The 144,179-nt window shown below is 40.1% G+C and overlaps 3 protein-coding genes across 3 annotated transcripts; all 3 read right to left on the minus strand.

Annotated features, from left to right (window-relative positions):
- Nucleotides 1-1,009: 1,009 nt before the first annotated feature.
- On the minus strand, nucleotides 1,010-59,864 carry LOC121400814 (ecto-ADP-ribosyltransferase 3-like). The gene is made up of 6 exons (XM_041584770.1): nucleotides 59,738-59,864; nucleotides 50,431-50,590; nucleotides 14,653-15,392; nucleotides 8,150-8,182; nucleotides 4,213-4,419; nucleotides 1,010-1,197 (listed from the first exon to the last, which is right to left on the minus strand). Exons 1-6 carry the CDS (start codon nucleotides 59,862-59,864, stop codon nucleotides 1,010-1,012), a joined length of 1,455 nt encoding a protein of 484 aa, XP_041440704.1.
- Nucleotides 59,865-61,234: 1,370 nt separating this feature from the next.
- Nucleotides 61,235-74,423, minus strand: LOC121400732 (vomeronasal type-2 receptor 26-like). The gene is made up of 4 exons (XM_041584678.1): nucleotides 73,593-74,423; nucleotides 70,984-71,217; nucleotides 70,336-70,459; nucleotides 61,235-62,139 (listed from the first exon to the last, which is right to left on the minus strand). Exons 1-4 carry the CDS (start codon nucleotides 74,418-74,420, stop codon nucleotides 61,235-61,237), a joined length of 2,091 nt encoding a protein of 696 aa, XP_041440612.1. The 5' UTR covers nucleotides 74,421-74,423.
- Nucleotides 74,424-105,976: 31,553 nt separating this feature from the next.
- On the minus strand, nucleotides 105,977-125,559 carry LOC108709060 (vomeronasal type-2 receptor 26). The gene is made up of 6 exons (XM_041584771.1): nucleotides 125,427-125,559; nucleotides 123,958-124,463; nucleotides 113,950-114,774; nucleotides 111,334-111,567; nucleotides 110,837-110,960; nucleotides 105,977-107,211 (listed from the first exon to the last, which is right to left on the minus strand). Exons 1-6 carry the CDS (start codon nucleotides 125,557-125,559, stop codon nucleotides 106,307-106,309), a joined length of 2,727 nt encoding a protein of 908 aa, XP_041440705.1. The 3' UTR covers nucleotides 105,977-106,306.
- Nucleotides 125,560-144,179: the final 18,620 nt, after the last annotated feature.

Below are 144,179 nucleotides of genomic sequence, written 5' to 3' on the forward strand. Positions count from 1 at the left end.
TGACTTCTAATATCCTTATCATTTACAGTAGGGGGTACATTATCCCTTATAATACATGAGTGATACTCAGAGTTCCCTGTATAACTCAGCCTGCAGCCTTGTGCCTTTATATGGTCACAGAACAACCCCTCAGTGACTTCTAATATCCTTATCATTTACAGTAGGGGGTACATTATCCCTTATAATACATGAGTGATACTCAGAGTTCCCTGTATAACTCAGCCTGCAGCCTTGTGCCTTTATATGGTCACAGAACAACCCCTCAGTGACTTCTAATATCCTTATCATTTACAGTAGGGGGTACATTATCCCTTATAATACATGAGTGATACTCAGAGTTCCCTGTATAACTCAGCCTGCAGCCTTGTGCCTTTATATGGTCACAGAACAACCCCTCAGTGACTTCTAATATCCTTATCATTTACAGTAGGGGGTACATTATCCCTTATAATACATGAGTGATACTCAGAGTTCCCTGTATAACTCAGCCTGCAACCCTGTGCCTTTATATGGTCACAGAACAGCCCCTCAGTGACTTCTAATATCCTTAACATTTACAGTAGGGGGTACATTATCCCTTATAATACATGAGTGATACTCAGAGTTCCCTGTATAACTCAGCCTGCAGCCTTGTGCCTTTATATGGTCACAGAACAACCCCTCAGTGACTTCTAATATCCTTATCATTTACAGTAGGGGGTACATTATCCCTTATAATACACGAGTGATACTCAGAGTTCCCTGTATAACTCAGCCTGCAGCCTTGTGTCTTTATATGGTCACAGAACAACCCCTCAGTGACTTCTAATATCCTTATCAGTTACAGTAGGGGGTACATTATCCCTTATAATACATGAGTGATACTCAGAGTTCCCTGTATAACTCAGCCTGCAGCCTTGTGCCTTTATATGGTCACAGAACAACCCCTCAGTGACTTCTAATATCCTTATCATTTACAGTAGGGGGTACATATATATATATATATATATATATATATAAAGTACAGTTATTAGGGAACCTCAATTACATCCACAAAAATTGCAGTTTTCTTACCTTTTAATGTCTTTAGATCTGCTTCAAGCTGATTGAGTTTTTCTTCGATGGTCAGATCATTTAGGAAATCTTGAAGTTTTTCTTCTTGTACCAAAACCATATCCTTTATGCGTTCCATTTTGAAATACAGTGATTCATAAAACTCTTTTAATTGGAGAAGAAAGAAATGAATTGCTTTGGTTTCTGGTTTTACTGAGTTTTTTCTTTATGAATCTCTTATGTCAGTAGAGCTAGCACTCTAATGAGAGTGGCCATTTCCAAATCCAAAGTGCACAGTATATATTACACATATTGATACAGTAAATATAGAGAATTGAAAGAAATGAATATTAATGAACTGAATTGTCAGAACATGGCTGAACTTGTTACCAATGACGATTACATGAAATTATAATCAAATTATATATTTAGTTCCCACTGTTTTAGTTTAAATGAGGACATTTATATATTTTTTTAATAGACAGGCCCCAAAATAAAGGCCAAAGTGAAATTCTGCTTGAGGTGGTTGAGGATGGAGGACATGGGGTGTCTGACCCCCCTACTTATAATGACTCTAAAGATTGACTTTATTTAAGGAGATCTCAAACAAGTTTCCTTTTTATGCATTTAAATATAATAATGTTAGAATGTACAGTGAAAATGACGGGCTTTGTTAGAATCAATAGTCTTGTTTATATAACAAAGCTTAGCTGTGCAGAATACAATGGGTTTAATTCTTACACATGGAGATAAACAAGACTCAAATGCTATTCGTGGCTCTGTTTAACAAGTGAAATGCAAATAAATATTATTTATCAGCAGGCTCCTCATTGGTCAATTCCCCATACAACTCCAATAGGACGATATTGTGCTGCAGATAAGGAGGCCTCATACTCAGTTAGGGTCGTACATAGAGGTGCCACTTTTTGTGACATGAAGGGGCAGATGATACAGATGGGGTGGGGCAGTGATGTCATGGGGTTGCTTGATGACATTAAAGGAGAATTCAACCCTAAATTTAAAATACCCTACCCCCCATCCCCACCACCATCAAGACCCCCCTCCCTCCTCCCCCAGCCTAAGTGTTACCCCGGACAAATGTCACTAACGTTTTACTTACCCCTTGGTGCAGATTCTGTCCAGCAGAGTTCACGGGCGCCATATTGATCTGCTTTGGTAATCTTCAGAATGAGAATTTTTTGACGCAAAACAGAAAATTGCTCTACCTGTGAATGCGCCGGAACTCACGAAAATTGCAGAAACGCCGCTCTCATTCCAAAGATTACTAAAGTGCCTGAAGATGGTGCCCATGAACTCCGATGCCTGAATCTGCACAGATGGGTAAGAAAACCGTTAGGGACATTTTCCCGGGGTAACACTTAGGCTGGGGGAGGAGGGAGGGGGGTCTTGGTGGGGATAGGAGGTTGGGTCGTTTTAAATTTAGGGTTGAATTCTCCTTTAAGGGGTGGGTCTTTGATGCAAGGGGTCAGGGCTAAGACATAACAGATGGGGATTGCAAGTTTCTTTTTGAAACCCACACAGTTTGACTGGGTCAGTAGAAATAGGACATTTCAAACAGTTGCTTGTGAGTAGATATAATTTAGTAAACGGATTTCATATTTGTGGTTGTTACAAATTCTCATCACTAGATGTGGGACAGGGAATTCCCATTACAGAAGGTTCTGGAGAAGGCACCCCTCACCTCAAGAGGTAAAATTATGGTGCCAAGGACCTGTGTTACATTTCCCAGGTAAGAGTCCATTTACCCAGCTTCCGTTAGATAGACCCGTTAGTATTGGGGCAGCTTCTGTTGCTGACAGATAGAGGTAGGGCAGTTAGTTGAGCAGTTGAGCCTCCACCAAGGAGAAAAGAAAGTGCTAGTGCTCCAGGCAGTAAATGCCAGTCAGAGTCAAAGAGGCACCGTCAATTAGGTCCTTGTAATTTGCTGATGGAAGGACCCTTTTATTTGTGCCCAGTCCTGGGCTGGACACCCACTGAGTCAAGAGGGACCCTGAGAGATCAGAGGGGTCATTTAAAGAATGCAGTGAGCAAAGTACCAAAAAGGGTCAACATTTTCAGTCTGGTGTGAGGAGTGCGGCATCCCTGGTGCTTGTTAGATGAGCACTAAGAGGCCTGTACTTGTACTCTCTACTGCTCAAGAGCTTGTGTCTCGGAGAACTGTAACTAACCCTACGGGGTCTGAAGAGACTGAGCTATAACAAGGTATCATCTAATGTGAATCCCTGAACTGTCAACTGTGTAACTGACACTGACATCAATCAAATGGGATGTGGGAAGTGTCTCCTTCCAATTGTGAGCTAAAGGGTTAATGCAGCCAAACTGCAGGAAAAGCCCATATTCCCCATCACTGCTCTCCCCAAAACACTGGGATTGTTATTTAATGATTGTTCTTCAATGTACAATTCAAGGTCTTCATGTTTTTTTAGTCTGACTTTATTAATTAAAGGTTACGTTTTAACCGTTAGATACTTTGTACATGTCTCACACTGAACTAGTTTGCTTTGAAGTGTGTGGTTTGAAACTGATAGTCACAAGTATCCATTTCACTTCAACATCTTTGTGTCTTTGGTTATATATACCGAAATCTCAAATTGGAGCAGGCACTCAAGGGCAAAAACTTCCACCAGGCAGTGGAAGTTTTTGCCCTTGAGTGCCTGCTCCAATTTGAGATTTCGGTTTGTCCGCCCCTTGTGCTGAGGGCGCAGGGCAGTGCACCTGGGCCACTTCATTGACGTGGTGAGTAACTACTATCAAGAGACCCTACTATATAGAAGCTTTCTTTGGTTATATTTATACAAACTTGCAGTGTGTTGACATGTCATACTTAAGATGTATTTCCCCTTAAGCTACGGGTTTGGGGCGCAGACGACAATCGGTGAGTGCTTCTGATCCTTATAAATTGTACTTGATTGAGCGACGGGTTCGGGGTAGAGACACCCAAACCGCAGTGCCGGCCTGGTGAGCATTTGAGCAAGAGCGTTTAAATATAGCTGCAACTATAACAATATGCTTCAGTAACCAAAGCCGCTAATGAACCAGTTGAATAAGCCTGTAGCACCTGAAGATTGTTAATTGGAGTGATAATTAAGATAACAGCTCAAACCCTAAGTATAGATCTTCATATTCAGCAGTTTGAATAGAGGCCTTTGTTCTGGTTACCTGACATTTGTTCATCTAATTGTATAATCTTGTTTTTGTCTTGATACTCTTCCCATTGCAGTGATCTGATGTTATATTGATTGATGTCCCACTTTTCATGGTTTCTGCTCATTAGATCTTCCAAAGTGTTGATCCGCTCTTCTGTTTCATGAGTCCACTTTGTCCCATGTTGTGTCTCTTCTATATTGTTCCACATTCCACTGATTCCTGATGTACAGAAACAATATTTATCATTTCCACTATATCCTACAAACTGACTTAAGGTGGCCATACACGGGCCAATTAAAGCTGCCCCGATGGGCTTCCCCGATTGAGATCTGGCCGAAAGAAGGCCAGATCTCGATCTGATTGGACGAAATATCCCGTCAGATCACGGCCACATCTATTCGTTGATGCGGCCCCGCGATTCACCGCCCATTACTATTCATTAGGATACGATCGTTGGGCCCTAGGGCCCACGATTGGATCAGCCCGATATTGCCCACCTCAAGGTGGGCATATCAGGGAGAGATCTGCTCATTTGGTGACATCGTCAAACGAGCAGATCTCTCCATGTATGGCCAGATTTACTTTGTACTAGCAGCAATCATCTGCAAAACAGCACACTCCATACAAATTAACATTTTAAGGGGGCACAGTCTGAAGGCCAGTAAGGGGGAGATTTGGGGTGACTGCTTATTTGTGCCCTGGGTACCCCTGGAACTATAGCAGGGTGACACCCCAATGTTTCTATATATCTGTAACCTTGTTATGAGCTAAGGGGGCTCAGTCTGAAGGTCAGTTAGGGGGAGATTTGGGGTGAGTGCTTATTTGTACCCTGGGTACCCCTGAAACTATAGCAGGGTGACACCCCAATGTTTCTATTTATCTGTAACCTTGTTATGAGCTAAGGGGGCCCAGTCTGAAGGTCAGTTAGGGGGAGATTTGGGGTGAGTGCTTATTTGTACCCTGGGTACCCCTGAAACTATAGCAGGGTGACACCCCAATGTTTCTATATATCTGTAACCTTGTTATGAGCTAAGGAGGCCCAGTCTGAAGGTCAGTTAGGGGGAGATTGGGGGGGGATTATTTGTACCCTGGATACCCCTGGAACTATAGTAGGGTGACACCCCAATGTTTCTATATATCTGTAACCTTGTTATGAGCTAAGGGGGCCCAGTCTGAAGGTCAGTTAGGGGGAGATTTGGGGTGAGTGTTTATTTGTACCCTGGGTACCCCTGGAACTATAGCAGGGTGACTGTTACCCCAATGTTTCTATATATCTGTAACCTTGTTATGAGCTAAGGGGCCCAGTCTGAAGGTCAGTTAGGGGGAGATTTGGGGTGAGTGTTTATTTGTACCCTGGGTACCCCTGGAACTATAGCAGGAGGACTGTATATATCTGTATATACTTGTTATGAGCTAAGGGGCCAGTTAGGAGGAGATTTGGGGTGAGTGCTTATTTGTACCCTGGGTACCCCTGGAACTATAGCAGGGTGACACCCAATGTTTCTATAACCTTGTTATGAGCTAAGGGGTCCCAGTCTGAAGGCCAGTTAGGGGGAGATTTGGGGTGAGTGATTATTTGTGCCCTGGGTACCCCTGGAACTATAGCAGGGTGACTGTTACCCCAATGTTATACTGTATCCTATTTCTAAAAGAAGCCCTGATTGAAAATAGAAATAAAACTGTAAATATAAATCATGGGTCTTTGATTAAAACTTTGTACCTGTAATCATTTATATGAATGGGCTGCATATCTAAGATTATCTGGTGGTATAAAAAGTAACAGATTTTTACAGACAGGGTTTAATTTCTATTGTGTACTCATGGGCTTCTGTATCAGACTTCCTGTTTTTAGCTTAAACCTCCAGGGCTAGGGCTTGAGCATGCTCAGTTTGCTCCTCTCTCCCTCCCTGCTGTAATCTGAGCCCAGAGTGAGCAGGCAGAGACTCAGGCAGGAAGTTATATCACACCAAGCTAATATGGCAGCTGCTATCCTAAACAAACAGAGAGAGTGTCTAGACCTGTTACTCAGGTATAGTAAAGCATTCTGCAGAATAAATATAGTGTTATAACTTGCACTTTTGTGGCTAATCTATTGGCAATAAACTGCCTTGGTAGCTTTCCTTCTCCTTTAAGTGCTGCAGAATATGTTATTGCTTTATAAATGCTTGTTAATAATAATAATAATAATAATAATAATAATAATGTTTCTAATTGCTTTTATTCTGAATTAATTATAACTACCTTTACCAATAAAGTGCATAACAAGAAGGTGCTAAGTTTTCTTCTACTTCATGTGGTGAGAATAAATTATCTCATGTGGTTGATGCTGAATATCAATTAATTACCAATTAATTACCGATAAAGTGCTAATGCTTGTATAATAAATTATAGGTAATTTATTTACCAATAAATTACTTAAATAAATTTCACTTAGGCAATTAAATATCTTAAAAAGAGTGCTAGTGCATAATTAATTCATTCATTTATGAATTCATTAATAAAAAATTTATTTGAGTGCTAGTGTAAATAGGTAGTTAATTCTAAAGCCACAATTAATAGTAACAAGATTTCATAAAAAGTGACCAGCAAATCATGAAATAAAGATTGAAAAGGAAAAATGGAACTTCGACCGCAGAATACCCAAATTCGATGAAAAAAGTTCCAATTCGATATTCGAATTCGAAGTATTTCGATTCGATGGTTGAATTTCTAAGTATTTTTTACTTCCAAATTCGACCCTTGATAAATCTGCCCCATGTGTCTAGTAATGATTCAGGATTAATATTCATTGTTTCATTCTAATTGAGTAGATCTTGTAGGTCCTGTAAGGCCTGGATTTCTGTGGGTGTGAATGGATTGTTTATTTGGTCTTTGTGTTGACCAAAATGTTTCTTAAGTAGTAACTTCCTGGTAAATAGATTTAAAGGAGAAGGAAACCCCCTGGACGCAAAAACCCTCCCCTGTGTTGCTTCCCCTCTCTCCTCCCCCCTGGCCTACCTGTCCCGCTGGGCAAATGCCCCTAACTTGTTACTTACCCTTCTGCGCAGGTCCAGTCTACGGAGTTCACCGACGCCATCTTCTTCCACGCCATCTTCTTCCTGCTTTGACCGGCGTTTTGGCGCATGCGCAGTAGGAGCATTTCGCCGGTACGGATCTACTGCGCATGCGCCAAAAGTCACAAAGTTTTCTGATTTCGTGACTTTTGGCGCATGCGCAGTAGATCGGTACCGGCGAAATGCTCCTACTGCGCATGCGCCGGTCAAGCTGGAAGAAGATCGCATGGAAGAAGATGGCGTCAGTGAACTCCGTAGACTGGACCTGCGCAGAAGGGTAAGTAACAAGTTAGGGGCATTTGCCCAGCGGGACAGGTAGGCCAGGGGGGAGGAGGGAGGGGAAGCAACACATGGGAGGGGGGAGGGTTTTTGCGCCCAGGGGGTTTCCTTCTCCTTTAAGTCTTTGAAGGTTTGAAATATGCCTCAATGAAAAGTGGGAGAGAAGGAGAGTCCCTTGTTGAGTATGTCAATATGGGTGGGAGTGAGGGTCTGAGTTGATAAATTAATTATTTTTAATACTTGTTCTTTTTCTGATAACTCCGTGTGGATGCAGAGTCCATTTTCCTCTTGTCCATCAAGTTGAAATTCCCTTTCCCTTGATCTAGTTCTCTCCTCTTGCAGCTTTCCATTTAGAGTAGAAGTAGGAGACCACTTAGCACTGAGCACCTTCTTGTTATGCACTTTAATGGCAAAGGTCGTTCTAATTCATTCAGAATAAAAGCATTTTCAGACTGTGTGGGGATACGTCTTTTTCTTTGTTTAATCAATTGGTACTAGTAATTCACAGTTTGATTTTAATTGTTTATTGCAAGGACAATTTTTGGTAATGTTTCTAATTGGATTAAATCTTTTCTTACAGATGCACATTGGGCAGCAGAGAGTAATGGGAGTATTACCTGTCTGGCAAATAGCAAGATTCTGTTTTTCCCCTGAAAATAAAAATCAGAATTATTTAAATTCAACAGCTGAATGTCACAAATATAAACACAATTTCCTCTGATTTGGAATTAATGGTTTTATCCTCAGTAACAGCCAGACACACACTTCTCATCAGTACAATGTATCACATATTAACATCGTTTGTCTAAATGAAACCAATAAAGGGTAAACAAAATCCGTAGCCCAGGAGGGCCCAGACTTTACTAATGTGAGATCTACTACGAGTGATGTCCCATTATCATCTACATCAATAAAAAACATTGTTAGCATTCTGTTCCATAGAAAATATTACTTACCGTATATACTCGAGTATAAGCCGAGTTTTTCAGCCCCAAAATATGCTGAAAAACTCTACCTCGGCTTATACTTGGGTCAAGCGCAAAAACGGTCGCCGGCGTCTAAGAATAGTCGCCGGCGTCTAAGAATAGTCGCCGGCGTCCCAGAATAGTCGCCGGCATCCCAGAATAGTCTCCAAGAATATTCGCCAGCATCCAAAAACGAGACGCCGGCACCTCCAATGGGAGCAGAAACCCTCAATTTTTTGATTGAAACTTACCAGAAGCTGCTGCATTTCTCACCTTAGGCTTATACTCGAGTCAATAAGCTTTCCCAGTTTTTGGAGGTAAAATTAGGTACCTCGGCTTATACTCGGGACGGCTTATACTCGAGTATATACGGTAACTATTGATTTATGGGAAAATGTATATTGTTATATTTAACTTACATCTATTTCTTATGTGACTGTAACATAATAAATATCAGAATGAAACAGGAGGGTGATATAGACAAGCTGTTTGTTGACAGTGTATTGAGATCTACTGATCACCAGCTAAAGTTCTACTGGTAGATCCCAATTTATCTTTTCGGCGCCGCCTTCTGTAGCCTCTTCAGTTTCATTTATAGAGGAAAAAAAACTTCCTCTAAAAATTCCAAAAATCAATTGCAGCAGTCCCTGGATCAGCTGTATGTTCAAAGCTAATATCAGTAACACTGTCCAACCCCTTCTTGTACCTAATGTATCTGCCACTAATTTATTTCTCTACAGAGAGACTCCCACAACTTCCCAGCTCTCTCTGTAACACCCCTTCCCTCTGTAACATGGGACGTCTTTCCTCTAATCTCATTGGCTCCCTACTGTCTGCTGAGAGAAGCTACTGGTGAATAAAGTATCAGACAGTTAATTGTTAGTCCCCTTATATATTTATATATAGTGATCATATCCCCCTTATATATTTATATATAGTGATCATATCCCCTTATATATTTATATATAGTGATCATATCCCCTTATATATTTATATATAGTGATCATATCCCCCTTATATATTTATATATAGTGATCATATCCCCCTTATATATTTATATATAGTGATCATATCCCCTTATATATTTATATATAGTGATCATATCCCCTTATATATTTATATATAGTGATCATATCCCCTTATATATTTATATATAGTGATCATATCCCCCTTATATATTTATATATAGTGATTATATCCCCTTATATATTTATATATAGTGATCATTTCCCCTTATATATTTATATATAGTGATCATATCCCCTTATATATTTATATATAGTGATCATACCCCCCTTATATATTTATATATAGTGATCATATCCCCCTTATATATTTATATATAGTGATCATATCCCCTTATATATTTATATATAGTGATCATATCCCTCTTATATATTTATATATAGTGATTATATCCCCCTTATATATTTATATATAGTGATCATTCCTCCCCTTATATATTTATATATAGTGATCATATCCCTCTTATATATTTATATATAGTGATTATATCCCCCTTAACAGTCTCTTCTCCAGTGTAACCAATCCCAACTTGTCTTTCCCCATAACTGATCCCTTTCATTCCCTTTATCAGCTTAGTCGCTCTTCTCTGTACTTTCTCTATTTCATATAAACAAGCTGCTGTGTAGCCATGGGGGCAGCCATTCAAGCACAGGATACACAGTAGATAACAGATCAGTACTACTATAGTTTATATAAACAAGCTGCTGTGTAGCCATGGGGGCAGCCATTCAAGCACAGGATACACAGTAGATAACAGATCAGTACTACTATAGTTTATATAAACAAGCTGCTGTGTAGCCATGGGGGCAGCCATTCAAGCACAGGATACACAGTAGATAACAGATAAGTACTACTATAGTTTATATAAACAAGCTGCTGTGTAGCCATGGGGCAGCCATTCAAGCACAGGATACACAGTAGATAACAGATCAGTACTACTATAGTTTATATAAACAAGCTGCTGTGTAGCCATGGGGGCAGCCATTCAAGCACAGGATACACAGTAGATAACAGATCAGTACTACTATAGTTTATATAAACATGCTGCTACAAACTAGGGTCTTTGTAGATAACACGTTGTCTAATTCTGGGCAGTGTCATTCTGTGGCTACTAAAGCAAATAAAGTTCTTGTATAAAAAAGGGCATTAACTCAAGGGATGAAAACATAATTGTGTCTCTTTATAGGTCCCTGGTGAGGCCTCATCTGGAGTATGGGGGCAGTTTTGGACTCCAGTCCTTAAGAGGGATATAAATGAGCTGGAGAGAGTGCAGAGACTAAGTGCAACTAAACTGGTTAGAGGGAGGGAAGAGTTAAATTATGAGGGGAGACTGACAAGGTTGGGGTTGTTTTCTCTGGGGGAAAAAAGGCGCTTGTGAGGGGACATGATTAGACTTTACAAGTACATTAGAGGACATTATAGACAAATAGCAGGGGACCTTTTTACCCATAAAGAGAATCACGTACCAGAGGCCTCCCCTTCAGACTAGAGGAAAAGAAGTTTCATTTAAAGGAACAGAGTAGGGGGTTCATCACAGTGAGGACAGTGAGGTTGGGGAATGCACTGCCGGTTGATGATTCAGTTAATGACTATAAGAGGGACTTGGATGATTTCTTGGACAGACATAATACAAAGGCTATTGTGATACTAAACTCTATAGTTAGTATAGATATGGGGATATATCATTTATGTGATAGTAGGGAGGGGGGGAGGAGATTTGGCTGGGGGTTAAGGATAGGGAGGAGCACATGTCATATGTACAATATGGGACCAGTATTAAATGTATGTTTCTAAATGCAACAAGTCAGACTGGTAAAATGGGAGAACTGGAGCTGCTGGAGGGAAAATATGATGTGATTGGCTGAAACATGTCTGAATGAGTCACATGACTGGGCAGTTAATATCAGTGGCTATACTTTGTTTCCCAGGGACAGAGGCAATAGAAAAGGAGGAGGGGTATGTCTGTATGTTAGGCAGGATTTAAATCTAATATAAAGTAATGATAATGGGGTAATTAGCCAGATATTGACTGGAGCAACAGTACTGCCAGATCAGTTAATGGGAACAAGTTTATAAACTGTTACATGACAATTTTATGGCACAGGTTGTTGAGGAGCCAACCAGAAAAAATGCTATTGTGGATCTAGTGATCTCTAATGAGCCAGAACTTATAGCAAATGTGCAAGTCATTGAACCCCTGGGTAATAGTGACCATAATGTTATATCATTTAATGTCTGGTGCAAAAAACTAATATACACTGGGGCAACAAAAACCAGGAATTTCAGAAAAGCTAATTTTAGAAGGCTGCCCTACAGAATATTAACTGGGGCATTAAGTTTTCTGCTAAAAACACGGTTTTCTGCTAAAAACACAGAACAGAAACAGCTGTCATTTAAAATGATATCAAATCATTACTCAGTGTATTCCCTTTAGGAGTAAATGTAGAGACTCTGGATCTTCTTGCACCTCTCCTCCCACATTGACAACAAGCCTCTAATCCCAGACCCTGGTTAAACCCCACCACCCACCTACTTTACTTTATCATCTGAATGAGAATGAAAAAAATCACTTTCAAACTTTCTTTACTACAGATTTCTCCTCTCTGGGTTCAACACTGCTCTCTTTGAGGCTAAACATGTCTACATCTCACAACTCTCTAATGCTCTGTTCACTTCAAACCCCAGTCTATAGCACAATCACTTGTTCTCTCACCACAATAATTCGACCCGATATGCTAAAGCAGGGATCCCCAAACTTTTGAACCCATGAGCAACATTCAGAAGAAAAAGGAGTTGGGGAGCAACACAACCATGAAACATGTTCTTGAGGTGCCAAATAAGTGCCGTGATTGGCCATCTGGTAGCCCCTATGTGGATTGTCAACCTACATTGCTGCTCTGTTTGACAGTGCAATTGGTTTTATAAAAACCAAAATTTGCCTCCAAGTCTGGAATTCAAAAATAATCAGCTGCTTTGAGGCCACTGGGAGCAACATCCAAGGGATTGGGGAGCAACATCCAAGGGATTGGGGAGCAATATGTTACTCATGAGCTACTGGTTGGGGACCACTGTGCTAAAGCATCACCCCCATCTCCTCATATGCCTTTCTGCCCATCAATCAAAAACATTATAGAGCATCCTTTGCCTCCTTCACTGAAGGTGAAGCTGCCCTCCTCCTCCCCAGCCAGCACTTACTGACTTGATCCCATTCCATCACACATTTTTAACTCATCTCTTTCAACTGGCCCATCCACCTTCAAATGTGCTCTTGGCAGACCTATACTCAAGAATCCTTCTTCTGATTTGACTTCCCCCGATAACTGCAGGCCAATCCTGCCTTCCCCCTCCAAGCTCCTTGAACAGATCTACAAATGCTTCGTATCAGCAGTTCTGCTCTATAATGGTTGCCATCCTATCTCTCTATGAGCATCTTCAGTGTAATAGTTTCTGACAAGACCTCTGTTGATCTTAGTGTTCGGGTGCCCCAAGGGTCTGTCCTAGGGCCTCTTGAGTTCTCTCAATACAGTCTTTCTTTTTGTGACCTCGTCAGATCCTTGGCTTATCCTATCACCTTTATGTAGATAACACACAGTTCCTGATCTCAAGCCTGCTATTCAGACACAGATCACCCAATGCCTTACTGCCATAGCATCTTTGATTACTGATCACCACCTTAAACTTAACATGTCCAAGACTGAATTGCTTATATTCCCATATAAACCTGACCCCCTTAACCTTACCATACACAACAACACTCTTCATCCAGTCTCCTAATACAGGTGTCTGGGTGTCACCTTAGACCCTTCTCTCACTTTCTCAGGCCACATTGCATACCTCTCCAGAACATGTCACTTCTTTCTATGAAGCATTGCCAAATAACACCCATTCCTCTACCCCTCTACTACCAAAACTCTGGTCCAGACCCTCATACTCTCCCTGATACTGTAACATATTACTGGTCTCCCTGAATCACATCTCCACCCACTGCGTTCAGTCCTCACTGCTGCTGCCCCATCACGTCACCCACATTTAAATCTCCCCCCACCACCTCACTACTAAAATCTGCCAATGCACTTATACCTTGAAAGCCTTGAAAAAGCAATTTTGCGAAACGCGCGTTGGCTTGCTATTTCTCAACGGTTTATACCATTTTAGAGAAAACCTTGGGGGGTTCTCTTAAAAAAACTTTTTATAGTGATCTGGGCGCTTCTTTTAGGAGATTCGTTATCTGCATTCTTGTTCTACTGTTTTGACTATAAGTGCTCTGGAATTTGTGTTTTTTAGAAAAGATAGCTTCTCAATCTAGTTAATAATAGAATTTAGACCATTGACTTCTCTTTCTTTGTGGGGTCCAGCTAAAACAACCAGCTAGAAAATACGGGACTTCTCCACCCATCTACTAATTTCCTTTTTTTACCTTTTCTTGGAATAAGAGATATTAACAATTGCACTTTAATTGATTTATAAGTGAATTGATCACAATCTGGTGGCACTTTATCACCTTTATTGGTGTTTTAAATGACTTTTACTAATTCAGCAATCAACTAATGTTAAATGAATTGTTCATGAGTTAGAAATTGTAAAGCATACACAATATTTACCGTAAAAGGAAAAATTAATTGTGTCTTATTTGTACTCTATTTAATGCTATTTAATTGAGGTTAAGCACTAGCACTTTGTGGGATGAATTATTAAGGGGGGAGCCAATAGATATAGAATCACGAGATTAATTGGTTCAACTGAAATCAAATTACATAGTGATAATATAACTTTTTGTGTGTTTTTTCTGATCAAAAAGACGGGGATACTTTCTTTCTTTTCTCCTATACAAATTTAAATACTGACAGAAGTCAGATCCCCTCCTTTTAGTCATTTTTATATATCTGAAGATAGATCATTCCTTTTTATTGAGATGCACTTATACCCCCATCTCCTTTTTGTTTCTGTTTGTTTCCTTTCCCTAATAGATTGTAAGCTCTTTGGGACAGAGACCTCATCAATAGTGTGTACTGCAACACCTCTGCTCTTAAGCATAGACGGATCTATTGTTACTGTATAACTTAATATAACTGTACACATGTTTGTCTCCTGCAGCATTTGTGGTGCTAAATAAATACAGACATACTCACCCCCACGATAGGCGCAGTTGAAATAGCTGCACTGCTGGCCGGTACTTTTCAGAATATAAATTGACTCGATCTTTGCCACATATTTAAACTTTTCAGCCAACGGAATTAAAATTTCATTTTCAGAAGGGTAAAAAGAAAAGTCTTTGATTTCTGCCCCAAAACAGGTTTCTATGAAAAAGAAGGAGTTTTCCCCAAATCGTTTAGCTTCTTGCTGATCCATAGACGTAGAAGTGAATCTTCCAAACGGGAAAAGTGGTGATAATGTATAAATGGCTGAACTTCCTCTATAGGTCACAAGTTTCTTGGTACAGTCGGGTTTGAGGAGCTGCAGTGCCCTCGTTAGGTAAAAGTGAAGGGCCTTGAAATGAAATTCCTTCATATAATGATCCCTAGAGATCCCAGCCCTGCTCAGGTTATTGTTGAGCTGGAGATAAATGGGGTTTCCTTGAGGAAAATTATAAGTAAACACAAGCAGAGCGATTCCATACTCATCCCGGAACCCATCAGGAAGCTCTAGTGTCGGCTCAATCGTGTTCCATATTCCTGTTGCATCTTCCCAAGCGGCACCAAATTCAGCATTTACTTTCTCTTCCTCCAGTACTTTGGGCATTTGTTTCTCCAGCTCTTCTGCGCAGCCGATGTACTGATCATCAAAAGAGTCCGAATGGTAATTCAGTTTGTGTTCTTCACATCTCACCTGTGGAATAACAGTTACAGTATATGGAATTAATAAGATAAAACTTCCTCAATGCTTTCTTCTCTCTATTCCATCTAATGTAGCCTAACTCAATTCTTCCATCTACAACAATAACTCACACTCTTCTTCCCACTCCCTTTCTCTCCTTTTAAAATCAAATATTTGTCATGTATCATTGTAGGGCAAACAGTTCCAGTATTTTGCACGTTTCCCCTTAAAACATACCTGGTTTAGACGCAAATACCCAAAGACATGTGAGAGATGTCGGTGGGTTTTCATCTTGGAATCTGAGCTGCAGACTCTAAGGGGTGAACTTGCAGCACTGAGAGCATCGGCAAACGAGGGGGAGGAAAGGAGGCTCGCAGAGCAACCACTGGCAGGGGCTAGTGGAGTGGGGGGAGGAGAAGGGGCAGTGGAGGCTAATGAGGGAGGAAGGTTTGTGACAGTCAAGAGGGGAAGTAGGGGACAGAAGAGTAGGGGGGCTGGTCCACAGTTTGTCCAAAACAGCAAATTCGCCGTTTTGGCTGAAGATGCTGGGGAGGAAAACTCCGAACTGGCGTGTATGGAGCAGGCTGACTCTCGGAGCACCCCGGGAGGCAGTGGCTCTAATACGGGTGGTGGGGGGAGTGCAAGGAAGGAAAGGCAGGTTCTAGTTATAGGGGATTCAATTATTAGAAAGGTGGATAGGGTAATCTGTCGCAAGGCCCCTACATGCCGAACAGTCTGCTGCTTGCCTGGTGCTAGGGTTCGGCATGTGGTGGAACGAGTTGACAGATTATTGGGAGGGGCTGGGGAAGACCCAGCGGTCTTGGTACACATAGGTACCAATGACAAAGTTAGAGGAGGTGGTGAAGTCCTCAAAAATGATTTTAAAAAACTAGGTTCAAAGCTGAGGGCGAGGACTTCCAAGGTAATTTTCTCAGAGATATTACCTGAGCCACGAGCAATGCTAAGGAGACAGCGGGAGCGTAGGGAGATTAATGCGTGGCTAAAAGATTGGTGTAGGGAGGAGGGTTTTGGGTTTTTGGAGAACTGGGCTGATTTTTCAGTCGGCTACAGGCTCTTTGCTAGGGATGGGCTGCACCTCAATGATGATGGGGCAGCTGTTTTGGGAGAGAAGATGGCTAGAGGGTTGGAGGAGATTTTAAACTAGGTGTGGGGGGGGAGGGTTCAGTAAAAGATTCAGTGGTAGACAGGTTAGATGAGATAGTGGGCAAAGAAAGGGAAAATGGGGGAGGAGATTTGGCTAGGGATACTGTTAAGGATAGGGAGGACCACATGTCATATGTTCAATATGGTGCCAGTATTAAATGTATGTTTACAAATGCAAGAAGTCTGACTGGTAAAATGGGAGAGCTGGAGCTGCTGGTGATGGAAGGAAAATATGATGTGATTGGTGTGGCCGAAACATGGCTGAATGAGTCACATGACTGGGCAGTAAATATCAGTGGCTATACTTTGTTTCGGAGGGACAGAGACAATAGAAAAGGAGGAGGGGTATGTCTGTATGTTAGGCAGGATTTAAAAGCTCATATAAAGGAGGAGGTTATGTTAGAAAATGAGGGGCCAGAAGTCGTATGGGTGGAGTTCTTCACCAATTGTAAAGAATCCAGCAAATTAATTGTAGGGGTCACTATAGACCCCCTAATGTAAGTGAGGAGGAAGAGACAAAGCTCCTGATGCAAATAGAAAAGGCTGCTAGTTTGGGTAAAGTAATGATAATGGGGGATTTTAATTACCCAGATATTGACTGGAGCAACGGTACTGCCAGATCAGTTAATGGGAACAAGTTTATAAACTTATTGCACGACAATTTTTTAGCACAGGTTGTTGAGGAGCCTACCAGAAAAAATGCTATTCTTGATTTAGTGATCTCAAATGACCCAGAACTTATAGCAAATGTGCAAGTCATTGAACCCCTGGGGTAATAGTGACCATAATGTTATATCTTTTAATGTCTGGTGCAAAAAACAAAAATATACTGGGGCAACAAAAACCATGAATTTTGCCAAAGCTAATTTTAGTGCCTTGAGGGCTGCCCTACAGAGTATTGATTGGGGCATTAGGTTTTCAGCTAAAAACACAGAACAGAAATGGTTGTCCTTTAAAATGATATTAAATCATTACTGTTCTCAATTTATTCCCTTAAGGACTAAACGTAGAAGCTCTAAGAATCATCCTGTGTGGCTTAATACAGAGGTAAAGATGTTAATGGGAAAGAAGAGAAAGGCATTTAAAAACTACAAATCTGTAGGGACAGAAGCTGCATTTAATGTATATAAACACTGTAATAAATGTTGTAAATCAGCAATCCGGAAGGCTAAGAAAAGAAATGAAGAGTTAATTGCGGTGGAGGTGAAAACTAACCCTAAAAAGTTTTTTAAATATATTAATAGTAAAAAGATGCAGGTTGAGAGTGTTGCTCCATTAAATAATGGTACCAGTATGGTTGTAACAGATACAGATAAGGCAAATGTGTTAAATCAGTTCTTTTCTTCAGTGTATACAATAGAGGAGTCTGGGTTCACAGGCTCACTTAATAACTGCACGAATGGTTCAGCTCAATCTAGTCAGTGGCTGACTCAGGATATGATTCAAAAAGTTTTAATACAAATTAATGTAAACAAGGCTCCAGGGCCTGATGGCATACACCCCCGGGTTCTAAGAGAGCTTAGTTCAGTTTTAGACCAGCCCTTATTTCTGATTTTCTCAGATTCACTGTCATCTGGTATGGTGCCTATGGATTGGAGAAAAGCTGATGTTATTCCAATATTTAAAAAGGGATTACGATCTCAGCCTGGCAATTATAGGCCAGTAAGCTTGACATCTGTGGTGGGCAAATTATTTGAAGGCTTGTTAAGGGATCACATACAAAATTTTGTCCTATTGAATGGCATTATGAGCAGCAATCAGCATGGCTTTATGAAGGATAGGTCATGTCAGACGAATTTGATTGCATTTTATGATGTGGTAAGTAAGATTCTGGATAGTGGGGGGGCAGTAGATGTGATCTATTTGGATTTTGCCAAAGCGTTTGATACTGTGCCCCACAAACGACTGCTTTCTAAACTAAGGTCTGTTGGGCTTAATGAAGTTGTTTGCACATGGATAGGAAACTGGCATTTTGGAGTCAGGAAGGAATTTTTCCTCCCCTAAGTCATTAATGAACAAGTTAAATAAAAGTGGACCCAATACTGAGCCCTGGGGGACCCCACTAAGAACCTTACTCCAAGTAGAGAATGTCCCATTAACAACATTTTTCCCCCTCTAAGGCAAATTGGAGAGGCTTCAGATGGGTTTTTTTGCCTTCCTCTGGATCAACTGGCAGATAGGTAGTTAATAAACAAAAAAAAAAAAAAAAAAAAGGTTGAACTCGATGGACATGTGTCTTTTTTCAACCTTACTTACTATGTTACTATGTTACATAGTACTGTATTGACCATTATTGTTAGTGGAGTACCGCAGGGGTCTGTCCTTAGCCCTTTGCTTTTTAAATTTTTCATTAATTGTAACTGTTGGCACCTTAAATCTAGAACCAATCCCAAGCACCCTGGTCACAGCTCATACTTCCGCCTGTAGCAGCCGCCTTTAGCCTCAGCAGGAGCCCTCAGCTACTCAGATGCCACCAGGTCTTAAAACGAGAGGTGCAAGGCGAGGGGTTCTAGACAAGCAGAGGGGCACAACTGTAAGGCAAGAGTCTTTGGGCTGAAGGTCACAGTACAAGGCGTGAGACAAAATCGTAATCAGATCAGGCCGGGTCGGGGCAGGCAGAGAACAAACGTAGTCAGGCAGGCAAGGGTCAAACCAGGAAGTCAATCAGAGGGATAAGGCAGAATCGGCGTCGGATATCAGGCAAGGGGTCAGGAAACAGAAAGTAGAATCGTCAAGAACAGGCAGGGGTCACAACAGGTAGTCAATAACAGGTTTCAGAATCAAAATAGCAACAGTGAAGCACCAGGAACAAATCCTATCACGGGCACTGACAAATACAATCTGCTACTTTAAATATATTTGCATTTCGCGCCAATGCTCGCCAGCGTCATCATGCCAGCGTGAGTGCGCCTACAAACCCGGAAGATGCGCGCCGCGCGCGCCCTAGGAAACCTGCACTGAGGAGGATTGCTGCTGCGGCGGGCGTCCCAGCCGAGGAGCCAGCGAGCGTCCCCGTTGACCCCCTTGAACCACTGGACCACCAGGGAGGTGAGACCTCACATTAATGACCTAGAGGTGGGCATTGATTAATGACTGGGTGGTGGGCATTGTTTCTATTTTTGCTGATGATACTGTACCCAATACAGAACCCTACTCAAAGCAGAGAATGTACGACTGACACCCCACTCTGTACTCGATCATGTAGCCAGTGTCCTATCCAAATCAAATAACTTGCTCAGCACAGATGTCAGACTTACTGGTCTTACTGGTGCATCAGCTTTCCATCAACCCATAGGTACCATACCTCCAACTTTGCTTAACCAAACCATTTATGTACAATATTCATTATCAGCCACTAACAGCTTATTTGAGCTGAGCCATGTTTACAAAGTCATTCCTGTAGCTGTGATGTATACATAGAGGAATAATAATTCATTTAGTACATTGATTTTTCCAATCCCCTGTAAGCAAAATAACTCATTCACCCCTCATCTTTTTACAAATGAAAAAAACTTTTTGGGACTAGTAAACACAATCAAGAGTAATCATAACCCAACTGAATAGCTGGGAAAATAAAAACCTAAAACCAGAGGATGCTGGGAAGTCCCAGAATGAAGAGTGAAGCTTGTTGTACCTGAGGAACTATGTGTAGAACCAGAGCCCAGAGGCCACACCATTGCAGCAGAGACCCCATTGCAATCTCTGTAACTGAAAAATAAAGGATATCATTGTAGAAATAATATAAGTAGACACTAGGCACTATTACAGTGGAACACACAATTATATTTGGCACCTAATACCTTCCTAATATGGAGACAACTTGATGGGCTTGTTTACTAATTGCACTGCTTGGTACTAAGCTGAAAACAATGGGCACAAACTGCACCTGCCCAGAAGAATGTGAGTTCGAGATGAATACTGCCCTGCTTCATTCAGCAGAGCTCTAGGTGTCCCCCTAACCCAGGGATCCCCAACCTTTTGAACCCGTGAGCAACATTCAGAAGTAAAAGGAGGTGGGGAGCAACACTAGCATGAGAAATGTTCTTGGGGTGCCAAATAAGGACTGTGATTGGCTCTTTGGTAGCCTATGAGGACTGACAGCCTATAGGAGACTCTGGTTGGCAGTACAACTTGTTTTTATACAACTAAAACTTGTCTCCAAGCCTGGAATTTAAAAAATAAGCACCTGCTTTGAGGCCACTGGGAGCAACATCCAAGGGGTTGGAGAGTAACATGTTGCTCACGAGCTACTGGTTGGGGATCACTGCCCTAACCCAACCCCTAGGGGGCAGATTTATCAAGGATCAAATTGAAAAATGTAATTTTGTATTTCAAATTGCGAGTTTATTTTAGTGTAATTCCACTACGGAATAGTCCAAATTCGAAATTTGAATTTTGAAATTGATCATCATCATCATCATTCACCATCTAAAACCATCTAAAGCCAAAATGATGTTTTAGCCTATGGGGGACATCAATTTGGAGTAGTTTGGTGAACTTTTGAAAATAACAGTTTTTTGTGAAAAAACTCGAATTTGAATTCTATTCGAGTTTGCAGGTCGATCCTATTCACCTGAATGTAAAAAATTCAAATTTTTAAATACATTTCTATTGGTTGTTTTTTTTTGAATTTCGAGTTCATGGGAGTTTATGGGATTTTTTAGAAACTCCCATAAACTTGAAATTCGACCCTTAATAAATCTGCTCCTTAAATTTTAATGCCATTCAGATGTTTGGCACGGAACATGGTGCATTTAAATCAGCTGCCTAGGGCCTGGCAGCACTTTGAACCTTTGTGGATTTTTAAGACAAATAATCTTTGAATGTCACCATTTAGAGTATACTTAAAGTGATACTGACGCTAAAAAAACTACTTTTTAAATTATGAATGTGTCAGTAAAAGTTTCTAATTTTAAAAGACTCCTGTTGCACAAATATGGCCGCCCCCTCATACAATAACATGGGGCATCAGACAGGTAATGTAAGAACATTGTGCAAATACTTTATGGGAAAGTTACAACTTTCTTTTCAAAGACAGTGAAAAAATAATTCAAATGAAAAAGTAAAACAATTCTGATGATATAACATAACTCATAACTATGACTTTTAATCTCATAATTCTGATTTAAAAAAGCGAAATTATGACTTTTAATCACATAATTAAGACTTTAAAAAGTCAAAATTATGACTTTTAACACAATGAGTTTAAGGGAATTTTCGAATTGTTTTATGGTAAAAAATTCTCAATGTGAATAATCTATACTCGATTTTAATTTTGATATTTATTAAACCTTACCCCTTTAAAAATTTGAATTAGACTATTCGCCACCTAAAACCTGCTGAGCCAACAGGAGATATCCAGTGACCAATTTGAAGATGTTACTAGTCTTCCTTACATTCAAGTTTTGTTGAATAAGAATCTAATTTTATTTATTTTTTTATTTTTATTGATAAACTTATTATTATGACTTTTAGAGGTAAATTTGTCAAGAAAATTTCGAATTCATGTGATTTTTTTTAACTCACATGGATTTGATTTTACTCGAAATTCGATTGGGGGTAATTTTTTAAAAAAAAATCGAATATGCAATACTCGGACGAATTTTACCAACCCAAAAACTTGAATTGAATTTGAATCGAATTCGACTAAACTTGATTCAAGTTTTTTCTTGAAGGCTACAAACATCTCCAAATTGGTCACAGGACCTCTCCCACTGACTTATACAGTAATTTGCAGGGTTCTAGGTGGCCAATATTTGAATTCAAATTCTTAAAGGGCCAGGATATGATCTTAGAAATCTAATTTGAATTTTTTAAAAAACTGAAACTATCCAGTTCAGATAATTCCCTAGTCGAGTTTTGACCAAAAAAAAATTTAAAATCCGAATTCGACACTTAACAAATTTGCGCGTAAAAGTCATAGGGGCTCATTTATCAACACTGGGCTAATTTGCCCATGGGCGGTTACCTATGGTAACCAATCAGTGATTTGCTTTTTAAATCCAGCTGCAAGTAGAACAATGAATGCAGCTATTTGATTGGTTGCCATGGGTTACTGCCCATAGACAAATTTGCCCAGTGTTGATAAATGAGATTAAAAGTCATAATTTTGATTTTCACATTTGATCTAATACTTATATTTTTAATCTTATAATTATGACTTTAAAAAGTCAAAATTATGACTTTTAACATGAGTTTTAGGGGCCCATTTACTTAGCTTGAGTGAAGGAATAGAAGAAAAAATACTTCAAATTTCAAATGGTCGAATATGGCTACTTCAACCATCGAATAGGCTACTTCGACCTTCGACTACGACTTCGAATTGAACGATTCAAACTAAAAATCGTTCGACTATTCGAACATTCGATAGTTGAAGTACTGTCTCTTTATAAAATACTTCGACCCCCTACTTCGGCAAATAAAACCTACCAAGGCCAATGTTAGCCTATGGGGAAATCCTTCAAATCGTTTGATTTGAAGGATTTAATTGAACGATTTTTGCTTCGATCGCAGGATATTAGAAGTCTACATTCAGCAGTCGAATATCGAGGGTTAATTAACCCTCGATATTCGACCCTATGTAAATTTGCCCCTAATAGTCATAATGGCAAGATTAAAAGTCATAATTTCGATTTTTTAAAGTCATAGTTATGAGATTAAAAGTCATAAATCATCAGAATTGGTTTTTTTTTGATGGTCCCAGTGCGACTTTTAAACTCATAATTATGACTTTGGCTTTTAATCTCATAATTATATCTCTTAATTTTATAATTATGACTTTAAAAATTCAAAATTATGACTTTTAACATTAGGGGGCAGATTTATCAAGGGTCGAATTTCTAGGTGATGGGAGTTTTTTTAAACTCCCATCAACTCGAAATTCAAAGAAAAAAGGCCAATTAAAATGTATTAAAAAAATCAAAGTTTTTAAATCTTGGTGAATAGGCTGTATTCCGATTCGAATGTTTAGCGAATTCGATCGAATTTGAATCAAAGTATTTGCCCCAAAAAACTTCCACCAAATGACGCCAAATAGGTTTTAGGAGGTTCCTCATAGGCTAAAACAGCAATTTGGCAGGTTTTAGAGGGCGAATGGTCGAAGTCGAAGTTTTAAAGAGACAGTACATGATAAATTCAATATAGAATTGGAATAGAATTTTGGAATTTAGGAATATTCCATAGTTGAAGTACACTAAAGTAGCTCGAAAATTGAATTTTTAAATTACATTTTTCAATTTGACACTGGATAAATCTGCCCCTATGAGTTAAAAAAGTCATAATTCTGAGATTAAACGTCATACTTATGAGTTTTTAATGTCATCAGAATTTATTTTTTTTGCTGGGCCCAGTGCTCTTCGGTAGTTATAATATGGCTAATAAATAAGGGTAATGACATGTTAGCAGTACAGAACAGAGACAACTGGTTGAGATACTCACCTTTGTGCCTGGGAATGTTTAGGATGAGCAGTTACTGGCAGGGACATTTATACTGTACCTGAACTCTCTCTCGCTGAGATCACAGGGAGGGATTTGTTTTCCATTGGTTTCGTTTTCATTTCCAGTAAATTAAATCATTTGTTGGATTTAAATAATAGGAAACAAACAAACTTGTTATAACTGCAACTAAGAATTTAGATGACTCTGTTGGTAGATTTGGAAAATCCCAGATGAAGGCAACAGCATATTTGAGACATTCACAGGGAAAGGCATTTGCTGCATAAAGCCCACAGGCTGGAAATGTGCTGTACACACCAAAAATAAACCAGTATGAGGGTATAGCTTATTGTGTGCCCAGAGCATTCCTTCTCTGTATATTTGTATTTATACATATGGGAGGAGGAGGTGCCATATTGATTCCCTTAGACAGTACAGTATGAGGGTAAAGCTTATTGTGTGCCCAGAGCATTCCTTCTCTGTATATTTGTATTTATACATATGGGAGGAGGAGGTGCCATATTGATTCCCTTAGACAGTACAGTATGAGGGTAAAGCTTATTGTGTGCCCAGAACATTCCTTCTCTGTATATTTATATTTATACATATGGGAGGAGGAGGTGCCATATTGATTCCCTTAGACAGTACAGTATGAGGGTAAAGCTTATTGTGTGCCCAGAGCATTCCTTCTCTGTATATTTGTATTTATACATATGGGAGGAGGAGGTGCCATATTGATTCCCTTAGACAGTACAGTATGAGGGTAAAGCTTATTGTGTGCCCAGAACATTCCTTCTCTGTATATTTATATTTATACATATGGGAGGAGGAGGTGCCATATTGATTCCCTTAGACAGTACAGTATGAGGGTAAAGCTTATTGTGTGCCCAGAACATTCCTTCTCTGTATATTTATATTTATACATATGGGAGGAGGAGGTGCCATATTGATTCCCTTAGACAGTACAGTATGAGGGTAAAGCTTATTGTGTGCCCAGAGCATTCCTTCTCTGTATATTTGTATTTATACATATGGGAGGAGGAGGTGCCATATTGATTCCCTTAGACAGTACAGTATGAGGGTATAGTTTATTGTGTGCCCAGAACATTCCTTCTCTGTATATTTGTATTTATACATATGGGAGGAGGAGGTGCCATATTGATTCCCTTAGACAGTACAGTATGAGGGTATAGCTTATTGGGTGCCCAGAACATTCCTTCTCTGTATATTTGTATTTATACATATGGGAGGAGGTGTCATATTGATTCCCTTAGACAGTACAGTATGAGGGTATAGCTTATTGTGTGCCCAGAACATTCCTTCTCTGTATATTTGTATTTATACATATGGGAGGAGGTGTCATATTGATTCCCTTAGACAGTACAGTATGAGGGTATAGCTTATTGTGTGCCCAGAACATTCCTTCTCTGTATATTTGTATTTATACATATGGGAGGAGGTGCCATATTGATTCCCTTAGACAGTACAGTATGAGGGTATAGCTTATTGTGTGCCCAGAACATTCCTTCTCTGTATATTTGTATTTATACATATGGGAGGAGGTGTCATATTGATTCCCTTAGACAGTACAGTATGAGGGTATAGCTTATTGTGTGCCCAGAACATTCCTTCTCTGTATATTTGTATTTATACATATGGGAGGAGGAGGTGCCATATTGATTCCCTTAGACAGTACAGTATGAGGGTATAGCTTATTGTGTGCCCAGAACATTCCTTCTCTGTATATTTGTATTTATACATATGGGAGGAGGGAGGTGCCATATTGATTCCCTTAGACAGTACAGTATGAGGGTATAGCTTATTGTGTGCCCAGAACATTCCTTCTCTGTATATTTGTATTTATACATATGGGAGGAGGTGCCATATTGATTCCCTTAGACAGTACAGTATGAGGGTATAGCTTATTGTGTGCCCAGAACATTCCTTCTCTGTATATTTGTATTTATACATATGGGAGGAGGAGGTGCCATATTGATTCCCTTAGACAGTACAGTATGAGGGTATAGCTTATTGTGTGCCCAGAACATTCCTTCTCTGTATATTTGTATTTATACATATGGGAGGAGGTGTCATATTGATTCCCTTAGACAGTACAGTATGAGGGTACAGCTTATTGTGTGCCCAGAACATTCCTTCTCTGTATATTTGTATTTATACATATGGGAGGAGGAGGTGCCATATTGATTCCCTTAGACAGTACAGTATGAGGGTATAGCTTATTGTGTGCCCAGAACATTCCTTCTCTGTATATTTGTATTTATACATATGGGAGGAGGTGTCATATTGATTCCCTTAGACAGTACAGTATGAGGGTATAGCTTATTGTGTGCCCAGAACATTCCTTCTCTGTATATTTGTATTTATACATATGGGAGGAGGAGGTGCCATATTGATTCCCTTAGACAGTACAGTATGAGGGTATAGCTTATTGTGTGCCCAGAACATTCCTTCTCTGTATATTTGTATTTATACATATGGGAGGAGGGAGGTGCCATATTGATTCCCTTAGACAGTACAGTATGAGGGTATAGCTTATTGTGTGCCCAGAACATTCCTTCTCTGTATATTTGTATTTATACATATGGGAGGAGGTGCCATATTGATTCCCTTAGACAGTACAGTATGAGGGTATAGCTTATTGTGTGCCCAGAACATTCCTTCTCTGTATATTTGTATTTATACATATGGGAGGAGGAGGTGCCATATTGATTCCCTTAGACAGTACAGTATGAGGGTATAGCTTATTGTGTGCCCAGAACATTCCTTCTCTGTATATTTGTATTTATACATATGGGAGGAGGTGCCATATTGATTCCCTTAGACAGTACAGTATGAGGGTATAGCTTATTGTGTGCCCAGAACATTCCTTCTCTGTATATTTGTATTTATACATATGGGAGGAGGTGTCATATTGATTCCCTTAGACAGTACAGTATGAGGGTATAGCTTATTGTGTGCCCAGAACATTCCTTCTCTGTATATTTGTATTTATACATATGGGAGGAGGTGCCATATTGATTCCCTTAGACAGTACAGTATGAGGGTATAGCTTATTGTGTGCCCAGAACATTCCTTCTCTGTATATTTGTATTTATACATTAAAGGGCACCTATCACAGCCAAAATCAAACACATATTAACAATCTGACCAGTACAAGCTAAACACGTTTAATCAAACTACATATATAGTTTTTTGAAAAAACTGCAGGTTTTAAAAAAATCCCTTACTTTGTCAAATGGGTTCTTTCACTGAGGGAGGCCATATTGAGACTCTAACAGAGACTCTAATATGCAAATTTCAGGAGCATGCTCAGATTGTAACACTGCTTTGAGTATTCTACCCAGAATGCCTTGTTTTAGTAAACTCCTCCACTAGAAGTATCCACTAGAAGTGCTGCCACCTGCTAACTTCCAGCAGGTGGCAGCACTACTGTACAGCAGCTAACACACAGGTTTGGCTGATTTGAAAATAGCTTAGAAGGATTGACAAGCAAACAAGGAATTTGAACTGAGCATGTGCGAGATTTCAGAGCTACAGTTGGCTGGGAAGATATAGGTAGGAGGAGCCAGTGAAATCCAAGATGGCTGCCTCAGCTAGAACTGCAGGGGAGATAGGGGAGATCTTGCAGAAGGAATAGTGAGCTGATCATTTACATTATACAAACAATTCTAACTGTTTTAAAAATCGGCTTTCTTGAACTTTCACATAGTGTATTTACTTAGTAAATGATTTTGGGCATGATTGGTGCCCTTTAAGGAGAGATAGATAGAGATTGATAGAGATAGATAGATAGATAGATAGATAATAGAGAGAGATAAATAGATAGATAAATAGATAGATAGATAGATAGATGATAGATAGATAGATAGATAGATAGATAGATAGATAGATAGATAGATAGATAGATAGAGACATAGATAGATAGATAATAGATAGATAGATAGATAGATGATAGATAGATAGATAGATAGATAGATAGATAGATAGATAATAGACAGATAGATAGATAGATAGATAGATAAATAGATAGATAAATAGATAGATAAATAATAGAAAGAAAGATAGATAGATAGATAGATAGATAGATAGATAGATGGATTATTGATAGTTAAATAATAGAGAGATAGATAGATAGATAATAGAGAGAGATAAATAGATAGATAAATAGATAGATAATAGATAGATAGATAGATAGATAGATAGTTGATAGTTACTTCGCCAGGCGTAGTTTCGCCAGCGGTTCGCAAATTCACTAAAATCCGAAGTTGCGCACAGGGGTAGCGTAAGGTTGCGGAGTTGCGCTAGCGTTGTTTCATTATATAAAGCGAAGTTGCGCTAGCGTTGATTTGCTATATAAAGCGAAGTTGCGCTAGCGAAGGCTAATTTGCATACGGCGCGAAATTCAAATTTCAATGGAGAACCACGTATCAGCACTACAAATGCCTAGAAAACCTTGAAATCTGCAAATAAAAATTTTATTTTGCCCTACACATGTGCCCACTGTCTAGGTAAGTTGCCATGAGTCAGGAAATGTAGGGGGGAAGGAGGGGAGCCCCAGAAATTTTTCGATCTTTTTCAGCCTATCACCCATAATGTAGAAAACACGCCAGCATTTTTGAAACAATCCCTATCTACTCTATTGCGCTTCGCCAGGTCTGAGGCCTGGCGAAGGAAGTCTAGCGTAAAAGGTAGCGTTCAGTACACTGCGCAAGTTAGTGAATTTGCGTAGTTTTGTCGCTAGCGAAGATTCACCTGGCGTAAGGTTGCGAAGTAACACTAGCGAAACTATGCCAGCGTTCGTTAGTGAATTTGCGCAGTAGCGAAAATGCCAAACGCTAGCGAATTAAAGCTAGCGTTCGGCGCTTCGCGCCTTAGTGAATTTGCCCCCTAGAGAGATAGAGAAAGAGAGAGAGAGATAGAGAGATAAATAGATAAATAATAGATAGATGACAGATAGATAGACATAGATTGATGATAGATTGGAGAGATTGGAGGAATCCATTACCTTTTCATGATTTCGTTTTTCAAGACCAGAACTAGTACTTCTTCCTTTAGCATTTTAATAAACGAAAGTGAAGTCATTTTGCCCAGAGGGAACATAAGACAAACAACACTGGAATGTGAGAACAGAAAGAGAAGCTGCACCTACATCAATGTTTTGATCAAATAATTCCTATATTGATTGTGCTTGTGTAGGGGTAAGCAAAGGAGAAACATAGGGGCAAATTTACTAAAGGGCGAAAATTCGACAGCGTGACGTAATTTCAGAACTGTGCCAATTTACTAACGGGCGCTGGCGTAAATCCGCTAGCGAAGGAGATCTCTAGCGCTACTTCGCACTCTAACGGCAGGTGAATTTTTGCTCTGGCGAATGGATGTAACTACGCAAATTAAGCAAAATACGGATTTTACTGAACGTTACCTCTTGCTCCAGACTTGCCTTCGCCATCTCAGACCAGGCCAAGTGTAATAGAGTAGATAGGAGTTCCTCAAAAAAAAGTTGAAAAAAAACGCTGGCGACTTTTACTTTTAACAGGGCGATAGGCTGAAAAAGATTGTAAATTATTTTTGGGGTTCCCTCCTTCCCCCCTACATTTTCTAACATATGGCACATAAACTATACTGTGGACTCATGTGTAGGGCAATATAACAACTTCATTTTATTAAGGTTCCCTGGACTTGTGTAATGTAATGTATTTGCTGCAACATATGCGTCCATTCAACTTTAACTTCTATGCTAATTAGGCATCGCTAGCGTAACTCAAAACTGCTTATCGTATTATCGCTAGCGCAACTTTGCAAGCGTTCGGAACCCTGGACGCAACTTTGGATTTTCGTGAACTAGCGTTCTCCTGGCGAAGTGTTGCGATGTCAGCGAAGCCGTCGCTGGCACAATTTCGGAGGTAAGTAAATTTGCCCCTTTATATGAAGTTGCCTCTTGTTTGCTCCAGAATAAGGAAGACAGTCCCTGGACGAGCCTTGTACTTGGGTTTAGTATTAGTTTACTCATACTCAGTATCTGATGTATCTCTTCTTCTGCTGAGGTTACTTCCAGCAACCCCCCTCCAACGTGTGAAGTCCAAAAGCCTAAGGACCCCTGTCTTTCATTGAACATTCAGAGCATAACTCACCTGCATATAGAATTCACCCAATTCCAGTACCTCACTAGCCCAGTCCCTATATGGGAACTGCCTAAATAATAGAAGGACTAAATTCTACCTTCTGGCGAGAGAAGGACAAGAAAGAGAAAGAAGAAAACAAAGAGCAACATGATTTCCATGTACAACTTGTTAAAAGTGAATTTACGGGGCAGTTATTCAGCAGCTTCTGGTTTGTGGTGCCTGTGAGTCATTTCTGCCCGACCCAAGATCCCGAGAAGGAAATCACATCACAAGTTAATATTTATGATTCCCTTTGATAGCTGGGAAATACCAGATATTTCCACTCAACAATAGATATCAACACTTTTTTTCCTTATTATGGGTGTGTATGTGAAATTCATGACCTTTCGTCTGGCACAGATTCATTTTGGGTAAAGATATAAGGTGCAGTCACTGAACTACATTCCTTTTGCCCAGTTAGCAGCTTCAGCTGAAATAAAAAGACACATCCAGGTCAGATCACTCTAGTTGATATACAACTGTGGGGCTGAACTACAAGTAGTAGTGTTTGTAGTTTGTTCAGTTTAAGACCTTCTGTTTTCTGGTCAGGCCCCTCCACTTTATGTATAAAGAAGATGTAGATGCCTAATTCTATATTATATCAGTCATTCAGCCATGGCTCCAAGATTATCTGGATTAGCATATAAATGTTCACCCCCAAATCTCATCCTACTTCACCCAAAGTGACAGAAAAGGACTTGACGTTTGATGGTCATATAACTTTATTTTGGTACACTCTCTTAAATAGCAATTAACCATTTGCGATCTACGGCCCTGAGTTCTCTTTGCCTATGAAGGATACTGGGAACTGGGATTTACAGGACAGTGGCTCCACCTAGTGGCCACCGAGGAGCACACCTCAGGGGAATTCCACTAGGAAAATAAAACACAGTTTGCAGTAAAACCAAGAGAAACTTTATAGAAAGAATAAAGGAAACAATAGGTTAAACTGTACAATATAATAACTACTACACTGGGGAAACATGGTTCTGTCTAGTAACTAGCACAGTCCCTCCCCACTCTGGATGGACAACACATAGTTAAATTGGGTTGAAAAAAGACAACATCCATCAAGTTCAACCCCTCCAAATGAAAACCCAGCCCCATACACACACCCCTCCCTACTGTCACATAAATGATATATCCCCATATCTATACTAACTATAGAGTTTAGTATCACAATAGCCTTTGTATTATGTCTGTCCAAGAAATCATCCAAGTCCCTCTTATAGTCATTAACTGAATCATCACCCGGCAGTGCATTCCCCAACCTCACTGTCCTCACTGTGATGAACCCCCTACTCTGTTCCTTTAAATGAAACTTCTTTTCCTCTAGTCTGAAGGGGAGGCCTCTGGTACGTGATTCTCTTTATGGGTAAAAAGGTCCCCTGCTATTTGTCTATAATGTCCTCTAATGTACTTGTAAAGTCTAATCATGTCCCCCCACAAGCGCCTTTTTTCCAGAGAAAACAACCCCAACCTTGTCAGTCTCCCCTCATAATTTAACTCTTCCCTCCCTCTAACCAGTTTAGTTGCACTTAGTCTCTGCACTCTCTCCAGCTCATTTATATCCCTCTTAAAGGGGAAGGAAACCTCGTCGGCGCTAACCCCCCTCCCCCCCTCCCGTGTATTGCCCCCCCTCCCTCCTCCCCCCTGGCCTACCCCTCCCGCTGGGCAAATGCCCCTAACTTGTTACTTACCCTTCTGCGCAGGTCCAGTCCAGGGAGTTCACAGGCGACATCTTCTTCCACGCGATCTTCTTCCTGCTTTGACCGGCGCATGCGCAGTAGGATCGGTTCGCCGGTACGATCTACTGCGCATGCGCGTGACTTTTGGCGCATGCGCAGTAGATCCGTACCGGCGAAATGCTCCTACTGCGCATGCGCCAAAACGCCGGTCAAAGGAGGAAGAAGATAGCGTGGAAGAAGATGTCGTCTGTGAACTCCCTGGACTGGACCTGCGCAGAAGGGTAAGTAACAAGTTAGGGGCATTTGCCCAGCGGGAGGGGTAGGCCAGGGGGGAGGAGGGAGGGGGGGCAATACACGGGAGGGGGGAGGGGGGTTAGCGCCGACGAGGTTTCCTTCCCCTTTAAGGACTGGAGTCCAAAACTGCCCCCATACTCCAGATGAGGCCTCACCAGGGACCTATAAAGCGACACAATTATGTTTCATCCCTTGAGTTAATGCCCTTTTTTATACAAGAACTTTATTTGCTTTAGTAGCCACAGAATGACACTGCCCAGAATTAGACAACTTGTTATCTACAAAGACCCCAAGATCCTTCTCATTTAAGGAAACTCCCAACACACTGCCATTTAGTGTATAACTTGCATTTATATTATTTTTGCCAAAGTGCATAACCTGCATTTATCAACATTGAACCTCATTTTCCAGTTTGCTGCCCAGTTTCCCAACTTAGACAAATCACTTTGCAAAGTGGCAGCATCCTGCATGGAACCTATAGTTCTGCACAATTTAGTCTCATCTGCACAAATAGAAACAGTACTTTCAATGGCCACCTCCAGGTCATTAATAAACAAGTTGAAAAGCAAGGGACCTAGTACAGAGCCCTGCGGTTTTCCACTAACAACACTGGTCCAATTAGAAAATGTTCCATTTACCACCACTCTTTGTAGTCTATCTTTTAGCCAGTTCTCTATCCAGGTACAAATACTATGTTCCAGGCCAACATTCCTTAATTTAACCAGTAACCTTTTGTGTGGCACTGTATCAAATGCTTTAGCAAAGTCTAAGTAAATCACATCCACTGCCATCCCAGAATCAAGGTCCCTACTTCCCTTCTCATAAAAAGAAATTAAGTTAGTCTGGCAAGATCTATTACACATAAAACCATGCTGGCACAAACTCATAGTATTGTGATTTGCTATGAAGTCCAGTATCTTATCCTTTATTAACCCTTCGAAAAGCTTTCCTACCACTGGCCTATAGTTTTGAGGCTGAGAACGGGATCCTTTTTTGAATAGAGGCACCACATTAGCAATTCACCAGTCTCTCAGCACTATACCAGATCTCAACAAATCCTGAAAAATTAAGTAAAGAGGGTTGGCAATCACAGAGCTAAGCTCGCTAAGTACCCTGGGATGAATACCATCTGGCCCTGGACCTTTGTTAATCTTAACATGTTCTAGTCTCTTTAGAATTTCCTCATGTGTGAACCATGCATCATTAGTTGTATTACTAGAATTGGGACGATTAAGAAGGAAACCTTCATTAACTGGTTCCTCATTTGTGTAGACAGATGAAAAAATATGAGTTCAGAATCTGCGCTTTTATTTTGTTTTCATCAACCAGCTGTCCCCCCCCTCTGATAGTAAGGGTCCCACCCCTTCCTGCTTCATTTTTTTTACTATTAACATATTTAAAAAATAATTTTAGATTTTTTTACTGCTTGCTGCAATATCCTTTTCTATAGCAATTTTAGCTTGCCTTATAGCTTCTTTGCATGATTTATTGGCCTCCTTGTACCTTATAAATGTTTCGGCTGTCCCAGCTAACTTGAAAGCCTTAAAAGCACGTCTTTTCTTACCCACCTCAACACCAACGCTTCTATTGAACCAAAAAGGTTTTGCTTTGCAACGACGTTCCTTGCTTACAAGTGAAATATACTGACAAGTAGATTTATTAAGCAGCATTTTAAAGACTTCCCATTTTTGTTCTGTGTTTAACCCTGTGAAAAGCATTTCCCACTTAATATGTTGCAGAGATGCCCTTATACTGTCAAAGTTTGCACGTCTGAAATTTAGTGTTTTAGTTCATCCCTTATAGAATTGCTTCTGCAACAGAATCTCAAAGGAGACCATGTTATGATCACTATTCCCTAAATGCCCCTCACCCACACAAATGCTAGAGATGAGTTCAGTATTATTAGTTATTACAGGTACAAAAGAGAGTTATTCCTAGTAGGTTCTTGAATGAGCTGGAATAAAAAGTTGTCATTCAGCATATTTACAAGCCTACTAGCTTTTTCTGGTTTTCTGTCTTAGCAACCCAATCTTAGCGGACCCAGCTGTGAAGCCGCTTGTATCTGCAAGAGTAGCTGGGCTTCATACTCGACCCTTATACGAGGTGGTTTATAACATACACCAATGATGATTCTTTTTTGCCCAGTCAAAACCTCTACCCAGAGGGATTCTACACCCTCACCAGTGCCAGCTATTGTTATTTCTTTAGCGCATGGCTTTAATTCAGGCTTTACATACAAACACACTCCTCCATCCGCTATTTAATCCCTCTCTCCCTCCTAAAAATGGTGTAACCATTTAAATTCACAATCCAGTCACATGTTTCATCCCACCAGGTCTCAGTGATACCAATTATATCATAATGTTTAGAGCAAGTAATTCTAGGTCTCCCATTTTACCTGACAAACTCCGTGCATTTGCAGCATACAGCGGAGGTTACTACTTTTACTTTTGAAATTTGCATTAAAATTATATGTTTAGTTAGCATTATTCTGTTTTCCTTGTAACAGAGGGACCTCCTTAGCTGGTAAACTGTATGCCCCCTCACTCCTCCCCCATGACCCCTTACTAATCCCACTGCCCGTCTACCCTAGCTTCCCCATAATTCTTTATCTCACCCCCCCTTGCCTAGTTTAAACACTCCTCCAACCTCTTAGCCATTTTTTTCCCTAGCACAGTGGACCCCCTTCCATTGAGGTTTAAACTGTCACGACTGTATAGGTTGTACCCCAAGGAAAAATCAGCCCAGTGCTCTAGGATCCCAAACCCTTCCTTCCTACACCAAGACTTGAGCCACGCATTTAGCTCCCTAAGCTCCCGCTGTCTTCCTAAACTTGCACGTGGCACTGGCAAAATTTCACAAAAGATGACATTGGAAGACCTTTCCTTGATCTTAGAGCCTAGATCCCTGAAATCACTCTTTAAGGTCTTCCATCTACCATTTACACAGTTCAGTTCACATGAAATGTCCCTTTTCCCCAGTGCTCTTTATTCCTCATGTAACGCTACCTGCCCCAATATATCGCTCCTTTAAGATATATGCTGTAGCTCCCACATGGCAGGCTCACAAGAAACACCTGTCCTCACACAGGGGACACACAACTGGTGCAACTAGAATGCAGGGCAACCTTTCCTTTTAGGCTAAAACTCAGATCTGTCCAGCTGAGCACAAACCATAATTTCGCTTAGTACTGCAGCTCTGTCACATTACATGCTGCACTCTCCCTGCTGTCTCTCTCAGCCTCCCTCTGGCTCTTGCTGCTGCAGCAGGGGCTCCTTTATCAGCTCTGTCTGTAACCCTGTACATTTGGCTCCAAAGTCAGACACTCCCTTGGCTTCTTCTCCTCTCCCAGAGATGCACTTGGGCTTCCAGCCAATTGAATTGTTCTGCAGCCTGTAACCAGGCTGGATGATGTCACAGATGTAAAAACAAGGGAAGTATTTGTCTTACCCCTACAAATACGTTTCTCGGTTATAATTATATTAATTCAGTGGTTGTATTTTCAAAATGTGAGTGTGAGAGAGTTTCTCAATGGAGGCATAACCTGAGTGCATGGCTACAGGGGGACATTCTTATAATTAATAAAGACATTACATTGCATTTAAGAAAGTCTGACTGATCATTTGGGAATAGGAGGCATCATTAGGCTACGCAAGTTTTATATCCAGGCCTTATCTATAGTCAAACCTTGTAGGAAATTTATCAAATTCCATCCCAAATGTTATAATGCTCCATTCTTCATACATTTTGATGTGTCTTTAGTAACTAGATTTCAGTTTTTTAACATGTTCTAAAACTTTGGCTAGTGAACGTTGTTGCCCCTTTCACAATATGGGTTTTGGGACATTCATTTATTTTCTGATCCAAAAAGCTGGCTCTTAGCAGTTCATTAACTATCTGGATGGGAATGAGGGGACAACATTGGGAAGACGTAATCTTATTAATCCTGGTGATGAAACATAATTGGGAATTCCTAACATCATTATTATTACTTTTGCAGGAAACAGTTTGGGATCAAAGAGAACAATTCACTTGATGCTTTTCCTTCGATCAAAAAAAGCTTAGAAAGCTTAAGGGGACCTTCCCCATAGGCTAACATTGGTGCTCGGTAGGTTTTAGGTGGCGAAGTAGGTGTTCGAAGTTTTTTTAAAGAGACAGTACTTCGACTATCGAATGGTCGAATAGTCGAACGATTTTTAGTTCGAATCATTCGATTCGAAGTCCTAGTCGAAGGTCGGAGTAGCCAATTCGATGGTCGAAGTAGCCAAAAAAATACTTCGAAATTCGAAGTATTTTTCATTCTAATCCTTCACTCAAGATAAGTAAATGTGCCCCTTGATGTTATTAACCAAGGGAGACCTTTATTTAGCAGCTTCTCACAGGGGCAGACTCTCTTGTCCTCACACACACACAGAGCTTGTGTCCCCTGAAGATTCCAGGACCTATGTCATGTGGAAATGCACTGGTAGAGTGTCATTAGCCATTGAAGGGAGCCTCCACCCAATAAACTGTCCCCCCACCTCTTTTTGGTGTCCAGCAAACAGTGGTCCAAGATTCAACCGAGCTGTATCACAACAGCTCCACTAGGCTGCCACTTACCTAGTCCCTACTTTGATAAATACGTCTTTCAAAATCCCATAGAAATTAATGGAGAGTGGTGGGATTTCACTCTAGGGGACTGTGGCGATCTCAATTTTTACTTTTTGATAAATATACCCCTATGACTAGGTTGTACAATTAATGTATGAATTGATCATTGTTATATTTAGCAGTGTATTAAACCCATGAATCCCCCTGCTCAATCTTATATATCCCCAATAATCTACATGCACCAGTCATTTAAATGTCTGCATATTATTTTTCCTGCTGAGTAATATTTTTTTACAACTTGCTTGCTACCACTACTACTACTACTTACTACTACTAATAATAATAATGCTAATAATAAAGAAAATAAGGGCAAGGTTAGCAACAAATCACTGCAAGGGTTTTCCAGTTATGTAGCTCCGAGTGTTCAGCTCAGGGTGGAATTTTCACAATTTGGTGAGTGGCAATTCAGACATGGAATTTCAGAGCTAAAAAACAGCAACAGAAAGTAAGAAAACAGCAGAAGAAGTGGGTGATGTGACAAGGCAGTGGATTTGACGGGAATAGTTAGTCAGCCAGGAATGTATGGAGGTACAGCTAAGGTGCAGAGACATGAAGGGAAAGTCATTTGGAGTTGTTTGTTGCTTGTTCTTTCTCTTAGATGAGAGGTGGAAGAGTCTAAAATATTTGTATCATCAGATCAGAATACAGATTTCATCTCCCAAAGACTATAGGGAGAATAACATCAGACCAAGTACACATTAACTGGAACTGTTGATGAGGTTTTGTTAGCATAAGACACAAAGACAGATTGCTTAGAGGATGAAACTGAAGATCCAGGATAAAACTAGATTATGGAAACCAAAAGAATGTAGATTCCCATTACATCACAGGTTGATGCCATGTTTGGTTAACTCATGGAGAAGGGCAGAAGATATGGGAAGAGGATCTAAAGGTGATTTGAATTGGATCCCCTTCCATGTACTGGAAGTAACTGGAAGAGCAAAGTGATCCATTAAGTTGTCTGTGAAGATTCTCATTTATCCAGGGTATGATATTGTCTTGCTACAAGCTTCCCTTGGCAGACTTATCACACACAAAATGTCTTACCGAGCTTCCTTCGGCAGACTTATCACATACAGGGATAGAAATGAAACTCACACAAACATTGATCAAGATTAGATAAGAATAATATATTGTAAGAAAATTAATACATCACCGATTGAATACAACGCAACGTCTAGCCGAGCTTCCCTTATCAGACTTCTGAGAGGAACATCAGCTGGGGGACCCCGGGCCAAATACAGAGAACTCTCAAAGCCAGATCAATCGGACAAGGTTCTACACAACACGTCTGCTTGTAGATGAAGTCCCGAAGCCCCCTCCGCTGAGTTCTCTTTTTATACTAGTGTAACAATAAAATAATCAATCATAAAAGAATTTGGTCATTATCCTAATTGTGGACATATACCAAAATAATGGCCATATGCCCAGATCTGTGACCATGAGAATGAAAACAATAGTTGTATGTCTAAAATTATAACCACGTGAATGAGATATATGCTTCCCCCTTGAGAAACATGTTTATATGTTTGAGTTACATCAATTCCTACTGTTCCCTTTTCCAACGAATGTTAATATATCTATATTAATTACCTCAACTCCGGTTGTTCCCTGGTCTCCAACTAATATCAGTACATCCATTTTGTAACTAAGGAGCCATATTGAATGCACTTGATCACACTCACATTCATACATGGTCTGCCATGACCCATTTGTATCACAGATATAGACATCGCTAAATGTCCAGTTGCCTTTGAATTAATTCTACTAGATACTGTCATGCATGAAGTTGTACTTAGAGATGAAATATGGAAAAGGCAGCAGACATAAAGACAAACATTGAGTTATTGGGATTGTTTCTTGTTTTGAAACAGGAAACTTTAATTGCCAAGTTGGTATTGTTGAAGTGGGAGCAGAGTATCTGCCAAGCTGGAAAGCAGATCCCTGAACCTTCTCAACCATCTCTCCTGGGTCTCATCCCATTTCTCCTAGATCTCCAAATTCTGTCCCAGATGAACATCTAAATATATAATGGTAAAGCTGCACACAAGACTCTGTAATAATTTCATGTGGTTTTTTTTTTGTAACTTAAAATTGTATTCAGCATAGCAGTGTTATCTTACAGACAGTTATTAAAGCCATACATTAATGCAATGCTCAAGTTACATGTATATAAAGAAAACAATTGCATTATAGTTACAATGTCATCTTAAAGAATTGACATTCCAGCAGGAACAAGAAGTAAAGGTATAGTGGAGAGGAACCAGATCTCAGGACTACTGTATATGGGGAAAAAAAGAGAAAAACCCTAAATCAATCTGCAGAAGCTAATATTTCCCATGGCGCCCATGTCTCTAAATAGAGAGAAATTTTATTGTGAATTTTGGCAATGCTATATTCGAACTTCTAATTGGCTTCTACCCGCCGCCTGATCTCAACCAAAGTGGGTATAGTGTTAGATTTCCAATGAGACGCTATCGATATTCTGGTAACCGTAAGGATCTGGTTTATCAAAGCTTGGGTGGTTTTACTCACTCTAGGAAATGGTCTGCCCATCAGAAAGGTGCGCATATCCAAAGGAACAGGGGCCTGTAATATCCTGCTCAATAAATCAGCAATTTCAGACCATAATGGGGTAATAGCAGGGCAGGACCAAAATATATCTGGAAGGGTCCCAGTTTCCCCACAATTTCTCCAGCACAATGGGGAATGGTCGTTAAACAGTGTATGAAGTCTGGCTGGGGTATGGTACCAGAACATTAATATTTTGTAGATATGCTCCTTTTGCCTAGAGCATTGTGACATCTTTCTTGCATTCTCCCATATCGCCACCCAGTCCTGGTCCCTTAAGGGCTGAGTGAACTGAGTATCCCATTTTAACATATATTTTAGTCTAGGGGGGATCTGCCTGAGGCTCATAGAGCAATTGGCATATTTTAGATATCAACCCCTTGTGTGGGAGACCACGTTTAGCCAACATTTCAAAGCAGGTTGGTGGATTTACTTAAACCTTATCACTATATGGTTTGACAAAATGTCTTAACTGAAAATACTCGAAGCGCTTTAGGGCCAGATCCTCAAAAGGCAAGATCTCTTTTGTTAGAGGATGAAGCAGGTCACCTATCCTTTGAATATCTGTAGCCTTCCATTTATTAATAAAGGAAGGGTGAACTCCTGGCTGAAATTCTGGATTGTTCAAAAACAAGGTGTTGAGTGATCTAAGAGATATAAGCCTATGCTTCCGACTGATAGCATACCATATAGAAAGAGTATGTCTCGTTGAAGATAGGAGTGTAGCCTCTCCAGCTAATCTATGTGTGGGCGACCAAATTAGGTAGTTCAAATTAGGGATGTAGCGAACTGTTCGCCCGCGAACTAGTTCGCGCGAACTTCGACCGTTCGCGTCCGCCGGATGTTCGCGAACGCTTGGGAACGTTCGCATTTTGAGTTCGCGTTCGATTCGAATACAAATCGTTCGACCATTCGACCATTCGAATTCCTTCGACCGCTAAAAATCGAACGATTTCCATTCGTTCGAACGATTGTAAGCATTCGATCGAATGAAAAGCATTCGATCAAATGAAAAGCATTCGATCGAATGCTTCGATCGTTCGATTCGAATGAAAATCCTTCGATCGTTCGATTCGAATGAAAATCCTTCGATCGAATGATTAAAATCCTTCGATCGTTCGAATCGAACGATTTTAGCGGGTGTTCGAAGTTCGCGAACTGTCCGCGAACGTTCGCATTTTTTGCTGGTGTTCACGAACGGCGTTCGCGAACACCAAATCGGCAGTTCGCTACATCCCTAGTTCAAATGGGATGAGTTGGCCATGTAGTTCTCAATTAGACCCCACTTAGTGTTAGGCTGCCAATGTGACCAAGCCAAGATTTGTCTAATATGAGCCGCTTCATAGTACCTCCGGAAGATAGGGATTCCCAGACCTTCTAGTCTACAAGGTCTTGTTAAAACTACCGCTGCTATGCTGTGTCTCCGATTTCCCCATATGAAATTATGACATAGAGATTGAAGATCTTTAAGTATCCTGAGAGGAACTGTAATCGGGAGTGTTTAAAACAGGTACAAAAGTTTTGGAAATATCGACATTCTGACTGCCGAAATCCTCCCATACCATGACAGAGAAAACTTGGCCCATTTCTGCAGAAGTAGCTTAATTTGTTGAATCATAGGGGCAAAGTTGTGTCTAAAGAGGTCTGAGTAGGTTGGAGTAATTTGTACACCCAAGTATAAAATTGAGATAGTTTTCCAACTATAATGGTGCACTTCTTGAAGATATAACAGTAACTGGTGAGGAATATGTATAGGGAGTGCCTCAGTCTTACCCACATTGATTTTATAATCCGAAATCTTACTATATATGTTTAAAACCTTGTGTAGGTTCAGGAGAGAAAGGGGTTTGGTCAGGGTGAGCAGGACGTCACCTGCAAAAAGGACTATCTTGAATGTTGAATCTTGAATGGATACCCCTGACATATCCTGGGTGTTTCGAATGACAGAAGCTAACGGTTCAATGCTTATTGCATATAAAAGAGGGGACAGAGGGCAACCTTGTCTGGTCCCATTTGTTATACATATAGTTTTGGATGCTTGACCAGGTAATTTTAATTGAGTTGACGCGGAACTATATAAACATTTTATAGCATCTAAGAAGGGGCCTGAGAAATTAAGATGGGACAATAAGGAGAATAAGTAGGGCCAAATGCCTTTTCTGCATCCAGACTTAAAAGAATGATTCATTTGCTACTTCAATCAAATCAATGGTGCATCTTGTATTGTCCCCAGCCTGGTGACCCTGAATGAACCCAACTTGGTCTCCATTGATCAGTTCGGGAAGAATGGGGGCCAATCTATTTGCTAAAAATTTTTAAAGCAATTTAAGGCCCTAATTAAGAAGGGCTATAGGCCTGTAGCTTGAACAATTAGTAAGATCTTTACCTTCTTTAGCGATAAGAGTAAGTTATATAAGTGAATCAAAAAAGGAAAAGTATGTCCCGTAAATTGCACCTTCCCACTGACTCTATCTGAGAGTCCCAACAATAAGAATAAAACTTAACTTTTACCTCTAGTAATAAAAATAAATAGACCGAAAATACATATTAAAAGAAAGATTAGGAAAGAAAAGCTGTTATGACTCTGGGTCGTCAGTTTATAAACGGTAAAATTCTATGCTGGATTGATTATCACAGTTCATATAATCACTGTTGAACCAATTAATGGTACGGTCAGGTAGGGTCAAACGGCGTGTTTATTAATGATTATAGCACCGCTTTTGTGGTCTCTCATTGTGTTAGAAAACCCATTTGCCATCAAAAAAATTAAAAAAGTAATTGTAAAAGATAGTTTATATAGCATTTAAATCTGTCCTTCTCCTGTCTCTCTGATCAGATTTCTGAAGGATGGGAGTGGCCTGTTTTACACCTGCACTTCCTATATGATTACATCATCACTCTCAGGCTTTGCCCTTACTTGCTTCTTATTGGACATTGATACTGCCCTCCCCTTGTAATTCATTGGTTGCTTGTGCACTTGTAAGCAGTCACATAAATTCAAAGGCCATTGGTCAATTTCTCCCTTGCATTGGCTGCTATTTTATGTGCATTACTTGAGAGTCTCACATAGGTAAAAAGACCAGCATATCCCAAATCTAACACATTTTTACTATGCAAATAATCATTTACATTAATGGACATGTAAATTCTATAAATCCTTACCATGTCATTAAATTGGGCACATATTCCCCACACAAAATGCATCATTGTCCCTATATTGGATCAGGTAGTATCTGTATCCCCTCCGTTAGCCGCACTGTAGTGTTTTCCTGAATGCAACATCTGCTTCAGCTACATCATCATTTATATTTGTATTTCCAGCCACACCTGATGACCTTGCTCATAAATTTTGTTTTGTAATGTAACATTATTAAGTATGTGTAATCTACTCACTCCTACATGTATAATCCCACTCACTCATATGCATAATCCCACTCATACATGTAATCCCACTCACTCATACATTTAATCCTATTTACACATATGCATAATCCCACTCACTCACTCATATGCATAATCCCACTCATACATGTAATACCATTCACTCATATGCATAATCCCACTCATACATGTAATCCCACTCACTCATACATGTAATCCCATTTACACATATGCATAATCCCACTCACTCACTCACTCACTCACTCATATGCATAATCCCACTCATACATGTAATACCATTCACTCATATGCATAATCCCACTCATACATGTAATCCCACTCACTCATACATGTAATCCCATTTACACATATGCATAATCCCACTCACTCACTCACTCATATGCATAATCCCACTCATACATGTAATACCACTCACTCATATGCATAATCCCACTCATACATGTAATCCCACTCACTCATACATGTAATCCCATTTACACATATGCATAATCCCACTCACTCACTCACTCACTCATATGCATAATCCCACTCATACATGTAATCCCACTCACTCATATGCATAATGCCACTCACTCATACATGTAATTCCACTCACTCATATGCATAATACCACTCATACATGTAATCCCACTCACTCATATGCATAATGCCACTCACTCATACATGTAATCCCACTCACTCATACATGTTATCCCATTTACGCATATGCATAATCCCACTCACTCACTCACTCATATGCATAATCCCACTCATACATGTAATACCACTCACTCATATGCATAATCCCACTCATACATGTAATCCCACTCACTCATACATGTAATCCCATTTACACATATGCATAATCCCACTCACTCACTCACTCACTCACTCACTCATATGCATAATCCCACTCATACATGTAATCCCACTCACTCATATGCATAATGCCACTCACTCATACATGTAATTCCACTCACTCATATGCATAATACCACTCATACATGTAATCCCACTCACTCATATGCATAATGCCACTCACTCATACATGTAATCCCACTCACTCATACATGTTATCCCATTTACGCATATGCATAATCCCACTCATGCATATGCATAATCCCACTCATACATTTAATCCCACTCATACATATGCATAATCCCACTCATACATGTAATCCCACTCACTCATACATGTAATCCCACTCATACATATGCATAATACCACTCATAAATGTAATCCCACTCACTCATACATGTAATCCTATTTACGCATATGCATAATCCCACTCATACATGTATTCCTACTCACTCATACATGTATTCCCACTCACTCATACATGTATTCCCATAATCCCACTCACTCATATGCATAATCCCACTCATACATGTAATCCCACTCACACATATGCATAATCCCACTCATACATATGCATAATCTTACTCATACATGTAATCCCATTCATACATTTAATCCCACTCACTCATACATGCTTGTAACTCTATGCAGAGGCAGTAGAAGCCACCAATGCAAAGAGAAGTGCAAATCTGATCAATATGTTCATAATACATAGGCAGATAGAGCCTTTGTCTGCCAGAATATACAGTGTGTTGCTTGGCAAACAAAGTGTTAAAGTACAGGGCTCCACTGAGAATTGCAAAAGCAGGTAGTACGGTATTCTTTGGGTAAAGCAGGTCTTTGCACTTTGCTTTGGTGTGCATAGATTTGCTGACATTTTTAGTGCAGAGAAGGATGGAAATGTAAAAGACAGAAGTGATGTACCATGTTTTCTGCACGCACAGTACATAATACTCCTGCAATGTATCTACTGTAAATGCACCAGACTAGAACAGGGGAGGAAGAATAAGAATGGTGGTGTAGTATCTCTCATTACACAGTAACCTTGGGCTATAGGTGTACAAGGCCAGTATATGTAATAGATGAAGTACATGAGGGCACATTTTATCCTGTCAGAGGGGAATCAAAACAGCAAGTGGATCAGATACATGTGGAGGTGCTTATTGGGGTTTTTCAGTCTGATTTACTTACAAGACACTTTTCTCCTTGCCCGCAGACTATAGATAGCAGGTTGGAGGTTATAGTAGAATAACTTGCTGATCTTTAGATAATTAAATCATTGAGATGTACAAGCAAATGACCCTGCTTACATTTGACCATATACCACAATCTCTGGAAGGTAATTTGATATATTTGGGGTGATTTAAAATACACTCCCCAAAACCGTCCCTTAGGGCTCTTACTTATGGGCATTTTATGCAATTTGCAACTGCAAAAATGCATTTTGGGCATTTATATGCATTTTTAAAAGCAACTACCGTATATACTCGAGTATAAGCCGAGTTTTTCAGCATCCAAAATGTGCTGAAAAAGTCTACCTTGGCTTATACTCGAGGCAGCCGGCAGTAGCTGAGATTGCAGTCACTTTTAATCATTCCTATACCAACAGTTCACTTGGGGAGAGACTACAATATCCCACAGCGCCCTCTGTTGGTTATATGAAAGAATAACAGTGACTGCAATATCACACAGCGCCCTCTGTTGGTTATATGAAAGAATAACAGTGACTGCAATATCACACAGCGTCCTCTGTTGGTTATATGAAAGAATAACAGTGACTGCAATATCACACAGCACCCTCTGTTGGTTATATGAAAGAATAACAGTGACTGCAATATCACACAGCACCCTCTGTTGGTTATATGAAAGAATAACAGTGACTGCAATATCACACAGTGCCCTCTGTTGGTTATATGAAAGAATAACAGTGCGCCCTCTGTTGGTTATATGAAAGAATAACAGTGACTGCAATATCACACAGCACCCTCTGTTGGTTATATGAAAGAATAACAGTGCGCCCTCTGTTGGTTATATGAAAGAATAACAGTGACTGCAATATCACACAGCGCCCTCTGTTGGTTATATGAAAGAATAACAGTGACTGCAATATCACACAGCACCCTCTGTTGGTTATATGAAAGAATAACAGTGACTGCAATATCACACAGCGCCCTCTGTTGGTTATATGAAAGAATAACAGTGCGCCCTCTGTTGGTTATATGAAAGAATAACAGTGACTGCAATATCACACAGCACCCTCTGTTGGTTATATGAAAGAATAACAGTGACTGCAATATCACACAATGCCCTCTGTTGGTTATATGAAAGAATAACAGTGACTGCAATATCACACAGCGCCCTCTGTTGGTTATATGAAAGAATAACAGTGACTGCAATATCACACAGCGCCCTCTGTTGGTTATATGAAAGAATAACAGTGCGCTCTCTGTTGGTTATATGAAAGAATAACAGTGACTGCAATATCACACAGCGCCCTCTGTTGGTTATATGAAAGAATAACAGTGACTGCAATATCACACAATGCCCTCTGTTGGTTATATGAAAGAATAACAGTGACTGCAATATCACACAGCGCCCTCTGTTGGTTATATGAAAGAATAACAGTGACTGCAATATCACACAGCGCCCTCTGTTGGTTATACAAAAGATTAACAGTGATGGCAATATCACACAGCGCCCTCTGCATATGGTAGTGGGACAGTGGGACAATGCACACAGTAATCCGTTTGGCAATTCTCTGTCACCATCAACTTTGCAAAGAAGTCCGGTTGATCGCTGGGGGGGTCGCTTTGGCAGAATGTGCGCTGCTGGGAGACAGGGCTGTAGTTGTGTCTAGGCTTATACTCGAGTCAATACGTTTTCCCAGTTTTCGTAGGTAAAATTAGGTACCTCGGCTTATACTCGGGTCGGCTTATACTCGAGTATATACGGTAATGGCTCTTCCTCAAGCGCATTAAACCTGCGCTCCAGTGCATTCAGCCAGTGCAGCACAGATAGAAACACACACAACTCTTGTACTTGGCCCCCAGTACTGACACAGGCCCATGTAAGCGCCAAACACAGAATGTTGCATTGCACCTGCATTCAGAGCTTACATGCGTCTGTGTCAGTATGGGAAAGAAAATGCAGCATGTGGCATCTTAATTAAACACTCAAACCTGCACATCAAATGCAGAAAATAATCCCCCTGTGTATGAGCCCGAGGAGTGAATGTTCTCTAATTAGACAATCTGATAAGTCATACTTTTGGTTTGCTATATATTATTAGGGATGCACCGAATCCAGGATGCGGTTCGGGATTCGGCAAGGATTCGGATTCGGCCAAATCGAATCCTTTTTGTCACAAAACAAGGAAGTAAAAAATGGTTTCCCCTTCAGACCCTAATTTGCATATGCAAATTAGGATTCAGATTCAGTTCGGCATTTGGCTGAATCTTTCACAAAGGATTGGGCAGTGCGGCTGAATCCGAAATAGTGCATTTGGTGCTTCCCTATATATTATAGTCTGGTCCAAACACACAGAGATTTGTTGCCTGTGGTAAATCTATCCGGCCAAAAATGCTTCCACTTGCCTAAAATACATTATGCAGCAATCCAAATGAATCCCAGTAACTTTGCCTTCTTTTCCTCATATTAAACTGGATCACCGCTATGATGTTTTGGCAAGGAGAAAGCATTTTCATAAGATTTCTTGCCCATAGTAAACATGAACTACAGGTATGGGATGCATAATTCAGAAACCCATTATCCAGAAAGATCTGAATCACAGAAAGACTGTCTCTCACAGACTCCATTCTATCCAAATTTTTAAAACTGATTTCCTTTTTCTCTGCAGTAATAAAACAGTAGAAACAAATGTCCATGTGTGCCAGTACTCTGGGAATTCTGCTTTTGGCTGATATGTAATATGTAATAATACCTGACTTTTCAAAACCATAAAAATTCCCTGTAGCTGGCGTTGTGTGTCATTTGTATATAAATGAGATTAAATAGCAATTTGATTAAAAGGAAAAAAAAATATCACAGGCTATGGGGACTGATTTCTTATAGAAAACGGGTCAGTTTAAGTACTTGCAGCATTGTGTGTATATAAGTGGGATTGTCTGGTACAAGCAAAGGTCAATCATTGATGCACACGGGGCATTATCGCTCTATTAAATCTGACACGCTAAATTCACTACAGGTACGGGACCTGTTATCCAGAATGCTCGGGACCTGGGGTTTTCCAGATAATGGATCTTTCTGTGATTTGGATCTTCATACCTTAAATCTACTGGAAAATCATAATAACATGAAATAAAGCCAATAGGCTGGTTTTTGCCTCCAATAAGGATTAATTATATCTTAGTTGGGATCAAGTACAAGTGACTGTTTTATTATTACAGGTATGGGACCTATTATCCAGAATGCTTGGGACCTGGGGTTTTCCAGATAAGGGATCTTTCTGCAATTTGGATCTTCATACCTTAAGTCTACTAGAAATTAATTTAAACATTAAATAAAGCCAATAGGCTGGTTTTGCCTCCAATAAGGATTAATTATATCTTAGTTGGGATCAAGTACAAGTTACTGTTTTATTATTACACAGAAAAAGGAAATCATTTTGAAAAATCTGGATTATTTGGATAAAATGAAGTCTATGGGAGACAGCCTTTCTGTAATTTGGAGCTTTCTGGATATCGTGTTCCCGGATAAGGGATCCTATACCTGTATTGTCCAATGGGCAGTTCTTCTGCTTTTGCCTTTTAATATAATTACTTTCTATCCTCATATTTGTACAAGTCTCAGAAATCCCTTACTGTATGTGAAAAATACCACTGCAAAGTCCTTTCCAATTCTCTAATCAAACAAATATATCTATATTCCTTCACTGACACAGGTACACAGGAGTTGAAGGTTAATAATAAATCCCAGGGCTGTCGGGTGTAATGATTATAGAGTAATTAATAAAAGAAATCCTCTCACTTCAGCAAATACTGCTAAAATGTAATGTATGTAACACAGGCAGAGTTGTGTGTTGGAAAGTTAAAGTGCAGAGTCATTGGGGCAAATTCACTAAGACGCCAGGCGCAACTTCGCCGCACTTCGCCAGGCGTAGTTTTGCCAGCGCTCCGCAAATTCACTAAAATCCGAAGTTGCGCGTAGAGGTAGCGTAAGGTTGCGAAGTTGCGCTAGCGTTGATTCGCTATATAAAGCGAAGTTACGCTAGCGAAGGCTAATTTGCATACGGCGCCAAATTCAAATTTCAATGGAGGAATACGTATCTCCACTACAAATGCCTAGAAAACCTTCAAATCATCAAATAAAAATTTTATTTTGCCCTACACATGTTCCCACTGTCTAGGTAAGTTGCCATGAGTTATGAAATGTAGGGGGGAAGGAGGGGAGCCCCAAAAAAATTTCGATCTTTTTCAGCCTATCACCCATAATGTAGAAAACACGCCAGCGTTTTTTGGGACTTAGAAAAAATTTTGACTTTTTTTGAAGCAATCCCTATCTACTCTATTGCGCTTCGCCTGGTCTGAGGTGGCGAAGGAAGTCTAGCGTAAAAGGTAGCGTTCAGTACACTGCGCAAGTTAGTGAATTTGCGTAGTTATGTCGCTAGCGAAAATTCGCCAGGCGTAAGGGTGCGAAGTAACACTAGCGAAACTACGCCAGCGTTTGTTAATGAATTTGCACAGTAACGAAAATGCCAAACGCTAGCGAATTAACGCTAGCGTTCGACGCTTAGTGAATTTGCCCCAGTGAGTGTAGAATACAGACACAATAAGAACACTCTGCTCAGGGGATGTGCTTGTATTGCTCATTTATTTGTACAGTTTAAGTATCATGTGAAAGACACACTCCATAACCAATATGAACTCACCCTCTCAACACTTATTCCCCTGTACAAAATGGAGTCTGTCCACTTACAACTGACCCCCCAAACAGTGAGAAATGTCAGCTGAGCCCTGTCTGATAGTGACTGATCTCTCCCTCCTCATGAGACTATTCACCAGCCCTCCCCAAGTACAAACATGACATTTTCTCCTCACAAACCCCCATTATAACAGTCACCCCCCCCCCACACACACACAGTTCTCCCTCCTCACATGTCCCCACAAGTGACAGACCTTCCACCCAGCAAGTCCCACCAGAAGACTCCTCCTCTCCTCACACACTGGCCCAGCCCCTCCCTACAGAGCCGCGTGTATGCAAATCAACCACACTGACTAGGGATCAGAAGCAGACTGACAGGAGAATCAGCCAATCAGAGCTAAGCTTCAGAAGCTGCTGCATGTGTGCACTTCCTGCTTCTGCCAGGAGTTTTTATGATGTAAAATAAGGAAGTACAACCTTCACTGTAGCATTTTTGGGGTCGGTGACCCTCCAACAGGCGGCCCATGATGAAAGGACCTCATCTGCAAAGGGATCCATCTGAGGTGAATATCTCATCAACTGCACATTTTTTAATGGCAAAGCTTGTTATTTTTACCTGAACTGTTACATTTTTGAATGTTATATAAAGGTGAACAACCCCTTTAACCAAAGCACATATACCTGGAAAGAACTGTGAATATCCCTTTACCAGGAGCTCAGCTCTGTAACATACAGGTGCCACCTTTATGTCTGGCTGAGACCGGGCGGGTCCATGACGTCAGTGGGCGTGTCTGTGACATCAGTGGGCAGACCTGTGACATCAGTGGGTGGGCTATGACGCAGCGATCAGCGATTGGCCGGTCACCGTGTCAATCAAGGGAATCCCGCTCGGTTTTCCTTGATTGGAAAACCAGGCAGGAAGTATAGACCCGGGCAGCCCCTCAAAATACCGGGCTGTCTGGGTCAAAACTGGACAGGTGGCAACCCTACAGGTGCCACAAGATCACGCTGTCATTGACAGGGGTGAAAGTGTTGTAGTACCCCACTGTAATCTCATGAAGTTGGCTGCCTTCCTCAGCAGGGAGATGCACCAAGTTTGTGAGATCATATTGTCCTGGAGTTTCTCCTTCCTCATTGGTGTAAATCTCTTCTTGGGATGAAGATAATGGAAAATGAACGTGTGATTCAGCCAAAGGGAAACCACCTCATTACATTATTTTCTTTATTTACTTATTAGTGAATGATTTACAAGCAACTTAAATAGAGAGACAGGCTGCCAGACCTTCTCTGGGCATTTTATTTTTAATTTTTATTTCTCCTTTTATTTTGGTGATTTCGGTTATAGACCAGTGCTAAAGCTTTGGTTAAATCAATGAGGTTAAGGTCCTTTATTGTGGTTTCCAGGTTCTTACCTTTAACTCTTCACCCTAAAAACAATATGGGTATGAGAGGTCATTTCTTGAGAGGATGATCCATTTTAATTAAGAAAAAATAATCATCAAAACCCCACTAACTTTTCTTTTCTGCTTGTGCTCCTGTGCTGCTTCCCTCACTTGTGCCTCCTCTGCATACTCTAACCGAAATGCTATGTTTGGATGGCCATATTTCATTGTTTTAATTCTCCTTTCAAAAGAATAAGAAACCTTTAAAGCTTTGGGAAGCAATAGTGGTGATGAGTAGAGCCTTCCAGGACCAGGGTCGGCCCACTGGGATATTTTTATTGGAATCCCAATGAGCGAGTTTATCCGCCTCATACAGTAAAATCTCATCAGTATCTGACAAAATTCAAGTTCTTTTAAAGTTAGAGTATATTATAACCTCTTTCAGTACCGGAAGAATTTTATTTTGGAATCAATGAGTATGACAACCCTGGCAGTAGGATCGCTTTAATTAATTCCTCTGTTGCAAAACAATTTCCAAAACAATCACTCCACCCTACTTCATAAGCAAATTCCACACACATCCCATTGCTTGGAATCAGTTCTTTCAGTTCTCTCTTGGGGGCAAATTCACTAAGATTCGTAATTGCGCCAGGTGCAACTTCGCAGCACTTTGCCAGGCGTAGTTTCACCAGCGCTCCGCAAATTCACTAAAATCCGAACTTGCACACAGGGGTAGCGTAAGGTTGCGAAGTTGCGTTAGCGTTGATTCGCTAAGCGAAGCGAAGTTATGATAGCGATGGTTAATTTGCATATGGCGCCAAATTCAAATGTAAAATGGAGGAATATGTAGAATCACTACAAATGTCTGGGAAACCTTTAAAACATCAAATAAAATATATTTTTTGCCCTACACCTGTGCCCACTGTATAGTTAAGGTGCCATGAGTTAGGGAATGTAGGGGGGAAGGAGGGGAGCCCCAAAATTTTTTTCGATCTTTTTCAGCCTATCACCCATAATATAGAAAAAATGCCAGCATTTTTTTGAATTTTTTTTTAAGCAATCCCTATCTACTCTATTGCGCTTCGCCTGGTCTGAGGTGGCGAAGGAAGTCTAGCGTAAAAGGTAGCGTTCAGTACACTTTCACTTTCCATTTAGCACTCACTAGATGTCACTGCTCTCCCCACATTCCCCCCCAATCTCTTCTCCATTTAATTGTGTAACCAGGACATGGGGATGAACATCAGGTCCCCCATTCTGGTGCACAAACAAGATTTTAAGATGCCTTAAAATGGCCTTACTAACAGTGTCCACAAAATGGCTGCTGCCTGCTTGTTATAATTATAAATTCCCAGACAGAAGGAAACGAGATTCAAATATTTTTTAGAGCGTCATGAAAGTTCATTTTGCTTGACTAACATGATAAAATAGGATTTGGAATAATTTATTTATGTGACGGGTCCCCTTTAATGTATTGTGATGACCTGTTGGGCCATGTCATCGTCTCACTCCATTGTTGTAGTGTAAATAGCTCATTTGGATTTTTTCCCATATGTGGAAAGGGGAAGGTTCATCAGGACTTTGTTAAACAGTTTATAGCATAAAGAAATACTCTTCCACCGAGTGAGAATAAAGATATTTTTGAAAAGTAGAAATTGAGCAATCAGACTCTTTAAAAAAAAGGCTATACAAAATGTCTAAATTGCAATTAAAGATAAAAGTTATGCATAGAGATATTATTTTATTTCCTAATTAGTTAAAAAGGCCGCAATGAACCAACATTAGTGTGAGAGTGTACACACTTGGAATGTCCCATTGGCAATTTTACATTCCCTAAAGAGGATCCCTGATGCTAATACTCTCGCTGATGGCTGGAAATGTAGGGCCAGAATAGGGCCAGAATTTGACCATGTAAACCAAAAATTTTTAAAAAAAACTCAGTAGATATCCCCAGCGGACACCTTCTCTGCATCCAAAGATAGGAGTAGAGAAAATGTCGACCAATTCTCCACTATTTCTATTAAATTGATGTGTCACCTAGTACCTTCCAGTAGTGATGGGCGAATTTGCGCCGTTTCGCTTTGCCGAAAAATTTGCGTTTTTGATGCTGGCGAATTTCCGGCATCGAATTTTCGCTGGCGTTTCATGAATTCGCCGCGAATTTGCGCCTGGTGAATAAATTCGCCCATCACTACCTTCCAGCTCTTGTCTCCCTTTGACAAATCCAACTTAGTTGATTTGTACTAATTGAGGGATAATATTCAATAGCATAGAAGAGAGTATTTTAGCAAACTATTTTGTATCTGAATTTAGTAATGATATTAACAGGTCTATCTGGTTCTTTACCTGGCATAGGAAGGGTAACAACTTTTGAGTAATAGCATAATTGAAGACTTGGTCAAGTATGGTGGTAATTTGTTTTGAAATTTACGGTAATATTAATTTTTAGACTGCCTGGTCCTGGAGATTTATGTGCCTTTAAGGATTTAATAGCTAATTGGGTTTGTTCAGATCTTCTAGTTGGGATGTCATCATTTTGGGGAGGTTGAGTTTGTTAAGAAACACATCTATATTATGTTGAATACTGAGGGTTGAAACTTTTCTTTATTACTTTTCAAACTGTACAATTCTGAATAGAAGTCAGCAAATATACCTGCTATCATTTTGGGATTTTTTACATTGTTTTTATTGAATTCGTATGGAATTCTTAGTTTTGCCTGATCAGTTTAGATGCATTTAGCAAGCACAGCTGATATATCCCTTTGCTAGTAATAGTTTAGTTTTAATTTGTTGTACAGTATATAATAGCTTGTTTCTCCAAGAAATTAATTTGGGAGTAAATTGGTGCGTATAGATTCACAATAGTATAAGGGACATTATTAATCTGACAAATTGGAATATCTACCCTCTGGATCCAGTAATCATTTTTTTGTTTAAAAGTGACTGTGTTCTTAACCACTATCATAACACCACGTTGTTTTGCCTCTAAAGTAGCAAAAAGGACCACTGGAAATTTTGGGATTATTTAGGAGGCTTGGTTCTGTGAATATGAGTTTCTTGTATACAGGCTATGTCTGCTTGTGATTTAATTATTTATTTCCACATCAGAGATCTTTTAGAAAGGCCAAGTGACTGTCACAGTCGGCACCCTTAATTCAGAACCGATGCTAAGCACCCTGTTCTCGGCTCTTGCTTCCACCTTTAACAGCCGCCTTTCACCTCGGGAGGAGCCCTCGGCTAATCGGATGCCACCAGGTCTTATTAAGTGAGGTGCCAAGTGAAGGGTTCTGAACGAGCAGAGGGGCACGATGGGAATGCAAAGTCTTTTGGGCAGGCGGTTACGGTACAAGGCGTATACAGAAAGCGTAGTCAGATCAGGCCGGGTCTGGGCAGGCAAAGTACAAATGGAGTCAGGCAGGCAAGGTTCAAACCAGGAGATCAATCAGAAGGGATACAGAAAAAGCGAAGTCGGATACCAGGCAGGGGTCACGATACAGAAGTCAGGATTGTCACAAGGGTCACAACAGAGTATCAGATCACAGAATAACAGAAGCTTAGATAGCACAGAGGCACCAGGAACACACAATGTGAAAACCTATAATGGGCAGTGAGAAATTGTGTTTGGCAATATTTTGAAGTTCGCGCCATTGCGCGCTGGTTTCATTACGCCAGTGCGCCTTTAAATACAGAAGAGGCGCGCCGCACGTGCCCTAGTCACTGGCGCATATTGAAGAGGAGCGGCGAGGCGGGTGTCCCAGCCAATGGCGCGGCCGGCGTCCTCGCCACACCAATGGACCTCCAGGGTAAGCTGTTACATTACCCCCCTTGAGGAGGGGCCACCGTTTCTCAGGAAACTTAAGATGGAATTGTTTCCTGAGACGATCAGCTTGTCACAAACAGGGACCCAAGAATTCTCCTCAGGACCGTAACCCTTCCATTGTACAAGATATTGCAACTTACCCCGCACAAGGCGAGAATCAAGGAGTTCTTGGACAACAAATTCAGGCTGACCTTCTACCAACACTGGGGGAGGAAAGGACTGTGGATGAACCTGTGTGGTTGGCTTAAAAAGAGATACATGAAAAGAATCAGATATTTTAAAATTGTCAGGTAATTGGAGACGAACAGAAGGATTGATTATTTCAGTAATAGGATATGGACCAATACACCTGGGTCCCAACTTGAGTGAAGGAACCTTAAGTCTGATATTTTTTGTGGATAACAAAACCGGGTCTCCTCCCTGGTACTTGGGTGCCTCCCTACGAGATTTATCAGTTGCCTTTTTTTGAGCGGCCGTAGCTGCAGAAAGGGAATCGTGCACCCAGACCAGATTTTGGCAAATTGTTTCACAGAAGTGTTGACAGATGGTACAGAGGATAATGAACCAGAAAAAGAAAATGCTTTGGAAAGTAAACCATTAACAATAAAAAAATGGAGACTGACCAGTAGAAGCATGAGTTGCATTATTGTAAGCAAATTCTGCCCAGGGTAATAACTCAGCCCATGAAGATTGGTTGTCAGACACATAGGGGCAAATTCACCAAGGCGCGAAGCGCCGAACGCTAGCGTTAATTCGCTAGCGTTTGGCATTTTCGCTACTGCGCAAACTCACTAACTAACGCTGGCGTAGTTTCGCTAGTGTTACTTCGCAACCTTACGCCAGGCGAATCTTCGCTAGCGACGAAACTACGCAAATTCACTAACTTGCGCGTACTGAACGCTACCTTTTACGCTAGACTTCTTTCGCCACCTCAGACCGGCGAAGCGCAATAGAGTAGATAGGGATTGTTTTAAAAAAAGTCAATTTTTTTTCTAAGTCCCAAAAAACGCTGGCGTGTTTTCTACATGATGGCTGATAGGCTTAAAAAGATCGAAAATTTTTTGGGGCTCCCCTTCCTCCCCCCTACATTTCCTGACTCATGGCAACTTACCTAGACAGTGGGCACATGTGTAGGGAAAAATAAAATTTTTATTTGCTGATTTGAAGGTTTTCTAGGCATTTGTAGTGCAGATACGTGTTCCTCCATTGAAATTTGAATTTTGCGCTGTATGCAAATTAGCCTTCGCTAGCGCAACTTCGCTTTATATAGCGAATCAACACTAGCGCAACTTCGCAACCTTACGCTACCCCTGTGCGCAACTTCGGATTTTAGTGAATTTGCGGAGCCCTGGCGAAACTACGCCTGACGAAGTGTGGCGAAGTGCGGCGAAGTTGCGCCTGGCGCAACTTCGCATCTTAGTGAATTTGCCCCCTAGCACCTTAAGAATTGTTCAAGGGACTGATTAAGCCTTTCAGTTTGACCATTGGTTTGAGGGTGATATGCAGTAGAAAATGACAAATCAATCCCAACCAAAGAGCAAAATCTTCGCCAAAATTTAGAAACAAACTTTACCCCTCTATCAGAAACAATATTGACCGGAAAACCATGTAACTTGAAAATATTAGAGATAAATAATTCAGCCAAAGTTTTAGCAGATGGGAGGTGTGGGAGGGAAATGAAATGACTCATTTTGCTGAACCTTTCCACCACCACCCAAATCATTGTTTTTCCTTGAGATGAAGGGAGGTCAACAATAAAATCCATAGACAGATGGGACCAGGGTCTGTCAGGAATAGGTAATGGCCTTACCAATCCCTGTGACAGGTTCCTAGAAGATTTTGACCTCTGACAGACGGGGCAAGAATTAACAAAATGTTTGACATCTTGTTTAAAAGAAGACCACCACACATTGCGAGACAATAAAGACACAGTCTTATAAATACCAGGATGTCCTGCCATTTTTGAATTATGAGCTTCACCCAGAACCTGTTCCCTTAAATCCTCAGGAACAAATAATCTCCCTGAGGGAGTATCTACAGGGGCAGAAGATTGTATTGAAGACAATAGTGTGGCAAGGTCTGATCCCAGAGCTGCCACAATCAACTCACCCGGAATGATAGGAACACACTCACTAGGTTCAGACAGGTTAGATTCAAAACTCATAGAGAGTGCATCTGCCTTAGGGGCAAATTCACTAAAGCGCGAAGCGCCTAACGTTAGCGCAAATTCGCCAGCATCATCTCATTTCGTTACTTCGCCGATTTACTAACGGGCGCTGGCGTAAATTCGCTAGCCAAGTGGACCTACTCTAGCGCTACTTCGCACCCTTACGCCAGGCGAAGTTGCGCTTTGGCGAAGGGTCAATGTAACTACGCTAATTCACTAACTTGCGCATTTTACTGAACGTTACCTCTTACGCCAGACTTGCCTTCGCCACCTCAGACCAGGCGAAGTGCAATAGAGTAGATAGGGATTGCTTCAAAAATAGTTGAAATTTTTTCTAAGTCCCAAAAAATGCTGGCGTTTTTTCCTTTGTTTAGGGTGATAGGCTGAAAAAGATCGTAATTTTTTTTTGCGGGTACCCTCCTTCCTCCCTACATTTCCTAACATATGGCACCTAAACTATACAGTGGGCACATGTATAGGGCAAAATAACAACTCTATTTTATTTTATGAAGGTTTCCCAGGCTTGTGTAGTGTAATGTATTTGCTGCTACATATACGTCCATTCAACTTTAACTTGGCGCCATATGCAAATTAGGAATCGCTAGCTTAACTTCGCTTTGCTTGACGAATTAACGCTAGCGCAAATTCGCTACCGTTCGCCTCCCTGAGTGCAACTTCGGATTTTAGTGAATTAGCGGCGCCCTGGCGAAGTGCGGCGAAGGCGTCGCTAGCGCATTTTCGCTGCTTAGTGAATTTGCCCCTTAGTGTTTTTGGAACCAGGCCTGTATGTGAGAGAGAAATTAAACCGGGTAAAAAATAAAGCCCATCTAGCCTGCCTAGGATTCAACCGTTTGGCAGACTCGATGTATAACAGATTCTTGTGATCAGTAAAGACCGTTATAGTATGTTTAGCCCCCTCCAACAAGTCATTCCTCAAATGCCCATTTGAAAGGCCATCAATTCTCTATTTCCAATGTTATAATTGGCTTCAGCAGGTGAACATTTTCTAGAGAAGAATGCACATGGATGCACCTTGTTGGTTATTGGATGCCTTTGAGAAAGGACCACCCCTGCCCCAACCTCTGAGGCATCAACTTCTACAATAAAAGGAAGAGTGGTATCAGGGTGACGGAGAATGGGGGCAGACACAAATTCCTTTTTAAGAAATTCAAAAGCTTGAATAGCCTCGGGAGGCCACATACTTGGATCTGCACCTTTTTTGGTTAGATCCGTGATTGGAGACACCACCAAGAAAAGTTCTTAATGAATTGACAATAATAATTAGCAAAGCCTAAGAATCTTTGTGTTGCACGTAAAGAAAGAGGCTGAGCCCAATCCAGTATGGCCTTAACCTTCCCAGGATCCATTTCAAGACCCTTACCGGAGATATTAAACCCCAAAAATTGCACAGAAGAAACCTCAAAAGTGCATTTCTCCAGCTTTGCAAATAAATTGTTCTTTCTTAACCTGAGCAACACCTCCCAGACATGTTTCTGATGGGCACTCAAGTTAGAGGAAAAAATTAGAATATCGTCAAGATAGACCACCACGAATAACCCCAGCAGGTCCCGGAAGATGTCATTGACAAATTCCTGGAACACTGCGGGGGCGTTATAAAGACCAAATGGCATAACTAAATATTTGTAGTGGCCATCTCTGGTGTAAAAGGCCGTTTTCCACTTATCCCCTTCCCTGATACGGATGAGGTTATATGTGCCTCTAAGATCAAGTTTGGAGTTAATGGTAGTATCCTTGACCTGATCAAATAGTTCGGAAATCAACGGAAGGGGATAATGGTTCTTGATGGTAATTTTATTAAGACCTCTGTAGTCGATACATGGGCGAAGACCTCCATCCTTCTTGCCCACGAAAAAGAATCCGGCACCAGCAGGGGAACTAGAAGGCCTAATGAAACCTCTTTTTTGAGGTTTTCTTTGATATACTCTTTCATTGCTTGGGCTTCGGCAAAGAAAGAGGATAAGTTCTCCCTCTAGGGGTAGTAGACCCAGGAATGAGGTCAATTGGGCAGTCATATCGCCTATGTGGGGGTAAAGTTTCTGCAGCTCTTTTAGAAAATACATAGGAAAAATCAGAATAAGCCGCAGGTAACCCATCTAGAGACGTGACTGCCACCAATTGAGAAACACTTATACAAGAGCTCTTACATTTTTGACCCCAATGAAGGATCTCCCCAGTTTCCCAATCAATATGTGGGTTATGTAACTGTAACCAAGGTAAACCTAAAATGAGAGGAGAAGAAGAACCTTTGATAACAAAGAAAGATAACTCCTCAGAGTGCAGATTGTTAGTGCACATGGACAAGGCCACAGTTTTCCTGGTTACCAGACCTGACCCGAAAGGACTTTGGTCGACGGCTAAGATTTTCATGGGAGGAATTAAAGGAGTTAGAGGAATATTAGACCATACTGTGAAGGCAGTATCCACAAAATTCCCCCACCGCCCCAGAATCCACAAAAGCAGAAACCTTAACTGAGCCCATTGGCCAGGTTAAATTAACAGGTACCATGATCCTAGAGGAAAATTGGGGAGAGGAAACTTCTCGACCCAAATGGGTCCCCTTCTCCATTTAGGCTTTGAAGATTCCCAGCCTCTTAGGACATTGGTTGAGAAAATTACCCTTTTCCCCACAGTAAATACACAGACCCTGAGACCACCTGCGGGCCTTTTCCTCAGGAGTTAAATGATACCCAATTGCATGGGTTCCTCCTGAGGTAGAGGCACTGAGGGGATGGATGACTTTACATTAGTAAACCCCATAGGAAAAGAAGAACCCTAGTCTTCTATCTACTTTGATGGCAAGAGACATCAGATCATCCAAATTAGTAGATAGAGGGTAGTTTACTAGGCTGTCTTTGACAAAATCAGAGAGCCCTATCCGAAATTGGCTACGAAGAGCCATGTCGTTCTAACCAGTTTCTAAAGCCCACCAGCGGAACTCAGTGCAATACACCTCCGCATCCCGTTTTCCGTGACATAATTTACGAATCACGGTATCAGCTGATGATGCACGATCTGGGTCAACGTAAAGTATCGCCATGGTGTTAAAGAAGGTTTCGAGGGAAAAACTTGCAGGATCAGAGGGGGATAATCTTAGGGCCCAAACTTGGGGGTCACCCTGTAATAGGGTCATTACAAACCTCACCTTTACCTCTCCAGTAGTAAATGAGTGAGGGAAAAAACTAAGGTATAGTTTGCATGCCTACTGAAAGTGTCAGTGTCACACTTCCAGGGCTGAACTGGACAATGGTATAATTCCACAAGCATTGTAGATGAAAAGTTGTTCAAGCTTTGCCAAGCTAAGCTTCCTTTGGGGCTTCATGGCCAGAGTCCTAACTATAACATCCCTTGGTAGAGAGGCAACTAGACCCTTTGGTTTAGGTATCCTGTGGATTCTGTCTACTATCATCTCATGCTCATTTCAATTAGGTAGGTATAATTTAAGTAGTGCTTGGTTGGAAGAATGCACATAGCATAACCTGGACCTGTCTTTTAGGTCCACTAATTTAGCTTTGAGGGCTTCCACTTTGTCCTTTTGTGCCTCATTAGCATCAATTAAATTACTGCTTAGGCATCCAGCCCCATAATATCCTAATATTTTACAATAGGGGCAACTTATTCACTAAATATCATACCTGATTCCTCAAATTGAGAGGAAATGATAATAATCTGTCTCTTAAATGGACAATTTCTCCATTCCAACCACTTGGGTATTTATGAAAAAATTCTAATGTCAAAAACTCGAATGAATACCATCGAAAAAAACCTCGAATTGATTGAGTTTATGGTCTCGAAAAACTCTATCAAATTGGTCGAATTGTCAGCTAAAAACCCTCAATTTCGCGAAATTGCTTGAGCTTTTTAGGACAACTCCCATGACTTCTACATGACCTCATCAGCTTTTAGATGCTGAATTTTTACATTCAAATTTTTGAGTTTTTTTATACAATTTGTTCAGGAACCGCTGGAGTCCAAGGGATTGTGAATACTTGAGAATTGTGTTTATCTGCCTATTGCTACTACAGCAAGAGCCCAACTAATGTAGAGAGTGACGTGTAACTTATGCTTAGTCTTGAGAGCAGCTGGACATCTACTAAATAGCATTCATCCTTTCAGATAATTATATAATGGGGAGGAAGTGATGTTATTATGTGACTAACAGGTCTATGACTAGATGAGCCAGTTAAAGCATGAATGGATCATAGTTGTTTCTAGCCTTCTATTAAACTCATAAACCCCCCCGCTAGAGTCCCATATATCTCCCAATAAGCTATGTATACCAGTCAATCGTCAACATAATATTCTCCCGCTCAGTTATATTTTTTAAAAAATTTCTCAGGAAATTCTTGGCAGCACTTTATTAATAACAATATTAAAAATAACAAAGAAAAGGTCACGGTTAGCAATAAATCACTGTAAGGGTTTTCCAGTTATGTAGCTCCGAGTGTTCTGCTCAGGGTGGAAAAGGATAATGTGGCACTTGGGAATGAAGATACAGCCCAGCAGCCCTGCACTGGAAGTCAGGATAGCAAAGATCTCCACAGCCACCGTGTATTTGCCCTTGGTGCTCAGGTACGCTGGGATGAAGGACACCCAAACACTGCAGAACACCAGCATACTGAAAGTGATCAGCTGGGCCTCATTGAAACTGTCTGGTAACTTCCTAACCAGGAAAGCAACAATGAAACTTAATGCAGACAGGAATCCCATGTAACCAATCACAGTGTAGAATGCAGTGACAGAACCTTCATTACATTGTAATATCATCTTCCCAGTGTAAGTGTGAGTGTCATAGTCTGGGAATGGTGGGGAGGAGATCAGCCAGACCAGGCATATCCCAACCTGGACCAGTGAGCAGAGAAGGACCAGCCAGATGGACACTCTGGTTCCCACCCATTTCTTTATCTTGCTTCCAGGCTTTGTGGCATTAAAGGCAATGACAACTGTGACCGTTTTAGCCAGGACACAAGAGACAGAAAGTGTAAAATTGATCCCAAATGTAACTTGTCTGAGCAGGCAGGTGACTTTCTGAGGTCGCCCAATGAACAAGAAGCAGCAGAGGAAGGACAATGTGAGTGAGAGGAGGAGCGTGTAGCTCATGGTTTGGTTATTGGCCTTGACCACTGGAGTTTTGTGATGATTTATGAAAATCAGAACAACTGATGTGACAATAAGACTAAAGAAAACTGAGACTGCAGCCAGAGACTGTCCCAATGGATCTTCATATGAAAGGAATTCTATTATTTTCTGGATGCAAACAGTTCTATTGTCATTGGGCCACTGATCTTCTGGGCATTGGATACAGGTTTCCATATCTGTGGGATATCAAAGAGTATTATATAATGCGAATAGAATACATGCATTGGGTTTGGAGTTAATAAAATTAGCAACAAATTGACCACAACCTTTTCTTTTGATATTTCTATTAAAATCAGTAGCACATTAATGAGATATGAAAACAGGGGAAACAATTACCTCTATTTACACCAGATTCCAGCTGGCAAAAGGAGTTGTGTCATTACCTTACTTGACAAACAATATTATATGCAGGAATTACTAATACTAGTTATCTGATGTTGACACATTCCCATTACAACGTTTTAAGGCAGAATTGGCAGTTTTTAATGTAATTTTTTACAACTATTGATGCAAGACACCCCTAGTTACATCCGTGACAGTGGTCACTTCATCAAGGAAATAAAAAAGTTGCCAAGTTTGTTGCAGAAGTGCTTACTGGCCACCCTGGATGTTACAAATGTATATACTGTACAATTATACCTCATGATATGCTCATTTTAATATGCATAGCCGCACTACATGATTTAGGTCAGAAAACAACATCTACTGAATTTCTGGCTGAATTACTCAGATTTAAACCAATATTCTAATCTACAAACATTTAATTGATGATTTGTTGCTGATCTAGTAAAGTACAGGGGACACCATAGTGCAGTTTGTGGAGAATATTAAGTCACAGGTGCAACTGTCACTCAACGACAAGTCTATAAGTTTTATTTTAGTATCTGCCAGTATTCATTTAGAACCATGTTGTGGGCACACAGTTGTTTAGGAAAGACACAGCACATAATAGTTAACAACATGCTTCATTTTCACCCTGAATACCCATACTCACAATGTTTCAGGATCTTCAGGAATAACAACTCAGTTGGAAATGCTTTTACACAGCGTGAGGAAATGGCACTTATCAATACCTGGGGCTATGGTTATAGGTTCTTACAGGAAATGAATCAGGCCAGGGTAAATAATGATAAATAAATTATCCAGAAAGTGAAGGATATTAAGCAAAACCTTTTATTTTACTTCAACATTTAATATGGCTAACTACCACTGCAGTAGTCTAAAGGGGAGGCCTCTGGTACGGTGATCCACTTTATGGGTAAAAAGGTCCCCTGCTATTTGTCTATAATGTCCTCTAATGTACTTGTAAAGTCTAATCATGTCCCCTCACAAGCGCCTAATTTAACTCTTCCCTCCCTCTAACCAGTTTAGTTGCACTTAGTCTCTGCACTCTCTCCAGCTCATTTATATCCCTCTTAAGGACTGGAGTCCAAAACTGCCCCCATACTCCAGATGAGGCCTCACCAGGGACCTATAAAGAGACACAATTATGTTTCATCCCTTGAGTTAATGCCCTTTTTTTATACAAGAACTTTATTTGCTTTAGTAGCCACAGAATGACACTGCCCAGAATTAGACAACTTGTTATCTACAAAGACCCCAAGATCCTTCTCATTTAAGGAAACTCCCAACACATTGCCATTTAGTGTAGAACTTGCATTTATATTATTTTTGCCAAAGTGCATAACCTGCATTTATCAACATTGAACCTCATTTTCCAGTTTGCTGCCCAGTTTTCCAGTTTAGACAAATCACTGTGCAAAGTGGCAGCATCCTGCATGGAACCTATAGTTCTGCACAATTTAGTATCATCTGCAAAAATAGAAACAATACTTTCAATGCCCACCTCCAGGTCATTAATAAACAAGTTGAAAAGCAAAGGACCTAGTACAGAGCCCTGTGGTACTCCACTAACAACACTGGTCCAATTAGAAAATGTTCCATTTACCACCACTCTTTGTAGTCTATCTTTTAGCCAGTTCTCTATCCAGGTACAAATACTATGTTCCAGGCCAACACTCCTTCATTTAACCAGTAACCTTTTGTGTGGCACTGTATCAAATGCTTTAGCAAAGTCTAAGTAAATCACATCCACTGCCATCCCAGAATCAAGGTCTCTACTTACCTTCTCATAAAAAGAAATTAAGTTAGTCTGGCAAGATCTATTACGCATAAAACCATGCTGGCACAAACTCATAGTATTATGATTTGCTATAAAGTCCAGTATCTTATCCTTTATTAACCCTTCGAAAAACTTCCTACCACTGACATCAGACTAACTGGCCTATAGTTTTGAGGCTGAGAACGGGATCCTTTTTTGAATAGAGGCACCATATTAGCAATTCGCCAGTCTCTCGGCACTATGCCAGATCTCAATGAATCCTGAAAAATTAAGTAAAGAGGTTTGGCAATCACAGAGCTAAACTCGCTAATTACCCGGGGATGAATACCATCTGGCCCTGGACCTTTGTTAATCTTAACATGTTCTAGTTTCTTTTGAATTTCTTCATGTGTGAACCATGCATAATTAGTTGTATTACTAGAATTGGGACTATTAAGAAGGAAATCTTCACTTACTGGTTCCTCATTTGTGTAGACAGATAAAAAATATGAGTTCAGAATCTGCGCTTTTATTTTGTTTTCATCAACCAGCTGACCCCCCTCTGATACTAAAGGTCCCACCCCTTCCTGCTTCAATTTTTTACTATTAACATATTTAAAAAATAATTTGGGATTTTTTTTTACTGCTTGCTGAAATATATTAGATACAATCTTATATATCACAATAACCTTTGATATTATGTCTGTCCAAGAAATCATCCAAGTCCCTCTTATAGTCATTAACTGAATCAGCATCACAACATCACCCAGCAGTGCATTCCCCAACCTCACTGTCCTCACTGTGATGAGCCCCCTACTCTGTTCCTTTAAAAGAAACTTATTTTCTCTAGTCTGAAGGGGGGGCTTCTGGTACGTGATTCTCTTTATGGGTAAAAAGGTCCCCTGCTATTTGTCTATAATGTCCTCTAATGTACTTGTAAAGTCTAATCATGTCCCCTCACAAGCGCCTTTTTCCCAGAGAAAACAACCCCATCCTTGACAGTCTCCCCTGATAATTTAACTCTTCCCTCCCTCTAACCAGTTTAGTTGCACTTAGTCTCTGCACTCTCTCCAGCTCATTTATATCCCTCTTAAGGACTGGAGTCCAAAACTGCCCCCATACTCCAGATGAGGCCTTACCAGGGACCTATAAAGAGGCAAAATTATGTTTTCATCCTTTGAGTCAATGCCCTTTTTTATGCAAGACAGAACTTTGCTTTAGTGGCCACAGAATGACACTGCCCAGATTTAGATAATTTGTTATCTACAAAACCCCAAGATCCTTCTCATTTAAGGAAACTCCCAACACACTGCCATTTAGTGTAGAACTTGCATTTATATTATTTTTGCCAAAGTGCATAACCTGCATTTATCAACATTGAACCTCATTTCCCAGTTTGCTGCCCAGTTTTCCAACTTAGACAAATCACTGTGCAAAGTGGAAGCATCCTGCATGGAACCTATAGTTCTGCACAATTTAGTATCATCTGCAAAAATAGAAACAGTACTTTCAATGCCCAGCTCCAGGTCATGCTTTAGCAAAATCTAAGTAAATCACATCCACTGCCATTCCAGAATCGAGGTCCCTGCTCACCTTCTCATAAAAAGAAATTAAGTTAGTCTGGCAAGATCTATTACGCATAAAACCATGCTGGCACATCTTTATTAACTCTTCGTGAAGCTTTCCTACCACTGACGTCAGACTAACTGGCCTATAGTTTTGAGGCTGAGAACAGGGTCCCTTTTTGAATAGAGGCACCACATTAGCAATTCACCAGTCTCTCGGCACTATGCCAGACCTAAATGAATCGCGAATAGTGAATGAAGTAAAGAGGTTTGGCAATCACAGAGCTAAGCTTGCTAAGTACCCTGGGATGTTTATCATGAATACCATCTGGCCCCGGACCTTTGTTAATCTTAACATGTTCTAGTCTTTTTTGAATTTCTTTATGTGTGAACCATGCACCATTAGTTGTATTACTGGAATTGGGACTGTTAAGAAGGAAACCTTGACTTACTGGTTCCTCATTTGTGTAGACAGATGAAAAATATGAGTTCAGAATCTGCGCTTTTATTTTGTTTTCATCAACCAGCTGACCCACCTCTGATAGTAAGGGTCCCACCCCTTCCTGCTTCATTTTTTTTACTATGAACAGATTTAAAAAACTATTTTGGATTCTTTTTACTGCTTGCTGCAATATCCTTTTCCATATCAATTTTAGCTTGCCTTATAGCTTCTTTGCATGATTTATTGGCCTCCTTGTACCTTATAAATGATTCGGCTGTCCCAGATAAGTTGAAGGCCATAAAAGCAGGTCTTTTCTTACCCACCTCAACACCAACGCTTCTATTGAACCAAAAAGGTTTTGCTTTGCAACGACGTTCCTTGCTTACAAGTGGAATATACTGACAAGTAGATTTATTAAGCAGCATTTTAAAGACTTCCCATTTTTGTTCTGTGTTTAACCCTGTGAAAAGCATTTCCCACTTAATATGTTGCAGAGATGCCCTTATACTGTCACAGTTTGCACATCTGAAATTTAGTGTTTTAGTTCCTTATAGAATTGCTTCTGCAACAGAATCTCAAAGGAGACCATGTTATGATCACTATTCCCTAAATGCCCCTCACCCACACAAATGCTAGAGATGAGTTCAGTATTATTAGTTATTACAGGTACAAAAGAGAGTTATTCCTAGTAGGTTCTTGAACGAGCTGGAATAAAAAGTTGTCATTCAGCATATTTACAAACCTACTCGCTTTTTCTGTCTTGGCAACCCCATTACCCCAGTCAATTTCTGGATAATTGAACCTAGTTGTGAAGTCGCTTGTATCTGCAAGAGTAGCTGGGCTTCATACTCGACACTTATACCACGTGGTTTATAACATACACCAATGATAATTCTCTTTGTAACCTTTTGCCGAGTCAAAATCTCTACCCAGAGTGATTCTACACCATCACTAGTGCCAGCTTGAGATACAAATGTGACATGGCAGGTCATGTATGAATGTGAGTGTGATCAAGTGCATTCAATATGGCTCCTTAGTTATAAAATGGATGTACTGATATTAGCAGGAGAACAAGGAATAGTAGGAGTTAATGTAATAGACTCATAAACATATAAATATGTTTATTAAGGAAGAAGCTCATATCTTATTCACATAGTTATAATCAAAATACGCAGCAATTATACACAGCAATTATTTTCATTCACATGGTTATTTCCATTTTCATGGTCATTCTCATGGCCATGTCCTGGGCATGTAGCCATTATTATTATTATATATGTCTATGTGTAATGATCTATTACTTTGTTATTGTACCAATATAAAAAGGAGCTCAGCTGGGGGGGCTTCGGGACTTCATCTACAAGCAGACGTGTTGTGTAGAATAATTGGTCTTGTAAGGACCATTGGCCGATTGATGTGCTCTGGGAGTCGCTGTATTTGATTTGGGCCCGGGGTCCCCCAGCTGATGTTCCTCTCAGAAGTCTGCCAAGGGAAGCTCGGCTAGACGTTGCGTTGTCTTCAATCGGTATTGTATTACTTTTCTTACAATATATTATTCTTCTTTAATGATGATCAATGTGTGTGTGTTTTATTTCCACCCTATATTTGATAAGTCTGCTGGGGGAAGTGCTCAGTTAGACATTTAGTTTGTGATAAGTCTGCCATGGGAACTTGTAGCAAGACACCGCTATTGTTATTTCTTTAGCGCATGCCTTTAATTCAGGCTTTACATACAAACACCCTCCTCCACCCGCTATTTAATCCCTCTGTCCCTCCTAAAAAGGGTGTAACCATTTAAATTCACAAGCTCCCGTTGTCTTCCTAAACTTGCACGTGGCGAGGAAAAAATTACATTGATTTAATCTTAGAGCCTAGATCCCTGAAATCAATCTTTAAGGTCTTCCATCTACCATTTATTTTTCCATTAGTACTGATATGTACTAAGACAGATGGGTCATGCCCAGCCACACCCAATAATTTGTCTACATGATAAACCACATGCTGAAGCCTGGCACCAGGAAGACAGCAAACTGTTCGGTTGTAGCGATCTTGATGACAGTTCACCCTATCCATTTTCCTAATAATTGAATCTACTACAACCACAATCTGCTTAGGCCTGACTCTACTCTACTCCCCACCACTACTAGAGAAACTGGTCTCCTCCCCACCACTACTAGAGAAACTGGTCTCCTCCCCACCACTACTAGAGAAACTGGTCTACCGGCTGTTAGAGATATCAGCCCCATCTAGAATTGGCACACTCCCATCTTCTTCACACAATCTGGCGAATCTGTTGAGATGTATAGACCCGGGATCAGCCTCCATTTTACTTTTGCCCACCTTAGATTAAACTGTTCAATCAGTTACTTTATTATTTCATTGATTTGTATGATTTTTGTGGTTGTATTGCATCTTTATCCCTGCATTATTGTACGTTATGTGTTTTAAGCAAAGCTTTACAGTTTGGTACTTTGGTGTAGAAAAGCATCTTTATCCATGTTGGATTGGTCAGAATGTGCACCTTGTAAAATTATATGGTTTTCTGCGGTGTTTGTACAGTTAGGGGATCTTACAAGTCATAAGACTCAGCCAGGAGGATCTGTATGTAGATGTTAAGTTGGCTGATGAGAAAATTCACATGAGAAATTTTAAGTTGGGATCTGTATTTAACCACATACTTTGGTAAATTTATGCATATTGGGCATCATACTGTAGACCCGTGGGGCTCATATTTCGATTAATTTCCCTTTGTATGTGCAAGATAAACATGACAAAGGCCGTAGAATGTTTAGGAAAGCTTTGCCATTTGGTAGTTTGGTGTAGAGAGATTTCCTTACCTATTTTGGATTCATCATAATGTGTATTTCCAAAAATACATGGAGTCAGCTTTCTTTTTAGCAACTTTCATCACACATAAAATTGGGGGTGTATTTATGAATTAGTGTAAATGTAAGTAATGAGATTAATATGCACAAGCTTTACTTTGGGGTCACTACATGCCATGTACTTTGAAATCTACATACATTGACCATCAAACGGTTCAGTGGGCCCACTTTTTAAGTTCTTTTATCTGGTTACCTAATGACCTATGGGAGATAAATTTCATCAAAATCGTTAATTAAAGCTTTGTGCTTTGGTTCTTTGGAGTAGAAAGACGTGGGTGCCTATTTTAGATTTGTGGAAATCAAAAATACTTTATATGTTTTTTTGGGGTGAACATATTTTTTGTAGTTTTACCCCACAAAATGCTGTAAATGTGTTGATTTTGCAGTAGGTGAAATCATACGGGGTACTGTATCTTCATCTAGCGCCCCTACATGCCTATTTACATAGAAAAACTGTTCATATGTTTTTTTTAATGTCTATTGATATGTGGGAGATACTGCAGGATGCTACAAAATGGAAGCTTTAGTAAGTGACTTTTGTAAACGTTATCAAATTTTCCAATTCAGTTAAGCTCTGAGATTTGTTACTTTGGAGTAGAAAGACATGAATAGCCATTTCGGATTCAGTGTACTTATATATGGCTTTCTTGGGTGAATGTGCTTTTTTGTAGCCTTACCACACATAACAGTAAAGGGCCATTTTACTAACAAACACATTTCTATATTCTCCATGAATCTTTAAAAAAATGTGGTTTTCCTATATTTCTTAAAAACCCTAAAAATTCAAGATTTATTATATATAATTATATATAAATATATATATAATTCACAAAGTAAGAGTTGTTGAGGTCCCAGAGAAGTTAATGAGATCTATGTTGGTCTTATTGGACCATTTTTAATCCATTCACAATTTTAAGTTAAGGATTTTTTTTTCATTAGGAATTGTCTGAAAAATTTAGATTTTTTGAGATATTGTATTTTTAGCACATTGTTCAGGACTCATTTTTCTGTTCATACGTTTTATATTCAGATCTTTAAATAAATTCCATTACATTTGGGGTTTTACAAATTTTTTGACTAATAAAGAGGCCTCTATATGTGTAAATGTGTTGGTTTTGCAGTAGCTGAAAAGACAAACACTTGGCTAAACCATGACACACTTTACCAACCCTACAGTGACTACATTTCGCACCAACAGGAGGGGTGGAGCAATATCATTTATTGCAGCAATGTGAGGCACGGTGGATTCACATTTTCCTGTCCATTTATGCTATAGCCTGTCTCAGTGCTGACAGTGTTTGGGTCAGATGTAGAACAGCTGAATCATAAACAATGTGCCACAAAACCTCTTCCTTCCTTCTGAATTAAGGAAAACGGACCTGTTGTGTTGGAGATATGTCCTTCTGCGCAGGGCACACAGTCATAACAGCAGGAAAACGGTACTTCCCTAGAGCTTTTCCAGTATCCTGGGCTACAACTGTCACTGCACACGGATTGAGGGATCTGAAACCAAACACCATAAATTGGTAAGTAAATTGTACTTCCTGGGCTGCTCTTTCATATCCTGGAGAATAATAATAGCAGTGTTATTTTGGAGAAGAGAAGAGAAAATACTGTAAAGTGAGCACAGTGGATATTTAATGTATTATATATATGAATCAGCCCCTTTTTATGCACTAGTAGCAATTTAAGGGCACAGAATGCAGATACATTGCCCCTCACACACTCCCCAAGTGACTTCTCCTTTCAAATAGTTGCAAGTTGCGGGTAAAATGTATTTGCTATAAAATGAATATTGAAATGCTACAAGTTTTAAATAAGATGAAGTAAGTGTAGGACTGGCCAGACCAGTAATGATTTTATATAGTTGACTAGTTTCAATACATTGCAATATATGACAACCCATCCCTGTTTTGTTTGAAGGAGAGGAAACTCTACATGTTTAGCTGCTCGAAATTTTATCTTAATGTTCTTAATATCTGTATACATTGTGAAATTCCTTTTATTGAGCCTTACTAGGAGCTCACCTCTGTAAAATCTGGGTGCCACAAGATGGCGCTGTCATTGACAATCAGCTGATCAGGGGTCAACGTATTGAAGCTTCCAACTTTAATCATACTCAGTAGATTGCCTCTCTGATCAGGCAACATGAATAAGTTTGTGAGATCATATTGTCCTTGAGTTTCTCCTTCCTCGTTGATGTAAATCTCTTCTTGTGATGATGAAGATGTAAAGTGAATGTTTCTCAGCAAGTGATTCAGCTAAGGGAAAACCACATCATTATTTTATGGAGAGGGTGGATGCTGCCTGGGGAGAAAGGTCTCAATCAAGGCCTTAGTGAATTTGGTGGATAAGCAACTTTGTCAATGAAAGAGTGTCAGGTCCCCCTGTTACAGAACCCTCTAAGTGTGTTATATAGACAAGATGAGCTGGTAACAACATATTTGTGCTCTACCTGGAGACATGTTTGGGAAAAGTTCCCAGCAATAATTTCAGACTGTAGGGACACCAGTTGGTAGGGCTCATGGTGCACTTGGTGTTTGATGTGATATTTTACCACAAATATGTTGTGTAAAAATTAAGGATCTTTCTGGTTACTAAACCTACTCTTTCTGGTTAAGAATCACTAGTGCCCATGTCTTTTGTGTGAATTTTATTGTGACCTTTCCTCTAATGCTTAAGTGAGTGCCCAGCTGAGGTGAGAAGATGTATTTAGCAGTGCTAAATCTGAGGACAATCTGAGGACAATGTGGATCTGTTTGGCTGTATAAATACTAATCACATAGGCCATTATTTATTCCATCTGCTGCATATTTATTTTCAAGTGCATTTAAGGATAAATAAGCCTTTTATTTTAAAATCCAACAGCCCCCAGAATAAAATACATTTTAATTCAGATTAAATTTCCTCTATTACAGTCAGTTCAACTTCAGCTCTTTCATTTACTTTTTTATCTAATACGAAGCTCTGCTCCCTTTTTGTTTTTAGAGCCCCCCCATATCTCCAATTATGAAGACCTAGAAGAGGTGCCTATTGGCAATTGGTGCAGAGGCAATGAGTATGTTCAGTATTTACCTTGTACCTTCATAGTTGGAAAGAGAAGGAGTGCTCAGAAATCAAAAGAGTGTGGAGCTTCACATAAGACAAGAAAAGTAACTAAAAAGAGCTGAAGTTGAACTGGATATAATAGAGAACCAAAATAAATCTGAATGTTATTCTGGGGGTTATTTAGAGTTATTTTAGAGATTGGGAAAAGGGAAGGTGCCTATAGATTTGTTTAAATTCCTGGATTCTTTTATAAAAATTACTATAAAGTAACAGACTTTATAGATCTCTCAGATGCTGTGAAAATATTGTAAAGTCAATAGTAATGAGTAATGTTATTTCCTCTTTTAATTGAAGGAAATCTAATGTATTTCCTTATTCTGCTCTTAGTGCCCTAAACTTATATCAAGTACAGTATAAGCTCTAGTGTTCTGATTTCAGCTACTTTTATATGGTTTTGAATTGAATGAACATGTCCCTTTGTGTTGTTCTTGAATTGAACATTGAACATGAACACAAGTCATAACAAGTATATTTAAATCTAATCTCTAAATCTGTCACATAAGAAACCCATATACAGTAAGTCCTAAATAGAGTTTTATGCAGCCATACTTTACTGATGTGAGGTCTACTTCTAGTGATGTTGTCCAATTATGATCAACATCTATAAAAACATTGTTAGCATTCTGTTCCAGGAGGATGATATAGACAAGCTATTTGTTGACAGTGTTTTGAGATCACTAATCACCAGCTAAAGTTCTACTGATAGACCCCAGTCTGTCTTTTGGACACCCCGGCCCAAGGTATAAATAAAACCGATATGTTGCAGAGAAGTGAACTAAACTGGTAAAAGGAAATTTAAAAAAAAAAGAGAAAAATAAATGAAAGAAAGTCAATCGAAGATGGGGCTTGTTTCTCTGGAAGTTCTGTAAATAGTGTAAAGTATGAAATACCCTGCCAGGAGATGTTGTGGTACAAATTTTATTAATTCCTTAAGTTTTCTATTTTAACTCAAATTAACCATGTAACTACATGAAAAACACACTTAAAGGGGAGGTTCACTGTTGAGATAACTTTTAGCATGATCTAGAGAAGGATTTTCCGAGACAACTTGCAATTGGTTTTCATTTTTTATTATTTAAGCTTTTTGAGTTATTTAGCTTTTTATTCAGCAGCTCTTCAATTTGCATTTTAAGCTAGGTAGCTAGGGTCCAAATTCCCCTAGCAACCATGCATTGGTTTGACTAAGAGACTGGAATGTGAATAGGAGTGGGCCTGAGTAGAAAGATTAGCAATACAAATTAGCATTATCAATACATTTGTAGCCTTACAGAGCATTTTCTTTTTAGAAGGGGTCAGCGACGCCCATTTGAAAGCTGTTAAGTGTCAGAAGAAAAAGGCATATAACCATAAAACTATTAAAAATAAAAAATAATTGAAACATTGCTTAGAATTGGCCATTTTATAACATACTAAAAGTTACCTTAAAGGTGAACCACCCCTTTAACTAAAAGAGCATAAACATGACTTAAAAAATAATTGATTGGGTCAGAGGCAGAGAATGCCCTGGTAACAGAAATCAATATTCTACCTTCCATGGATTCAGTTTGCTCTCCAGTTGGTCTTTCTTTGTAGGTGCCCCATGAGAAGTCTTCTCTGAGAGTAATAGATGTAGAGCATGGGCCAACAAATATACAGCTTTGTACACACGATATGATACTCTGAGATCTGAATCTTTAATGTGACGAACAGATGCAAGGCTTTTATTTCCACATGCATCAAGTAGAGTGTCTTTACTACTTTGAGGAGTAATACAATAAAACACGTTTTCCCATACTTTATAAATAAAGGGATCTTCTGAATACTGATCAGGGTTTGCACGGAGATAAAAATCACGAAATCCCTCAATCTCACCAGCAGAAACTAGAAAAGTCAAACTTCCATTTAAGATGTCTGTAAGATAATAATATAAAGGGTCAATATATAATGATGTGACTGACAAAATCCATATTCTTCTTAATTTAGAATGTCCTTGTATAAAGGCAAATGCTTCTGCTAATTTCTCTATGGAAACGCTGATTATAATAACTCTGGCAGTTGATTTTAGGATTTTATATTGCCTACTGGCTGTTATTCTCCATTCATTCCAATCTAATTCATGAACAAATTCCACACACATCCCATCGCTAGTGATCAGGTCGATTAGTTCTCTGTTTAAATAATTACTCTCGTTATATTCAATTATGATTCCCACCCAGGTCCAACCAAAGTGCTTCAGCAGCTGAATGAGAGCTCGATAGATATATCCTTCATTAGGGACCACTCGGTAGAAGTATGGGAACCTCGATCTGTCAGTGAAAATGGCATCTGTGGCTCCATAGCTGATCTGAAATATTAATGTTAAGGTTCTTTCCTTCATCAAAAATTTTAAAAAAATGTATGTCTATGGAAAGATCTGCCCCAAAAGAGGTTCAATAAACAATATAATAATAAGTGGCTTAAATTGGAAAAAGATCTATCTCTTTTATTGCATTTTGTTGAAAACGAAACATCAATCAAGGTGATCATTTGAGGCAATGGGTGTCCTTTAATAATCCCATGATGCAAGAGCTGCAGAATTTGCCCCTCAGTGTTCATTCAATGTGTTCTTGCATCTGTAGAATGTGCAGTAAGGGCAGGGCTTCTATAGACTATGTGCTCTCAAACGTGTATGTCTCAATGCAAAACAAATTAGGGTCAAAAAGGAGGATAATTATAAATGAATGGGGTCTAATTTGCCAGTCCACACAGGGCAATCAAGTTCAAGGATTTTACCCCGTTTCCCATGGCACTCCTCATAAATTCATTTAACCATTTACTTTATAAAAAGTACAATTTTTATTAAGTTAGCATATATAAAATAGTACATATCCCAAAATGGCCCACCTTTCGCTTTTCATACCCCGGTCATAGTACTTAGTCATAGAAATACGTAAGGTGGGCCATTTTGGGATATGTATTATTTTATATAAGCTAAAACAATGTGACTTTTTATAAGTAGTAGTTCATAGGATTTATTTGATTAAATGAATTCAAGAAGGAGGATGCGTATGTGCCTCCAAGTGCTCTCCTCTCACAGATACAACTAAAACACCCTTGTTTCACTACAGTAGAAATGTAAAACATGAGCTACTGGGAGTTGCTGGCCATGAAAGAAGCATGTATACTGATTTATGGGTTGGGTGCTAAGTCAAAGAAATAGCACACTGATCAAAATAGCATTGTACTTTTATACAAGTACTGTATATATCTTGTCCCTTTATATCACTAGAACACTCATTCAGTAGGCAAAATTGTTCAGTAAACACATGGTTTAAGACAAATTCTAGTTTTTTTAGTTGGCTTTCCTTTCAAGAGAAAATTTTACAGTAAAGTTTTATGGGTTCACTGTTTACATAACGCTGTTCAACCCAACAGAGGGTATTTTTGTGCTACCCAACCCAAGAAAACTGGATTTCCCAGCATGCCTCGGTTTGGTCATTTTTTGTGGGTGCTATTTGTTCCAATTTCATGAGTTTCTCTAGTTTAATTTGCCCTTCCTTAATGGTGAGTGAATGTAAATGGTTCCGTTATTTAGAAATGAGAACAGTAACAGCTCCTGGAAGATCATGGGAAAACATTAGTTGGTCTTTACATTGGCAAGTTGTATCACATTGTAACTTAACAACCTCAATGGTGTATGTTGGTGAATGTTGTTTTTTGAATATTTTGTGAACCTTTTCTTAAAATCTGTTTTTAATGTATCTAATCCATGAATATTCATTTTTTTGTTCAGAAAGCCGAAGAAAAGTGAGGAAACGTTACCTTTTGGACTGGATTTTTATTATGTAGTGATATAAAAGGGGGTCCAATGAATGATTTCCACAAATTTGTTTGGGCAAATGACAGGGTGAGGCTGTTGATATAGTGATGCAGTTGAACATGGCAACATTACCTTGACATTTGTCTCACTGTTTCTGAATAGAATACAGAGTAATCACTTTCTCCTAACCAGTGGCTGGAACTACCAGGGGAGCAGGTGGTGCGAGCGGGCCAGGGCCTGCACCCCCTCTGGGCCCCCCGGCAGCCCGCGTGCCACTGAAATGCGGGCCGTACGGAGGGGGGCGGGGGCCCGGCTGCACGTCATGCACCAGGGCCCGTCCCCTTCTAGTTACGGTACTGCTCCTAACTTATAAATTCCTTGATTTCTGTAGGTTACTGTTGAGGGCTCCCTACCAAGCAAATGATGGTTTGGTTCATAAATGTTTGGTTCATAATGGTGTAGAGGTGGGTAAGAAAAGACATGTTTTTAAGGCTTTAAAGTTAGCTGGGACAGCCAAAACATTTATCAGGTACAAAGAGGCTAATAAATCATGCAAACATGCTATCAGAGAAGCTAAAATGGAAAAGGGTATTAGAGCAAGCAGTAAAAAATAAATAAAATCCACTTTTAAAAAACTAAATAAATAAATAAATAAATAAATAATATGTAGTAGTTAATAGTAGTAAAAAGTGATGCAGCTGAATTTTTTGTCTGTCTACACAAATGAGGAAACAGTTAATGAAGGTTTCCTTCTCAATAGTCCCAATTCTAGTAATACAACTAATGATGCATGGTTCACACATGAGGAAATTCAAAAGAGACTAGAACATGTTTAGATAAACAAAGGTCCGGGGCCAGAGGGTATTCATCCCAGGGTACTTAGCGAGCTTAACTCTGTGATTGCCAAACCTCTTTACTTAATTTTTCAGGATTCATTGAGATCTGGCATAGTGCTGAGAGACTGGCGAATTGCTAATGTGGTGCCTCTATTCAAATGGAATCCTGTACTCAGCGTCAAAACTATAGGCCATTTACCCAGACATCAGTGGTAGGAAAGCATTTCAAAGGCGGGGTATTAAGGTATAAGATACTTGACTTCATTGCAAATCATAATATTATGTTCCAGCATGGTTTTATGCGTAATAGATATTGCCAGACTAATTTAATTTCTTTTTATGAGAAGGGAAGTAGGGAACTTGACTCTGGTATGGCAGTGGATGTGATTTACTTAGACTTTGCTAAAGCATTTGAAGGTTACTGATTAAAGTAAGGAATGTAGGGATGGAATATAGTATTTGTACCTGGATAGAGAACTGGCTGAAAGATAGACTACAAAGAGTGGTGGTAAATGGAACATTTTCTAATTGGACCAGTGTTGTTAGTGGAGTACCGCAGGGCTCTGTACTAGGTCCCTTGCTTTTCAACTTGTTTATTAATGACCTGGAGGTGGCCATTGAAAGTACTGTTTCTATTTGTGCAGATGAGACTAAATTGTGCAGAACTATAGGTTCCATGCAGGGTGCTGCCACTTTGCTCAGTGATTTGTCTAAGTTGGGAAACTGGGCAGCAAACTGGAAAATGAGGTTCAATGTTGATCAATGCAGGTTATGCAGAAATTATATAAAAGCAAGTATAGCCCTATTTTGACACTCTCATTTAAATAGCAAATAACCCTTTGCAATCCAGGTTCCTGAGTTTTCCTTGCGTATGAAAGATACTGGGAACTGGGATGTACAGCGCAGTGCCTCCTCCTAGTGAGACTGATGATCACACCTCAGGGGAATTCTACTTGGAAAATAAAACACACAGTTGGCAGTAAACCAAAAGAAACTTTATATAAAGAATAAAGGAAAGAATAGTTTAACAGTGCAATGCAATAATATTCCTACACTGGGGAAGAGGCCCGGTTTTGTGGTGAGGCCACAAACATATTTAGGGCAGCATGTCATCCAGCTGATTGCTAAAGAGCATGAGGGACGCACAGCTTTCCAGTGCTCCGGTGTGCCTGCACTTGCTGGAGCAGTAGCAAATCTGACCCCGCTGGGGAAACATGGTTCTGTCTAGTACGTAGCACAGTCTTTCTCCACTCCATGTGGCCAACACAGTTCAATTCACATGAAATGTCCCTTTTCCCCAAAGCTCTTTATTCCCCAGGTAGTGCTACCTCCCCCAATATACCTCTCCTGTAGGATATAGGCTGTAGCTCCCACGTGGCAGGCTCACAACAAACATCACACTGTGATGCACTGACTAGATGCACTTATTAAGCGGAGTGCAATACTGTGCTGTCGTTGCTGTGAGGTGGCTGAGCTTCTACGTGTGTGCACCAGGCATCTATTCAATCAAATAGGGTGCGCGAGATCCTACACTAATTCTAGTCTTTAAAACAGCAGAACATTTATTGAACTGGTGGTAGACTTCACGAAGCAATTAGTGGCAACAGGTCATTTACACACAATTGTATTACTCACAGATAATGTCTGATCCTTTGTTAGTCAGCTTTGTGAATCAAACCGCCTTTCCCCCATTTGTTGCACAATCCCCATTCAAGGCGACCTCACAGATGGTTTTACACTCCAAGGATCTCTCTATCCCTGAGCTTAACCACTTGAGTCCCTAACCTGGCGGCAATGACACCGCAGGGTACTAACCCTTCACTAACTCCTCGTTGGAGCCTTAGCTGCTCACTAACTTTCCTGAACTAATCTGTCACCTCTATAGTGACCTATTATAGTTTCTGACCTGACACTTGCTTCACCTATACTGAGGCCTACCTCCACCTCAGGCCCAAGCAGCAACACTCCACTTCCAATGGGTGCACTGGACAAAGAGGGAACACATGGCAACATCCCTTTTTATAACCTCTGGGGAACTACTCGCCCTCCGCTATGGGAAAAAGGACCCAGCCTAGCTGGCTAATACATTCACTGGGGTATAGGAAAACCTTTACCCTTTTCTATAGTAACATCTACTGGCCAGTCACTGAACTGCCAACAAAATACTTTCACATAAGAAAAGCAAAACCTTTACCCTCCTACATAAATATTGTCCTATTGCATCTCTTACCTTGAACCACCATTTTGTGATGGTCTGTGTGCTGCATCAGAGATCACCTGACCAGAAATACTACGACTCTAACTGTAACTGGAAGAAGTGTGGAAGCAAAAGACAAAACTCTGTCCGTTAATTGGCTCATGTGACCTAACATGTTTGGTTTATTTGGTATGTTTGTGTTCACCATGAATCATACAATCCCAGGGGCTGCCCTTAAAATGGCAATTTTCTATTTATGATTACCCAATGGCACGATTAAAATCCTTCGATCGTTCGAATCGAACGATTTTCGGATGATCGAAGTTCGCGAACAGTTCGCGAACAGTTCGCAAATTTTGCCGGTGTTCGCGAACGGCGTTCGCGAACACATCGGCGGCGGTTCGCTACATCCCTATACATGAAGCAGGATTTCACATATGAGCTGTTTTATGCAATATATTTCTATAGAGACCCACATGGTTTGGGGGGTATAGTTTTCCTTTAAAAACCCCACTTACAAAGCAGCTATCCACAAGAGCAAGCTCCACATGAGACCCAGAGGTTCTGTTTAGTAAAGTCCAGTCAGTGCATCTAGTCAGATAATGAAAAAAGAAACACTTGCAGTACCTGAGGGTAATGGTACAACCCAGTGAGGAGGGAGATGATGTAGGAAGAGTAAGATGACAGATCCCCAATGAAACCAGCCAGGATTCCCTTCCTCTCACATTTATAATTAGGAACTAATTCTCTTCCTCCTGACAGTACTGACATCACACCCCTCATTGATCTTCTTTCTATACCCCTTGTATTATACACCATATATCCCAGGGTGATGTTGGGCAAAATGTCAGTTCTTTGGTTTATCTCTTCAATGGTGAACTTGAGTGCCAGATAGTGATGATAGTAAAATTCAGCATACCTAAAATAGAAATGACATTCATACTCAAATTCCATAATAGTTCCACGTTATATGAATCAGAATTCACGTTTCACTTACACAATATTTCCTATTCTACCAGATTTTTAGAATGTATAATGTGCAGTTCTCTAATTTCATCTGAAAATAAATGGTACTAAAACAAGACCCTCCGGTTCATTTTTTTTTAAATAACGTCCACTGACTGAGGAGTATTGGTGCATAGTAGTACATGAGTGTAGTAACTAGATTCACTGAGAAAAGTAGAAGATTTATATATATTGTTTTCTCAAGTGGCATTTTAAGTTTTTTGCGGGGTCTCATAAAAAACATGCCATTATTGCTTTATCCAAGTACAAATATTATATTCCAGGTTAACATTCTTTAATTTAACCAGTAACCTTCTGTGTGACACTGTATCAAATGCTTTAGCAAAGTCTAAGTAAATCATATCCACTGCCATAGCTGAGTTGAGGTTCCTGCTCACCTCCTCATAGAAGACAACTAAATTAGCCTGGTAAGATCTGTTACAAATAAAACCATGCTGGCACACTCATAGGGGGTTATTTATTAAAATCCAAATTTATCTGATTATATAAAATAAAAAAGTCAGACCAAAATAGAATCCACAATTTGACCTCATTTAAAGAAACAGTAACATAATTTTTTATTTAAAAAACTGAAAACTACACCCTCCAAATAATAACTATTCCTTAATTTATGTCATTTATTTATCTTGCGTTTATCCAAAAAAACAAACAATATAAAATACCTCACCATGTTCTATAATGCATCATGAAGAAAGGCGATGTGGCGACAGGCCCTGCTCCTATGACTATACGTGCGCGTCCCCGACATCTGTCCTTCTCACAGGATGCCCTGCTGTAACCCGGAAGTCAGCTCATGTGCAGTCTTTGTTTTTTTTATAACTTATATTTTTATTGAAAGTTTTAGCAAAAAAATACAACATATACAGCAGAAAGAAAATAAATAAAATAATAAATCAAAAAGAAGTAAAAGAAACAGAAAAAAAAAAAGAAAAAATCGGTCACAGAGCAAAAAGAGAGAACAGAGGGAACTCCCATATATCTCGAGAACAAAATGGAAATGTAGATTACACATTCTATAATTTTCAGGCCAGCACCACTTGTTGTTTACATGAAATAATTATGTGTAGTAATTAACAGGTAGCTATCAGCCGATCTGAAAGAGACAGAAGGAAAACTTTTACCTCATTGACAGATATATTAAACGGCATGTCTACAGAGCCAAGATTCCCCCCTGAGGCAAACCCTGGGATTGCAAAGTCCTACCCCTAATGGGGGAAACATCATGCGAAGTAAAACCCCTTAGCTCCCAGATAGACCAAATATTTAAATGCTGGAGGGTGGTATTTTGCATATAGGCTATATTTGCTTCGAAGACTGTTTGCGTTGACTCTATTGATTATTTCCTGAATGCTTGGGCAATTAAGAGTCTTCCATTTAGCTGCTACTGCTATCTGTGCCGCCATCAGAATATGATTAGCCAACCTTTGGCCTGCTTTTGGAACACCAATAAATGGTCTGCCTAAGAGAAAGGTAGAAATATCTAAGGGGACTTGGGTTATCAGCACCTGGTCCAGTATTTTCTTGACCTCCTGCCACATCGGTTGAATAATTGGGCAGTCCCAAAAAATATGAGGTAGTGTGCCTAGTTCCCCACAGTTTCTCCAGCAAAGGGGCGAGTGGTCAGGAAATAATTTATGCAATCTGTCAGGGGATATAATATCAAAACATCAATATCTTATAAATGTGTTCTTTCTGTCTCAAACCAGTCCGGCATAGATAGACTATCTTGGGTTACACTATTCCATTTATACATATAGGCATGTTGTATTAAGCCTACTTCTAAAGGTTCAGTGAGAAGCTTGTATATCTTAGAAATAAGCCCTTTTTGCGGAAGTCCCTGTTTGGCTAGGGTTTCAAAGGCGGTACAAACACTTGACTTTGCAGCAGTTAGGTATGGATACAGAAAGTGGTGAAGCTGAAAGTATTCAAATTGATATAGAATGGAATGTGGTGCCAAATCTCGCAGCTCCTGCAACGTCAAGGGGGCTTTGGAGAGCTTATTAATCAAATCACCAATTGTGAATAGGCCTGTCTGTCCCCACTGTTTGCAAAACAAAGCATTTGTACCTGGGGGGAAATTAGGATTTTGAAAGTAGTTTACGTTCAAGGGAAATCGTGAAATTAGGTCTCGTTTAAGAGAACACGGCTGCTGGAAGAGCTGGGGGGAGGAGAGCACGGCTGCTGGAAGGGCTGGGGGAGGAGAACATGGCTGCTGAGAGGGCTGGGGGGAGAGAACACGGCTGCTGGAAGAGCTGGAGGAGGAGAGCACGACTGACAAAAGGGCTGTGGAAGGTTTGGTGAGTGACAGGTTCTGTGGGGAACGCTGTGCAAGGAATACACTGGCTTCAAGTGCCGGGAGAAGTGACGTCACAAAGCAGGACCCGAAGACAAGGAAGTGGCTCTCGGCAGCGCGCACGCAGGGGAGAAAGCTTTTCAACTGTAACAAGATGGAGGGGGCTCTTTGGACTCCATGGGAAAGCAGCGGTTTACTTTTTTTTCAGATTCCTAACTTGAAAGTAGGATGCAGCAACATATTTGAAGTTACCAAAGAAAGATGAGACTATGAAACTAGGTTTTCTAAAAGGTGTTACTGTTCCTTTAATATTTAAAAATTACAATTTAATAAGATCAGGGGAAAACCCCAATAAAATCGAGTGAAACCCCAAATTATGCGATTTTTACTGTTTTCTTTTTGAATAGCTGGATTTTTTCAGGCATTTTCCCAAAAAGTTTGAATTTTTCAGATTTTTGCCTGAATAGCCCAAAATAGTAAAATTTTTGGGCTAATCCCAGCACAGACCATAGAAACTTCCAATTAGAATAGGGACCTCTCCCATTCACTTATATATAACCTCAGCAGGTCTAAGATGGCAGATTTTTGGATTCTGACTTTTTCCATCCTTGGGGTATAATACATCTTGAAAAATGTTAGTTTTTTTTCCACTAAAAACTTTTATAGTAAAAAACTAAAAATGTTTGAGTTTTTAGCATTTGGACTTTAATAAATAACTCCCTACATATTGTGATTTGCAATGTGTTCAAATATGATATCCCTTATTATTCTTTAGCTTTCCTTCCACTGATGTTAAGGTAAAAGTTCTAAGGGAAAAACACACTTGTGGAAATAAAATATAACACAACTCTCTTACGGTTTTCCCACAACCATATTTTTTAATATTCAGTATTGTATTCAGTCCTGCGGTGTCACAGAAAAATGTTGCATGCAAACAAAATTCTCATTCTAACATTCATTAGATAAAATGATGCTTTTTGAAATAAATTCCTATTGACTTTCAGAAATTCAGAGGAAGAGTTTTTATGTAAATGTTCATGTTGTTTCTGTATATTATATAAATAATATTAATTAATCTGCCCCTATTAGTTTTATACCTCAGGATGACGATAAACTGCAAATCATTTTTTAGCCAAAACAAGACCAGATCCACCAGAAGTGTCCACAGAATGTGGAGACCAGTTGATCGAGCTTCATTATGAGACAGAACTTCAGCTGAATCCAAGACTCTAAACCAGCCGAAAGCTTAGCCCAAGTAGTATTTTTGTCTAACAGTTGGGTAAAGGGAGATTTTGTGTTTGTATTTATTATTTGGTTTTAAACAGTGGAAACATCATCACTATGAGTATCAGTGGGTTAGAGGCTTATGATCGAGTGGCATCATTTCTCTCACAGTTGTTAATCAGATTTTGTTTTGACCTTAAAGCTCACACTTACACATAGGTAGACTCTGACTCCGGATCCATTTCCAGTGGCATAATATCAAGGTGTAATAGACATTTATCAGAGCTCATCTGCATTATTCCTCCCAGTAAAATGTCCCCAGCCTGGTACAGATGATCACTTTCAATGTAATTTTTTAAAGAGCATTGGGGGTTCAACTTCTCCTCAAGAACAGTAGAGACAAGTAAGAGGATTAACAGAAACATGTCACAAAAAAAGGACAAGAGGAAAGGATTTCTGTGCATGTTGTACTGTTGGCTCAGTAATGTAATAGCAGCAACTTGTCGTCTGAGCAATGACATTTATTGAGAATTAGCCGCCAACTTCCAGACAGATTGAAGTCACCAGCCTTTTATATTCCCAATGTTTCAGATGAATAAATAGGCAATAATTGCCTCACGTCTAAGCCTTGGCTCTGAGCTGGAAATCTAGACACTGAGATGCCTCTGTTTATATAACAGATCCAGTACATTCTCATCTCTACCGTTTAAATTATAGTCATTTGCTTTTGCTAAAACAGAGAGTTCCCTGGGCTGTTGTTAAATCAGTTTCATGTAATTACCGCCTAGTGCCTGAACCAAATATATCAGTTTTAGAAAAAAACTGGTCCATTTTTTAGGATATTGTATGGAAGTATAGTGTGACTGTACACTGGACTCTTTCTTAAAGGGGACCCGTCACCCCCAAAAAAATATTCAAAATCCTATTTTATCACATTAGTCAAGCAAAATGAACTTTACTTACACTATATAAATTATTTGAATCTTGTTTCCTTCAGTCTCGGAATTAACAATTATAGCATGTAGGCAGGAGCCATTTTGTGGACACTAAAAACAATATATTGCTTACAAATGCAATCAGTTAAAAAATGTCAGTCTCTTAGATTATTTCTTGCCGACCCCTTCACAGTGGTTTGTAAGTAGGCAATTTGCACAGAAGGTGGAGGCGCTTTACTCCTGGAATATATTTCGGCTTATAGGAAAGGCATCTTCTTTTCTCACCCTTATCGCTAACCTATCCCTCCATTAATAGTCACCTGAAGGGAAAAGGGGAGAATACACCTATTAACATCTATTATACGCTGATATCCCATATTATGAACGTATTACGCTATGCTTGTTTTTAATTTCTGTTGCCACAGGTGCTGATCTCTTCTTATACATATCCCTTTGGGAATATATATACGCTTGATTTTGTGGACACTGTTATCAAGACAAGCCTTGTATCATCTCAGAGTCTTGTTTGTGCACCAGAATGGGGGACCTGATGTCCATCCCCATGTCCTGGCTACACAATTAAATGGTGAAGAGAACGGGGGAATGTGGGGAGAGCAGTGGAAACTAGGAAGTGCTGAATGGAAAGTGAAAGTTACTTTCTGCCCCGCCTCTATGCCCAGGGCATAGAGGAGGGGCAGACAATATTTGATTGACAGCCGAGATTTTTAAATGAGCTTACAACAGCTATGGATGCTTTAATAAAAAATAGAAATTGGATTTCATGTTTAATTTGAAAAGGACTATGATTGTCAAGTTTACCAGTATAATCCAGTCGTAGAAGGAGCTTGAGCCGTAGATAGTGAACCCACAAGCGCCTCACACAACCGCTACCCACCTGGAGTGGAACAGGGAGCAGGATTGTGGAGAGTAGCCAATGAGACGATCAGCAAAGGTACAAGAGGATTAGGCAGAGTCGTGGTCAGGAGGTCCGAGGTCAAAAGGCAGGCAGCGAGGTTCGTAAACGGAGAGACAGGCCGAAGGGTCGAGACAGGCAGCAGAAATCGTAATCCAGGAACAGGCGAAGGTCAACAACAGGAAATCACAAGAGAAGAGACGCTAGGGTTTCAGTTAAATAACCTAATAACCAGGCAATGCATCTCAAACAGAACCAGGTTTAAATAATGTCAATTTGGCGCCAACTGGCGTCATTCTGCCGGCGTCGCCGTGCTGACGTCACGTCTGTCTCAGGCGCTCGCGTCCGCGTCTTTGCGTCGGCGACCATCGCCGGCGCCTCCACGTCCGCGACCGTCGCCAGCGCCCAGCGTCACGCGCCGACGCACACTAACGCGCCCGCGCCGCCGTCGGCAAGAACGCAGACCCGAATCCTCACAATGATTATACAGATGTTTGTGTCTGGGTGACGGGTCCACTTTAAAATGGCTATTGTTAATGAGTCCAAAAATTATATTTCCACATTCTATAAAATCCTGTGAGGAGCTCCTGATGGTGCTCTTCTCCCGACCAGTGCTGTATCCAAAATGGGGGCTCACATGGCACCAAATTCAAAAAGATAAATACAAATAAACATGTTTTTAAGAAATTGGTAACAGGAGAGACTTTTTTCTGTTGAAAAAGCAAAAAAAAACTGAGCAAAAAATGCATGTGATTTTGCATCCCCATTGACAATACAATTCAGCAAATTTTGACACAGAGCGAATAATGACTTTGTTGATGCCTTCTGCCTCTCCAATCATTGGAAACCCTTCTGCTGCAGTAGCTTTTCCTTTTTCAACATCAGTAATTAAACTCTGCATTCCACCACCTCCTTGCTACAAGGGGGATCCTCAGACCTGCATGAATGAATCACTGCCCATATGTCACCTCCATGATAGAGGGCAAAGCTCTATGATGCTAAGGCTTTTCTCCATATCTAGTAAACTTAAAGGTGATCTTGTGTCTAGAGATCTCCCTGAACAGCTGGAATATCTCACCATCAAGGTTGACCTAGTTAAGATTGGGGAGTCTTAATTGGGCAGCACTGAACCTTCCCCCAAAAAGAATTCTCGTGGATTCCTGCTTCCATTGCATATTTGGATTGTAGTTAGTAATCCCTCCTTGACTCTGGAGCTGCAGGAAATTCATGGATTCTGCCTTTGCCAAGCATCTTGATATTCCCCTTTTTCTCGTGTCTACCACTTGCTGGTTTTGTTGACAGACCCCTTAGTTCTAAAATCATCTCTGAGATGATGGTGGAATTACCCTTGACAGTGGGGTCTCTGCATAAAGAGAAGTTGTCTTTCCACGTCATCAACTGTCTTCTGCTCCAATCATTGATTGGTTTGCTAGTCAAATCTCCCACTAGAGTTCCTGCAGTCTCAAAAATTGTCTGTCTTCTACCTGTATTCGTCAATTACCCATTGCATCTATTGATCTTCAAGCCCTGCCTTTTCTGCATATAAAGACTTTTTGGATGTATTCTGCAAGGAGTCCTCTGAAAATCTTCTTTCTCATCACCCCTATGACTGTCCCATTGATCTTCTTCCTGGAACCATACCCTCCAGAGGCCATACTTATCCTTTACTTAATCTCTTTAGCCATTAAAACTATGAAATTTACAATTTTTTATTGCAAAATAAAAAAAAATTGTACTATGTCATTTTAAACAGTTTAACATGTGAATCTTATATGTATCGTATTTCCTTTGGACAAACCAATCATTTATGTATTAAGCATTTCAATTGCCTGTCCAAAACACTCTTCTGATATCATTTAAATATCACTGGTTGTACAGAATATCCCTAACCTATGACTGAGTGCCCACAAGGCACGAAATGCATAAGGCCACCCTCTGACATGTTCCTTTTTGTGTAATAAAACTTTTTTGATATGCATCATTTTTTGGAGTGAAGTCCAGTTTTTGTGCCAGCCTACAAGTGAATTGATAATGTATGACCTCCCCAAGCTGAAGGTCTGGGGCTTGAGCACTTGGACCGCCTGTTAGTATTATAAACCTATTGAATCACACTTTGAAAGCAGCAAGTAAGTTGCAGATGGTGACAGTGACCCCCATTTCAAAGCTGGAGAGAGTCAGAAGAAGGCAAGTAATTCAAATAATAAATAATGAAGACTTTGGGGCATGGTCTGACTGCGAGCTGAATGGCGGCGTAGTATAGGAGCTCCGACAAGGGTCCCTCTCAAACCACCACACGACTAATCTTACGATATGGGCAAACATACCAGAAGCAAGCCGGAGAGGGAGAGGCAACCGGTGGAGAGGCTGGGACATGCGGCAAGGAAATTGCGCCATTGTTCAGACAAGGGGAAAGAGAACGGAACATTCCCAAGATGGCGCCGATACCTGAGATAATGGCGCAAACAAGCGAAATACAAGAGGGAGATACTTCTGAAGCAGAAAGCGATACAGAAATGGACTTGCAACATGATCTGAAAGCGCTTCCGATGAAGCATGACATAAAGGATTTGTTACACGAAGCGATGTCCAGTATTAAAATGGAACTGCGAGAAATAAAGCGGGATCTGTCAGTAATGGTGTCCAGAACAGACACGCTGGAAAACAATCAAGGTAAACTTTTACATAATCAGAAACTCCTACAGAAGATTATATTAACACAAGAGACACAGCTAGAGAACATGCAACGGCACATGGATGGTATAGAGAACAGAGGCAGGCATAATAATATAAGGGTCCAGGGAATTCCAGAATCAACTACAAGAGAAGGAATAGACTCTGTGCTGCAACAAATATTTAATAATATACTAAACCAGGGGTCCCCAACCACCGGGCCATGGGCCAGACCCGGGACAGTCCTGAAGTGGGCCGCCGAACAATTAACACGGCACGCCGAAAAGGACGTTGGCGTGCCCAAATTGTATTCCGACCCCTCCGACCCCCTAACTGACCCCCCCAGCCGCTAGCATTTGAGGCTTTTAAGAGAGTAAAATTGCCCAAACCCAGGATTAATAAAAAACGGGGGCTTATCAACTTTATGATCATAACTTTGTAACAAAAAACCATGTTTTTCTTTTTTAAATACATGCACTTTCATATTCATTGAATTATTTAGACAGGGGATTATTGTACTTAAATATGTTTTTATATGGCACCCACAATCCCTCTTTTTTGTACTTGAAATGTAGCCAGAAGCTGTGGCTGAGCTTCATGTGGTTAGTGCAGCCTCATACCCACCCCATTAAATTAATGGTGGCCCTATGTCCTTGTTTTTTGTTTTTTATTAATTCTTGGTTTGGGCAATTCCTCTCTCTTAAAAGCCACAAATGCTAGCGGCGGGGAGGCTTTAGCCCTTTTATTTGAAACCAACGCCTGTGAGACCCTCATTATATCTGCTGCACTTATCACTAGGTAACACCTCGGCACTAATTCACATACACTACACCAATTACACTTCTCTTTTAGCTCTTCCTTTTCTGTTCACATCTATACCCTCACTTGTACTTATGATTATACTCACACACACAGACTCACAAGAGTGCACCGATATATACAACTTTACTTTGCCTTTATTATAGTCTCTTGATTATCAAATTTTTTCAAAAAATGGTTGGTTTGGGCAGTCTCCCTTTTAAAAGCCGCATATGCAGGTGGCGGGGGAGGATCTAGTGCACAGATTGAAAGCAAGCCTCAGGAGATTTTACTGTTAAACAGAGAGGTATATGACCTTTTATATTTTGATCACAGGTAAACAAGTTAGGGGCCACCGTATGGGGTTTACCTTGACGTGGTATGGCGACTTATCAACTTTATGATCATAAGTTAAACACACACCAATGATCTGATGGTATATGTATAGCGAACTCAACATCAGTGCATGTACTGTATATCTAAAGTGAAAGCAGAATATATTGGATATTTTCCTTTATTGTCACCTCCCCTTTTTTTCTGTATCCCTTACAAAATTTTCATGAATAACGCCGAACGATCCGATTACGATGTGCCGTGGGCTCCGGCGGGATCAGTCGGGTCAAAATCAAACCTGACCGATCGACCAAACGACCGATCTCCGCTGGACGAAAGATGTCGGCACACGCCACACACGATCCCAAAATCGTACGAATCCTAGATTCGTACAATAGGATCTGTGTGTCTATGGCCACCTTAAGTCACCTGCCTTAAGAAACTATGTCTCTTGGACTTTTTCTGATTCACTTAGGGAAACTCATGACTTCATCAAGATGTTACGTAACAGATGGGATCTGTTTTTAAATGAAAATAAAATGCACTTTAATGACCCATCTCATTTAAAGGGGATGTTCACCATCCAAACACTTTTTTTAATTCAGTTGTTTTTAGATTGTTCCCCAGAAAAGAAGACTTTTTTTCATGTGTGAAAAATTGGCCAATTCACCCCTTAATCTTAAGGGAGGAGTGATATTTTTTACATCTTTGATATTCCCCAAGCTGATATACCCATCAATTATTCTCCCTTTGCTTATAAAACATTCTGATATAAAGAAACTTGATTCTGTTTTAATCAAGTTTAATTGGAATGTTAAAAAAGCGATGGTTGCCCTCCATAAGTTAAGAGCTCCAGTTAAACATGGAGGTTTAAATCTCCCCAATTTCAGAGCTTTCAATCTATCAGCCCTTACCAGATATCTCATTGAGTGGATCTCTCAAGGTAATACATTTACAAATCCTAAAATTGAAGTTTTTCAAGAACCTCACTTTGATATTGTATCTGTTCTACATAATAAATGGAGTAAGGTTCCTTGCGATTTTAAGAAGAATCCTTTCTTTCGCAACTCTATTTTTGTTTGGAAAATTTCTCTCGACACATATAAAGCTATACGCAGACAAATTTTATACCAGCTAAGCTCTTACTAATATTAAAGTTTATTTTCTTTGAAGAGAAAATGAATAGTCTTAGTAAAAGATTTATTAGATCCACTTAAAGAGACCCTGATATCTTCGTCAAGACTCAAAAAAGACTATGGGCTTCTTGAATCTGATATTATTACCTAGCTTATCAATGCCGCCTTTCTTTGTTACTTGATAATAGAAACCTTGTTTTATCTGACCACAGGCTAGCTGAAGATTTAAATTTAAATTAACTCTCTATATAAAAAATTCTGGAATGATCATGGGTCAGACCCACACCCGTTACTAAAAGTTTCTACCAAATGGACTGAGTTATTAAAAATGTCTCCCTTAGATTCTCTCTAAGATTCTCCCTTAGTGAAGTTTACTTATAATTATTAATTAATAATTATAATTACATATATATTATATAAATAGCAGAGAGTAACATTTCAAGTTAGTTCACTTAGGAGCACATTTACTTAGCTCGAGTGAAGGAATAGAAGAAAAAAATACTTCGAATTTCGAATGTTTTTTTTGGCTACAGTACTTCGACCATCGAATTGGCTACATCGACATTCGACTTCGAATCGAATGATTCAAACTAAAAATCGTTCGACTATTCGACCATTCGATAGTCGAAGTACTGTCTCTTTAAAAAAAACTTCGACCCCCTACTTCGCCACCTAAAACCTACCGAGCATCAATGTTAGTCTATGGGGAAGGTCCCCATAGGCTTTCTAACAAATTTCTGATCAAAGGGAAATCGTTCGATCGATGGATTAAAATCCTTCAAATCGTTCGATTCGAAGGATTTAATCATTCGATCTAACGATTTTTCCTACGATCGTTCGAATGAACGAATAGCGGTAAATCCTTTGACTTCGATATTCGAAGTAGAAGAATTTTACTTTGACGGTCGAATATCGAGTGTTAATTAACCCTCGATATTCGACCATTAGTAAATGTGCCCCTTAGACTATGGAATTCTTTTTCTAAAGGTACATTTTCTAGTCCCGTATCATATTGTCCTAAGTATGATGAGATCAATGTGTCCCTTTTCCACTATGGACTTGCCCAAAGATTATTATATTTTGGAGGGAGTCACTAGTTTTTTGAACATTAGTCTGAAAATGAAAAATAAACTCACAACCCTATTTTTGGCTGCTTCCAGGAAGGTTCTATTTAATTATTAGCTACAAAAAGAGTCCCCTCATCATCAGACATAATTTCTTACATGAACAAGCTTAGTTGGCAGGAAGCTTTATTAGTAAAAACAAAAGGAAAAAACTCCATAGAGTCGATTATATGGTTTCCTAATTTTGGGAGCTGTAACTCCAGTGCTAGAAGTCAAATTTCTCAGTTCCTTTAATTGTAAAATGATTGTATTGGATAATCTGACATTCCTGAGGACAATAGGCTTTTTTTCATTCTTTCTTTTCTTTTTGATTGTCTTTTCATCCACTGTCTTAGTTAGTTTTAGTTAGTTTTTGTTTTCCATTTATGTATGTCTTCATTGAAAGTTATACATTATTGAATAATATGCCATTGTACTAATTGCAGCACATCTTCTTAGTCTGCATTTTATTTGTTGTCATATTGATTTTTATTGTTTAATGTGAAAATCAAATCAAATATTTCAAACAAAATGGGACCAAGGATGCAAAACATTGTTATGTTATAATAAATTACTAATTCCTTTTTTTTATTCTTATTAAAGTCAGTTTAAAAAAATATTTCCTTTGTTTCAAATTTCGTTTTTTGTCTAAGTGAATTTAGGGGCCACGACTGAAGCTGTAACAGTGCAAAACAAACAAAAGATTTTTTTAAAGGTACTTGTATCCAAAGCCACTCTCATCCACTGACACCGATGGTGGTGGCAGCTCCCAGGGTCGAACAATTGAGGCAGCAAATTTGTGTGTATTTCAATTTAGAGAAAAAGAAGAAAAATTGATCAATGCACATTCCCTGGTCCCCTGTCATATCAGTAATTATGCAAATACATGTATTTACAAAGACAGGGGTTTTTTAGTTACAAAATGATGATCATAAGATTGATAAGCCACCATACCACGTCAAGGTAAAACCCATCTGGCCGTCCCTAACTATTTACCTCTGGTCATAATTTCAAATGCTAAAGGCTCCCAGCATAAGAGCATTACCTGAAATAAAAGGTCTCCCGACCTGGGCATTGGTTTTCATCATAGGGCTTAGTCCTGACCCACCATTAGCTTTCAAAGGGGAGAGATATTTCAGGTAATGCTCTTATGCCTGGAGGCTTTAGCATTTGAAATTATGACCAGAGGTAAATAGGGCTAGTGCTAGTTGAGGAACCACCAACATGGCCTGCCTGGCCTGTTGCACCCCTCCTGCGGTCCCTTGATCTTGCCTGGGTCCAGCACCTGCTGTCCACGCTCTTCCTTGTGCCCTTCGCTGCACTGGTGCGGCTAGCTCTTTGCGATTCCCCTTTGCCGGCTCGCAGTCAGTCCGGATCCCTCACCCGAGCGGCCATCCTCCCCGTCATTGCCACAGCACCTCTCCTCCTACCTACACTCCCACTTGCCTCCATGTCGAGGATGCAGGTGGACTCAATCTGGAAGGCGGGTTCTTCTTGCACTCTTGGGGCTGGAAGGGGAGGCTGCCTGCGGGATGTCTCTCTGGAGGTGGCGCTGAAGCCAGTCACTGCCCCGTATCATCGCTTCAGCCCGCAGCTGTTCCAACAGGGCATCAACTCTGTGGCTCTCCATCAAGGCTCCTACACGAGTCCCAGCGATCGCTGTTTCTGACTGTTCCTACTTCTCTGACTCCAGCTATTAAAAGGAAGTACTTTTTCCCACACCCTTTTATCCTACTATCTCCTGCCCTGCCCCCTCTCCTCTGCGTACCTATCCCTGTCTTGGAACTGAAACTTCCTTCCCCTACCCCCTGTCTTCCAGTCATGCCCTCCTTCCGCCCATACAGGTTCCCTTGTTTCTTTTATTTAACTTGTTCATTAATGACTTAGGGGAGGGGATTGTAAGTAATGTATCAGTGTTTGCAGATGACACAAAACTATCAGCCCAATTAATTCCATCCAGGATGTGGCACTTGCATCAGGATCTTGACTAACTGGCAATCTGGGCAGCTAAGTGGCAAATGAGATTCAATGTTGATAAATATAAAGTCCTGCACCAGGGATGTAACAATATCCACTTATACCCTTAATGGGACTGCACTAGGCAAATCCATAATGGAGACGGAGCTTGGAGTCCTTGTAGATAATAAACTTGTCTGTAGCAAGCAATGCCAGTCAGCAGCATCAAGGGCAAATAAGGTCTTGACTTGTATTAAATGGGGCAGAGAGTCACGGGAGGAGGGGGTCCCACTGTATAGAGCACTGGTAAGGCCCCATCTAGAATATGCCGTACAGTTTTGGTCTCCATCACTCAAACAGGACATTATTGTATTAGAGAGGGGACAGAGAAGGGCAACTAAGCTGGTAAAGGGAAAATCTTAGCTATGAGGAAAGACTGGCCAAATTGGGGATGTTCACGTTGGAGAAGAGGCGCTTAAGGAGTGATATGATGACTATGTATAAATATATAAGGGGATCATATAATAATCTCTCTAATGGTTTATTTACCAGTAGCTCTTTCCAGCTGACACAAGGTCACCCATTCCGATTAGAAGAAAAGAGGTTCCACCTAAATATTGGGAAGGGGTTTGTTACAGTGAGAGCTGTGAAGATGTGGAATTGTCTCCCTGAATCAGTGGTACAGGCTGATACATTAGATAGGTACAAGAAAGGGTCGGATGCTTTATTCACCAGTAGCTCCTCCTAGCAGACAGGAGGGAGCCAATGAGATTAGAGGAGGGAAAGGGGTGTTACAGAGAGAGCTGGGAAGTGAATCAGTGGTACAGGCTGATACATTAGATAGGTACAAGGAAGGGTTGGATGCTTTATTCACCAGTAGCTCCTCCCAGCAGACAGGAGGGAGCCAATGAGATTAGAGGAGGGAAAGGGGTGTTACAGGGAGAGCTGGGAAGTGAATCAGGGGTACAGGCTGATACATTAGATAGGTATAAGAAGGGGTTGGATGGTGTTTAGCAAGTGAGGGAATACAGGGATATGGGAGATAGCTCATAGTACAAGTTGATCCTGGTCCCATCGCATCTTGGAGTCAGGAAGGAATTTTTCCCCCTTTGGGGCAAAATAGAGAGGCTTCAGATGGGTTTTTTGTGCCTTCCTCTGGATCAACTGGCAGTTAGGCAGATTAAAAAAAAACTAAGAGGTTGAACTTGATGGACGTGTGTCTTTTTTCAACCTTACTTACTATGTTACTAATAAATACATGAGGGTAGCTGGAACGAAAAAGGGTAATCTATCATGGGTCATATAAATTTCTATAAATAGACCATTAAATACATGTATAAAATTTAGATAAAACAATTCATTCCCATACATGACAATCGATGATACGTATTATAAGTAAACAAGAATTCATAATATGCTCAAAATTAATTAAATCCCCATATAGAAAATGTACAAAATCTGGAAAACACTAATTACAAAACTAAGAAATCTCTCACTCTCTATATGAGGACATTTGTTCCAGACAACGTGTGTAGCCATACGAATGGTCTTACCAACATTGGGCCTTATTAGCCAAAGGGAATTTGACTTTATGTCTGTGAGAAGCCAATTATAAGAATTTAACATGTACTTCTGAAGGTACATGAGTCCCTTGAGAATGTAAAAGGACATCACATCGTGGCCAGTATAGGGTCCCTAATGGAAGGTTTATCAAAATATCATATGTAGTGATTGGCGAATTTGCGGCGAATTTCAGAGTTTCTCCACCGCCGAATAAATTCGCGAAATTGCCACGAATATTCTCCAGCGAAAATTTGCTGGTGTCAAAATATTTTTGACGCCAGTGACAATTGTGACGCCGGTGACAATTCTAGACTTTAATGGGCGTCAGAATTGTCACCAGCATCGGAATTGTCGCCAGCCTCAGAATTGACGCTGGTGTCAAAATCCGCATTTCAAATTTTTGTTGCCATTTTGAAAAATTTTTGGCGAAACGGGAGAAATTTGCCCATCACTACAAATATGTAGATCAATTATCACCTCTAGTTTTTCAACTTCCGACTTACTTAAGGGATACCACTATGTGCCTAAATAAAATGTCAAATTTAGTCTGGGAATCTCACTATAGATGGTTCTGTATGGATGTAACAGCTTTGTACTCCTCTATAGAGTAGAATGTGAGAATGCATTCCCTGCAATATTGCTTACATTTAACTAAGTCTCAGTGGGAGATTTTGTGATTTTGTAATTAGTGTTTTCCGGTTTTTGTACATTTTCTATATGGGGATTTAATTAATTTTGACCATATTATGAATTCTTGTTTACTTATAATACGTATCATCGATTGTCATGTATGGGAATAAATAGTTTTATCTAACTTTTATACATGTATTTATTGGTCTATTTATGGAACTTTATATGACCCACGATACATTACCCTTTTTGGTTCCAGCTACCCTCATGTATTTATTGAATGAATTAGGGGTGAGACTATGTATAGAGTCCCCCAGTATTGTCATGTACACATGATTGATCTTTAGGTTAGTATATTGTTTTTTAAGCTAGTACATCAGTGTAATGGGTGGTTAGCGGGGCCATATTCTATTCTTCTGAGGAAGTGGCGTGAGGCCATGAAACGCATTAAGCGTGGGGTTTTTTTTCACTACTGCGGATGTTTTGAATTATTTCAATGTAACCAATAAACTCAAGCTTTTATGACCCGAAGTTGCCTGGTGCTCCGTGAATTAGTTACAAGTTGTTCTGATTTAAATGGACCATTTCTCCATCCCACCCACTTGGGTATTTATGAAAACAATTGAATGTCAAAACCTCGAATGAATTCCATTGAAAAAAAACCTTGAATTGATCAAGTCTCAAAAAACGAAAATCAATCAAATTTGTCGAATTTTTGGCTAAAAACCCTCAAATTCACAAAATTGCTTGTGCTTTGCCTAGGACAACTCCCAGGACTTCTACAAGACCTCACCAACTTTTAGATGCTGAAGTTTTTTTATACACAATAAATACCAGAAATTCAAGTTTTTTAAAAATAACCTGAATTTGGTGAGTATTTTTTTAAAAAAAAAAAATCAAATTGTGGAAAAAATGTAATTCAAACCTTGATGAATCTGCCCTTTAGTCTTTCAAGATGGAGAAAGATGAGGGAGGGGTTGAATGACTTTTATGCAGAATTTGGGGAATATCTGCAACTTTCAAATTATGGTTGTAGAAATAATTACTTATTTTAATGTGTGATCGAAAATGATTCAGTAGAGAATGTTAGAAAGTGTAAAGAGTGATATTTTAAGATAATTTGCAGTTGGTCTTCATTCTTTATTATTTGTACTTTTTTTATGAATTCATTTTTTTTGTAACTTATATTTTTATTTCACATCAAAAAGGAAAATACAAGGCAGTAGCATGTTCGGTACAGTCATAACAGAGGAAGCATATTGAACAGTACAAGGTCACAAATACACGTTCACGTCCACTGCTTATTCTCACAGACCATACTAGATATGTCAGGCAGTATCTGTACCGATTAACATTAAAGCAATCGTACAAAACAATACAGTAGAAAAGAAAAAGAAGAAAAGACAGAAAGAGACCAACTAGAGAAAAAGGGTCAGAGGCCAGTAGGGGGGGAGGGGGGGTCCTAGTTCGCTAATTGCAAGTGATATTGATAAACTGTTTGCGAGTCAAGTTCCAGGCAGAGTGGAATTCGAGAATAGTTCCCATGGAGACCAGATCTTAAGATATAGAGGGACTTTATTTTGCAGTCTAGCCAAGTTATATTCATATTGCTTGATAGTATTAACCCGGCCTTTGACTTCTTGTATGGAGGGAATAGAGGAGGTTCTCCATTTGGCCGCAATGGAAATGCGAGCCGCTGAAAGTATCTGGTTAGCCAATTTCTGAGTGTGTTTCGGGAGACGCTTATAAGGTTTCCCCAAGAGTACATGCAGTATGCATTTATCTAAGGTATGGCGGGTCACCTGATTTAACAGGAGTAAAACGTCATCCCAGAATGACAAAATATGCGGACAAAACCAGAAAATGTGGGGCAAGGTCCCCCGGTGCCCGCATTCCCTCCAGCAGTTAGGGGAAGTATCCGGGAATAACCGGTGGAGCTTGACTGGTGTGTGGTACCAGAACATCAAAATTTTAAAGATATTTTCTTGTTGCCTGACACATGTAATCCCGCGTTTAGTATTATCCCAAATCGCTTCCCATTCCTTGGTATCAATCGTCCGCCCTACACAGTCATCCCATTTGGGCATATAGCTGTGCCTATTTTCCGTACCCGGGGAAGGGCTAATCAGTAGCTGATAAATGGAAGAGATTAGACCTTTTTGGGGTAATCCCTGAACTGCTAGACGTTCAAAGAAGGAGAGCTGTTCTTCCCTCTGCGGTACCAGTAATGGGGTACAGTAGTGTCTCAACTGGAAATACTCATACCATGAAAGTGAGAGATCTGGCGCCCTACCCAATAGCGCCTCTCTCGTAGGGAAGGTGCCAATGGCTTGTGTGGTTAGATCCCATAGAGTGAAAAAAGGGGCATCTTTCCAGCGTTGCAAATATTGTGGGGTCAAAGCCGGTTGGAACTGAGGGTTACCCAAATGGGAAAGTAAGAGGGAGGGATTGGAGGCTAGCCGATGTTTAAATCTCAACTTCCACCAAAGTTTCAAAGTAAGCTCTGTAGACTTAAGCATCGGCACTGGGGGTCTACCTTTGCCAGGGCTGGACCAAAGCCATGCATTAGGGTGATAGGGTCGGAAGTGGTGTGTCTCAATATTAGCCCAAACAATGTCTGAGGACCATCGGGACCATGCCAAGACCTGACGGAGTTGAGCTGCCTCATAGTAAAGCCTAAGCTGGGGCACCCCCATACCACCCATCTGAACCGGGGTTGTTAAGGTGTGTCTATTGATGCGGTGTCTTTTCTTTCCACATATAAAGACATGGAATAGTGCCAGGACCTCCTTTAACATCGCCTGGGGGACAGGGATGGGCAGGGTCTCAAAGAGGTAAAGAAATTTAGGGAGGATAGACATCTTGAGAGAGGCTATCTTACCCATCCAAGATATAGAGTAACTAGCCCACTTCTGAAGTGTAGATTTTGTCTCATGGACCAAGGGTGGGAAGTTATATCGGAAGAGATCACCATAGCGAGGCGCAATCTTTACTCCTAGGTGGGTAATATAGTCTGTCTTCCAATTATATTTGAAAGTGGCCTGTAGTGCTGCTAAGGACGGAGCAGGGATAAGTAAGGGAAGAGCTTCAGTCTTAGTCACATTAATTTTATACCCAGAGAGAATGCCATATGTGTCTAACATTTTATGAAGGGATGGAAGGGACACATGTGGGTTGGTTATCGTTAAGAGCACATCATCCGCAAAGAGAGCGATTTTGTGGTGATCAGGACCCACCTCTACTCCCGTAATGTCTATATGATTGCGTATATGGGCAGCAAGTGGTTCGATACTTAGTGCATAAAGGAGGGGCGAAAGAGGGCAACCCTGTCTGGTCCCGTTTGAAATTTTAATTGGGGTGCGGGAGTGTCCAGGCAATTTCAGATAAGTTGTGGGGGTGCTATATAAGGCCTGTAAGGCCTGGAGAAAAGGCCCAGTTAAGTGAAGGTGTCGGAGAAGCGTAAAAAGATACGACCAGTCTAGGCGGTCAAACGCCTTTTCGGCGTCCAAACTCAGTACCAGTGCTTGCCGTTTTTGCACTTCCAGTACATTGAGCAAGTCAATTACTCGTCTTGTGTTGTCCCCTGCCTGGCGGCCTGATACAAAACCCACTTGATCCGGATGGATCAGCTTGGGCAGAAGGGGGGCTAGGCGGTTAGCTAGAAGTTTGGAAAATAGCTTCAAATCGGTATTCAAAAGGGCGATGGGCCTATAATTGGTGCATACCGTTGGGTCTTTACCGTCCTTAGGGATTAGGGTGAGAAATGAAGTCAAATCCGTTGGGGGGATCGGGGTTCCCTGCAGGTAGCCATTATATAGTTTGGTAAGATAAGGTAAAAGGGTGAGGCGAAAGTGTTTATAGTATTGATAGGGCAACCCATCAGGGCCTGGGGCTTTATTATTAGGTAGAGTCTTAAGTGTGGCTAAGACCTCGTCTTGTGTAATTTCAGCGTTAAGAGTGTCCAAATCAGCATCTTGAAATGTAGGTAAATTTGCGTGGTGTAAGAAATCTGATAGTGACGGGGAGGGTGGCAAGGAACCCAACGGTAAGCCCTGTCTCAAATTGTATAAGGTAGAGTAGTATTTATGAAATTGCGCAGCTATATGGTCTGGATTATGCATCAATGTGCCCGAGTCATCCCTGAGCGCAGCAATGGTGGAACGGACTTTTAAGTCCTTTAATTTGCGAGCCAGGAGGGTGTGTTGTTTGTCACCTTTCTCATAATAAGTTTGTCTAGTCCAGAGCAGTGCCTTTTCAACTACAGTCTCTTTCTGGATTCGGAGTTGGCTACGAGTTTGGATAATCTGTTCGAGCAGGGTTTCAGAGGGGTTGTCGTTATATTGAGATTCTAAGGTGCTTAACTGGGATAGGAGGTCTTGTTGTAGTTGCATGTGTTGTTTTTTTCTAGCAGAAGATAGAGCAATAAAGTGACCTCTCATAGTGGCTTTATGTGCCTCCCACAGGGTGGTCAAAGACTGGACAGAGCTTTCATTCATAGCAAAGTACTCTTTTAGCAGAGTTTCCATTTTGTTAAATGTATCCGGGTCATTTAAAATAGTTTCATTAAGTCTCCAGTGAGCTATTTTGGGTGGAGTGGTATGTAAGTCAAGGGTCAGAATAATCGGAGAGTGGTCTGACCATGTAATTGCTGCAATGTCTGCAGTAAAGTGGAGTCTAAGGCAGGGTTGCGAAACAAGAAAGTAGTCTAGACGCGTATGTACTTTGTGCATTGCTGAATAGAATGTATATTGACGGCCTCGAGGGTGGTCTATGCGCCAGGAATCGAATAAGGTTTCCTTATGTAGTAATTGTCGGAATTCTTTAGATAGAGTGTGGGCACTTCTATCTGATGCAGGCGATGATCTGTCCATAGATTGGGTAAAAGAGATGTTGAAATCACCTCCAACAACCCTATAGGGGGCAGTGGAGGTAGAAATTTTGGTAAGCAAGCTTTTGAGAAACCTTATTTGGCCCCGATTAGGTGCATAGACACTTGCAATGAGAAGGGGGGTGTTGGAAATGGTACCCTCTAATATAATATAATGGCCATTGGGGTCACTAGTGACCCGTGTGACTTGTAACGGGCAATCTTTATGTATAATAATGGCCACCCCTGCGTGTTTGGTAGTAGCTGAGGCATAATATCCCGTTGGGTAATACTTAGATTGCAATTTAGGCGGCTTGTCTTGAGAGAAATGAGTCTCCTGTATTAGAGCAATGTCTGTTTTGTGGAGCCTCAGTTCTCGCAGGGCCAAGTATCGCTTAGCAATAGTGTTAAGACCTTTACAATTAAGACTTGTAAAAACAACCATTTGTGCAATAGACAGGAAGCATAATATCACATTGAAAGCAAAGGAAAAACATACAACCCGGTAGCCTCGTAGAAGAGAAACAGTGCGTAGAGACCAGGGCACAATGCACCATCGGCTGACAGTGATCAGCAGACATGTCGCCACATTGAAGAGTGTCTGGAAAAATATAGGAACAGATGGGTCTTCCGTATAGACTAGGCACGGCAGGGAAGTCACTGACCGGAGGGAACAAACAGTTAGTGCAAAAAACAATAATAGTAGCAAAAAATCTGCATTTGGCCCATAGAGTCATCAACAGAGAAGTAGGACGTTGAGTGAACTGGGAAATAACTAGGGAGGAAAAAACACAAAGAGAAAAAGAGCAAAAAATAGAGAGAAAAAAAGAAGAAAAAAAAAAAAAGGGGGAAGAGGTAGTTTCAGTACCGAACCTAAACACCCAGCCGGTGCAGGTTCAAGGGGAGCAATCCGTGCTCCTTAGGGGGGGCGTAGATGACAAACCTGGAGAGGCACGTCCAGATGGTAAAAGATGTCTGGAACGATCCGTGCAAGTCCGTAACAAAAAGGGTGACAGGTGTAAAAGCCCTCTAGAGTGGGTAATGCAGAAAATGTGGTAACAGCAGCCTTCAATCTGGTTTGGAGGGGCTGCCTCGACGATCCAGGGAGGAGGATGGAGGCGATGTCGACTGTTGACGATATCAAGACCCTGGGATCCGTTGCCATTGGGGACGAAGTGGAGGCACCTCTGTGTCGGTCCGAGCAGTCGGTTGAGGCTTGTCTTGTAGGCCTAGAGCTGCGAGGAAACGCTGTGCGTTATCTGGGTTCTGTAGGATGTAGGTATGCCCTTGGCGCTGTACCACTAGGTTGAAGGGATAGCCCCAGCGGTACGGAATCTTCATTTCACGAAGATATGCAGTGACAGGCTTAAGCTCCCTCCGTTTGTTCAGGGTAATCGGTGAAATGTCCGCAAAGATTTTGACTTTGTGGTTGAGGTACGTAATATCTGCACTGGTGCGGGCGTGAGCAAGGATAAGTTCCTTTTGCCTGAAGTAATGCAGGCAGGTCACAATGTCCCTGGGCGGTTTAGTCGGAGGAGGTTTTTGGCCCAGTGAGCGGTGAGCTCTGTCGAGCTTCCATTGATCAGGATGCACGTTCGGGCATATTGCAGAGAAGAGGCCGCCCAGATAGCTCGGGATATCCTGTGCCAACACATCCTCCGGCACTCCTCGGATCCTGAGATTTTGCCTCCTAGACCTGTTCTCTGGGTCTTCATACATGCTTTTAAGTTGTTGCAGTTCGTCCCTGAGATTCACGCTCTCTTCCTCCATACTGGCCTGTTTCTGTATGAGGATATCCGTAATAGATTCCAGCTTATCAGTGCGGCCCCCTAGGTCAGAAAGTTCTGAATGGAGTTCCCTCACGGCTACTGCAACAGCATCAGTGACTGCTTTGGTGAGGGCTGTTGTGAGAGTATCTTGCAGGTTTAGTAACTGCGTAGTGAGGGACCGCGTGGTAACTGGGACCAAATCAGGGTCTTGTTCCAGGAAGGCCTGAGAGGGCAGATCCAGGGCCTGGAGTAACTGCGTGTGCGGTAGTTGGGAGTATGCCGGTGACTGACGTGTATGGGATCGCTGGGTGGACTCAGCGTCCCGCTGGGAACTCGTCAGGGAAGAGCGTGGGGAGGGAACGCCACATGCGCACCCGCCATCCGAGCCATCTTGGGCCTCCGCGCGTCCCTTGGCATGGTCCGCCGTCAGAGATCGCTGAGGGTAGTCGGAATCCTGCAGCGAGGCTCTCGGTGAAGACCGAGGGGTGGAATTCTCCGGCGGGTCTCTGTCCTCGGCGCCATCTTGGAGCGCCATGCGTCTCTCTGCTCGGCTCGCTTTGTGCAAGTATGGGGACATAGTCACCCGCTGCTCTCGCTGCTGTCGCCGTTTCCCTGTCATCTTGCTGCCTAAGGACTCTTGAGGTGTAATGAGCCCCGTGTATATAAAATGAGCTAGTGAAAAGTGCTTAAAATCGGGGTTTGAGGCACCCTGGCGACGGAGCTCTCAAGGAATGCGTGCACTCGCCACCATGTCAGGCCACGCCCCCATGAATTCATTTTTGTTCAGCAGCTCTCAGTTTGGAATCTGCTTGTTAGTGTTCAAATTACCTTAGCAATCAGGGAGAGGTTTGAATAAAATAAAGTGATAAATAAAAGACAAGCAATAAAAATGAATAAAAACAATAAAACGTTTGCTTCACAAAACAATAGGTTTTTGACTGCTCAGGTCAATGAACACCATTTCAGCTGGAAAGTTAAAGTTTAAGCTGGAATGAGTTGAAAGAAGGACAAATACTTCAAAAATCATTACAAATAAAAAATGAAGATCAACAGAGAAGTGTAGAATTGGCCATCCTATAACAAACTTACATTTTACCTCACCTTTATGTGAAAGTTTATGGGGGATGTGGTATGTAAACCCAACAATGCATTTATTATAACAAGGAGTTAACTATGACCCGTGCCTTACCCATCACAGTGTGGTCTGACCTTCTCGCTAGGGGAACCCTTTAGTAAATTACACCAAGTGGAGAGTTGTAGTCAAACAAAATCTCTTTATTTTCTAAAAAGTTGACTACAGAGACCGAGTAAGTAAATAATATATTAATAAGTGTAATATATATATAGAATGCAGCATGATAGAGACCAAACTTAGGTAACACATGACAAAGAAGACTTTAATCTATATTCATGCTGATAAAAAGTAACATTAAATCCAATTAAAATACATAGAATTTGCCCTCATGGAGCCTAACGCACTTCATGCTTACCCAGCACCATCTTAAACACCAGAACACTCTCCAACTATATATATATATATTTCCAAATAAACCCTCCCAAAAGATTAAGACCAATCACAGTGGGGTCATTGTTTCACCTGCACCTCGTTAGGGTGTTTCAGACCAGCCCACTTGACTGTTTGACTTAACCAGTTACAAATAATCCATGTACAGGGGTTGAGTTAAAACAATATAGTATTAAGATCACTTTATCTCTCGCTTATAATAAATACAGATTACTTTAGATAAAACAAGTCACCTGAAATATAAAATTCAATCCCAGGGGTAAACGTGTCTCTAAACAGAATATCCAAGAAACGTCTCTTTTATGTAACAAAGTCAGAAGATTTCCTTCTCTAATATTCTATTACCTGTACTGAAAAATATTTCACATTTCTATCATTCCATTCCATAAAGTGTCTAGTGACATTGGGTTTGTTAAAATATTTAACATTACTAATTTGATTGATATGTTCCCTGATTCGCTCGTACAGCCTATATATTGCTTATTGCTAGGGATGGGCGAATTTGACCCAATTTATTTCCCAAAAAATTTCACCGCGGGCGAAATGTCACCAATGCCCATCAAAGTCTAAAAAAAATTTGTCGTGCGGCGAAATGTTTTTTGACGTGCGTCTTTTTTTTTGACGCACATCGACATACAAGTCAATGGGCGTCATTTTTGCGGCAAAACAAGGCAAAAAAATTCACCCAGCCCTACTTATTGCACTTTTTGCAAGTTATTAAATAGATCACCCCTGTACTGTTACAATTTACAAACTGTTTAATATTGTACGTTTTTCCTGTAACTGTAGATCTAAATTCTTGTGAAACTTGCAGATATTTGCAGGTAATGCAGCGATTACTGCCACATTGATAACAGCCTTTTAGATTCAGAAAATGGGCCTTTTTAGTTGTTTAATCTGCGTATAAACTGGGTGATAAGAGATCTCCCAAAGTGTATGCTCCCCTAGTTATACTACTCACCTCTTGGTTTAGAATGCTAAAATATTCTCCATCTATATACAAAATTGGAAGGAATCTTTTTATAACCTGAACTATTTTTTTATATTGTCTGCTATATCTCAATAAGAAAAGACCCCTTATTGGCAAATTTTCTCTTTTGTTCTTTGTTTATAGGTATTAATAATTCATCTCTTTCTGTATTAGCTGCTTTCACAAAAGTTCTCTGTATATTGCTATGATTATAATCTCGCTCCCTAAAATGATTTTTCATATCTCCTGCTACGTTATAGCAGTTTCTTCTCAATCTTAGAAACTGTCCCACTGGTATTCCCCCCACCAGATTCTTGGGATGACATGAGCATTCAGTAGTAGAGTGTTCCCACTACATTGCTTGTGATAGATCGTGGAGTCAATTTCCTTTCAGTTTCACAAAAATCTATTTCTGTAAAATCTGTAAATTTCAAATTTAGATTATTCTTATTAATTGTTGTAACAAATTCACTATATTGTTTATCACTGCCCTCCCACACGCAGAGCAGGTCATCAATATAGCGGATATATAATTTCAGATGTTTTTTTGTCTGCAGAGATGTGGGTCTACTCCGACCAACCCATGTACAGGTCGGCAAAGGAGGGTGCAATTTCAAATTCAGGAAGATGAACAGTTCTAGAAGGATTCTAGAACAAAGCCTCAACAACAATTGGATGTTGGCATTAGGAAGCAAATTGGAAGGACTAATTGCAGTGAGATTATCCCCATTATTGCATTAATAAGCAGTACTGTGCTCCTCCAGAGAATGTATGAGGGCCAAACCCACCATAGTAGAGACCTAAGGGATTAGATCCAAGGAAAGGACATTCCTTTTGAGACAAACCTGTGACTGGCCCTATGGTGGGACTGGACACTGACATATGAGACCTTCACATGAAGTGACTAATGTTATTATTTGTACCTGTATCTACTGAAAATTAATTGTATGGTACTAACTCACATACCTTCCTGAACAATTTGTATAACAAACATCATTAAAGTTACTGTCAATTGTTTGTAGAAACCACTGGAGCCCAAGGGATTGTGAAGATCTGTGAATTGTGTATCTGCCCATTGATACTACAGCAAGGGCCCAACTAATGTAGAGAGTGATGTGTAACTTATGCTTAGTCTTGAGAGCAGCTGGACATCTACTGAATAGATTTTATCATTTTAGATAATAATATAATGGGGAGGAAGTGTTTTACTCGTGTCTGTTGGAGTGGCTGAATAAAGGGGGCTCTAAATTTGGAGGAAGTTAAAGTAACGAAATACCAGGACAAACCCTGATAGAGATGGTGCCAGTACTGGGTCCCTACTTTATACTTATACTATACTCACAGAGAAGGGCAACTGGGGGTTGAAATGCAACAGACTGAGCTGAAGCTGATAAGTTTGCTTTATTTATGCATACAAAAAACTTTGCATGTGGCTCTTGTGTAGGGTGTTGTTATAATGTGACTTACATTCTTTAATAGGTCAATGACAAGATGAGCCATGGATGGATCATAGTTGTCTTTAGCCATGTATTAAATCCATGAACCCCCTCCAGAGTCCCATATATCTCCCAATAAGCTATGTATACCAGTCAATCGTCAACATAATATTCTCCTGCTCAGTTACATTTTTGGAGAAAATTTCTCAGGAAATTCTTGGCAGCACTTTAATAATAACAATAATAAAAATAACAAAGAAAATAAGGTCAAGGTTAGCAATAAATCACTGTAAGGGTTTTCCAGTTATGTAGCTCCGTGTGTTCTGCTCAGGGTGGAAGAGGATAATGTGGCACTTGGGAATGAAGATACAGCCCAGCAGCCCTGCACTGGAAGTCAGGATAGCAAAGATCTCCACAGCCACCATGTATTTGCCCTTGGTGCTCAGGTACGCTGGGATGAAGGACACCCAAACACTGCAGAACACCAGCATACTGAAAGTGATCAGCTGGGCCTCATTGAAACTGTCTGGTAACTTCCTAACCAGGAAAGCAACAATGAAACTTAATGCAGACAGGAATCCCATGTAACCAATCACAGTGTAGAATGCAGTGACAGAACCTTCATTACATTGTAATATCATCTTCCCAGTGTAAGTGTGAGTGTCATAGTCTGGGAATGGTGGGGAGGAGATCAGCCAGACCAGGCATATCCCAACCTGGACCAGTGAGCAGAGAAGGACCAGCCAGATGGACACTCTGGTTCCCACCCATTTCTTTATCTTGCTTCCAGGCTTTGTGGCATTAAAGGCAATGACAACTGTGACCGTTTTAGCCAGGACACAAGAGACAGAAAGTGTAAAATTGATCCCAAATGTAACTTGTCTGAGCAGGCAGGTGACTTTCTGAGGTCGCCCAATGAACAAGAAGCAGCAGAGGAAGGACAATGTGAGTGAGAGGAGGAGCGTGTAGCTCATGGTTTGGTTATTGGCCTTGACCACTGGAGTTTTGTCATGTTTTATGAAAATCAGAGCCACTGATGTGACAATTAGACTAAAGAAAACTGAGACTGCAGCCAGAGACTGTCCCAATGGATCTTCATATGAAAGGAATTCTGTTATTTTCTGGATGCAAACAGTTCTATTGTCATTGGGCCACTGATCTTCTGGGCATTGGATACAGGTTTCCATATCTGTGGGATATCAACGAGTATTATATAATGCGAATAGAATACATGCATTGGGTTTGGAGTTAATAATATTAGCAACAAATTGACCACAACCTATTCTTTTGATATTTCTATTAAAATCAGTAGCACATTAATGAGATATGAAAACAGGGGAAACAATTACCTCTATTTAAACCAGATTCCAGCTGGCAAAAGGAGTTGTGTCATTACCTTACTTGACAAACAATATTATATGCAGGAATTACTAATACTAGTTATCTGATGTTGACACATTCCCATTACAACGTTTTAAGGCAGAATTGGCAGTTTTTAATGTAATTTTTTTTACAACTATTGATGCAAGACACCCCTAGTTACATCCGTGACAGTGGTAACTTCATCAAGGAAATAAAAAAGTTGCCAAGTTTGTTGCAGAAGTGCTTACTGGCCACCCTGGATGTTACAAATGTATATACTGTACAATTATACCTCATGATATGGTCAGTTTAATATGCATAGCCGCACTACATGATTTAGGTCAGAAAACAACATCTACTGAATTTCTGGCTGAGTTACTCAGATTTAAACCAATATTCTAATCTACAAACATTTAATTGCTGATTTGTTGCTGATCTAGTAAAGTACAGGGGACACCATAGTGCAGTTTGTGGAGAATATTAAGTCACAGGTGCAACTGTCACTCAACGACAAGTCTATAAGTTTTATTTTAGTATCTGCCAGTATTCATTTAGAACCATGTTGTGGGCACACAGTTGTTTAGGAAAGACACAGCACATAATAGTTAACAACATGCTTCATTTTCACCCTGAATACCCATACTCACAATGTTTCAGGATCTTCAGGAATAACAAGTCAGTTGGAAATGCTTTTACACAGCGTGAGGGAATGGCACTTATCAATACCTGGGGCTATGGTTATAGGTTCTTACAGGAAATGAATCAGGCCAGGGTAAATAATGATAAATAAATTATCCAGAAAGTAAAGGATATTAAGCAAAACCTTTTATTTTGCTTCAAAATTTAATATGGCTAACTACCACTGCAGCAACTCATTAAACCTTTGCCTTCCAAGCATGTAACTCATACGTGTCGACAAGCAAACACTCTATCTGCCAAGGCCATATTAGATAAAATCTTCCATAGTTAGTTACATAGTTAAATCGTGTTGAAAAAAGTCATCAAAGTCCATCAAGTTCAATCCCATACACACACCCCTCCCTACTGTCACATAAATGATATATCCCCATATCTATACTAACTATAGAGTTTAGTATCACAATAGCCTTTGTATTATGTCTGTCCAAGAAATCATCCAAGTCCCTCTTATAGTCATTAACTGAATCATCACCTGGCAGTGCATTCCCCAACCTCACTGTCCTCACTGTGATGAACCCCCTACTCTGTTCCTTTAAATGAAACTTCTTTTCCTCTAGTCTGAAGGGGAGGCCTCTGGTACGTGATTCTCTTTATGGGTAAAAAGGTCCCCTGCTATTTGTCTATAATGTCCTCTAATGTACTTGTAAAGTCTAATCATGTCCCCTCACAAGCGCCTTTTTTCCCCCAGAGAAAACAACCCCAACCTTGTCAGTCTCCCCTCATAATTTAACTCTTCCCTCCCTCTAACCAGTTTAGTTGCACTTAGTCTCTGCACTCTCTCCAGCTCATTTATATCCCTCTTAATGTCAGGACGGCGGTCACGGTGGATCCAAGATGGCGGCACCCATGCGTTGCACGTGGGTGCAGTGACGCCAGCGTGATGACATCACAACCGGCGCCAAAATTCAAACTAAAAGGGCGCCCAGGGCGAATCCTTGCCCAATTATAGGTCTTGCTCGCCTGTGAGTACCTGGGTGCTGAATCTATATATTTATTGATTGCTTCCTGGACTTTGACCTCAGCTTTGATCCCGACTTCGACCCTTTGCTGCCTCCCTTGTGAATTCTTGCCTGTATCCTGACCATGACTTCTGCTTAACCCTCACAGAATTGCTTCTGCAACAGAATCTCAAAGGAGACCATGTTATGATCACTATTCCCTAAATGCCCCTCACCCACACAAATGTTAGAGATGAGTTCAGTATTATTAGTTATTACAGGTACAAAAGAGAGTTATTCCTAGTAGGTTCTTGAACGAGCTGGAATAAAAAGTTGTTATTCAGCATATTTACAAACCTACTAGCTTTTTCTGTCTTGGCAACCCCATTACCCCAGTCAATGTCTGGATAATTGAACCTAGTTGTGAAGCCGCTTGTATCTGCAAGAGTAACTGGGCTTCATACTCGACACTTATACCAGGTGGTTTATAACATACACCAATGATAATTCTCTTTGTTACCTCTTGCCCAGTCAAAATCTCTACTCAGAGGGATTCTACACCCTCACCAGTGGCAGCTATTGTTATTTCTTTAGCGCATGGATTTAATTCAGGCTTTACATACAAACACACTCCTCCACCCGCTATTTAATCCCTCCTAAAAAGGGTGTAACCATTTAAATTCAAAATCCAGTCACATGTTTCATCCCACCAGGTCTCAGTGATACCAATTATATCATAATTTTCAGAGCATGCAATTAATTCTAGGTCTCCCATTTCACCTGACAAACTCCGTGCATTTGCAGCATACAGCGGAGGTTACTACTTTTACTTTTGAAATGTGCATTGCTTAGTGAAGAATTATACGTTAAGTTAGTATTATTCTGTTTTCCTTGTAACAGAGGGACCTCCTTAGCTGGTAAACTGTATGCCCCCCTCACTCCTCCCCCATGACCCCTTACTAATCCCACTGCTCCATCTACCCTAGTTTACCCATAATTCTTTATCTCACGCCCCCCACCCCTTGTCTAGTTTAAACACTCCTCCAACCTCTTAGCCATTCTTTCCCCTAGCACAGTGGACCCCCTTCCATTGAGGTGCAATCTGTCACAACTGTATAGGTTGTACCCCAAGGAAAAATCAACCCAGTGCACCCTTCCTTCCTACACCAAGACTTGAGCCACGCATTTAGCTCCCTAAACTCCCGCTGTCTTCCTAAACTTGCACGTGGCATGGAAAAAATGACATTGGAAGACCTTCCCTTAATCTTAGAGCCTAGATCCCTGAAATCAATCTTTAAGGTCTTCCATCTACCATTTATTTTTCCATTAGTACTGATATGTACTAAGACAGATGGGTCATGCCCAGCCACACCCAATAATTTGTCTACATGATAAACCACATGCTGAACCCTGGCACCAGGAAGAAAGCAAACTGTTCGGTTGTAGCGATCTTGATGACAGTTCACCCTATCCATTTTCCTAATAATTGAATCTACTACAACCACAATCTGCTTAGGCCTGACTCTGCTCTCCTTCCCACCACTGTTGGTTTTGCAGTAGCTGAATAGACAAACACTTGGCTAAACCATGACACACTTTACCAACCCTACAGTGACTACATTTCGCACCAACAGGAGGGGTGGAGCAATATCATTTATTGCAGCAATGTGAGGCACGGTGGATTCACATTTTCCTGTCCATTTATGCTATAGCCTGTCTCAGTGCTGACAGTGTTTGGGTCAGATGTAGAACAGCTGAATCATAAACAATGTGCCACAAAACCTCTTCCTTCCTTCTGAATTAAGGAAAACGGACCTGTTGTGTTGGAGATATGTCCTTCTGCGCAGGGCACACAGTCATAACAGCAGGAAAACGGTACTTCCCTAGAGCTTTTCCAGTATCCTGGGCTACAACTGTCACTGCACACGGATTGAGGGATCTGAAACCAAACACCATAACAGCAACCATAACATAAATTGTACTTCCTGGGCTGCTCTTTCATATCCTGGAGAATAATAATAGCAGTGTTATTTTGGAGAGGAGAAAATACTGTAAAGTGAGCACAGTGGAAATTTAGGGGCAAATTCATCAAGGGTCGAATTTCGAGGGGTTAAATCCCTCGAAATTCATCTGGGGAATAGAATCGAATAGAATCGAATAGGCAATTCGGGCGAATTTACGCGCTGGCGAATAGTCGAATTGGCGACCATTCGCCAGGCGAATAGGCGCTCGAACGAATATGTTAATCTTAATGTTCTTAATATCTGTATACATTGTGAAATTCCTTTTATTGAGCCTTACTAGGAGCTCACCTCTGTAAAATCTGGGTGCCACAAGATGGCGCTGTCATTGACAATCAGCTGATCAGGGGTCAACGTATTGAAGCTTCCAACTTTAATCATATTCAGTTGAGTGCCTCTCTGATCAGGCAACATGACTAAGTTTGTGAGATCATATTGTCCTTGAGTTTCTCCTTCCTCATTGATGTAAATCTCTTCTTGTGATGATGAAGATGTAAAGTGAATGTTTCTCAGCAAGTGATTCAGCTAAGGGAAAACCACATCATTATTTTATGGAGAGGGTGGATGCTGTCTGGGGAGAAAGGTCTAAGTAAGAAGATTATTCATTAGGAAATCAAGGCCTTAGTGAATTTGGTGGATAAGCAACTTTGTCAATGAAAGAGTGGCAGGTCCCCCTGTTACAGAACCCTCTAAGTGTGTTATATAGACAAGATGAGCTGGTAACAACATATTTGTGCTCTGCCTGAAGACATGTTTGGGAAAAGTTCCCAGCAATAATTTCAGACTGTAGGGTCACCAGTTGGTAGGGCTCATGGTGCACTTGGTGTTTGATGTGATATTTTACCACAAATATGTTGTGTACAAATGAAGGATCTTTCTGGTTACTAAACCTACTCTTCCTGGTTAAGAATCACTAGTGCCCATGTCTTTTGTGTGAATTTTATTGTGACCTTTCCTCTAATGCTTAAGCTGGGGTGAGAAGATGTATTTAGCAGTGCTAAATCTGAGGACAATCTGAGGACAATGTGGATCTGTTTGGCTGTTAAAATACAAATCACATAGGCCATTATTTATTCCATCTGCTGCGTATTTATTTTCAAGTGCATTTTAGGATAAATAAGCCTTTTATTTTAAAATCCAACAGCCCCCAGAATAACATACATTTTAATTCAGATTAAATTTCCTCTATTGCAGCCAGTTCAACTTCAGCGCCTTCATTTACTTTTTTGTCTAATACAAAGCTCTGCTCCCTTTTTGTTTTTTGAGCCCCCCCATATCTCCAATTATGAAGACCTAGAAGAGGTGCCTATTGGCAATTGGTGCAGAGGCAATGAGTATGTTCAGTATTTACCTTGTACCTTCATAGTTGGAAAGAGAAGGAGTGCTCAGAAATCAAAAGAGTGTGGAGCTTCACATAAGTCAAGAAAAGTAACTAAAAAGAGCTGAAGTTGAACTGGATATAATAGAGAACCAAAATAAATCTGAATGTTATTCTGGGGGTTATTTAGAGTTATTTTAGAGATGGGGAAAAGGGAAGGTGCCTATAGATTTGTTTAAATTCCTGGATTCTTTTATAAAAGTTACTATAAAGTAACAGACTTTATAGATCTCTCAGATGCTGTGAAAATATTGTAAAGTCAATAGTAATGAGTAATTTTATTTCCTCTTTTAATTGAAGGAAATCTAATGTATTTCCTTATTCTGCTCTTAGTGGCCTAAACTTATATCAAGTATAAGCTCTAGTATTCTGATTTCAGCTACTTTTATATGGTTTTGAATTGAATGAACGTGTCCATTTGTGTTGTTCTTGAATTGAACATTGAACATGAACACAAGTCATAACAAGAATATTTAAATCTAATCTCTAAATCTGTCACATAAGAAACACATATAAATTCTAAATAGAGTTTTATGCAGCCATACTTTACGGATGTGAGGTCTACTTCTAGTGATGTTGTCCAATTATGATCAACATCTATAAAAACATTGTTAGCATTCTGTTCCAGGAGGATGATATAGACAAGCTATTTGTTGACAGTGTTTTGAGATCACTAATCACCAGCTAAAGTTCTACTGCTAGACCCCAGTCTGTCTTTTGGACACCCCGGCCCAATGTATAAATAAAACCGATATGTTGCAGAGAAGTGAACTAAACTGGTAAAAGGAAATTTAAAAAAATAAATAGAAAAATAAATGAAAGAAAGTCAATCAAAGATGGGGCTTGTTTCTCTGGAAGTAAATAGTGTAAAGTATGAAATACCCTGCCAGGTGATGTTGTGGTACAAATTTTATTAATTCCTTAAGTTTTCTATTTTAACTCAAATTAACCATGTAACTATATGAAAAAAACACTTAAAGGGGAGGTTCACTGTTGAGATAACTTTTAATATAATCTAGAGAAGGATTTTCTAAGACAACTTGCAATTGGTTTTCATTTTTTATTATTTAAGGTTTTTGAGTTATTTAGCTTTTTATTTAGCAGCTCTTCAATTTGCATTTTAAGCTAGGTAGCTAGAGTCCAAATTCCCCTAGCAACCATGCATTGGTTTGAATAAGAGACTGGAATATGAATAGGAGGGGCCTGAGTAGAAAGATTAGCAATATAAATTAGCATTATCAATACATTTGTAGCCTTACAGGGCATTTTCTTTTTAGAAGGGGTCAGCGACGCCCATTTGAAAGCGGTTAAGTGTCAGAAGAAAAAAACATATAACCATAAAACTATTAAAAATAAAAAACAATTGAAATGTTGCTTAGAATTGGCCATTTTATAACATACTAAAAGTTACCATAAAGGTGAACCACCCCTTAAACTAAAAGAGCATAAACATGATTTAAAAAATAATTTGCACTTTGTGCTAATGATTGGGGCAGAGCATTCCTTGGTAACAGAAATGAATATTCCACCTTCCATGGATTCAGTTTGCTCTCCAGTTGGTCTTTCTTTGTAGGTGCCCCATGAGAAGTCTTCTCTGAGAGTAATAGATGTAGAGCATGGGCCAACAAATATACAGCTTTGTACACACTGTATGATACTCTGAGATCTGACTCTTTAATGTGAGGAACAGATGCAAGGCTTTCATTTCCACATGCATCAAGTAGAGTGTCATTACTACTGGGTGCATTACTCATATTCTTCGCTTTACTTTGAGGAGTAATACAATGAAACAAGTATTCCCATATTTCATAAATGTAGGGATCTTCTGGATACTGATCAGGGTTTGCACGGAGATAAAAATCACGAAATCCGTCAATCTCACCAGCAGAAACTAGAAAAGTAAAACTTCCATTCAAGATTTCTGTAATATCATGATATAAAATGTCAGTATATAATGATGTGACTGACAAAATCCATATTCTTCTAAAGTTAGAATTTTCTTTTAGAAAGGAAAATGCTTCTGATAATTTATCTATGGAAATGCTGATTATAATAACTCTGGCAGTTGATTTTAGGACTATAAATTCCCACATGGCTGTTACTCTCCATTTATTCCAATCTAATTCATGAACAAATTCCACACACATCCCATTTCTGGTGATCAGGTTGATTAGTTCTCTCTTTATATAATCACTCTCGTTATATTCAATTATGATTCCCACCCAGGTCCAACCAAAGTGCTTCAGCAGCTGAATGAGAGCTCGATAGATATATCCTTCATTAGGGACCACTCGGTAGAAGTATGGGAACCTCGATCTGTCAGTGAAAATGGGATCTGTGGCTCCATAGCTGATCTGAAATATTAATGTTAAGGTTGTTTCCTAAAAAAAAGGGCTTCTATAGACTATGTGCTCTCAAACGTGTATGTCTCAATGCAAAACAAATTAGGGTCAAAAAGGAGGATAATTATAAATGAATGGGGTCTAATTTGCCAGTCCACACAGGGCAATAAAGTTCAAGGATTTTACCCCGTTTCCCATGGCACTCCTCATAAATTCATTTAACCAAAGAAATCCTGTGAACTACTACTTATAAAAAGTAAAATTTTTATTAAGTTAGCATATATAAAATAGTACATATCCAAAAATGGTCCACCTTACGCTTTTCATACCCTCCGGTACTTAGTCATAGAAATACATAAGGTGGGCCATTTTGGGATATGTATTATTTTATACATGCTAAAAAAATTTGACTTTTTATAAGTAGTAGTTCATAGGATTTATTTGATTAAATGAATTCAAGAAGCAGGATGCGTATGTGCCTCCAAGTGCTCTCCTCTCACAGATACAACTAAAACACCCTTGTTTCACCACAGTAGAAATGTAAAACATGAGCTACTGGGAGTTGCTGGCCATGAAAGAAGCATTTATACTGATTTATGAGTTGGGTGCTAAGTCAAAGAAATAGCACACTGATCAAAATAGCATTGTACTTTTATACAAGGACTGTATATATCTTGTCCCTTTATATCACCAGAACACTCATTCAGTAGGCAAAATTGTTCAGTAAACACATGGTTTAAGACAAATTCTAGTTCTTTTAGTTGGCTTTCCTTTCAAGAGAAAATGTTATAGTAAAGTTTTATCTGTTCACTGTTTACATAACGCTGTTCAACCCAACAAAGGGTATTTTTGTGCTACCCAACCCAAGAAAACTGGATTACCCAGCATGCCTCGTTCCCATTTGTCTCACTGTTTCTGAATAGAATACAGAGTAATCACTTTCTCCTAACCAGTGGCTGGAACTACCAGGGGAGCAGGTGGTGTGAGCGGGCCAGGGCCTGCACCCCCTCTGGGCCCCCCGGCAGCCCGTGTGCCAATGAAATGCGGGCCATACGGAGGGGGACGAGGGCCCGGCTGCACGTCACGCACCAGGGCCCGCCCCCTCTAGTTACGGTACTGCTCCTAACTTATACATTCCTTGATATCTGTAAGTTACTGTTGAGGGCTCCCTACCAAGCAAATGATGGTTTGGTTCATAAATGTTTGGTTCATAATGGTGTTGAGGTGGGTAAGAAAAGACATGTTTTAAGGCTTTAAAGTTAGCTGGGACAGCCAAAACATTTATCAGGTACAAGGAGGCTAATAAATCATGCAAACATGCTATCAGAGAAGCTAAAATGGAAAAGGGTATTAGAGCAAGCAGTAAAAAATAAATAAAATCTACTTTTTAAAAAAAAAAATGTAGTAGTTAATAATAGTAAAAAAGAATGCAGCTTCCTGGGACCCTTTATATCAGAGGGGGGTCAGCTGGTTGATGAGATCAGAGAAAAAGCAGTGATTCTGAACTGAATTTTTTGTCTGTCTACACAAATGAGGAAACAGTTAATGAAGGTTTCCTTCTCAATAGTCCCAATTCTAGTAATACAACTAATGATGCATGGTTCACACATGAGGAAATTCAAAAGAGACTAGAACATGTTTAGATAAACAAAGGTCCGGGGCCAGAGGGTATTCATCCCAGGGTACTTAGAGAGCTTAGCTTTGTGAATGCCAAACCTCTTTACTTAATTTTTCAGGATTCATTGAGGTCTGGCATAGTGCCGAGAGACTGGCGAATTGCGAATGTGGTGCATCTATTCAAAACGGAATCCTGTACTCAGCGTCAAAACTATAGGCCATTTACCTTGACATCAGTGGTAGGAAAGCATTTCAAAGGCGGGGTATTAAGGTATAAGATACTTATCTTCATTGCAAATCATAATATTATGTGCCAGCATGGTTTTATGCGTAATAGATCTTGCCAGACTAATTTAATTTCTTTTTATGAGAAGGTGAGCTGGGAACTTGATTCTGGGATGGCAGTGGATGTGATTTACTTAGACTTTGCTAAAGCATTTGATACAGTGTCACACAGAAGGTTACAGATTAAATTAATGAATGTTGGGCTGGAACATAGTATTTGTACCTGGATAGAGAACTGGCTAAAAGATAGACTACAAAGAGTGGTGGTAAATGGAACATTTTTTAATTGGACCAGTGTTGTTAGTGGAGTACCACAGGGCTCTGCACTTGGTCCTTTGCTTTTCAACTTGTTTATTAATGACCTGGAGGTGGCCATTGAAAGTACTGTTTCTATTTTTGCAGATGATACTAAATTGTGCAGAACTATAGGTTCCATGCAGGATGCAGTAGCAAATCCGGCCCCGCTGGGGAAACGTGGTTCTGTCTAGAACATAGCACAGTCTTTCTCCACTCCATGTGGACAACACAGTTCAATTCACATGAAATACCCCTTTTCCCCAAAGCTCTTTATTCCCCAGGTAGTGCTACCTCCCCCAATATACCTCTCCTGTAGGATATAGGCTGTAGCTCCTACGTGGCAGGCTCACAACAAACATCTGTCCTCACACAGGGGACACACAAGGGTGCAACTGGTATCCAACCACTGAACGGAATACAGGGCAACCTTTCCTTCTAGTCTGAAACTCAGATCTGTCCAGCTGAGCACAAACCACAATTTCACTTAACACTGTAGCTCTGTTACAATTTCTAAAATGGACATCAATCTCCAAGATACATTGTGGCAAAGACAAGCTTGAAAAAGCAAACAAGAGGCTCCCGAAACGGTTTTTTTCAAGTTTTTTTACACTCTCAATTCTCAAATATTTACGTCTCATAAACATTTAAAATCATTTAAAATCGTTTAGTGCAAAAAAAATGCAGTGAAAACTCAAATTTAAACACTTATAAATGTGCCGTATAATACTGAGTCTTGTGATCTAGTCTGTTATTTTACCCTTTATTACCCCAAAGAGGTCAGACTAAAAGGCTTATAGTTTACAGGCTGTATAGCATCATCAGGGTCTGACAGTACCACCTGTGTAGGAGTTATAGTGCTAGTTCTGCATGATTTAATTGCTTGGAATATTTGAATGAAAGGAGATGTGGTGTTTTCTAGGAGGAGATCCCAATATTATTTTGCAGATGTAGCTATTATTTCATAAGTGATATGGACTCTGGTGTCATTTGCATTTGCAAGAGTACTTATAAATAAGGCATATGTCTTTGATGGCTCTGGGGGCTTTGTTATACTTTATTTCATATTTTTGTGGGAGCTATCCAGAGATTGGCATTGAATTGGCAAATGCAATGATGAATTCTGAGATGGTTGGTTGTTGGGAATGTGAGTGAGTGTTCAAGAGTAGATGGGAGGGGATAGACAGTAAAAAAAAAAGTACATAAAAAAATTAATCATTAAACAAAATACAGTTGTAACACCAAGTAGTAGCCATTTTCTTGTGTTCAGGAATTTGATTTTGAGCCTTGTGTTGATCTGGGCTTTGTAAGAAATTGGGTAAGATAAATGTGGCCAATTGCAATATTTTTAGGCAATTTTCCGAAATGTTATAAAAACCATTGCCTTTCGCGTAGCTTTGCAGTATGCTAGTTTGGAGTACAAAAACATAATTACCTATTTTGGATTCGTCAGAATGTGTACGTTCCAAAAATATATAGTTTGGGGGGGCTGTTAGGAGGGTCTTGTGGTAGATAATACATAGTAGGGGTCTTTGTTGACAGAAGGCAATCGACAGCGGAAAAATTTCATATGCACTATTTTTATTTGGGGTCCGCACATGGCACTTGTTTTGGTATACCAATGCATATTTTTAGGCAATTTTCAGAAATGTTATAAAAACTTCTGCCTTTAGCGTAGCTTTGCAGTATGGAAGTTTGGAGTAGAAAAACATAATTACCTATTTTGGATTCATCAGAATGTGTACTTTCCAAAAATATATAGTTTTGGGGGGTCTTTGTGCTGTTTGTAAGGTCTCATGGCACATAATACACAGTGGAGTCTTTGTCGACAGAAGGCGAATCGACAGTGGAGAAAACTTATATGCGCAATTTTTATTTGGAGTCTGCACATGCCACCTGGTATATCTATGCATATTGGGCATCAAACTGTTCAGTAGACCCAATTGTATGTAAGAAATTGGGTGAGATAAAAGTGGCCAATTGAAATATCTTTAGCGATTTTCAGAAATATCATAAAAACGCTGCTTTAGAGGACATTTGCAGTTGAGTAGTTTGGAGTAGAAAGACATAATGACCTATTTTGCATTTGTCAGAATATATACTTTCCAAAGAAAGTCACCATAATTCTTTGTACCTTTTATCCCACATAAAACTGCCAGTGTTTATAAATTAGTGTAAGTGTAAGCCATCAAATAATTATGCACAAAATAGATTCTATGGTCTTTACATGCCATGTACTTGATAAACCTATGTACATTGGGCATCAAACTATTCAGCGGACCCCAGACTTTCATATTTGGGGTGATTTGTCTTGATACCTAATAGTATGTGGAAAATAAGATGCAGCATGATGAAGGTTTTAAGGTGATTTTTGGAAATGTCACAAAAATTGCCAAATTTAGGAATGGTTTGCGGCTTGGTGCTTTAGAGTAGAAAGACATGTATACCCAATTTGGATTCAGGGGAACGCGTACTTTACGAAAATATATGTTTTTCTGTGGTGAATGTGCTTTTTTCTACCTTTGCCCCCCCCCCCAAACTATGTAAATGTGATTTTGCAGTATCTAAAATGACAGACAATAGGTGGTCTTCATTTTGGGGCCCCTATATGCCACGCGCTTAGGCAAACCTATATATATTGGACATAAAACTGTTCAGAAGACCCCACGCTTTCATGTTTGGGGAGATTTGTCTTGATACCCAATAGTATGTGGAAAATAAGATGCTGTAGGGTGGAAGTTTTGAGCTGATTTTTGGAAATGTCACTAAAATTGGCATATTAATAAAGGTGTGAGGCTTGGTGCTTTGGAGTAGAAAGACAAACATACCCAATTTAGATTTGGGGGAATGTGTACGTTCCAAAAATACATGCTTTTCTGGGGTGAACATGCTTTTTTCTACCTTTACCCACCCCCCCCAAAAAAAAAATTAACTAAATGTGTTAAATTTGGAGTACCTGAAATGACAGACCATGGGGGAGTCTTCATTTTGGGGCACCTATATGCCATGTGCTTAGGTAAACCTATACATATTGGACATAAAACTGTTCAGAGGACCACAGGCTTTCATATTTGGGGTGATTTGTCTTGATACCTAATAGTATGTGGGAAATAAGGTGCTGGAAATTTTGAGGTGATTTATGGAAATTTCACCAAAATTGCCAAATTTAGGAAAGGTTTGCTGCTTGGCGCTTTGGAAGAGAAAGACATGCATACCCAATTTGGATTTCAGGGAACGTGTACTTTCCAAAAATATATGGTTTTCTGGGGTGAACTTACTTTTTTCTACCTTTGCCCCCCCCAAAATATATGTAAATGTGTTGATTTTGCAGTACCTGAAATGACTGACCATAGGGGGTCTTCATTTTGGGGCACCTATATGCTATGTGCTTAGGTAAACCTATACATATTGGGCATCAAACTGTTCAATGGACTGGTGTTTTACATTGGTACCTAATGATGTGTGGGAGATATGATGCTGTAGCTTTGAGGTCATTTTTCAAAAAAATCACCAATTTCTATAAAACATTATAAATTTAGTAAAGAATTGCAGCTTGGTAGTTTGGAGTACATAGATATATTTACCCATATATTTAGTATTGGCACATTCAGGAGACATAGAACTTTCTAAATCGGCTGTGTTCTCATACACAAAATAAATTATGTTTCTCGTGTATGTGAATGTACTATGTGAAACATGATTTTTTTTTTATTTTATTAGACACTTAGAAGCCTATATCTTTTTACAGAAGTGGAATTACACAAAAATTCTAAAAAAAAAAAAGACCCCATGAAAGGCCCTTAAAGGACCAGTAACATCAAAAACATTTTTAAAAAATGTGTTAATATACTATGAAAAAAACCACAAACACATATTAAACTTTAAAATCGCAAAGTCTTTATTTAGAGATAACTTACAGAAACTTCACTTGCGCTCCTCTTTGGAAAAGGCGACAGGGCGACGATCCATTGTGCGGCACTCGATTTCTCCTCTCTGTGTATCTCCTATAAGGAAGACAGGGAGGAGAAATTGAGCGTTGCATGATGGATCACCCAATCGCCTTTTCAGAAGAGGAGCATGAGCAGAGTTTCCGCTAAGTTATTTCTAAATAAAGACTTTGCGATTTTAAAGTTTAATATGTGTTGGTGTTTTTTTTCGTAGTATATTAACGATTTTTTTAAAAAAAATACATTTATGTTGCTGGTCCTTTTAAGTGAAAGAGTACAAAACTGCTTGGCAGTAGATGTTCGCATTTAGGACACATTGGCTGGTAGGGAAAGAGTTAAAGAATCTCACCAAACTGGAATATATATTTAAGTAAATGTAACAGGTGGATGGGTCATGGTCTTCCTAAACCTTCCCTTGGGTTATTATGCTCTGGTTTTGGTACCCGGGCAATGGGTCCAACTCTTAGAAACTCCAGGAAGGCACGATATAGTTACACTCTATCTTCAAGTGGGGCCCCGCTTATGGTATGGAGTAAGGGATTACCACTTGGTATAAGCACACACCTTATTCATTCTTTTTTCCTTTTTTTTAACATTTATTTTATTGAACAAACAAAAGGAGGTGTACATAATGAGCAAGTAACATCATATTGGTCTTTGTTTGTACATACAGTAGTCTGTAACACAGTTTGCCTTCATTACATTGTGACATAATAAAATAAAAACAAGCATATTCAAAAAGAAAATCCCACGGTGTCTTCTTTCATCCCCTTCCCAGTACTTAGTCTAGAGTGCAGCGCTACTTAGAACATATTAAGATAAGTTGTAAGGAAACTATCCTGCTTGATTTACCATTCCCACCTTCCTTATATTTCCAGCAATGTGACTCTTGCAAAATTCTATGGGCAGCCTGGAAAAACCGCAATATCTTTAAGATGGCCCTACCTCGGGATCATCATCTATCCAGAGATCCCAGACTTTTTGAAATTTTTCTGGACAACCTCTTTTGATATATGTCAGTTTATATAATGGAATATTTTTTTCAATGTGTTGCTCCCACATTTGCAAGGTAGGCCCTTTTGAAGACTTCCAGTGCATCGCTATCATTTATTTTGCATACATACAAAGGATTGATATCAATGTCTGGTCTGCTCTTTTGAGGGGTAGTACCTCCATCTGGTTCAGTATTAGCACCATAGGGTCTAGTGGTATAGCGATTTCTGTTTTTATGCCGATCATCTGCACCACCTTTCCCAATAGGTATGCACTACTGGACAGCCCCACACCATGTGCATGAAGTCTGCAGGACTATAATTACATCTAGGACACTTTGGTATCTGGTCGGGTTTAAACTTATGGAGTCTTTGGGGAGTGTTAAATACTCTGTGTAAGTAGTTTAACTGTGTCATCCTATCCCTACTACTAATAATCCCGTCAAATGTTATATCAAGAATATCAACCCAATTCTCCTCTGTAATCTGCGGGATGTCCCTTTGCCATTTGACCCTCAGGTGGTCAAGGGTGGTACTTCCTGCTTTCAGTAATTGTACATAGAATAAAGACAATGGTTTTTTAAATTCTGTGGAATGAATTCCCAGTTCTAAGATTTGTGGCAATGTATCTATGGGCAATTTCCAAAATTGAGCTTCCATCGCTTGTCTTAGCTGTAGATAGCGAAAAAACATGTAGTTAGGCAGCGAAAATTTTTGTTTGAGCACTTGGAACGGTAGCAAGTTACTGTCCTCTATTACATCCCCAATAAACATAATGTCGAATCTGGCCCACGCTAGTGGGTCTGGCACACTATGCAGGTGTTTCAGTTGTGGGTTACGCCACAAGGGGGTGAAACTCGAGCAACTCTGTTGCGTTTTTGGGAAGAATTGCAGAGCAGTTTTCCAGGCTCTGACTGTCGCTCTCATAAGAGGGGAGCATTTTTTAGTGTACTTAGTACCCCTATACAGTAAATTCTTAAGCTCTTCCAAAGAACCCACTAACTGAGCTTCTTATAAAGTTGCTGCGTTATATTCAGAGTTGCCCATTGACGAGCCACCACCAACTGTGTTGCCAGATAGTAAAAAAATAGGTTTGGGGCTGCTAAGCCCCCTAAGTTTGTTGACAACTGCAGCGTTCTCAAGGCCAGTCTAGCGGGGGTCCCATTCCAGAACATGGACAACATAAGACTGTTTAGTTTAGTAAATATGGCTTTCGGCATTCCGTTGGGAGCTTGCCTAAAGACATAAGTCAGTTTAGGTAAAATCATCATTTTAAACAAGTTAATGCGCCCCATAAGGGTTAGGGGGAGATGGGATCAAGCCACCGTTTTTTGTTCTATGTACTTAAGAATTGGGCTGACATTGAGATCCACAAATTGTGTAAGATCCTTATGGATCCAAACCCCTAAATATTTAAATGAGTCCACCCATTGCAGACCATGTAAATGTGTGGGGGAATTTGTCCTAAGAGGGTCAATGGGGAAAAGTACTGATTTGGACCAGTTAATCTTCAAACCCAAATATACAGTATGCCTATTTATTAGGTTTAGCGCTGTGGGCAAGGCACTATCCGAGTTAGCTAGGTACAAGAGTGTATCATCCGCATACATAGAAATTACTTCACTTAAAGGACCGAGCTTTAAACCCTCTAACATGAGGGACTGCTTAATGCGGCAGGCCATGGGTTCCATGGCAATTGCAAATAAAAGAGGCGAGAGGGGGCATCCCTGCCTCGTACCCTTAGAAATTGGAAATTTGTTAGACACTTTAGTATTAGTTCTCACCTCACCGCTGGAAGGTAGTACAATTCTTTAACCCATTTTGTAAAATTGGAGTGAATTCCCATCTGTGCCATGGTGGTCCAGAGGTATTCCCACTCCACTGAATCGAAAGCTTTTTTGTTATTCAATGAAGCCACTACCCTATTACCCGAATTATCATGTACAATAGAGAGATTTGTGAATAGCCTTCTAATGTTGGTATCTGTGGTGCGGACCGGCATAAAACCTGTTTGATCAGGGGAAATTAAATAAGAAAGGTGTAAGTCTGAAGGCTAATACTTTCGCCAATATTTTTGCATCAGCGTTAATTAGGGAAATTGGGCGATATGATGAGCAGTCAAGGGGGTTCTTGCCCAGTTTAGGGATCAGGACAATTAGTGTTTCCCTCATCGAGGCCAGAAAATGCTTCCCTTCAAGCACCCCATTAAACATTTGTGCCAAGAGTGGAGCAATTTGCTTAACATACTTTTTATACCATTCCATTGGTATGCCATCCAGGCCTGGAGTTTTTCCAGCCGGAGCAGCAGTGATGGCCTTCTCCACCTCTTCCTGAGTTATGGCAGATGCCAAGAGGTTTGAGGTGCACTCATCTAGTTTGGGTAAGTTAGTGTCTTCCAAGTAATCTGAAACCTCCCCTCGGGATACAGTCAATTTAGTCTTATATAATTCTGCATAATATTCTGCAAATCTGGTATTTATTTCTAGTGGTGTAGAAACAGTTTTTTCCGTAGCTAACGTTACTGCTGGAATGGCTATGGAAATATTGTCATCCTTAGCCAGCAGACCTAAAAGTTTCCCATTTTTGTCACCATGCTCAAAGACATTGGCTTTTTGATACAGGGCTTGCTTTTTTGGTAATATCCAATTGGGCTAATGACAGAGCCCTTTGACTAGTCTGCCATATTTTTAGGTTGGACTCATTCGGTTGCTGCACGTATGTGGCTTCTGCTTCCGACACTTCATGGGATTTGGATGTAATATCTGCTGCCAAATTTATAGTTAATGCCTGGATATTACTTATGTATTCTCCTCTTATATAAGCCTTGAACACATCCCAGGTTGTGTCAAGTGGGACCTCATCTGTATTTAGTGCCATAAAGGATTCTATACTAATTGTCTCAGCTAATGTTGCACCCAGTAGGAACTCAACCTCCAGATTCTGTCTATAGGCTCAATGGAAACCTGCAACTTAAGAAGTAGGGGGGAATGATCCGAGATCCCCCTGGTAAGAATTTCCACACTTTGCACCAGTTTGTTCAGTTCCGCACAGCCTAAGGCCAGATCAATTCTGGACAGGTTGTTGTGGCCTTGTGAGTAGCATGTATACTGTTTCCCGTAAGGGTTACGAGCCCGCCAAAGCTCTACTAATTGGAACACTGAACACCATCTATTAAAAGCTGGGGTACCCGTTCTTGGGGGGTGCAGTTTATCTAAGTCAGGATTAGCCACCGCATTTAAATCCCCCATTAACAGTAAAGGTGAAGGTGGAAGAGTGAGTGTTTTCTCCATCAATTCATGTAATGCCTCGTCTGCGAATGGCAGAGGAATATATACATTCCCCAGAGTAATTCTCTTTCCCAACAATGTTCCGTGTATAATCACATATTTCCCATATCCGTCAGATATCACCTTGTCCAGCACAAAGGGGCAGGACTTGCACACCAGTATAGTTACCCCCCTGGAGTAATTCGAATAAAGGGAGTGATACATTGACCCTATTCATGGCCTATTTAGTGGTAATACCTTACCCCCGAGTAAATGAGTTTCTTGCAGTAAGATAAGGTGAGGCTTAACTTTCCGTATGAAGTCAAATACAAGTCTTCTCTTAATCATGTCACCCAAACCCCTGACATTCCACGATAAACATTTAACCGTAGCCATTGTTGTTGAAAAATCTTGCAGCAGTTTAACTTAATGGTAAGCATGCTATAGCACTGTATTCCCTTGAGGAAGTTTAGAGAAAGGACACCATGGTTCAAACTTTTTAACACCCAAAACCTAACCTTCTCCCTCCCCACCCACTCCATACTACCAGCAGGGTGAGTTTAAGTGCCCAACAACAAAAACCGGTTTAAACTAAAGTGGAGGTTAGTGACCGCAAGTGGTTGAGAAGCTTTCCCGTGAAGGTCATACATTTGTACGGCTCTTGGGGCAACAGAGCTGTCTCAGTTGCCTACCCAACATTCTTTTTTTTGAGGATACATACCATATAATAATATTTTGTGCTTATAATATGTAACATTATAATAAACCTGAGATCCTTTACCTGTCCCACTGCTTATTATATTATATGTGCCAGATCCATTCACAGTATAAAGTCATAAGTATATTAAGACCAGTTAGTCCCGTTACTCCAAAAAACAGACCAAGGCACAAATCAGGTAAAATTAAGTTCAAGTTCCGAACTCTGCATCTCAGTCCCGTTGCTGTGTCCCACGAGGTCTTGTCTCCAACCAAGCAAATGCATCTTCAGGCGAAGAGAAAAATTAGGTTCTTCCATTGTCAGTAATCCTCAGTTGAGCCGGAAAAATCATGGCATAAGGAATGTGACGTTGACGTAGATTTGCCTTTATTTCGGTGAATTTGGCCCGTTGTTTCCGTATCTCAGAGGAGAAGTCAGGATATATCGATATTCTGTGATTTTCATGCATGAGCTCGCCCGCCTTCTTTGCCTCAGATAGCACAGCATCTCTATCACGGTAGTTGAGGAGGCGTGCTATTAATGGTCTTGGAGGGGCCCCCGGTGGTGGCGGTTTCCCCGGAATTCTATGTGCTCTCTCAACTGTAAAAGCCATTGAAAAAGCCGCCTGACCAAATTTATTGATTAGGCATTGTTCCACAAACTTTTCAGTGTTAGTCCCTTCTGCCCTTTCCGGCAGGCCCAGGATGCGAATATTATTCCGCCTCAGGTGGTTTTCCAGATTGTCTGCTTTCTGTTCTAGAAGTGCCAACTGTTTTTCAGTTGTGGTAACACGGGCCGGGAGGGGCGCAGTAAAGTCCTCAAGTTCAACTACCCTCCTTTCCACTTCCCCTGTTCTTTCTCTGAGATTGTGGACATCATGCTTCAGTATGGCAAAATCAGTTTTCAATTCATCTATCTTGCCCACTAACGCAGTGTGGTTAGTTGTAATGGCTTGAAGAACCTCTGTTAGTGTTGGCTCCACAGGGGTATTAGGAGTAACTAAAACAGCAGATGCATCCCCTTCCCCCTCTCCTGCTGGTTGCATTGTAGTGTTCTGTGAAACAGGCCACGTACCTTGAGCCTTATGCGGAGGTGAGGGAGTCCTGGCAAACTGTGCAAGTTTTTGTGCGACTCTATCATGTCGTCCTTCAGATTGTGGTGACGCCTCGTGCGCAGCGCCATCTTGGGACTGCATGTCCTGCTGCTGTCGGGTTTTCAGCTTTGCGGCGCGCTTGTATCCGCCTCTCCGCACCATCACGTATCAGCAGCAGTATCCTGGCGTGTGCACCTGAGCAGGTACCGATTTTAGAGTAGGCAGACTTCAGTATTAGGCAGGATTATTTGCCCCCCACACGGAGCTCTCTAGGCTCGCAGGCCACGCCCCCCACCATATTCATTCTTGATCAAATAAACTTTGGGTGCCAGTGGTTCTTTAAAACAGCAACTAAAAACTTCCAATGGCACATAGGTCTGCATGAAGTCTTCAAGTGCTTATTAAGCGGAGTGCAATGCTGTGCTGTCGTTGCTGTGAGGTGGCTGAGCTTCTACGTATGTGCACCAGGCATCTATTCAATTAAATAGGGTGCGAGATCCTACACTAATTCTAGTCTTTAAAACAGCAGAACATTTATTGAACTGGTGGTAGACTTCACGAAGCAAGTAGTGGCAACAGGTCATTTACACACAATTGTATTACTCACAGATAATGTCTGATCCTTTGTTAGTCAGCTTTGTGAATCAAACCGCCTTTCCCCCATTTGTTGCACAATCCCCATTCAAGGCGACCTCACAGATGGTTTTACACTCCAAGGATCTCTCTATCCCTGAGCTTAACCACTTGAGTCCCTAACCTGGCGGCAATGACACCGCAGGGTACTAACCCTTCACTAACTCCTTGTTGGAGCCTTAGCTGCTCACTAACTTTCCTGAACTAATCTGTCATTCCTATAGTGACCTATTATAGTTCTGACCTGACACTTGCTTCACCTATACTGAGGCCTACCTCCACCTCAGGCCCAAGCAGCAACACTCCACTTCCAATGGGTGCACTGGACAAAGAGCGAACACATGGCAACATCCCTTTTTATAACCTCTGGGGAACTACTCACCCTCCGCTATGGGAAAAAGGACCCAGCCTAGCTGGCTAATACATTCACTGGGGTATAGGAAAACCTTTACCCTTTTCTATAGTAACATCTACTGGCCAGTCACTGAACTGCCGACAAAATACTTTCACATAAGAAAAGCAAAACCTTTACCCTCCTACATAAATATTGTCCTATTGCATCTCTTACCTTGCACCACCATTTTGTGATGGTCTGTGTGCTGCATCAGAGATCACCTGACCAGAAATACTACGACTCTGTAACTGGAAGAAGTGTGGAAGCAAAAGACAAAACTCTGTCCGTTAATTGGCTCATGTGACCTAACATGTTTGGTTTATTTGGTATGTTTGTGTTCACCGTGAATCATACAATCCCAGGGGGCTGCCCTTAAAATGGCAATTTTCTATTTATGATTACCCAATGGCACATACTATTGAAAAGTATATTATTAAGAAAATGTTTTATTTACATGAAGCAGGGTTTCACATATGAGCTGTTTTATGCAATATATTTCTATAGAGACCCACATGGTTTGGGGGGTATAGTTTTCCTTTAAAAACCCCACTTACAAAGCAGCTATCCACAAGAGCAAGCTCCACATGAGACCCAGAGGTTCTGTTTAGTAAAGTCTAGTCAGTGCATCTAGTCAGATAATGAAAAAAGAAACACTTGCAGTACCTGAGGGTAATGGTACAACCCAGTGAGGAGGGAGATGATGTAGGAAGAGTAAGATGATAGATCCCCAATGAAACCAGCCAGGATTCCCTTCCTCTCACATTTATAATTAGGAACTAATTCTCTTCCTCCTGACAGTACTGACATCACACCCCTCATTGATCTTCTTTCTATAGCCCTTGTATTATACACCATATATCCCAGGGTGATGTTGGGCAAAATGTCAGTTCTTTGGTTTATCTCTTCAATGGTGAACTTGAGTGCCAGATAGTGATGATAGTAACAATCAGCATGCCTAAAATAGAAACGACATTCCTACTCAAATTCCATACTAGTTCCACGTTATATGAATCAGAATTCATGTTTCACTTACACAATATTTCATATTCTACCAGATGTTTAGAATGTATAATTTGCAGTTCTCTAATTCCATCTGAAAATAAATGGTATTTTTTAAATAATGTCCACTGACTGAGGAGTATTGGTGCATAGTAGTACATGAGTATAGTAACTAGATTCACTGAGAAAAGTAGAAGATTTATATATATTGTTTTCTCAAGTGGCATTCAAAGTTTTTTGCGGGGTCTTATAAAAAACATGCCATTATTGCTTTATCCAAGTACAAATATTATATTCCAGGTCAACATTCTTTAATTGAACCAGTAACCTTCTGTGTGACATTGTATCAAATGCTTTAGCAAAGTCTAAGTAAATCACATCCACTGCCATAGCTGAGTTGAGGTTCCTGCTCACCTCCTCATAGAAGACAACTAAATTAGCCTGGTAAGATCTGTTACAAATAAAACCATGCTGGCACACTCATAGGGGGTTATTTATTAAAATCCAAATTTATCTGATTATATAAAATAAAAAAGTCAGACCAAACTAGAATCCACGATTTGACCTTATTTAAAGAAACAGTAACATAAATTTTTTTTATTTAAAAAATGAAAACTACACCCTCCAAATAATAACTATTCCTTAATTTATGTCACTTATTTAGCTTGCGTTTATCCAAAAAAACCCAAAATAAAATACCTCGCCATGTTCTATAATGCATCATGAAGAAAGGCGATGTGGCGACAGGCCCTGCTCCTATGACTATACGTGCGCGTCGCCGACATCTGTCCTCCTCACAGGATGCCCTGCTGTAACCCGGAAGTCAGCTCATGTGCAGTCGTTGTTGAACTGTGAACGGCTGCTGGGAGGGCTGGGGGGAGAGACCACGGCTGCTGGGAGGGCTGGAGGAAGAGAGCACGGCTGACAAAAGGGCTGGGGAAGGTTTGGTGAGTGACAGATTCTGTGGGGAATGCTGTGAGAGGAATACACTGGCTTCAAGTGCCGGGAGAAGTGACGTCACAAAGCAGGACCCGAAGACAAGGAAGTGGCTCTCGGCAGCGCGCACGCAGGGGAGAAAGCTTTTCAACTGTAACAAGATGGAGGAGGCCCTTTGGACTCCATGGGAAAGCAGCGGTTTACTTTTTTTCAGATTCCTTACTTGAAAGTAGGATGCAGCAACATATTTGAAGTTACCAAAGTAAGATGAGACTATGAAACTAGGTTTTCTAAAAGGTGTTACTGGTCCTTTAATATTTAAAAAGTACAATTTAATAAGATCAGGGGAAAACCCCAATAAAATCGAGTGAAACCCCAAATTGTACAATTTTTACAGATTTTTTTCTGAATAGCTGGATTTTTTCAGGCTTTTTCCCAAAAAGTTTGAATTTTTCAGATTTTTGCCTGAAAAGCCCAAAATAGTAAGATTTTTGGACTAATCCCAGAACAGGGAACTCTCCCATTCACTTATATATAACCTCAGCAGGTCTAAGATGGCAGATTTTTGGATTCTGACTTTTTCCATCCTTGGGGTATAATAAATCTTGAAAAATGTTAGTTTTTTTTCCACTAAAAATTTTAACTGCCTACATATTGTGATTTGCAATGTGTTTAAATATGATATCCCTTATTATTCTTTAGCTTTCCTTCCACTGATGTTAAGGTAAAAGCTCTAAGGGAAAAACATAAAATAAAAATAAAATATAACACAACTCTCTTACTGTTTTCCCACAACCATATTTTTTAATATTCTCATTCATTAGAATAGTTATGATTAATCTCAGACAGTCCTGCGTTGTTACAGAAAAATGTTGCATGCAAACAAAATTCTCATTCTTCCATTCATTCTCTCATTCTTTTCATTCTAAAAACCTCAACTTTTTTTTAAAAAAAAAAAACGGGAAAACATTAAATAAAATGATACTTTTTGAAATAAATTCCCATTAACTTTCAGAAATTCAGAGGAAGAGTTTTTATGTAAATGTTCATGTTGTTTCTGTATATTATATAAACAATATTAATTAATCTGCCCCTATTAGTTTTATACCTCAGGATGACGATAAACTGCAAATCATTTTTTAGCCAAAACAAGACCAGATCCACCAGAAGTGTCCACAGAATCTGGAGACCAGTTGATCGAGCTTCATTATGAGACAGAACTTCAGCTGAATCCAAGACTCTAAACCAGCCGAAAGCTTAGCCCAAGTAGTATTTTTGTCTAACAGTTGGGTAAAGGGAGATTTTGTGTTTGTATTTATTATTTGGTTTTAAACAGTGGAAACATCATCACTATGAGTATCAGTGGGTTAGAGGCTTATGATCGAGTGGCATCATTTCTCTCACAGTTGTTAATCAGATTTTGTTTTGACCTTAAAGCTCACACTTACACATAGATAGACTCTAAATATGGATCCATTTCCAGTGGCATATTATCAAGATATAATTGATCAGAGCTCATCTGCATTATTCCTCCCAGTAAAATGTCCCCAGCCTGGTACAGATCATCACTTTCAATGTAATTTTTTAAAGAGCATTGGGGGTTCAACTTCTCCTCAAGAACAGTAGAGACAAGTAAGAGGATTAACAGAAACAGGTCACAAAAAAAGGCCAAGAGGAAAGGATTTCTGTGCATGTTGTACTGTTGGCTCGGTAATGTAATAGCAGCAACTTGTTGTCTGAGCAATGACATTTATTGAGAATTAGCTGCCAACTTCCAGACAGATTGAAGTCACCAGCCTTTCATATTCCCCATGTTTCAGATGAATAAATAGGCAATAATTGCCTCACGTCTAAGCCTTGGCTCTGAGCTGGAAATCTAGACACTGAGATGCCTCGGTTTATATAACAGATCCAGTACATTCTCATCTCTACCGTTTAAATTATAGTCATTTGCTTTTGCTAAAACAGAGAGTTCCCTGGGCTGTTGTTAAATCAGTTTCATGTAATTACCACCTAGTGCCTGAACCAAATATATCAGTTTTAGAAAAAACTGGTCCATTTTTTAGGATATAGTATGGAAGTATAGTGTGACTGTACACTGGACTCTTTCTTAAAGGGGACCCGTCACCCCTAAAAAAAAATATTCAAAATCCTATTTTATTACATTAGTCAAGCAAAATGAACTTTACTTACACTATATAAATTATTTGAATCTTGTTTCCTTCAGTCTCGGAATTAACAATTATAGCATGTAGGCAGGAGCCATTTTGTGGACACTGTTATTAAGACAAGTCTTGTATCATCTCAGAGTCTTGTTTGTGCACCAGAATGGGGGACCTGATGTCCATCCCCATGTCCTGGCTACACAATTAAATGGTAAAGAGAACGGGGGAATGTGGGGAGAGCAGTGGAAACTAGGAAGTGCTGAATGGAAAGTGAAATATTTGATTGACAGCCGAGATTTTTAAATGAGCTTTCAACAGCTATGGATGCTTTAATGAAAAATAGAAATTGGATTTCATGTTTAATTTGAAAAGGACTTTGATTATACAGATGTTTGTGTCTGGGTGACGGGTCCACTTTAAAATGGCTATTGTTAATGAGTCCAAAAATAATACTTCCACATTCTATAAAATCCTGTGAGGAGCTCCTGATGGTGCTCTTCTCCCCACCAGTGCTTTATCCAAAATGGGGGCTCGCATGGCACCAAATTCAAAAAAATAAATACAAATAAACATGTTTTTAAGAAATTGGTAACAGGAGAGACTTTTTTTCTGTTGAAAAAGCAAAAAAACTGAGCAAAAAATGCATGTGATTTTGCATCCCCATTGACAATACAATTCAGCAAATTTTGACACAGAGCGAATAATGGCTTTGTTGATGCCTTCTGCCTCTCCAATCATTGGAAACCCTTCTGCTGCAGTAGCTTTTCCTTTTTCAACATCAGTAATTAAACTCTGCATTCCACCACCTCCTTGCTACAAGGGGGATCCTCAGACCTGCATGAATGAATCACTGCCCATATGTCACCTCCATGATAGAGGGCAAAGCTCTATGATGCTAAGGCTTTTCTCCATACCTAGTAAACTTAAAGGTGATCTTGTGTCTAGAGATCTCCCTGAACAGCTGGAATATCTCACCATCAAGGTTGACCTAGTTAAGATTGGGGAGTCTTAATTGGGCAGCAATGAACCTTCCCCCAAAAAGAATTCTCGTGGATTCCTGCTTCCATTGCATATTTGGATTGTAGTTAGCAATCCCTCCTTGACTCTGGAGCTGCAGGAAATTCATGGATTCTGCCTTTGCCAAGCATCTTGATATTCCCCTTTTTCTCGTGTCTACCACTTGCTGGTTTTGTCGACAGACCCCTTAGTTCTAAAATCATCTCTGAGATGATGGTGGAATTACCCTTGACAGTGGGGTCTCTGCATAAAGAGAAGTTGTCTTTCCACGTCATCAACTGTCTTCTGCTCCAATCATTGATTGGCTTGCTAGCCAAATCTCCCACTAGAGTTCCTGCGGCCTCAAAAACTGTCTGTCTTCTACCTGTATTCGTCAGTTACCCATGTATTGATCTTCAAGCCCTGCCTTTTCTGCATATAAAGACTTTTTGGATGTATTCTGCAAGGAGTCCTCTGAAAATCTTCTTTCTCATCACCCCTATGACTGTCCCATTGATCTTCTTCCTGGAACCATACCCTCCAGAGGCCATGCTTATCCTTTACTTTATCTCCTAAGCCATTAAAACTATGAAATTTACAATTTTTTATTGCAAAATAAAAAAAATTTGTACTATGTCATTTTAAACAGTTTAACATGTGAATCTTATATGTATCGTATTTCCTTTGGACAAACCAATCATTTATGTATTAAGCATTTCAATTGCCTGTCCAAAACACTCTTCTGATATCATTTAAATATCACTGGTTGTACAGAATATCCCTAACCTATGACTAAGTGCCCACATGGCACGAAACGCATAAGGCCACCCTCTGAGATGTTCCTTTTTGTGTAATGCATCATTTTTTGGAGTGAAGTCCAGTTTTTGTGCCAGCCTACAAGTGAATTGATAATGTATGACCTCCCCAAGCTGAAGGTCTGGGGCTTGAGCACTTGGACCGCCTGTTATTATTATAAACCTATTGAATCACACTTTGAAAGCAGCAAGTAAGTTGCAGATGGTGACAGTGACCCCCGTTTCAAAGCTGGAGAGAGTCAGAAGAAGGCAAATAATTCAAATAATAAATAATGAAGACTTTGGGGCGTGGTCTGACTGCGAGCTGAATGGCGGCGTAGTATAGGAGCTCCGACAAGGGTCCCTCTCAAACCACCACACGACTAATCTTACGATATGGGCAAACATACCAGAAGCAAGCCGGAGAGGGAGAGGCAACCGGTGGAGAGGCTGGGACATGCGGCAAGGAAATTGCGCCATTGTTCAGACAAGGGGAAAGAGAACGGAACATTCCCAAGATGGCGCCGGTACCTGAGATAGTGGCGCAAACAAGCGAAATACAAGAGGGACATACTTCTGAAGCAGAAAGCGATACAGAAGTGGACTTGCAAAATGATCTGAAAGCGCTTCCGATGAAGCATGACATAAAGGATTTGTTACACGAAGCAATGTCCAGTATTAAAATGGAACTGTGAGAAATAAAGCAGGATCTGTCAGTAATGGTGTCCAGAACAGACACGCTGGAAAACAATCAAGGTAAACTTTTACATGATCAGAAAGTCTTACAGAAGATTATATTAACACAAGAGACACAGCTAGAGAACATGCAACGGCACATGGATGGTATAGAGAACAGAGGCAGGCATAATAATATAAGGGTCCAGGGCATTCCAGAATCAACTACAAGAGAAGGAATAGACTCTGTGCTGCAACAAATATTTAATAATATACTAAACCAGGGGTCCCCAACCGCCGGGCCACGGGCCAGATCTGGGACAGTCCTGAAGTGGGCCGCCGAACAATTAACACGGCACGCCGAAAAGGACGTTGGCGTGCCCAAATTGGACTCCAACCCCTCCGACCCCCTAACTGACCCCTCCCAACCCCATCCCCAACTCCTTCCCGACCCCTCCCGACAACAAGAAAAATCTCATATACATGCCCTAAAAGATGAGAGATAGTGATGGGCGAATTTATTCGCTAAGCGTGAAATTGCAGCGGATTTGCCTGTTTCGCCACCAGCGAATAAATTCATGAATTTGCGACGGGAAATACGTGAAATTTCTGTGAAATGGGACAAATTAGCCCATCACTAATCAGAGGCAAAATATACAATATGGAACTAGGAAATTTGCTGATTGTTTCCAAGAATTTTAACAACAACTATATAGGATTAAAGATAGATCATCCTCAGCAAAGGAAATAGATAAGATTACATTTTTTAACAAAGAAGCAAATTTCCCTCAAATTTCAATAGAACAAAGAGATATGCTTGAATCAATAATTACTGAGAAAGAGGTAATAGATTTAATCCAAACATTACCTAATAATAAAAGCCCTGGACCAGATGAATATGGAGCTCAATATTATAAGATTTTTCAAGAAATATTAACTAGTAAATTCTCCTGGCATGAATTTGCAGCAAATTTCCGCGTTTCGCTGCTTGCGAATAAATTCGCAAATCTCCCGTGAAAATTCGCCAGCATAAATTTGCCATTTTCACAATTTTTCGGTGAAAATTTCAGTTTTTCTTGATTTTTCAGTGAAAACCTTTAAATTTCACAATTTTTGAATGAAATCCTTCACATTTCACGATTTTTTAATGAAAACCTTCAAATTTCACGATTTTTGAGTGAAATCCTTCAAATTTCAAGATTCTTGAGTGGAATCCTAATTTCACGATTTATGCGTGAAAACGTCCAATTTGCACGATTTTTTCATGAAAATGTTTGAATTTCACGATTTTTTAGGGAACTTTCCGATTTCCCACATTTTTCGGGAGAAATTCGCTCATCACTAATATTAACTCCATATTTGGTTAATTCCTTTAATCAAATTAGTGAGGAGTTCCCCCCATCTAAACAAACAAATGAATCTCACATAACAATAATCCCAAAATCTGATAAGGTTCCTCTACTTTGTGCTGCGTTTTCATCCAACAGTCGGATAAATGTAGTTGTTACCTGCGATTTCTCCTTCACTCCTGTTTTCTTTAAAACATCTGACACGTCGCATGCAATTAGTCGCATTGCGACCTGTCGGCTCCAGTCGCGACATCAAGTCCTGCCCTTCAACTAAGAGTAAAAGTATTAATAATCATTTGACTCTTTTCATGTTACAGGCAGCAAAAGCTTTAATGTGGGTGCACTCCTAAGGCCATATAAAAACATATTTAAAAACAATAATCCCCTGTTTAAAAAAAGAAAAACAGGGTTTTTTGTTACAAAGTGATGATCATAAAGTTGATAAGCCGCCATACCACGTCAAGTAAACCCCATATGGCGGTCCCTAACTTGTTTACCTGGGATCAAAATATAAAAGCTTGGTTTCAATCTGGACTAGATCCTCCAGCGCCACCTGCATATGCGGCTTTTGAAGGGGAGACTGCCCAGACCAACACCCATTGTGAAGCGACTATAATAAAGGCAAAGTAAAGTTGTATATATAAGTGCACACTTGTGTGTGTATGTGTGTGAGTATAAGTATAAGTACAGGTGTGAGTATAGATGTAGAAGGAGATGAAAGGGAAAAGCTAAATGAGGAGTGTAATAGGTGTAATGTGTGTGGGTCTGTGCAAGTGTTACCTAGTGATAAGTACAGCAGATATAATGGGTGTCTCACAGGCGTTGGTAATAAAAAGGCTAAAGCCCCCCCAGCCGCTAGCATTTGTGGCTTTTAAGAGAGAGAAATTGCCCAAAATTGCATAGGGTAAGTTATTGAGGCTCTCCTCTCATGGATGCCTTCTGTCTCTCCAATCTGCTGCAGTAGCTTCTCCTTTAGCATCAGCAAATGAACGCTCCTTGCTACAAGAGGGATCCTCAGAATAACATAGTTATGGGGTGATCCAAAATGAAAAGTTTATATTGGTTGGATGCCCAAAAGTGGGAGGAGCCAACAACAGCATTAAATTTAAACTGCTCAATGTTAGAGCTTTGTGACCACACTCACTAAATTTGAATCACGTAGTTATGGGGTGAACTTTAATGAAAATGTGATATTGGTTGTATGAAGTGTCGGACTGGTCAGCCGGGATACCTGGAAAAGTCCCAGTGGGCCAAGGTGTCAGTGGGCCCTTATGCTGCAAGACATGTGGCCTATTTCTATGAGAAGAAAGAGGCTAAATAAATGGAATAATAGATTATAGTATGTAAAGAAAAGAGACTAGGAGAATAGAGGTTGAGTGAGGAGAGGAATAATAATACTACTAAGACTGGGCCCCTGGTCGAAGATTAATTGGTGGGCCCCTAGTCAAAGATTTTTGGGTGGGCCCCTGGTGTCCCAGACAATGGCTGTAAGCCCAAAAGTGGGAGGAGCCAAAAGCAGCAATATCTTTGAAAGGAGAAATTCAAATTGCTGCCACGCTTACAGCTTTGAGGCCACACTCACCAAACGTGAATCACATAGTCATGGGGTCAACTTGAATGAAAAGGTGATATTGGTTGAATGCCCAATAGTAGGAGGAGCCAACAACAGCATTGTTTGAGGCTATATTCAAACTTGAATCACATAGTCAAGGGGATCAACATTAATGAAAAGGTGATATTGGATGCCTGAAAATGGGAGGAGCCAAGAACAGCAATAACTTTGAAAGGGGAAATTTAAACTGCTGCCACTTTTACAGCTTTGAGGCCACATTCACCAAACTTGAATCACATAGTTATAGGGTGAACCCAAATGATAAGGTGATATTGTTTGGATGCCCAAAAGTGGGAAGAGACAACAACATTGACTTTGAATGGAGAAATTGAAATTGCTGCTACTCTTACAGCTTTGAGGCCACACTCACCAAACCTGAATCATAAAGTCATAGGGGTCAACCTGAATGAAAAGGTGATATTTGTTGAATTCCCCAATGTGGGCAGAGCTACCAACAGCCAATCAGATTTCACCCATTAACTTTCAATGGGGCAGTTGAACATGCTGCCAGCAGTGTGCCAAGCAGAGTATTCTCATTGATTGTAATGGGAAAATGTAAACTGCTGACATTCTCAAATGTTTCATACCAGTGTCCCGAAACTTTTGTCACAACCAAACCATCAAATTTAATTTAATGAGTTCACATGTTTTTTCAAACCAACATGAAGTTTGTTCTCAAACTTCCCTTTCTAGTTTGTTAATGACCCTTTCAAAGGCCTTCTGGGGCAATCCATGTTTGTCTATTTAGACAATATTTTTGTTTTTTCCAAGGAAAAAACATTGAACAGCCTTGAAAGTCAGCGATTGAACCAAGTGCAGGAACTACTCTCTTGTTTGATAGAAAATGCATTTCTCCAGCTTAGCGTGAAGAGAATTTTACAAGTCCCCAAGATTTCCTTCCTTGTTTATATCATTTCTCAAGGTGGGTTTGAGATGGACCCTGCCAAAGTCTCTAAAATTCAGGATTGGCTTCTTCCCACCGGTACCAAGACCATACAGAGATGTACTGCCTTTGCCAAGTACTACACACAATTCATCAAGGAATTATTTTTCTGCATAGCTCTGATCCTGTCTCTCATTTGAAAAGTTGGGAAACCTAACCCTCACAAGCTTTGGAAGCTAAATCTTTCAAAGAGTCTTTTGCTTTGTGTCCAGTCCTCAGACACTCAGACCCTTGCCAACCCTTCTTTATTAAAGTTAATGCATCCAATATTGGAGCTGGAGCCATCTTGTCTCAAAGGCAAGCGTCAGATGGGAAGTTAAATCCATGTGCTTACTTTTCAAAAAAATGATCCTCTTCTGAGCAGAACTGCGACATTGAGACAACTGAGAATTATTTTCTCTCAAGTTAAATTGGTAAGAATAGTGACATCTACAGGATTGCACACCACATCCCATCACAATCTTTACTGACCATAAGAATTAAAAGCATATGCAGGTTCTCAAGAGATTGAGTCCTTGGCAGGCTCGGTGGGCATTATTTTTTTTTTACTCGGTTATTTTCACTTATCTTCCAGGTTCCAAGAATAAAAAAGTGGATGCTCTCTCTAGAAATTTTGTTCCAGAAAATTGCCACTTGGATTATTGCTTCTCTGCTTCCGCAATTTGCTTCTCTGATTCAATCCGCAACAACTTTTTATTTTTCACATTTTTCGCCTACATGGATTTCCAGCAGAGATACAAGAAGATATAAGAAAACTTTATTGCCAATACAACTAGAATTTCATTACACCCTATTGAAATTATGTTCCACCAAGACTCCAAGACCAATAAATTAAGTTTTAAAATATTTACAATAAATACATAAAAATACTTCCTAGTAATTAAAGGTTTTAAAATCAGCTATAAAATAAATGATAATTCCTAACTTCCTACTTTTATTTTCATCCATCCTAGGGAATCAAGAAAAGAAATCTATAAGAATTAAAACCCATACATCAGTGTGTATAACTATTTCCATCAACTACTTTAACTTCATTTTAATCATGCTCATTTATTAATAATCCAAATATCTTGTCTTTGACATGGATTGGAAAGTCCTCTTGTGATTGGTCAACTTTGACTGATATGGAAATGAAGGAGACTTGGTTAGTTGTTCTCTCCCTATGGTATTACGGGATATCGGCAATGTCAAATTGTCATAGAGGCTAGGAAAAGGGCTATGTTGTTGATAGACAGTCTTTGACATGTATTAGAAAGTCCTCTTGTTATTGGTCAATTTTGACTGATATGGAAATGAAGGAAACTTAGTGGGTTGTTCTCTCCCTATGGTATTACAGGATAGGGCACAAAAAGGATTCCTGATTCCTGCCACAGAAATGTCACAAGGCTTGAATATACACGCAGGGGTCCGCCCCGCTTCACTTGCTGTTGAGTGTCTGGTGAATTTTCCGTCTTTACGGGATAGCGGCAATGTCAAGTTGTCATAGAATCTAGACAAAGGGCTATGTGACTGACAGACTGGAAAGTCCTCTTGTGATTGGTCAATGCAATCCTTTCTTGCGGACAATGATCAGGTGTTTCTTGTAGTCCTTAATGTCGGCGTTCTCTTACACGTGGCTCGGATACTTTAAATACACAGTAAAAAAGGCGCAAGACTGACTGATAACAGACGCGATTGGATTTCTTGTTTGTGACACGATCTCTTCACGAATGTGAGTAGACTTAAATACAAAATACCGGCTCCGTGTACAGAGGATATTACACCATAGAGGCTTTATCTCCTTTTTCTATAGGTATCTCCAGCGCACCTCTCATTTTCCTTTCCGAATTATTTGACATGTGGATAAGTGGATCCATTTATTGAACATTGGTGCAGCTCTTACCCCCACCCTCGGACTGAGCGCAGCCTTCACCCCATTAACTGTTATTCTGTTCAGGTTTGTTTGAACGTGTGTCAGTAAAAGCTTAAGTATAATCCCATGAGGAGATTCTTTATGGTGCCTTAACTTTACACTAGAATACATTTCTCTTGCAGGACTCTGTCACCTAAACATGGACTCATTTGTGGCTTTATTGCCCCAGTATCTGGCAGAGGTACCTAGTAGTACAGTACAAATATGACATTGGACATTAGTCTAAAATAAATGATAAAATAGCAAAAACACATCAAGCTCTTTTGCATGAAATCACATGATTTGTCTGCTTTTTTGTTGCCTTTATTATGACGAAAAAGCTGGTGGAATTTTGAAGTCAAAATGTTGAATTGTACAGTGAAACTTTGATTTTAAGTCCCCTGATTTTAAGTTTTCCCGCATTTTACATTTTTTATTTGTGGTCCTACCAATTTATAATTCATTTTGATGAGTGCATTTCCCTGATTTTAAGTAATGTTTTCCCAGATTTTACATCAAAATTTTGTCCTGATGTACCCAAAAACGTTTTTTTTCCTCTATGAATGTCATACCAGGAAACCAGTCTAGTTTTTCCATGGTAAAGTTGTTCTAGAATGTTTACATCTCTATAATGATCTATAATTTTACTTGTCCAAATAATTTGATCACAGGATTTATTATATCATTCCATGTTTACATTTTAGATAAAAGCATAACAAAGATAAAACTATAACAAGCATATATATATTTATATAATTGTACATTACATTTTTATTCTGGACATTACTGGATTCTATTTGCCATAATCTAGCCCTGCATAGTAAATTTGTGAGAGAACAAAATGAAGGAACTTGGTGCATCCTCAACCCTGATGGGGGGAAATTGTAAATCTGATACATAAGAAGTGCCGCTTCTATGGACAACAACAGCAAATTTGCCAAAAGTAGTGCAAGATCTGCCAAGAAAAGGGCATCAATGCAGATTGGCCAGGATGGCAGTAGTGATAGCCCTGGATCAATGGTCTGGAAGCCCTAGCTCACAGAGTAATGATGACTTTGAAGCATGGAGCACAGTTGGACCTAGAACAAGTTCCAAGGCAAGCACAATCAATTGGAGACTCTCTCCAATTAAAGGGATCCTGTCATCACAAAACATGTTTTTTTCAAAACACATCAGTTAATAGTGCTACTCCAGCAGAATTCTGCACTGAATTCCATTTCTAAAAAGAGTAACAGCAAAAAAGATTTTTTTATTTTCAATTTTGAAATCTGACATGGGGCTAGACATTTTGTCAATTTCCCAGCTGCCCCATGTCATGTGACTTTCCCATGACAGTATCCCTTTAAGCTAGAAGAGGAGTATGTTGGAAATACAGATGTACACAATCTAGTGTATCCTTCATCAGCGACCAAACTGACTTCTACTTTGCCTATCCTTTCCGCAATGGGAAATTCAAAAAATATGGTGAACCTTTTGGACAACCTAAACCTTCTCTCACAAACACTTCAACGCAGTTCTCACCTGCTTAAATGATGCAGCAAAGTGGTTATTTATTTACACAAGTTTGGGTTCCCCCAATTCTGAATACAAGTATAATCCGATGTAGAGATTCAGTCAGGCTACAGAGCTGTTGGCCAACATCCTGTTCCTGCTGGACTTCTTAAGGAACATCTTACATCAGATTCACCCCCACATAATGATATTTTAATGCTAGTAGATCTTGTTGTTTCACAAGCCAACAGTAGAATGCTTGAACATAATCATTAATGGGATCCAATACAGTGATACCAACGTATGGCAGTCAGCCATCCCAATCCTACGTGCACATTTTATTCTGTCTAGAATCTGTTCTGTGGGGATTTCCAATGTTTTGCACTCTAAGCCCTCCCTGCCGTCATCATAGTCTGTACTCTAGACTTAAACTCTTGTCTACCAAAAAACCAGATAAACTATATTCATAAAAAGGAGGAATCATTTAATTATTATTATTTAATAATTATGATTTAATTTCTGCTTCCTTAGAGAAATGTGTGGCTCCAGATGCTAAGCAGCAATTAAACCTTTATTACAGGAGACACTTTTGGCAACAGCTCAGGGAAGTTTCTTTGTTTAGAAATACAAACCAGTGTTATTATAATGTACAGGTTAGAGAGAATAATGCACTGGATCTGTTATATAAATGGATGTTTCTGAGCCATGGCTGAGTTATAATTATCACTTATACTGAATTGACAAACATGATTAGTATGAAAGGCAGGTGACGTCCATCTGACTCTTAATAATTCCCATTGCTCAGACAGACAGACAGATTACTGTTATTACATTATTGATCCCTATGCTCCTTGTATGAAGCTGCTGCTCCGGGAAACCCAACTCCTGTATCTGTTAATCATCTTACATGTCTCCACTGTTGAAGTAAAAGTGAATCCCCAATGCTCTTTAAGTGGTTAGTTCTGAAATCATCATCTGTACCAGTCTGGGGACACTGTATTTGGAGGAATAATGCAGATGAAGCTGATGAATATCTGTCAGGCTGGGCCACAGGTGAGTGGCTGGCAGGTAGGAGCCTACGTGCTTGGTAACATGATGTCTCCATGTTTGGTGTTTATAAGAAACAAAAATACGTAAATGCACTTATAACTTGGTTTAATAATTTAAACGGATGACAATGATGAGGCAGAAGACAATAGAAGAGAAGTCCATATAACAAGCCAGAGGTCAGGGCTGGTTGCAAGCTGAAGCAAGGCCAGAGGTCTTTGGTGGACGTCAGGCAATACAAGTCTGTGGAACAGGCCAGGGGTCAGAACCAGGAGATCAGATAAAGGATGGGTAGCAGGAACAAGGAACTAACATGACTGAGGGATAAGCAGGGACAGGGCCAATCAGGAACTCAGACACAAGGAGCTAGAACAATGATCCAGCAATAGCTGGGATGTCGGTACTGGCTTATATAGGGACTTGATGGCAACATAATTAGCACCTGGCCTTAACGAGATTAGGGGTGGAGACTGAGAAAACAACAGTGAGAGGCTATGGTTACTTTGACTATTATAAGCATTAAGCACCAAATGCTTTGTCATTTACAGTCTGATAATGTGCCTGGGGAGATGGAGCCAGCTTTCCTGTAATGATGCACTGTATGTATCCAGTTTGTATTTAAGGGAGGACCAAAGTCTGATAAGGATAGAAAGGATTTCCCTTAAGGACAAGAGTGATATGAAAGCAAAGACTGACTGAAACCTCCTATATGTCAGGACTGCCAGAAGCACCTGACGGCGCTGCTCACCTTCCCAGCAGTCCCAATGAAAATCCAAGATGGCAGCGCCCATGTTGAACACATGTGTGCAGCGTCACTGTATGATGACATCATCGCTGGTGCCGGGATTTTGTCACAAAAGGGCACCCTGGACACTGAAACCCTGCCCAATTATAGGTTTTTTGTGCTATAGAACCTGGGTGTGTTTTTGCTATTGCTATCCTGATCCTGATTCCTGCCTGAAACTCTGACATTGAACCTGATCTGCCTGCCTCCTGAAACTTTGCCTGGACTTTTACTATTCTCTTGTTTAACCCCTCGGATACCACAATCTTGGACTCTTGTTCCTGGCTTCCTCCTTGGTCCGGACTACTCCCATTGGGAGCTGCTAGGCCCCCTGACATTATAATTGGGCCATGGAGCCCACTGAGGAAGCTCGGCAATCCTATGTTGGACATACGTTGGAGGCTATTTTGTTGCTGCAGCCGCGGCTCCACAGTCTTCCACTACTGGTCCATGATTCGTACGATCGGATCTTTGCGTCTGTGGCCAACTTTAGCTCAGCCATAATAGTTGACCTGAT

The sequence above is a fragment of the Xenopus laevis genome, chromosome 2S, assembly GCF_017654675.1.
Source record: "Xenopus laevis strain J_2021 chromosome 2S, Xenopus_laevis_v10.1, whole genome shotgun sequence".
NCBI lineage: Eukaryota > Metazoa > Chordata > Amphibia > Anura > Pipidae > Xenopus > Xenopus laevis.

Bases quoted from the DNA above. Each gene is read 5' to 3' on its own strand.
- LOC121400814 (XM_041584770.1), bottom strand. From the start codon at position 59,864: ATGGCGATACTTTACGTTGACCCAGATCGTGCATCATCAGCTGATACC. The intron at 50,591-59,737 runs GTTAGAACGACA...CTTCATCCCAAG, and splicing joins CTGGTGGGCTTTAGAAACTG to AAGAGATTTACACCAATGAG. The intron at 8,183-14,652 runs GTGAGTATGTCT...TTTTATTTTCAG, and splicing joins CAACTGCGCCTATCGTGGGG to GGGAAAAACAGAATCTTGCT.
- LOC121400732 (XM_041584678.1), bottom strand. From the start codon at position 74,420: ATGAAGGAAAGAACCTTAACATTAATATTTCAGATCAGCTATGGAGCC. The intron at 71,218-73,592 runs GTAGAATATTGA...GTTTTCCCTTAG, and splicing joins GCAAACTGAATCCATGGAAG to CTGAATCACTTGCTGAGAAA. The intron at 62,140-70,335 runs GTCCGTTTTCCT...GATATCCCACAG, and splicing joins ACATATCTCCAACACAACAG to ATATGGAAACCTGTATCCAA.
- LOC108709060 (XM_041584771.1), bottom strand. From the start codon at position 125,559: ATGGCTACGGTTAAATGTTTATCGTGGAATGTCAGGGGTTTGGGTGAC. The intron at 124,464-125,426 runs GTAAGGTATTAC...GGAAACTTTTAG, and splicing joins AGAAACTCATTTACTCGGGG to GTCTGCTGGCTAAGGATGAC. The intron at 114,775-123,957 runs GTATTAGCCTTC...TTAATATTTCAG, and splicing joins ATGCAAAAATATTGGCGAAA to ATCAGCTATGGAGCCACAGA.